Here is a 143550-nt window from a genome sequence, read left to right on the forward strand (position 1 = left end):
GATTCCTTTTTTCTTTTTAAAATATTTTTATTGATTTTATTTTTTGTAATTTATTGATTTTAGAGAGAGGGGAAAAGGGAGAGGGAGAAATCAGTTGTTGTTTCACTTATTTATGCATTCATTGATCGATTCTTATAGGTGCCCTGACCAGAGATCGAACCCACAACCTTGGCATATGGGGATGATGCTCTGACCAACTGAACTACCCTGCCAGGGCCAAGGAGTCCTTTTGATAGGTAAATTCTTTCTCTGGGCTCAATAAGGTAAAAGGTTCACTCCCCAAATGTATGTTGAAATAAATTTCTAGGCTCAAGATGGAGCTGCTCCTGCCAAGGTGTCCCCTCAGCAAACCAAAGTTTTCTCTCTTTGACCAGAAATCCAGTCCTCTAATCACCAAGGACCACACAACTCTGGACTCTTTATCGCTCCTTGATTTTTCTAAAGAAGATCAGATAATCATCCCCAAACATCATACCCTGTTTCTGCTTTGCCCTTTTAAATGCTCTACAAAAATTGCTCTGCCTGAAAACCTTAAAGAAGAGTGCCCCACTGCTTGTGAGGCACTGTACTCCTCCAATCTGTGTATTGTATTGCCTTGAATAAAGGACATCAAACGCATTACTAAATTGTTTTCATTTTGCCATTAGACAAGTGACTCTCTGTGGAATTTGTAACTAATTCAGAACTAATTCATCAAACTCCATTCACACATACATCCCTTAAAATGTATACAGATATGATTGCATTATCAAGTGTTCTGCACTTGCTTTCCCTAACATCACAGAGAAATCTCCCTTTCTTAGTAGAGCTGGTCCTATGCCATTGCCTGTACAACTGCTATAATGTAACCAGAGGGACTGGCAGGCGACAACTCGAGTCGGTGGGAGAGAGGCCATTTCAGGATGAGGGAAATCACGGGCCCAGACTGAGGTTGGGGAGGGGGAGATAGAGGGGTAGGCTAATATGGTTACCAAGTATAAGGTATTAGTAACAGTGTTGACGACGCCAGAGGATGAGTATTTCAAGCCAGCATTTTAGACTGCCTATACTTTTTGTAGTGGAGAGGAATAGGGAAGTGAGTTGGTTTGGGTGAGATATGGGTTGTCTGAAGATGGGCTGATAGGCGAAGCGAAGTTGTCCAGGATATGGTCTGGAACTGGAAGGGATCTAAGGTTAGAAAAACCGCAAGGCTGATTAGTTTTCTACACATGGCTGAGTCTTCACCGTTTCCTTCTCGCTCTAATAAAAGTCTTTATGCACACCTAACGATATAAGATTCACTGTGTGCTTCTCCTTACGCCTAGACCTCTACCAAAAACTCCCCACTCCCTTCCAGGACCCGCGCTGCGGGAGTTCCAAGATTGGGGAGGCCATTCTATTAAGCGCTTTAAGTAGCAAAGTGAGGCTACAGCCGCCGCCAATCAGACAGCCCGGATACCCGGATGTGATGCGGTATGCGATACAAAGGCGAGTTTCCACCCCACGCTTCCTCGGGTACAGTGGCCAATAAGCATTTCTCAGGAGATGAATGACAGAAAAAATAACCAGTTACAAACTAGTTTTTCTCACGCATGTGGAAATTCTTTTGCTTAGTCTAACCCACTGCAAGTTTTGATTGGACATACTTGTGAAGAGCGGTAAAATTGTCTAATTAGAAGCGGGACAGAGGAATATCGCAGCCAATAGGAGGAATCCTAGTAGTGGGGCGGGAATTAGGCCTTCTCCTCGGCGGCAGAGGAGACTCGGGGGCCATTTTGTGCAGAGACGCAGGCTGAGCGTTTGTGGCCGCGTTTCTGACCTCGATCAGCATTTGTTTTCTCCGCCTAGAACCCGGGAGTAGGAGATTCAGAATCGAATCTCTTCTCCCTTCTCTCTCCTGGTAAGTAGAGGAGACGGAAGCCAGCGGGGACGGGTTGGATTTCTCGGGTGGCGCGAGCGGGTGTTTGAGAAAAGACGAGGGAACCCTCCCCTCGATAATCAGGCCTTCATTTATTCTATTTCAGTGGCGGATTAGGTCTTACGCGGGAGAGAGTTTTATAGGCCTCAGCCCGTGTGTAGATTAACCTAGTGTCTTTTAGGCCACCAACAGCAGGAGAAATGCCTTTTTTTCGTTCTGTGTGTTAACGGCTGTTTTCCTTTCATTTTCTACGGCCATGAGGACTCGAGAGATCACGAAAGGGAAGATCGAGATGCTGGTTAATACAGTTGAAGTTCACATAGGGCTGATGCCAATTTAAAAATTGGGCGGGGTTTGGGGGAAGGATTACCAAGTAGACGTTATACCGCAAGCCTCTAAATTCTGGAGCGTACCGCAGGGCATAAGAATAATAAATGTTATAACAATAGATTTAGTATTTTTTGAATTCTTTTTATTTTCTCCTGAGACAGTGATGGATCTCGAAGTTATTTTCAATTCTGTTTTCCAAAAGTTTGTAATCTCACGTATATTAACAGTAATAATTAAAGCTACTTTTTATCTGCAGGTTACAAATCACTTGAAATTTATAAATTAGTGGAACTTTGCTTGAGGTAGGTATTACTACCTTTCTAAGCCAGAAACAGATACTAAGGTTGTTGGTTGCGAGGGTCTTACTAAATTAGGAGCGGAATTTGACCGCTAGGTTAGTCAAGTTGTTTCACCTAGCTGTTGGAGTACTAGGCACTATAAGTGCTGTATTTGAATCTTTACAAGAACCTAAATACAGCAACCACCAGCAGTAACTGGAACTTCCCAAACTGCATTTAGGAAAAATATGAGAATTGCATTTGTTATTAGTGTAACGCCCTAAGATGATAAAGTTTAATTTTCAGGGTATTTTGGCATTGATTTTCCAGACCACCTAAACTGGCAAGATTCAGAACCACATACTTTTTATTAAGCAACTACAGTGACTACTATTTGCTAGGTCCTGAAACTTATTAACATTTTTTGATGAGTTTATCAAAATTGCAGAGGTTTCTAAGTAGTATCACATTCCCTTATCCAAGAAATCACTTTTTTTTAATCATTGGGTAAGATTTAGTTGATTTTAATTTTCATAATATGTTAATCTCAAACTATTAAGTACATTTAAACCAATACTATAAGGTAAATTCAACCCTTAAACCTACTTGATAAGAAATAAAAGTACTCTTATTCTAGATACCCATACATTTGTTGATTCTTCATCTTATAATGGAATAGGGATCCAAAGCATTTTTTTAAGCCTCAAGATGTATATTATTTATTAAATGGGCTTAAAACTAAAGTTTATAATTCAGAATTTTTAGAAATGAGATAAGGGCGGTGATTGCTTAATTTAGGTAATCGTTTACCTAAGAAAAATATTGGCAAATAAAAGTAATGTCAGGAATTAATATTTAAGAACAGTTATTAATGAGTTGAAATTAATTAAAGGACACGATTTGTTTGAAGTCTTAGATCAACATGTGCCAGGGTCCACCTGGAATGATTTTGGCCACAGAATTAATAGCTGAAACAATTCTAGCTGTTTTCAAATAGGTAAGCAATAGCATCATTTACATGTTGGATGGAGAGGATGGCTTTAAGAAGGATGACTAAATGGCAGGGCTTTGACCTTTCTGAAGCCATGGGAATGCTTGGTGACGTTTATTTTTGTGTAGATAAGTTACACATAGCTTATGTTTATAATTAGGTCTCTAAAGGATTTCATATAGCATGCCACCTTGTTTTGGATGGAATTGCTGTTAAAAACAATTCAAGAAACAAACTCCAAAATAGGTAGTTATTCTAATCTTAAAGATTTTAACTGGTGAAATTGTGAGATGTTAACTGGGGAATGTAACAGTGGAAGGAATGTTGGGCTAGGAGTGAGGAGAACTGTATTTTATTCCTCCCCTACTGATTATTACCTGTGTCAGGCAAATGAGTTAAACTTTCAGATAGAGATATGACATATATATGACAAATGAGTTTTCCTTATACATAAGAAATTAAAATAGAAATCTAAGCAATTATTCTCTGAATTTCTAATTTCTATAAAACTCATTAGTTGCCAGAAGGCTGGAAAAGTTACAGAATAGTTTTGCTATTAAAAGCAGTTTTTGTATATCATTAATATTAACTGCCTTTTAATAGAAGTATTTCAGTCTTTTAGGTGTTTTTATTAGTAGTAGTCTTTGGAGACAACTTTGTGTTTGCTCATACTTAATATGTATACACATTCATTCTTATTGGGATCAGGGAAGATTATGGTTTTGTACATAAATTTACTAGAGTTGACTGGTGAGAACCAGAACTAATAGATGTAGCATAAGTGCATGTGTTCTTTTAGATACTGGAAATTTGAGGGTTATATAAAGGGAAAAAGGATTACTATTTTTGGTGTATTTACTATGATAGGTTATAATTTTCTTGGATTTACTTTGAATAGTATCAGGAACACATACAAAGCCTTGGTGCACATACCTGCTGTCAGTACACTGGAAGGATAAGGCACTTTGTTTATAAACAAGTGATCTTAACTAGGTTAATAGAAGTTCCTCATTAAACTCTTCACAGTTCTTAAACATGAGCTAACATCAGAATCAGCAAGAGGGCTAGTTAAAACATTCTGGGCTCTGTAGCCCCAGAGTTTCTAATTAAGTCAGTCTGGAGTGGGCCCTGAGAATTTACATTTCTAATAAGTGCCATGTGATACTAGTTGGCAGACCTCTTTGAGAATACCCCCTAAGAAGGGATCCAAACTTCCACAATCAACAGTATAACCTAGGTATACTGTTATTTACAAAGCATTGGAATTACATGCTAAAGTAGTTTTTTCTTTATTTTAATCCTCACCCAGGATATGTTTATTGATTTTAGAGAGACAGGAAATGGGAGAGAGAAACATGGATTGGTTGCCTCCCATATGCCCCCAACCAGGGATCAAACCAAAAACCTAGGTATGTGCCCTGATCTGGAATCATACCCGCCTGCAGCCTGTAGGTGTACGGGATGATGCTCTATAAACAGCCAAGCCACCTGGCCAGGGCAAGTAGTTTGGCGTGTTTTTTAAATGAGTGATAGCTCATCAATTTATCATAATGTCTTGGGAGACATCTTGACTTTGAAAGATGTCTTTTTTAAATATTAACTGCTTTTTAAGTTTATATCTTGTGAAAGATGTGCAAAGGATTTGTAAATGAGCCACAAAGTTACTTTACATATTCTGAAAATTTTAAGTACCCGGTTGACTGTACATTCCAAACACTGACTTGAAGAACATAATATTCAAAAGAATGCATTTTTCTACAACTTTTTCTATAGTTTGTAAATTTGTACAACTTAATGCATCAGTCCAAGTGGAAAAATAACTTTAACATGTTATGCCTAAACTGATCTGCTTTTAAAAAGTTTACAGTTAAGCCCTGGCTGGTGAGGGTCAGTGGGTTGAGCACCAACCTGCGAACCAAAGGGTCACTAGTTCAATTCCTGGTCAGGGTACATGCCTGGGTTATGGACCAGGTTCCCAGTTGCAGGTGTTCAAGAGGCAACAGATCAACAATGTATGTCTTCTCTGTTTCCTTCTCTTTCTCCCTCTTTCTCTAAAAATAAGTAAAATAAATTCGCAGTTAAAATTTTGGAGTTATAGTACCTATTCTGTTGCTGTAGTTATTTATATATAATTGATTAATGGAACACAACTCAGCTTAAATTTTTTTAAATTTTAATTTCTTTTTAGATACGGGCTGGGAGGGAGAATGAGGGAGGGAAACATCAGTGTGAGAGAGGAACATTGATGATCCATTGCCTCATGTACACAGACGAAATAGGGACTATCCCCTAACCAGGGACCAAAGCTGCAACCTAGGCATGTGCCATGATGGAAATCAAACTAGTGACCTTTCGCTTTGCGGGACGATGCCCGACCAACTGAACCACATCGGTTAGGGCTCAGCTTCAATTTTGTTTCTTTTACTGATATTTGGAGATGAGACTAAAGCCTTGTGGCTTAATATTGAAATGTGAGTGTAGGTAGTTCATTCTTACTTACTCAGAAGACCTACAGTCTAATTGTAAATCTTCACTGATGACACAGCCAGTCTGTCATGAATATTATTTTTTAGTGCATTATATATCATATTCTTAGAATTTGTTCTTGGAATTAGCTACATACACTAGTTTATAAATATAGTGGTAGCACGGAAAGAAGAAATTTCTTAAGGAGCATAATTTATTTTTCCAATGTTTTATGACATTATTCAGTAGCCATAATTTTTTTCCTTCATCTTTGGTTTTTCATTCTGTCAGTGAGTGGAATAATGTGCTCCTTATTTAAAGCATCTTTACTCCTTACTCTAGAACCTATCAGGTGTTGTGGTTTGGTGACAAGGTGTTATCTTACGCATCTTCGTGGTAGACCATTTTTCCTTCAGTATTATAGGAGAAAGTACATAGACTTAAAATTTAAAAACCCATGAATTTGCTTACCTTCATTAATCTTGATGAGATTTATTCACTACTTTATCTCTTAACCTGGTTTTTCTATATTTCCCTTGCCCAAACTCATTATCAAGATGAATGTTTGAACTCAGACCTTTCTCAGACCCTTAAAGGGAATACATGCGCATATTTTAATTTTAGTTATTTACTTACTGATTTTGTAGAATTGTGATCAGTCCCTGGTTGAAGTGAGTGATTCGATAGAGGCTCTCCCCATCCCAGTGAATGTCATGCTTTACCAAAATGTGTTAGTTGCAATGGACAGATGTTTCTGTCTCGGGGTTTAGGGCACAACATTTCTGAGGAACTCTGACTCAATCTGTCCCTTCTCCTTTCACAGGGCAGCAAGGCGAACCCCATCCCTACTCACTGGAGCTCAGCTTTGATTTTTAACCTCCCTTCCCCACCCCTCCAGAACACACACATTCCCATTCCAAATTGATTTTATTAAAAAACAAAAACATTTTAAACATAATGATGCAACTTGGTGTGCACTACGGCAAATTTACAGGTGTTTTTTTTTAATTGTTTCCAAAAACGGGACTTGGATTTAAGATGTAATTTTTAAAATTTCTATTTCTATTTTTCTGCAGCAGTTGGGTTAGAGGAGGAGCCTTTTAGCCTCTCATAAACTGACCTCTCTACTTCCTCGTGTATTTTTAAGATTGATTGATGATGTGGAAAGGGCTTTGCTTGTCTGCTACTGAGAACTTTACCCTGGCGGTTTTTGTGGAAACTGCTTTTGAAAAGAGAAAAGAAATGAACTTTATTTACTTGACATTTTTTCACCTCCCGTTTTTCTAATCTGGGCTATTTTTATTTTTGTTTTTTTACAGTGAGATTTTTTTGATCTTCAGCTACAGTAAGTTATTCCAATTTTTTTTTTACATTTTTCCTGACTTTCCGCTGATTTCCTTTTTATTGTTGTTACTAGTTACTATTATTTATTATTATTATACTTATGATGGTGATGATGATGATGATAATGACTGATGATTTTTAACCCGATTAAAATCGAGTTTTTCTGAATGTTCATAAGAATTTCTCCGGCCTCCTAATTTACTTTGGAGTTTTGCATCTTGGGAGAGAAAGCGAAGGCATTAGTATTTTTAAGTGGATTGATCACATAAACCTTTTCTCTCCCAACCCCACCCTTGCCCTCATCCCCTCCCCCACGCTCGAAAGAATTTTACTGGCTGTTAAGTCTGTGATCTTATTTTTCCTGATCTTTAACTTAACTGTTTTAGAGCATCTCTGGACGTCTGTATTTTTAATTTTTTTATTTTTGTTTTTTTTATTTTTAATCTTTCATTTGTTAAATTTTTAAACTGTGCTTCAATAAAATGTGTGTGGTACTACTTGACACCTATGACGGTGATGGCATTTTCCCAGAAAGCCATCTTCCTCCTGTTTTCCTTGAAATCCCATCCTGCTTTTCCTGTACACTACCCCTCACAAACCACAAGCTGCAGCAACATGGATGCCCAGCCTGGAAGAGCGGCAGCCAGGATGACCTGGAGCCAGGGGGGCCTTCGGAACAGATGCACACCCTTCCTGGGTGATGGTAAGAGGTGTGAGGTCCACTGGTTTCATTGTGAAGACTGGGAAATACACCAGTGTAAGTTTAGTTGATGAGGTGTAGGTTATAGCTTCTGGAAATGTTTGGGTTAATCCCTTTGTGTATCAAGAGATGTTTCCAAGGGAGGCCACTTAAGTGTTTTGTAAACTAATGGAATTAGGAGTATCTAGTTAACATGGGCTGATTGAGAAATTTTGATAATTGAAAAAAGCAGCTGCAGGTTTACATATATTTTAGAATGAAGTGGCTTGTTCTGATGATGAGCAACAGAGTGGCTCTTTTTCTTACTATTGCAAATTAATAAAAATTTTCTGTTATTTTAGTCTTCCTTAGGTTTGTGACAATAATTTTGGGTTGTATTTTATTGACACTTAAAAAAAATTTTAACATGAATCAAACCACAAACTTGCTGTAATGCTGTCTCACTGGAAGGTTTTTTAAAAAGAAAAGGATAGGAAGGCTTTTTAACATCACAAGGCAGGGAAATCTATTTAATCTTTGTATCCAAATCTGGGAAGATCTAGGGTTGACCTCTTTTTCGGTAATGACTTATGATGACCCAGCTACATATTGGGCAGTAAAGTGTATTTCTGAGGGTGATGAGAAGGAATGAATCTGGCCTATTCACAGGAGTAATGCGAAGATTAATAAGAATGTGGAAAGCCAAGGAGTTAAGGATTTTTGCAACCTGTATTATTCTCTTGACAACAGTGGAATATTTTGTTAACTCACTTCACTAGATTTTGAGCTGGGGCAAAATGATTTTTAAAGGCGTATTCAGTGCTGTGGTACTAGAAGCACATACTTCCCTTGTACTGAAATGGTAAAATCTACTTAAAGTGAACACTGTAGGCAATCTCAAAGGAAAACAGAATGGACATAAATGGTTAAAATTTCCTGAGGTTGTCTGAAGAAAATGGAAATTTCTCTTATAGGACCAAGTTTTGTTAATACTCTATTCTATGAATTTTTTCTGCTGTGCCGTTCTATGTTATCGTGTGGCTGCTGTTAACTATAGTTTTTATTCCTTACTAATTCTACAAATGCATTTTATGGGTCATGTTCTAATGGTTTTGGGGGAAACACAAAGTGTAGTAGTTCTTCAGGGACCTGGCCTAGGGAAGGAGACAGATGAATGAGATTTGTCATGTGATCAGAGGTAAGTATAGAACCTATAGAAGCATGCAGAAAATGAGTACCTAATTAAGAGGTCACGAAATGCTTCTAAGAGAAAGGGAGCCAAAATGAGTTTTAGAGAATGCCAGATTATAAACGTTTTAATGCCATGCCAAGGAGTTTATATTTTATTCAGAAACCAGTGGTGAACTTTTGAAAGATTCTAAACTGGGGAGTGACATTAGATATTTCTTCTTAGAAATGTCCTTCTGATAGTGCAGAAAAGGCTTAGAAGAGAATGAGATTTAAAATAATTAGTAAATAAGGAAGATATTAAACTAAGGAAGAAGAATGTTCCCAAAAGCAGTGGTATTGGGATTAGAAAGGATGGATAAATTTTAGGAGGATCTGGTGGTGGCTGTGATGAAGAGAGGGATTTGGTCTGATGGTAAGGATTCTAGCTTCTGGGATGAGGATAGTTGTTAGGTAAACAAAAGGGTTAGGGTTGAGAGTAGGAGAAAACCATTTATTAAACAATGCTATTTGAGATGCTCGTGAAACATTCAAGTAGAGATGTTTATTGATTAAACATTTGAGTGCTTAATCTAAAAATCATTAGGCATGTAGAGATGAACAAACCATACTGTCCCCTGCCCTCTTGGGTATTTACAGACAACCATTGAGGGGAGAAATAAAGTGAACAAATAGCACTTTCACAGTCTAGTTCCACGGAGTGAAAGAACAATGGGAGATGATAGGAAGGGGACCAAATTTACAATGTGGAGGTGTGAGCTTCCTGCCAGTGAAGAGACCTTAATGGAACCGAAGTAGAAATTGAGATCTGTAAATGGATTGTCATCTGAAAGCAGATGATGAGGGAAAAAATTAAGCCTCACAGCAAGAAATACTAGATAAAAATGCATAGGATAATACTAAGCATAATGTACAGGTCCTAATGGGACATATTTAAGATCTGGATTATCTGTTGAAGGACTTTGGAGAATGGAGAGATAGATTTCTTTGGAATTTCTTTTGGGTGTTTTCTGGGGAATGTTAGTAATAATGACAAAGTGCAAGTAGTGCAGTGAGTTACAAGACCTATTAGAGTAGTTAATCTCTTGAAGAAAATAGTGATCCTACACCTGAGATTACTTGCTCTGATTTTTCAATCGCCCTGAGTTTTCTTTGTGTCTATTAATGAACAAACGTAATTTGTTTGAAGAGAATAGGCTGGCGAGGCTGTAGGACATGTTATTTCTCTTAACAACTCCTCTTGGGTCAGGCATGATACATACAATTGTTTTCCAATAGAAAGGAAAAGTAACATAGAACTTAAATTCCTTCCTTTTGGTTGTAGTAATCTGGACATTTTACCATGTGTTAATTTAGTCTTCATCATAACCTTATGTAAATAATAAGATGTGAATGTGGAAGCACAGAATTTAAATAATTACATCATAAATGGTGAAGCATGGATTTGGCCTAGACAGTTAAACCTGCAGATTTCAACTCTTAATCATACTAGTCTGACTACTTCACTTGATATGTGAAGTATTTGGTATGCCTCCACCCCCAAAAAAGAAACTGCTTTGGACTTCTAAAAAATATTTTTAAAGGGTTTTAAACTAAACATTGTTATATATTTTAATTCACAACACTAAATGGCATGAAGAAGTGACAAAGGTGATAAATTGAGGTTAGGTAGGTGTGGCTTTGTAATATAATTTTATAGAATCTTTGGATTTGACAGCATTATTTTAGGGAAGTAAATGTATTTAAAAAGCTTTTTAGTTAAAAAGAAATAATTGTATTTATGGGTTTTAGCAACAACCCCAGAGAGATTTTGCAAAATCCAGCGGTCATTTTTCAGTCCTCATCACACTCAACCTATTGGTATGATTTAACCAGTAAAGCCTCTTTCCTCCTTGAAACACATTTTACCTTCAGGCTTTTCTTCTGCTCCTCCCACTTGGAGTGTTCTGTGGTTAAGTACTTTCACTTCTCTTTTTTGTTCACACTCCCTGGGTCATTTCATTCAGTCATATGATTTTAGTACCATTTATAAGCTGACTTATCCCCACACTTTTATGACCAATTTGAACTTCTCTTTTGAATGACACACCCATCCATCCAGTTACATATCCTGTCAGACTTCTTAGATTAAGTTTATTAACTTAAAAGTCCAAAAGTGGGACTCCTGATATTCTTCCCTCAGACCAATTTCTTCTGCAGTGTTGCCCAGTTCAGTTCTTGAAACTACAGTTTTCATGTCATTTAGGCCAGCCTTTGGTTAGCCTTGACCTTTTTTTGTCTTATACTTCATCTTTGGCCTTGTAGAAAATCTTGTCATCTTTTCCTTTAATATATAACAAGAATTCACCACCTAGACTGCCGTTGCTTGTTCCAATTTCAAGCCACCATCTTTTGTGCGTTGTTGCAATAGATTTGTTTTGCCTCTCCCCGCCAGTGTGGTAGCTAGATCAGTGCTGTTAAAATGCAATGCCTGAAGATTTGTAAATGTCTATAATCACTGTTGTACACCTGAAACTAATATAATATTGAATGTCAGTAGTGCTTGGGGAAAAAAAGTATTGAAAAATGTATTGCCTGAAGGAATTTCTACTTGAAACTCACCCAGTAGCTAGCTACCTATTTCAGCCTTTTAAAAATATTTATTTTTAGAGAGGGGGGAGAGGAGGGGGAAAGAGAGGGAGAGAAATACCAATGGGTGGTTTGCATTTTGCATGCCCCCAACTGGGGACCTGGCCCACATCCCAGGCATATACCCTGACTGGGAATTGAACCAGAGACCCTTTGGCTTGCAGGCTGGTACTCAATTCACTGAGCTACTTCAGCCAGGGCTATTTTAGCTTTAACATCAAAATTTTTCATTGTGATTTACGAGACACCCTGTGTGATCTGTTGTGCCCCTCCTCCCTTAGTAATAGTATATTTGGCTCCAGCCACACTGGTCTCTTTGCTGTGTCTTGAACACACTAGATGTTTCTATTTCAAAGCCTTTCCTTGGGATTTCCTTCCCCCAGACATTCATAAGGTTAGGTTCTTACTCAAAAGCCATTCAGTGATATTCTCCCCCCTGGAACCCCCCAAGTACACTAGCTCTTAAATGGAATTTTTCCCCTAGTTCTCTTATTAATATTCTGTACTCTACAAATAATGTAATCATTCATAGTGCACTATCATTCCTAAGATTAATCCTTTAAACAGTCATCTTCACATTTTTTATTTGGTATTAACTTTAAAACTTCATGGCTAAAAAAAATCTGGGTAGGAAAGTGTGCCTTTCAGAGAAAAAATTTCCCTTATTTTCCTTGAAAATTTGTTGGCTTTCTAAATTGGAATTATGCATTTAGTTGTTTAATTGAAATAAAAAAGGAAGACTAATCAAATTGCTTAATTTTGATGTGGATTTTTAAGAGAAAGTACCCCACCTTTATTTTACCTTCAATCTAAGTTAAGTAAGCATGCATGCATGCTCACAACATACAGAAAATGCAAGCCAGCCACATATAAGGATATACTTAAATCAGCCAAGAGTAAATGTTTGGAGGTTTTTGCATATATAGGCTTTTTAAAAAAGTTATGTCATAACTAGCATTTTTTTATACTTAACATTAACCTAAGAAGTCAGTAGATAAGATCTCCTAAAATTTTAATAGCTATCTGGTATTATTGTGTTGCCTACTTATACAATATATTACTTAACTAAGTCTTTTGTTGAGTCCTTAGGGTTTCCCACAATTTTTCCCTTTCATAAACAGTTTCATAAACAATTGAACATGCTTAAACTAAGACTTTGTAATGCCGTTATTTTTAAAAATAATTAATCCCCAGAAATATAATTGTTCAAGGGCATGCATGTTTTAAAAACTTTTCAATCTAGGTTGCTTTCCAGAAAGATGATAAGTTTATCTACTTACTGGCGGTGTGACTACTAATTTTTTTTTTTTTTTTTCAGTTGAGGGGAATGAACTTTTTTATTTTATTTTTTATCCTCATCCTAGGAGACATACTCATTGATTTCAGAGAGGGTAATGGAGAGGGAGAGGAAGAGAAACATTGATTGGTTGTTTCTCATACATGCCCTAACCAGGAATAGAACCTGTGACCCTTTGGTTAATGGGATGGTGCTCCAACCAACTGAGCCATACTGGCCAGGGCAGTGACTACTAATAATTAATTTCTACTTTTGTGAATTACCTGGATCTTTGCTTATATTTCAGGGTTGGACACTGAATTTCAGTTTCTGTGTTGTTTAATAAGTATAAATTAAAGTATAGGAATGTTTTATAGTTAACGGATTTGCTAAGTGAAAAATTGCTACCAGATCGAGTATATTTCTGTGTATAGTTTGAGATTTGCATGTAATTTTTATTCACAGATATGTGTGTGCATGTTTGGTGCTATCTTAATTTTATTGTGAAAAATTTCTAAACATAAAAGAGTTTCTCCATTCTTTGACAATCCGTGGGTAATCTTGTTTCATCTATACCTGCATCTGCCTTTCCCTCCTATTTTAAAGTAAATCCTTTATATATTTATTTCATCAGTATTTCAATATGTGTTTGTAAAAGATAAGGACTTAAAAAGATAACCACAATCATCATCATCACACAAACCATTTAATAATTATATTTTAAGCCTAAAGTACTATTCTGAGGACTAAGGCATTCCCAATTGTGTTTTATTTCTGTGGGAATGGTAACATGGATGTTGATGGTTTTTTGCTTACATGTTTTATACTTAGTCCTTTCTGGGATTTGGGGAGTTTTGTTTACAGAGATAAGTTCTTAAATAATTGAGAGAGAGTCACTGGCCAGGTAGTTCAGTTGGTTAGAGTATTGTTCTGACACCCCAAGGTTGAGGGTTTGATCTCCAGGCAGGGCACATTCAAGAAACAAACAATGAATGCATAAATACGTAGAACACCATATCAGTGTTTCCTCTTCTAAAATCAATTTTTAAAAAGTGAGGGAATTTCAGCATTGTCTTCATATTGGTTGATAAAAACCAAGTTCAGGATAACAAAAGATGGGATTCCACTATATGCATTTTACCATTAAATTCTCAAGTTCAGAATATAATCACATGTTTTAGCTGCTTAGGTCTGAGTGATAGAAAATACAGTAGTTTAAGTTAGATTTACTTTTATATATTTTTTATTTTTAGAGAGATGGGGAGAGAGAGGGAAAGGGAGAGAAACATCAATCAGCTGCCTCTCACAGGCCCCCCAGTCGGGGCCTGGCACTCAACCCAGTCATATGCCTTGGCTGGAGATTGAACCGGTGACCTTTTGGTTTGCTATATGATGCCCATCCCACTGAGCCACACCAATCAGAGCTAGAATTACTTATTTCATTTTCAAATATTTTTTAAAAAACTTATCTTTTCTATTATAGTTGTCGCACTTTCCCCTTCATAGATTTATTTATTTAAAATTATTTCCTAATAAAAAATTAAAGGTTTCATTAATTTTTTTATAGAGAGGAGAAGGGAAGGAGAAAAGACATTGAGAGACATCAGTTGGTTGTGTCTCATATGTGCCTTGACTGGGTTACTGAACATATGCTTGTGCCCTGACTGGGAATCAGACCAGCAACCTTTCACTCTGCAGGACGCCACCCAACCAACTGAGCCAAACTTGTCAGTGCTCCTTATAAAAATTTTTGCTGTGCTGGTCCAAAATCTCTTATTCACAATTAAGAAATTTAAAAATATATGGCAACAAAGTTTTAATTAGGTTGACACACTCGGTGACAAAACCTGGCCTCAGTTGACAAGAGATTGTTTATATAGTCCGTTATATTTAGTGACTATGCTTATGTATACTACTCAGATGTCCCTGGCTGGTTTGGCTCAGTGGATTGAGCGTCGGCCTGCGAGCTAAGTGTCGCTGGTTCGATCTTCCAGTCAGGGCACATCAGAGAAGGAAAACTCTGATTCCAAAAAACCTCCGCTGCCTTGCGGCATACCTCTTCAGGGGAAAGGCTAAGGGAGTAAACCCCGACAGAAAATCCGGAGCCGGAGTCCCTAAGGCGGTTTGACGTTGTAGTCAAAACCGGCAACTCCTGCGGCGCACCTGAAGCCAAGCTGTATCGACTCCGTCTTTCCCTTGGATCCTTCAGCTGCGAAGAGAGGGGGGGTCTGCTGCATGGGCAACAGCAGACCCTCCATATCACCCTGCCCAGGCTCTGTAGCTTCAGCTTCACTGGAGAGGACACTCCAGCGTCATCGCAAGATGTCGATTCAACACGGGAGGAGACAGATACCGTGTCACTCCCGAGTCGGACTGCACAACCATTCTCGGCGGTGCAGATAGACTCTTAAGAAGCTACACCATCGTCTCTCGGACGGCTGCCGATATGATACTACTCAGATGTTAATGTAAATACTTGATTTGATAGCCGGGTGCTTCCCCAATCCCATTTGGGTGTTATGTAGCCAAAAAAAGCATACTATCACCTTTGTAATATCTGAAAAATCCTCATTTTTCCAAACATATCTCCAAGGGACCATGTTAGACTTTGAAAAGAATATATTGTTTGAACTGAATGCTCAATTTAAAGGAGTTTACTGATATAATTGAAGCTTTCTACAAGTGATAAGGAAATGAAGTGTTGTAAATAAGTGTTGCTGACCTTTGCTATTCACAGTATGTGGTCCAGCAGCAGTAGCATCACCATCATCCGAAAGCTTCTAGAAATAAAGAATTTCATGCCCTATCCTGGAATTATGGGCACATTTGAAGAGAAGCACTGGTCTACACCATTTTACTCCTTTTTGTAGATAACTTAGGAATTGGACGTTTTGGTAGATTTTCTGGGAAGAATGTTTTTGACGTTCGGGTGAGAAGTTGATCACAGTGTAGCCACATTTTGTGTAAATTTGAAGTAATATTGTACAGTATAAAAAATGACCATTTTATTGTAAAATTTGAACTAAAGACTACCCACGTTACAGGTAGAATTAAGAATTAAGTAATTTCAAACAAGCAGACTGAATAAATGGTGATGACACTTCAACTAGTGATCCGGAATACATGCCATATTGAGATATTTGTACTTTGAATTTTCTGTGCTCTTTAGCAAATCATATACAGTGCCAGGTAAAATGTAACCAATTTATAATTTCTTGGTGATAAATGATAGCTGGAAAGATTCACATTTGAAAAATAATCTTGCAGTTCAAGATATAGCTGTGACAATAACAGTTATGACCATTTTTCTTTTTTCCCCAACCATTTAAAGAAAATATCTAAACATAGAAAACAGTAGAATGAATTCCTATGTACTTTCCACCTAAATTGCCATGTTTGCTGTTGCTTTTTAAAAATATTTATTTATAGAGAGAGGGGAAGGGAGGGAGAGGAGCATGTATTGGTTACCTCTTATAAGTGCCCTGTCCAGGGACTGAACTTGCAACCTAGGGATGTGCCCTGACCAGCAATCAAACCTACAACCTTGCAGTTTTCAGGATGATGGTCCAACCAACTGAGCCACACTGGGCTCAACTGAGGACAGTTTTTCATTGCTTTTAGAGAGAGACATCAATGTGAGAGAGAAGCATCGATTGGTTGTCGCTGGTGTAGGCCTGGACCTGGGATTCAACCTGCATTCTAAGCATGTGCCTACATTGGGAATCGTTATGTTCCAACCAACTGAACCACAGCTGTTAGGGCCAAGGACTTAAATTCTTAAGCATGAATCTCTAAAGATACTACTCTTCCCCTGAGCAGGGGCTTATCCACCTAATCATTTTGTTATTCTCATTTACATGTTTTCAGTTATATTAGAAATTACAAATCCTTTACATCTTTTTTGTTTAGTCGTAATTTTTGTGAAATAAATGTGTCCTTTTAATTTCCAGTCAAGATTTATTGATTTTAATGAAGTAATTTTGGAATGTCGATTATAGATAGGTTTTTTTTTTTGTTGTTAGCATTCTTTTACATGTTTCTGATATTTGTTTGGTACTTCAGATGTTTGTTGATGAGGAGTTCTATATAGAAGCTGCTCTAGTTAAGAATTTGATGGGTTCTGATATGCTGGGGTTTTTCCCCTTAAGTCTGATGGCAACACTCATAGAAACAGATGGCTAACATTTAATAACAGCACAATTGATGGTGAAGATTGAGAATATTTGTTGAAACTTCCAATAAATGAGATACTCCAAATTACTGAACACAATATTCAGTGAAATTTTTGGTGCCCTGGAAATGCTGATTTCCTTAATTTTATATAGTTCAGAATTGTTCTTGAGGAAGGGAGGTGCTTGACTTTTCCATCTTCTGTTTAGGAGTTTATATGAAAGCTTTGCTGACTATAGGCCAAGCTATTTATCATAATCATCATATTCCAGGGTAGCATTAAACTATCTTTGCGTAATGAAAAATTATAAAAGCAATATGTTATTAAGGAAAATTTTGGGAAAAAAATATGTAAACCTCACAATCCTGCCACATCTTGAGATATCTAACACTTTAGTGTATAATCTCCTAGATCGCCGGCAGCCGTCCGTCTCGAGAGACGATGGTGTAGCTTCTTAAGAGTCTATCTGCACCGCTGAGAATGGCTGTGCAGTCCGACTCGGGAGTGACACGGTATCTGTCTCCTCCCGTGTTGAATCGACATCTTGCGATGACGCTGGAGTGTCCTCTCCAGTGAAGCTGAAGCTACAGAGCCTGGGCAGGGTGATATGGAGGGTCTGCTGTTGCCCATGCAGCAGGACCCCCCTCTCTTCGCAGCTGAAGGGTCCAAGGGAAAGACGGAGTCAATACAGCTTGGCTTCAGGTGCGCCGCAGGAGTTGCCAGTGTTGACTACAACGTCATACCGCCTTAGGGACTCCGGCTCCGGATTTTCTGTCGGGGTTTACTCCCTTAGCCTTTCCCCTGAAGAGGTATGCCGCAAGGCAGCGGAGGTTTTTTGGAGTCAGAGTTTTCCTTCTCTGATGTGCCCTGACTGGAAGATCGAACCAGCGACACTTCTAGATATCTTCTAGATAAAACCTGTGTATTGCGTATGTTTTGTAACATTATGAACATCTCTCAGTGCTATATGTTATTTAAAAGTAGTTTTTACTATTTGTACACAGTTGAATTGATGTACTCGTACTGAAATGAAATTCATTTAGTCAGTCAATCCCATTGCCATGCATGTTTTCTAATTTTTTACTGTTAATATGGCCACATCCTTGTTTCTTTCAGATGAGCTCTCAAAAGTGAGATTATTGCGTTAAAAGAATATACACAGTCTTCAGGCTTTTGATTAAAAAACATTCAGGTAGCCTCTGAAAATATATCAGTCAATAATGTCAAATAAGGTATGAAAAGGACCATTTTAATTTAAAAGAATTTTATTTGGTAGGTGAAAATGGTATTTGGTTTAATTTATATTTCCTTTATAGTGATGTTGAGTTTTTTTAAATCTCCATAAACCTTTACTGTTATTTGTTAGTCACTTGTTTGGCTCTGGTCCAATTTTGTGGTATGTCCACTAATAGTACATGATGTAGTTGTAGCATCAGCTACAGCAGCAACACTGAGATGTACCAGGCACACTGTCAGTGTTTTCTATACCTTCATTTAAGCTTCATACCTATCCTGTGAGACAAATGATACTCATTTTACAGTTGAAGGATCTGGTGTTTGATGGATTGGCTTGCTAAAGGGAAGTGCACACTCAAGTGGTTGAATTTGAAATTGAAACAGGTCTGTTTTGACCCCAAAGCCTCTGAACCCTTACCCATTAGGATGTATTTATGTATTTAATTTTTATATACAGTATTAAGGGCTTGAATTGTGGACATATTGCAGACATTCAATTCTTAAAAAATTTATGGTGTATTTTAGTATAGGGATGTTTTTGTATTATGTTCTTTTTAGGAACTTAGCTAGGTTAGTCACTATTTTAAATGAAGTTTGGTCGGGTGGACATGGCTTGAATTTGTGGGATAGGTATTTTTGTATCTACCTTTTCAATTTTTTTTAAAAATAGGCTTTACCTAAACTTTTGGTTTATAATTTTTTAGGTATTAACCCATGTTCTCAAAACTAAACCAGTGTACAGAAAATATGCAGAAGGGCTTCTCAGTTGAGGTTGCCATTACTATTGTCCCAAAACTAATATGTAACATGAAAAAATCCTCTGCTGTTGAAAAAAAATTGTGTTAATCTAATTTAATAAAAGTGACTTGGGTGAGACTCCAGGTTATGTTGAACAAATCAGTAAAGGATATATACTTGCGAGAGAATGTTAATATTTCACAATAAAATCAAAGTCTGAAATTCTCTTTAGGCTAGAGCCAGGGAATATGAACTAGGTATAAAAGAATAAAATAGTATTTGAAATGTAAAATTCTGTCTTATGCTTGATGTAAAGAAATCCAACAAAATAGGTGTCCAAATACAGGAAGTTAACATATTAAAAGTAAGAATTAGAGGTTTTACTTTCCACTGAATTCTGCATGTGTTGACAGTGCCAAAATTGGCAGAAGTAATAGCATCTAGATAGTATCCAGAATGTGCTCCACTCCTGCAAGAGCAGCCAAATTTGGACTACTGTGTTCAAAAGGGACTTTAACAAATTAAATAAGGCACAATATCTTATTTTCATAGAAAATGGTCAGGAGAACAAACAGTTTGAATGAGATATTTTAATCAAAGGAAAAAATTATTCTGTCACGAATGATTAGAGATACGAGGTAAGGGAATAAATTGGTTAAGAGCCAATTAAGTTTTAGAACTGAGTATTTTCAGTTGTGAATTCCTTTACTTACACTGGCAGTTCAAGAGGCTTGATCTTTGGTGAGTGAGCAGTGATGTTGTAAGGGTATTTTAACATTCTTTGAAGAAATTAGAAGGCTCTGAACTGCATGATTCCATGTTTGCATCATTGAGATTCTGGGAATATTTTTGTAAAGATCATCAATTAAAATTTTTTTGTTGCATTACGTTACCCATTTTTACTTTGACAGGAAGGGGTTTCTTTTTAAATTATAGAAATGCTCATTGAAGGAAACTTAAACATGCAGATAAAATATTTACTTAAAACTTCAACACTCAGAGATAACCACTATTAATATTTTGAAGTTTTGGTCCATTCTTTGTCTCATGCTGAATGTTTACTTATCCTTAATATCTTCTATACTTTTATAATACGTGTTTTATACGTATTTTTACCACTATGGAATTCTTACCATATTTGTTTTAGAGCTTATATATTGTAAACATTTTCCACTAGTTAGTTCTACAATGTATTTCTAAGTGGCTTTCTAATATTTTTTGTCATAGGATTCACAAAACTTATAGTCACAGTTTCTCTTTTTCTGTGCCAAATATAGAATCGCCTAAATTTTATTTACCATCGTCAAATGCTTAATTAATACAAATACGTAGACCTTGTTTGGCACTTTTCCTCCTAAAAATTTTCAGGTGAACCTACAGAAATGTGTACTGGTTTTACTTAGTTATTATAGCAGTGGAAGTGCCAGTTCCCTTCTGCACCCCATTGGCTTACTTTATTAGCAAATTTGACAGAAAAAAATTAATTTTTCTATTTTCTAGGAACTTGCTAAATTGGCCTGATGGTGATGGACATCGTTTTTCCATTTGCTCTAATAGGAACTTAAAAAATCATTTGAATCATCCCTATTTCAGCAACTGTCTAGATTGCTGTTTGCTCTCTACAGACCTTTTTTTCCTTCTGAATGATTTTAAAGTTATAGGCATAATATTTCACTTAGGAACTTCAACATGGCTGTCTGTCTTAAGAAAGATTACATCGTCAAAATAATTATTAAAACAATGAGAATTAACATTAATTCAATATTATCTTGAATGCCGTCCATATTAAAGTTCTCTAGTTGTGGCAAAAAAATGTTTCTTTTTCCTAGTCCAGTATCGAGTCAGATTTTACATATTGCTTTCTTAACCTAGAAAAGGCCCCCTGCCTTTTTTTTTAACTTTAGGAGTTTCAACCAGTCGTGTTATGTAATGTCCCCACAAATTTGAAGTTGGCTATTTTTTTTTTTTTTTAAGATTTTATTTATTTTTAAGGAAAGAGAGGGAGTGAAACATTAGTTGGGGCGTCATTGCACTTCCCGTATACTCCCAAACCAGGGAACAAACCTGCAACTCAGGGCATGTGACCTGACAGGAATCAAAGTGGCAACTTTTAGCTTTTTGATCCGGATGATGCCCAAGAAGCTTGAGGCACAGGGATCAGGGCTGAAATTGTCTGTTTTCCTGTGTGTATATTCATGTCAAATATTTTCCAGGAATATTGCAGAAATGATAGATATTTCTTATTTTTGTCACTTTAAGAGGCATTTAAGTGATGGCCTCCATGTCCCCAGTCCTTTATAATCAGTAATTTGTTGGATAATACCGCCAGATCATGTAATATGTTTCCTTCAGTGGTTTTAGCATTGATATTGACTTTCGTCTGAATCAATTTTTGATGTCATCTTCACCAAGCACTTTTTTTTAAAGTGGTATTTTTAAATCTTTTAATTTCAATATTCTTCCTTCAAATAATTTTTTGTGTTTATGATTTGTTTTGGCTCCTCTGTCTTTTATCTGTTATTCATACATCTTTTGGAGACTGCTGAGATTTCTCTTTAGGTTTAGATAATTACATGTGTAATTTTTTTACATTTAAATTTAGATCCATCTGTAAATGATTTTGGTGTACAGAGTGAGATTTGAGGTTGGTCCCCCTCTTTTTTAAAGATGGCTACCTGGTACCATTTACTGAACTATTAATTTTCCCCTATTTATGCTATTTTGAGTATTGTCTTAGTTTAAAAAAATTTTTTTTGAAGATTTTATTTACTTTTAGAGAGGTGGGAGAGAGGGGAGAGAAACATCCCTGTGAGAAGGATCCATTGCCTCTCCTATGCCCCCAACTGGGGACCTAGCCCACAATCCAGGCACATGCCTTGACTGGAAGTCAAATGGCAACTTTTCGGTGTACAGGCCAGTGCTCAATCCACTGAGCCACACCAGCCTGCGCTTAGTTTTTATTCTTTAAGTGGGTAGTTAGCATAATTTATCTAAAAATGGCCAGCTTTGTTTTTTGTGGCCTGAAAATGTCCTAAAAATACTACCATGTACTGTTTTCTCATGCTAGTAGTCTTGACATGATAGTCTTGCCTTGAGATCGTGTGTGGATTTTTTTTTTCTTTTTTTAAATTGTTTCTGTTTTGAGGAATAATAAGCTTTGAGGTGGGAGCAAATTAAAGAACCTTGTTTTTTTGTAGACACATGGGCAGATAGATCATTGTTGGTCTCTGTGAAGAGACCAGAAGGAAATAGTTGATGAGTGCAATAAAGATACACATAGAGGAAAAATTGTGAGCTAAAGTTGTGTGGGAAAGGGTACTGTACTGAAAGGGACTTACAGGGACAAAATAGGAACTCTTAGAAGTGTGTCAAAGAAAAACAGCTGAGATCAGATGATGATGCTCTAAGTAGGCAGAGCAATTACAGTATTCAAAAGGTACTGGGAAACTGTTGACAAGAAATTGTGAAAGACAGTGAAATAGAAAATCTTTGGACTCAAAAATTGTCATTTTTTAAAAAAACTACCAACTCATTGCTGCCATCTAGTGACACTTTGTCTTCTAAATTCTTCAAAGAAAGATGGGAAATAGCATATTAGGCATATGGCAGTTGAATATAATTTGAATTAAATGTAGAGTCTAGGTTTTAAGGCATGGTAATAAAATTGTAGAGTTCTAAATTTCCTTATCTGTGGCATTTATTACTTTTTTTGCTCTCTAGTTAGTATGATTTGACATCTGATAAGCCATACTTGGTGCCATCTTTCTTTTTTTGAACAACATATAATGTAATACGAGTAAGTACAATGTGATTAGTATGTGATTTGGGTGAACAGGAAGAGAACTGGCTGAAATGCCCAGTAGAATCATCTTGTGGCTTGCTTCCTTGTTTTCTGCTCCCCCTCCCTTGCAGTAAATATGCTCAGATAAGATACCAAACACAATCTAAATGACACTGTTTTGTCAAGTATTTCTTTTCTGTTTCCTCAATCCCTTTCCACTAAAGATGGCATTCTAGTTAGTGACCAGTACATAAAGGCAAGGTAGCCAAAGGCTTGATTCTAGTTATAAATTGATTTGGCCCAACTCCCAGAAAGTTCCAGGACCTTTATAACTTCTGTTTCTGGACCATTTGAACCACGTGTTTCTCAAAATTGTCAGATAGCTCAGTCTGCCTTTCCTACCTTGCTAGGTACTTCTTCCCAGCAGAATTTTCTTGATATTTAATATGAACTGAAAGAGAAATGGACTGTTGTTATAAACATTTACCAAGTTTTTAGCTAGATTGACAATCCGAGATAGGTTTGCCTCTTAAGAGGGCAGTTAGAATAGCTCCAACTTTAAAATGAAAAGTTGAAAATAAAATTCACAATTTGTATTCCAATCAGATATAGATTTTATTTATTTTTTTGTTTTAGGATGACTGGGATGGTAGAGGTAGGAATCAGCACATTTCTATATCCACTAATTTTGTCCTTTATGCTGCCACTGAAATCTGTTTTTATTGCTTTGGCATAAAGTATATGATCAAACATACATAGCCTTTGGTGTAATAAGGCAGTAAAAGTAACTGAATACTCCTGGTTTTGACTTTTACTCTCCAGGTAAGACAAGCCTTAGTGATCCTTTGATGATAAAAGTAATGGGAATAAGAACCTGGGATGAAAAGATATAGAATAATACAAAGGCATGCATGTACATCCAGGTACTAGATTAGTGCTGTCACTCGGTAACCTTTAGGTAAATATTCGGTCTTTTTCTTTCTGTTTGTACCCTTGTGGAATTCTGTTTTTCTAGAACCATATCCTCTTGATCTCCATGAGTGAATTAAACAGTGTGTAAAGTAATCAGGGAACATGATTATTTCAGAAATACTTTACATACTGGCTTTACTCAAACCAGTTTTAAGAAAGAAACATTCTGTTTTTTAATTCTGTGTACTTTATTATTTAATATTGAGTTTAAGAAATCATGAATTTGTCTTAAAATGAATTTGAGTTTAAAATGACTGCTGAAAAAACTTAAAAGCTATAACTAGACTCCTTTCATCTTTGAGGGAAAGTTTGAATTTATATGCTAGATTTATGAACTGGACAGTATTCCCCATCAAGATACCAGACTTGATTGTTAAAGTTAAAACTAATTCATGTAGATTAACATCATTTCATTATTTAACAGCATTATTAGGCTATTAGTATATATATATGCACATTTGTCAAAGCATTTGAATGGTTTTATAAAACATTTTTAAGACCACGATTTTTAATAATTATAAATAACCAGAAGCAGAGTACCTGCAGAACATTATAAAATATTTCTGTCATGTCTTTCCTAAGCATGTAATTTATATATGCATCCTTTTATGTATTGTACAACTGTATACTGCTTTTTTACTTAAACATTTTATCATAATTTCCACATTTGAAGTGACTTGTAAATTTTCTAAAGACTGCAGTTCCTGGTAATTAGACTACTGAATTGTTAAAAATTTATTTTTAAAACATGCATGTAGAATATAACTGCTACATATCTATATAAGATAAAAAGCAGAAATTAACCCATTTCTTCTGCAACTTGCTTTTACCCTTGAAATCTGATGTGTTTAAGACTGTACCATTTAGGTTGGATTTTTAAGCTGGTCCAAGCAGTCTCTTCCATTTCTTCCTTTCCTAGTACTTTAAAAAGTGAGGAGAAACTGACCATTTTTATCAGGGTAGATTATTCCAAAATGTAAACCTTTAGGACCTATAAGGCAATCTCAGATATATTCATTTAGATCTGTACCATTTCTTTTAGTCCGTGGAAAACAGCTAATGTCCCTGGCTGGTTTGGCTCAGTGGCTTGGGCACTGCCCTGCAAACTGAAAGGTCATTGGTTCGATTCTCAGTTGGGGCATATACCTGGGTGGCTGCCAGCTCCACAGTTGGGGGTGTGTGGGAGTTATCTCACATATTGACATACTGATGTTTGTTTCACTCTAAAAGTAAGTAAATAAAATCTTTTAAAAATACAGCTAATGAGTTATTATAAAGCAAGAAACCATGTAACTACTACTTAAGTTGGGAAAAGTAGAACTTTGCCAGCAAGGTTTACACTTTGGGATGATCCTGTGACAGTCCAGAAACAAATGGCAGAACACGTAAGGAAAGAAAATGTGATCCATGGTTTTATACCCAGCAAAACTTATTTACAAATATAAGGAATATAGCCAAACTGGTAATAACATGTAAGAACTGAGAAACTATTCTTACGAGTTCTTTCTAAGTAATATGTTAGAGATAAACTTGGAACATCATGATACCATGAGGTAGAATTTATGATATCACAAAAAGATAATGCACAAAAGGGTAACACATGAGTTTAAACAAGCCTTTTGTCCCAGATTCCTATTTGAGGATATACAGATGACAGAAAAACTATGTGTAATTTCATTAAGAGTATGAAATTTCTGAAAATGTAGACTGGGAACTGCAGGTCAAATGCCCTGGATTCTTAAAAATGTGAATTTTAAGTTAAAGGGATGGAAGGAGAACATACCTAAAAAGAATTTTAAAAGACATCAGGTTTCTTTTAATGGGTAAGGGTACTGTGTAGGAATACACATTTAGGTGATAGAATTACTTAGGAAGGAAGGAAGTGATAGAGAGTATTAGTATCTTTAGAGGATGAAAAAAGATTTGAGAATGGAATGATGCACATAGGGCTTCTGTGTTAGTTTTGACATTTCGTAGAGACGTAAGCTGCTCTAGCACCTTCATTTTTACTACAGTACCTTGTGCTCACTATTGGAGCAGGTAAAACACTGCTTTTCTTAAAATTGGTTCTTTCCAGTAAATACTAGTCAGATGTTTTGGGATTCTTCAATTTCTAGGTCTTGGTTGCTGTAATGTTGGCTTGCATTTTGGGAGTTTTAATTAGAATACCTTGTTAGCAAGTTTTGTTGTAAATACTGTCCATGGGTTTGGGTTTTACTATCTGATTTGATTGCTTTTATGTAAGGATTCAGAAAGATTCCAAAACTGCTGTGCTGTTGGTGCTTTCTTCCAGGAATTCCTTCTTCTCCAGTAATTTATGTGCATTTAGGGTATTGACCATTTTTCTCATGTTAACAACAAGAGGTAGGGTGAAATGTGACCCAAGATCATGAAATGTGACCCAAGGTCATTTGGTTCACTGGATTGAGGGATGGCTTATGAACCGAAAGGTCACTGGTTTGATTCCCAGTCAGGGCACATGCCTGGTTTTGGGCTGGATCCCCAGTTGGGGTGTGTGATAGGCAACCTATCGGTGCGTCTCTCATTCATTGATCATCTCCCTCTCTTCCTCCCTCCCTTCCCCTCTCTGAAAATAAATAAAATCTTATAAACAGATGGCAGAACTGCTAGAGTCATCTGTTCCTGTTTGTCCCCTTAAGGAGCCCTGGTGCCTGGTACTTAGCAGATACTCAAGAAACGTTCAGTGAGAAAAGAATAATTTATAGTAACCTGTTTAATTCTTCAGAAAGATGTGTTCCTAGGAGTGGGATTAATGGATCTTTGAGGTTCACCTGTCTTTACAGTTGCTCATATCTTGATTAAATCCTTATAGTAAGAAAGTTAAACTGTTGACCTTAGCCCAGCTTTTGAAACTGGGATCATTGTATTATATTTTTATCAACAATTCATGAATTTTGTATTGAATTTGGAAACCACACATTATCAAAGAAAATGAGGGAAAAAATGCTATCCTTAAATTCTGAAATGACAACCATTGTTAGCACCTTTTTATTTTGTTTATTTATATTTGAGAGAGAGACTTTGATGTGTTGTTCCACCCATTTATGCACTCACTGGTTGATTCTTGTATGTGCCCACAGCCTTGGTGTATTGGGACGGTGCTCTAACTAACTGAGCTACTGTGCCAGGGTCTAGTACCTTTCTATTTCGTTTACCTGGATGTCTCTCCACCAGCCTTTTCAGATAGGGTTCCTTGAGAGAATTAAGCCCTAATACCTTAAGGTAACAATTTGCCAAAGCACACAGGTGTACCACAAACATTTTTAAACATGAAATACCTAACTGTTTAGTTGGGGGTACTGACCTTTTTTCCCTTAGATTGTCAGATTAAAAAATGACAACAGCTAACACAATAGCCGTCTGATGTGAATGAATCAACGTCATACCTTTTTTTGTTATTGTTCAAATTGACAAAAATGTTCTTTAGTGTGCTCCAGAATTTTACTAATTTGTGTGTGCCATGAGTTGAAAAAGGTTGAAAATTGTGCCCTTAGACATTTTTTGTATGTGATGAATTTTGTTCTGTATAACTTGATTGGTATCAAGTATGTGGCATATTTGTGAAAGTTGAGGAAATAGTCATTAAATCCATTTATGATTTGTGGTTCAAAGGAGGAGTGTATGTGAAAGGGAAATAAATTTAATGTATATTGTTTGGTGTTTTCCCTCATGTTCAGTATGGTGGTGGCATGTCAAACTACCCTGCTTGGAAGGTTTATGTTTTTAATTCTTGGTTTTCTAAGGATTTTTGGTAATCACACTTAGGTTGAAAGGCTGTGGGTGATTCTCAGTGCCTACTGTTGGGTAAATCTTTTTGTTTAGTCTAAAAGAATGATTAGGAACTACTCGCTATATAAAAAGATGTAATTTAGAAATAAAAATAGGATGGATTATGTCTTGAATTTCAGAAAGGATAGAAGGGAAAAGCAGTTTTTACATCTTTAAAATTACTACTGCTTGTGAAATGACTAGGTATTTTAAGGGTCAGAATGGTAGCGGTCATGTATAAATGATGTATACTACCTATTATATATATTTATATATGAGACATTTTAATATAGTCATGGGAACTAGTTAGTCATGATTTCTCTTGAGGATTGGAAGGAAAACATTAGACACTGGTATCTTTAATCTTAAGACTGTTGCTCTAAATCTTAAGGTAGGCCTATCATAATAACAGATTGAGTGGCAGGGGGAAGCAGACTGGTATAAAAGCTAAAAGAATGCCTAAACATTAAGATTGAACCTAGCATACATAAAGACAATTTTTGTTTCAAAATTGTCTGAGGGAATTTGTATTCTCTTCCTTCCTTTGGTCTTTTGATTTCATGCAGTGTTTATCATTACCATCCAGTATTGTGTCCCAGGTCTATTTTGTAGGTTGTCATATAAAAAGAAAAGGAAGAGCCATTGTAATCTATAAAAAGATGATAGTATACTTAAGGTATCTGGCATATTGTAAATCAGTTGAAGTACTTGGAAATAGATATTTCCAGAGTGAATGAATTGGTCTGTGCATTGCCTTTGTATAATAAGGTCAATTATATTTGAAGGGCAGAGTGACAGTTGTCCACATTAATCTAGCTAAATGGTTTGTGGGCAGAATTTGGAGTTTTTGTATATCTTTGGGAGATTGAGTGAGACTCAGTAACAGCGATGTGCAGGAAAATGGAATTACTGATAGATGGCAAGTGATGGTTAGATTAGCATGACTGGGAAGGTGAAAAACGAGTAGAAATTGGTAGTAGAGGACTTAGTGGGGGCTCTAATATGCTTGCGGTCTTTAAATCTGGAGTCATTTGGAATTAATGTTCAAGAACAGTGTTGCCAAGAGTTTGTAAAGATTCTTTTGTCCCCTTGAAATGATAGTCTAGCACTTTTGAGAAGGGAAAGTTGAATTTCTATAAGGAGATATATTCAGGTGCTCTAATCTCTGAATAGTAACAGATTGAGGTTGACTACTACTGCACTCTAGATAGTCACAGTGGTTCAAAATAAGAGTAGAAAAAGTTTTATCACGGAATATTTTGGTTTTAGCATCTTTTCACGTTTATGCCTTTTTTTTCCTTCCAGTTTCGGCTTTGTGAGGAACCTTATCATCAAAGACAATGGCCAGCAATGTTACCAACAAGACAGATCCTCGCTCCATGAACTCCCGTGTATTCATTGGAAATCTTAATACTCTTGTGGTCAAGAAATCTGATGTGGAGGCTATCTTCTCAAAATATGGCAAAATTGTGGGTTGCTCAGTTCATAAGGGTTTTGCCTTTGTTCAATATGTTAATGAGAGAAATGCCCGGGCTGCAGTGGCAGGAGAGGATGGCAGGATGATTGCTGGCCAGGTTCTAGGTAAGATTTAGGTTGAATTAAATTTTTCACTCATGTAATTCAGATATAAAAACTTTGCTATTTGTGTTGTTTTCTCCCCCCCTCTCCCTCATTTTAATAGCCTGAGATTTTCTGGATGTTGTGGCTTGCTTTAGCATAATACAAATGTTAGGTTTAAATATGTAATAGGCTAAATATGGATTTTATTTGTTATGCCATGTTGAGCAGGTGAGACTAGATAACCTCAGTTGGTAGTCTTGAGTAAGATAGAGGAGGTAGGAATGCCATTTCATAAGGTACAGTTGCTGCCTTAATACATGACTGTGCCTCCTGCTCACAGTGGACTGAGGAAAGACCGTGTAGCCTTGTCCCTCATGGGCTCCAGAGTCGGGTCAGGTTGCTTGGCTCTGTTTGGGACTTCACACTGTATATTTATTGGGTAGCTTATGTAGCTCGGCCCAGTCTTAAATTTTCTCATGTGTTAAAATGGAGTTAATAATATCTCAGAGTTTATACTTGGGATGGTCAAGAGAATTTAGGTAAATTGAAAGGATTTATTGAGATGATTCATGAAAAGCCTCTAGTAGAAGTCCAGCATGTTATATTAGATAAAAGGTGCTTATTGTTAACATGTTTTAGCAGCATAAACTTTGGTGTATAGTTTTAGATAGTAGTTCTCCCAGTAGGGGTCTTTTCTGTGGTGTAGCATGTTCAAATGTTGAGAAATGAGATCTGAGCTCTGCTCACATGATGGTTTATATTCTAAACTTTAGATCTCATTACCTATTAAGACTGTTAAAATCATAAGTATGTTCCTAATGATTATAGGATCCCATTTTCTTGAATGTTTTTTTGTTTATTGATTTGAGAGAGGCATTGATGTGACATAAAAACATCAATAGGTTGCCTCCCATATGCACCCCGTCCAGGGATCAAACCCACAACCTACGTATGGTGTGACACTCCAACCAACTGAGCCATGTTCCTGGGGCTCTTGAATAGATTTCTAATTGCTTATGAATTTCTGGGATTTGCTGTCAGTCATGTATTTTGATACAGCCTATATTTTCTGAGATGTGAATATTATGGAAGCTGAAGCATTTGTAAGAGAAGTCCGTTTCTAGGCTTTAGAATACTGTGGTGGCTTAGTTAAATTTTTGTTTTGTTTTCAACATTTTCCAGGAGTTTCTATTTAATGTTTTAAAATGCGTAATGTACAACAAATTTGAAGTCCAACTTCAGCTTTATTGACACTTAATGTGGCTTGTACTCTTCAGGTTGGAGTAAAAACTCAATATATAAAACTACGGCATTTATAAAATTGTGGTAGAAATTAAAACAAGTTTTATGAGAGATCTGAAAACAGTCAGGTTTTTTAAAGTAATTTTTAACTGTCATAGAAATTTTCTAACACCAGAGCAAGACAATTAATCTGTATGTTCTGTGCATCTCAGGTTAACAGATACCAACATGTAACTGATATTATTTTTATCAGTCTTTTTCTGTTTTTATAAAAAATTTGGTAGACCAGTATATATCTAGCAAATAAAGACTTAACAAAATGCAAACCTCACTTTTCTTATTACACAAGAAAATATTAATAGTAATTCCTTAATAACATCTAATATTCAGTCTATATTCAGATTCTTCCTTTTTTTCAAACTTTTATAACTTGGAATTCAAATCAGAATCCAATCCATGTCTACATATGCATTTGGTTAATCGCTTCTTAGATGTCTTTAAGTCTGTTAGTTTCTTCATCCCTTTCTCATTTAAAAAATTTATGACATTTAATTATTGGAGAAATCTCTAGTATTTTCCCACAATCTAAACTGATTGCTTCCTTGTCTTTTTTTTTAACCCTATTTTGTATAATGACCTGGAGCAGTGCTGTCCAGTAGAAACAATGTGAGCCGTGTATGTGATCTTTAAATTTGTGAATAGCTATATTAAGAGAAGTAAAATGAGCAGTACTCATTTCAGTAATATACTTTAACCCAGTACACCCAAGATATGTCATTTTGATATGTAATCACTGAAAAATATGATTGGGTATTTTATATTCTCTTTTCATACCAAGTCTTTGAAGTCCAGTGTGTATACTTCAGGTATATCTGAATTCAGACATAATGCATATCAAATGTTCAATAGCCACATGAAACGCGCTTACTGTCTTGGAGTCTGCAAATCTAAAGGCTTGATTTAATTTAGATTCTATTTAGTTTGCTGAAAATATTTAATGGATAGTGTTATGTACTTCATAATGTACGACATCAGATGGCTTAACGCGGTTTATCACCTTTCTGTGATAAAGTTCCACATGCTTAGGTAATTGATTAGGGGTTGCAAATAGTGGGTTTTCTAATCCCTTTTGCACTTCCTAACTAATTTTTGTAAACCGAACAGCTTCTTGTTGGTATTTGATTTTTCAGAAATACTCTTTAGCTCTGGCTGGTATGGCTCAATGGATTGAGCGTTTGCCTATTTTTTAATTGGTCATTTGATGAACTGAGTTTTGAAGAGCTAACATTTGGCTAATTGGTTTTTGACAAAATGGTCTTTTTTAAAAGAAGGGAGCCCACTGAACTCTTGTTTGGCAGGCAGTGGGTGGTAGGGTGGTAAGTAGTTAACCTCTGGAGTAAGTGCTTTTAAAAAATTAATGTTGTATTTGGAGACTAGGATTTTTCCCCCTCTTTACTCGGTGTGTTCTAGTACGTACAGATATAAAGGGGTTTTTTTGTTTTGTTTTTTTTAATCTTCACCATCGGATATATTTATTGATTTCAGAGAGAGAGAAACGTCCATCAGTTGCCTACCATATGTGCCCCAACTAGGTATCAAACGCACAGCCTTTTGGTGTATGGGACAATGCTCCAACCAGCTGAGCCACTGGCCAAGGCTGCATAATATTCCTTACAAGCATTTTTGAGCAACTTTGCAGCTGACCTGACTTGTAAGGAGAATAAAAGTTTGCCTTTGGGGAATTTGAAGGGTATCATACATGAACCATATTACATATTAATTCATGCCCTGCCATATAAAATATCTGATGTCATTCACTCATTTCTAATATATTTGTCTGTGCTAATTTAAAATCCACAGAATCATTCCTAGAAAAGCAACCATTAGTTATTGATAATTTTCTCCTGCAATAGTAACTGAGTGAACAGAATGGGGTACTCTGAATGGTGATACATATAGTTCCGTTGAAGGTAGGAGCTGAGAGTGGAATGTAACAGAGACAGACTTAATGTGTTATAAATAATGAACACTTTTTTGCTAGAGAACAGAGGGCAAAGGAATAGAATATTAAATCCTAACCTTGTAAAAGAAGAAAGATGAGGGAATAGTTAGACTTCTGTTGATTTATTTGACTCTGTATACCTTTAAAAGCCCAACAGAGTTGTCACTAAAATTTTTTGTTCTTGTTTTTGTTTTTTCAGATATTAATCTGGCTGCAGAGCCAAAAGTGAACCGGGGGAAAGCAGGTGTGAAACGATCTGCAGCGGAGATGTACGGGTCAGTACCAGAACACCCTTCTCCGTCCCCTCTACTCAGGTCCGGAACTTTATTATTTATAACTGCATTGTGTCCATCAGTGGGCATCTTCTCTATCTGTTTTTCTGGGAGTGGGGAGGGCTAACTGTCATATGTTTTACTGTGTAAAAGTAATGCTTTATTAACTTTTGTGAATGTACCTCCTTTTTGTCCATTTCCCAGAGATTTAAAATCTCTGTGATTTTTTGTTACTATTAAAGTAGTTTGGTATTTATGGCACAAATTAAAATTCTTCAAGAGAATTTAGCTTCTAAGAAGCTGGGGAGTAAAAAAAGGGAAAAGAAGATGGCCTTAGAATGTTTAGTTTACTGTTGTAATTTTCAATGTTCTTATTTTAGCTGTTATGCTGTGTGTTGAAATTTTAGCAAACTTGCCTACATTTGCTATTTGGCCACTGCATGTTCAGTAGCCTAAGATGCTTGAAATTTAGTGATGTTATTTAAATTATTGTGGGTTATTCTATGCTAATCTGTTGATCTGTTTGTTGTGGTTGGTTTGGCATGGGGGTTTTTTTTTCCCCATCTGCTGTTGTGAATTGACATTAACAGCTCCAAATTAATACTTTGTGGTATTTATTTTTTTCAGCTCCTCCTTTGACTTGGACTATGATTTTCAACGGGATTATTATGACAGGTATGTTCATGGTGTTTTGTTTTGTCTATCTTAGTAAAAAGCCACCTATTAAGAACCAGTTTATTTTCCTATTTTGTAGTAATGAATGTTCCCTTTTGTAGTAATGAAAACACAAACATTTTAAAGTCCCCTCTTTCTGCCAAAACAAACTGAAAAATATCTTCCTGCAAATTGTCAGAGGTAGACTAGGTAAGGTGGCATTTCTCTTAATTTCAGAGAATCAATATATCTTTTGGGCATATTGGAACATGTCCAATATTTCTGGAGCAATTTTTTCTCGAAACAGGGAGGTTGTCTTCTGTTTTAATTTGTATGCCAAATAAATGGACTAACTTTCCTAATGATGAAATGGGACTTAAATAGTAGTTCTGTGTTCTCTTTTATTATTTCCCTATTTCATACTTGCCACATGGTTTTGCATTGTATGTAATTACAGCAAAACTAAAAAATTATTCCTACCCTTAAATATTCTATAATGACTTCTAAGCAAACCAACTAATACAAAATACAGTACAATCAGCATATATAATGAATTAACAATACAAATTGCTTTAGGAGTTACAGGTATTAAGATTTGTATAATAAATGGGGTATTGTGGTAATATAGTTCTAAAAGGTAAGGAGTTTGGAATAATGATTATGATTTCTTCTTGTGCCTTCTGAATAGCATTAGTATTTGTTGGAGAGTCCTGAGAAATAAAATTAGAAGATATATGGGTAGGGATAGGTTATGTATGGCTTTTGAATGATAGGTTTAGATTCGACGTAGGAATTATTAGAGAATGGCATGATATACAGAAAGGATTGGTATGACATTGGCATTCCGATATATTAATCTTCATGAATGTTATGGAAACATTAAATAAATTTGGTTTGGTACTTTTTAAAATATGCATTATGTGGAAATATTTGAGTATCTTCACTGGAGTTGATAAATCAGAGTAAGTTTTTCCTTTGTGTTTGAGAGATATCACGTAGGCTATGGTAGCTAATTATTAAAAGGACAAAAGAAGAAAACTGGTAAAATTGCTTGGATCTACATTGTATGATTTGAGTCTCTTTCACGCATCATCAAGTGATTATTTCATTTGTCATTAGAGATTTCTTGAGGTTTTTATGTTTGAACACATTTTGAAAAATGGTCGTTGTATTTTGAAAATATTAAAATATAAAAATGGCAGAGCTTACACTTGCAAGAACAGGTATGGGAAAACTTGTTCACTGGTGGAGTGACTTGAAGGCCCTGAAACCTAGTGAGTCTGTCTGAAGCAACTGTTCTTTACCCCATCTCTCCTCTTGTACATAGATCTCTCGGCCACCTTTAAAAGGTACTCATGCTCAATTACACTTGTAGGGTTTTTTGTACAGTTGTTTCAGGTAGACTCTTTATTGGTGTATTTTTTTGTTTGCTTGTTTTTTTAATAATGCTTTATTGATTATGCTATTACAGTTTTCCCAATTTATTTTCCCTTTGTTCCCCTCCACCTAGTGACCTTTCTCCCTCCAGTTGTTCCTCCCCACTTAGTCCATGCCCATTGGTTGTGCATATAGTTCTTCTCAATATCTTCCTGTCAACTCCACTCCCTCCTACTATGCCTCTTAATTCCTGTACCATCTCCCTCCCTTTCCCCCCTTCCCTTTCCCAGCTGACTTCACCCCATAATGTTCCCCATACCTATAATTCTTTTCCCATTCCCATTGCCTACTTAGTTTGCCTTTGTTTCAATTTTCTAGCTTCTGTTGTTAGTTGTTGTGATAGTTTTCATTTTAATGTTCATAGTTTTGATCCTCCTTCTCCTAAACAAGTCCCTTTAACATTTCATATAACAGTGGTTTGGATCTGATGAACTCCTTCAGTTTTACTTTGTCCTGGAAGTACTTTCTCTGTCCTTCTACTATGAATGACAGCTTCACTGGATAGAGTAATCATGGTTGTAGGTTTTTGCTTTTCATTACTTTGAATATTTCTTGCCAGTCCCTTCTTGCCTGCAGAGCTTCTTTTGAGAAATCAGCTGATAGTCTTATTGGGACCCCTTTGTACGTAATTCTCTTCTTGTCTCTTGCTGCTTTTAAGATTCTCTCTTTATCCTTAATTTTTCACATTTTGATTATAATGTGTCTTGGTGTGGTTCTCCCTGGGTTCAGTTTTTTGGAACTCATTGTGATTCCTGGACCTGTAAGTCTTATTTCCTTCCCCGTGTTAGGGAAGTTCTGCTTCATTATTTTTTCACACAATATTTCAATTTCTAGTTGTTTTTCTTCACCTTCTGGCAACCGTATGATTCGGATGTTGGCTCGCTTATAGCTGTCCCATAGGTTTCTGAGCCTCTCCTCATTTTCCTTACTTTTTGTTTCCTCTTTCTGCACTGGTTGACTGTTCCTTCCCTATGTTGCGATTTATTGATTTGATCCCTGGTTTTCTTTCCCTCACCACTAGATTCATATGTGTTTTCATTCATTTCAGCAGGACTAGCCTTCATTCCTTTCCCGTCTTGTTTTAAATCTGCTGTTAGGTCTGTAAGCATTTGTATAACCAAAGCTCTGAGCTGTGCCTGAGAAAGATTTCCTATCTGCTGCTTCGTTAGATTAGATATTTGCTGTCTGGTCAGCTGCGTCACGGGGATCTCTATTGTGATCTGTGCCATCCTGACAATTGTGTTTACCTTTGCTTCCTGGGTGGGGCTGTCACACCTCCTATGCTATAGGGGGTGGAGATCCGAGCACTTGTCACAACCAGGTGACCCTTCTCACTACGCTGTGTTGTCTTCTGTGGGGGGTGGGGGTCCAAAATGGATTCTTACCCTTCACTCTCCGCTGAGAGACTGGGAGCCTCCTCCATCCCCACCCTCTCTGGGCCTCACAGTCCAAGGCAATGGGGGTCTGCTTTCCCTGCCGTTGGAATCGCAAGCTGACGGGTCTGGTCTACAGCCGGTGGTGCTCCCCAGGTGCTTTTCACCTCCCCTTAATAATGGGTGTCTGTGCTTACTGCGGTCCCGCCGCCATCGCCACTGCTGCTGCCGTCAGCACAGCTTGACCTCTCCGCCCCAGTTTCACCCCTCCTACTCATCCAGACGAGCACCACTTCTTTATAACTTAATATGTTGAACAACTTTTATTTTCTGGAACTTCTGGTTATTTCTGGTTTTGCAGTAGTTGTAGTCCTTCTTAGTTGTGGAGGGAGACAGAGCTTGTCAATCTTGGCTGGAAGTCTTATTGGTGTATATTTTAAAGCCCCCAGGGAATTCTAATGTCCAGGCAGGATTGAGAATCATAGATAGCAAAGAACAAGGAAGTAGTTTTATTTCTGCAACTTAAACCCGTGTTCTTTATCATGACTCCTTATAGAAAAATGTAATACATTCAGCTTTTTGGATATAATTTCTGGGGTATTATGTACTTTAGCATGAGAAACTCCTGTTCTAAATTGTGTGTATAGAAATTTTAGCAATGTAATTCTACCTCCATGAGATAGTCCTCTGAAGTTTTAAGTTTCTTAGTAAGGCAGCAAAACTTTGACCATCTCTACCATCTCACTATAAATATGTTTGGGAAAAGGTTGTTTTAAGTGAGGAATTTCATAAAACTTAATAAAAAGAGATACAGACAGCAAGGAATAGTGAAGAAATTTAGATGTTTGCAGAGAAACCCACATTTCTTACCACTGCTTTTTAGTCCTAAAAATTGATGGCAACACATTGTTGTCCTCCCTCATTGTTTGTAAAGATGCCAGAGAAAAAGATTTCTGAAGACTAAATGGATCAAGCAGGTAGTAACTGATAAAGAGCTGATTCAAGTATAATACTGTTACCTGCTGGGAAATGAATAGGTTTAGTGAAGAATGAAATAACTACTCTGGGAAATGGTGTTTGTTTCCTCTCAGAAGTTGGGCTTTTTTGAGGGGTAGGGGTGTGGGGGTTAGATTTTATGAGAAGGGAGGGTGAGAGATATCAGTCAGTCACCTGCCTTTTGGGCCCAGCCTACAACCCAGGCACATGTCCTGGCTGAAAATCATATCAGCCACCTTTCGGTTCTCAGGCTGGCACTGAATCCACTGAGCCACACCAGCCAAGGTGAGAAGTGGTTTTGAAGATACTTTTTTTCACAAGGTTAAGATTTTTGTTATTATTTTAGTGACCCTAAATCAACTATGTTGGAGTCTTTATTAAAAGAAAATCGGAAATTGTCTCTGAGATAATGCTAAAAGCTCTAAGCCTAGCTATGTAAATGGAGATTAAATTATTGTCTACGTAGTCACTTCAGTTCTTTTTTTTTTAAGTATATTTTATTGATTATGCTGTTACAGTTGTCCCAGTTTCTTTTCCCTTTGCTCCCCTCCACCCATACCCCCCATTCCCTCTAGCAATTCCAATCCCCCCCCCCTTAGTTCATGTCCATGGGTCGCGCATGTAAGTTCTTTGGCTTCACCATTTCCTGTGTTATTCTTAACTTACCCCTGTCTATTTTGTACCAAACAATTATGCTTCTTAAACTCTGCACCATTTCTCCATTTCTCCACCTCCCCATCCCTTCCCCTCCCAGCTGATAACACTCCGAATGATTCCCCGTATCTATGATTCTGTTCCTACTCTGGTTATTTGCTTAGTTTGTTTTTGTTTTTTGTGAATTTGTTGTTATTTTAATGTTTATAGTTTTGATCCTCTTTTTCTTAAATAAGTCCCTGTAACATTTCACATAATAATGGCTTGGTAATGATGAACTCCTGTAGCTTTATCTTGTCTGGGAAGCACTTTATCCGCCCTTCCATTCTAAATGATATCTTTGCTGGATAGAGTAATCTCCGTTTTATTTAATTGCCAAGAACACTTCTTGCCAGTCCCTTCTTGCCTGCAAAGTTTCTTTTGAGAAACCAGCTGAGAGTCTTAGAGGCACCCCTTTGTGGATAACTCTTCTTTTCTCTTGTTGCTCTCTATCTTTAACCTTTGGCATTTTAATGATGATACGTCTTGGTGTGTTCCTCTTTGGGTCCAACTTGTTTAGGACTCTGTGCTTCCAGGACTTGTATGTCTTTCCTTCACCGAATTTGGAACGTTTTCCTTCATTATTTTTTCATGTAAGTTTTCAATTTCTTGTTCTTCCCCTTCTTCTGGCATCCCTGTGATTCTGATGTTGGCATGTTTAAAGTTGTCCCAGAGTTTCCTAAGCCTGTCCTTGTTTTTTCAATTCTTGTTTCTTCATTCTGTACTGGTTGACTTTTTTCTTCCTTATGTTCCAAATCATTGATTTGAACCCCAGTTTCCTTCCCTTCACCATTCATTGCTTTTGTGTAGATTTTCCTTTGTTTCATGTAGCATAGTCTTCACTTCTTCCCTTCTGTATTTGATGTACTCAAGCATATCTGTCAAGCCTATGAGCATCTTTATCAGTAGTGTTTTGAATCCTGCGTCTATTAGGTTGGCGCTGTCCTTGTTGCTTAATTCTCCCACTAGAACCTTGATCTGTTCCCCCTTTTGGGCCATGCTTCTCTGTCTCCTGAATTTGACAGGCTCCTGTGTTTGTCTGTGTGTCTTAGGTAGAGCTGTTGCATCTGTTATGTTGTAAGGGGTGGAGCCTTTGGTATTCATCAGTTGGGTTGGCCCCTTTCACCATGTTGTGGTGTATGTTGAGGAGGGATCTGAGAGGGAACAGTGTCACTTACTCAGCACTCCCCCCTTTTCCAAGCACTTTGCCCACTTCCAGTATGTGACTGGTGCCCCTCTTAAGCTGGTGTCGTGGTCGTGGTTGTGTTTCCCAGAGTGAGTGAGTTTGTGGACATTCTAGGATCGTGGGGGCCCTTTAAACATTTGGACCCTGCTAAGAGACCTGCAGTGTCTTCTTTCACCCCAGCCCTCACTGGTTTTTACAGTCAGCAGTGAGTCTTTATTTTCCCTGGCGCTGGAACGGAGCTGCGCAGTTTGGTGTGGTTCTGGAAGTGCTCCCCAGGTGGCCTTCCCAACTTTTTATCTGTGTTAGTTGGACTTCCATGCAGCTCCATTTTCTGGAACTTCTTGTTGTCTCCAGTTTTGAGGTAGATGTATTCCTTCTTAGCTGTGGAGGGAGACACAGTGTACCTACCTATGCCTCAATCTTGGCCAGAAGTCCACTTTAGTTCTTTAGTCATGTCCTTAAGAATATGAAGTGCATGTACTAAATATATCAAGACAGATTTGGCTTTACTTTGATTTTTTTAATCAACTTTTTGGATCTTGAGGTCTAATATCTATTGCCATGGTTGTGAAGGCAGCTGATGTGGAGCAGAGAAAAGAACACATGAGGAATCTAGGGACTTTTATCACTTAGCAAAGAAGGTCATGACCAAAGTCACACATGTAAGTGTGTTCGTATCTAAAATGGAAACAGTAGTGCCTACTAATATAGTTGCTATGAATACTGAAGGAAATATAAAAAAATAAGAAATTGCATTATAAATGACCCTAAAATATGATTTACAATCAAGAATTCTTAATCTTTTTAGAGCATGAGGATTCCTGTTTATCGAACTCCACAGATTGCTAATGTTACTGAAAACTACACTTTTGAATTAGTATTTTATTAATCCTATTAATACATACATTATTACTACTGCTTATTTTGATAACATTAATTGCATATCAAAATGTGGGGAATCTTGGACATTCACTACCACCACCCCCTGCAAACCTAACACCTCTAGCATAATTAGGGTTCTTTCTTTATGTGTGACAAGTTTTTCAAAGTAATGCATAGTGAAATGAATGGTTGGTATTTGTTTTCCAAACATCCTTTTTAATAGTTATTTATTTTTTTACTCTTACTATGGAACATTTCAATTAAAAATATAGTATGTAAAAGACTATTTTTATGAACAACCATAATATCATTTACACTGAAATAATAAAATCCTTTAATCTGATTGTATTTTTGCAGACTTGGTTCTTTCTGTTGTATTTTGTAGTGTTCATCACATTCCCCTACCATCTGTATTTCCTATGAATTAGTAGACAGATTTGGGGGCTTGATCTGATTTGAGTTCTGTTTTCTTTTTTTGTTATTATTACTATTCTTTTCTCGTTTTTGGCATGGTGGAGTTGGGGAGTGTAGACCAGATATTAATGCCCTTTAAACATTATTAGCCCTGAGTTTGACAGAAACTTTAAGAATGTAGACATTGGGTGTTTTGTAAGGAGAAACATAGATTTTAAATACTAGGAAACAAGTTATTAATGATGTTTTGTTTGAATTGCAATGATTTGTATTTTTGTTTGGATATTAATGGGTGTTCGTGATCAAGTCCCAAGGATTTGTAAATACCTGTAAAACCGGAGGATAATCAAATGGTAAAACTTATCTGAGTCGCCTGTGTTTTAAATGCTATCTTCTGACAAGGGGACAACAGAGGATTGGATTCTGCTGCTGCTTGCATCTGCAGTAAGGTGACTGAGTTTCAGTGGTAGTGTTAACCTGAAATGATTAAAGATTACCTTTGTTTGGAAGAATTTAAAAAATATTTTATTTATTTATTTATTTATAGGTAGGTAGATAGATAGGAAGGGAGGGAGAAAGAGAGGGAGAGAGCCATTAATGTGTGGTTGCCTCTCATGCGCCCCCAAGTGGGGACCCAGCCTGCAACCCAGGCATGTTCCCTGGATGGGAATTGAACTGACAACCATCTGGTTCACAGGCTGCCACTCAGTCAACTGAGCCACACCAGCCAGGGCTGAAAGAATTTTTAATGCAAGTTTTTATTATTACCATTTTGTTCTTGTGGAATTTCGAATTCTTGTTGTTATGGCCATTCCTCATGTTACAGTTATGGAAGTTGTTATGATTTTAACAGACATTGTCAATATAAAACTACCATATTAAATAGATTTAATATCTGACACTCAGATGTACTATCAGCTGTTTCAGATATTTTATAAACTCTCATAACATGTAGTTTATAATTACCCAAAGATTCATTTACAGACATAATTGTTTTGTGGTAGGATTATAAGATTATAAACCCCAAAGTAGCCTTTGCTTTTAGGATGAATGTTCTTGGGGGTTTATATATTAAACTAGGAGAGTTGCCTAAGTCACCCTTGTGTGCAAAACATTATTTATTGATTTATTGATATTGAACCTGGAAGCTCCTGACAAAGATACAGTTCCATTTTTATGTCCAGTTGAGTCTATTGCTTCTAGAAAAATGGTTGATTGGAGCAGTTCTTGCGAGAGGACTTCTTCTGTGAGCAGTTCCTTTGAAATATTTTGCAGTAGTTTCTTTTTCAGATTTTAAAATTTCTGTGATTTATTTAAAATATTTTTTCACATTAATTTTCACTGATTCATTTTTGAAATTATTGATCATTAGGAGGCAGTGTATTATAGGTGGTGTAGTATATGTCAGCAAACCATGATTAGAAAGAGGAATGAAATACATCAGCTTACAGATCAAATATAATGTGCATGACAGACAGTATACAGTTTGGAAAGTGCTGTGAAATTAACAGGGGCTGCTATGTGTCATGCATTGTACAGGATTGTCTCAGCAAAAGATGAATTGTGTTGCACTTTGGGTAGCTATAAGCTTCCCTGTTAAGATTCAAGGAAGCCCCATTTAGTTTTACAAAGGGCTATATTTGAACCTGCCTTCAGTATAGTAGGTAGGGGGAGAGTTACCGCTTTAATAAAGATGCACAGTTGTGAATATCTCTGGTGTTATCTGGGGAAGCAGCCAGCTGTACTTGGAAAGGATTATGGTTGTAAAGGACTTTGTATGGCATATTAAGGAGCTATGTCACTAGAGATAACCCCATGGCTAGAAAAGAACCTGGAGGCGGGGAAAAGATTAAGTGAGAGGTAGACTGGTCTTGGTGTGATTTATTGGGTTCAAGTTATACAAGTAGCTGCTTTGGGGAGAGGAGTCGAATACAGCTGAGATCATATCTTTTACGACTAGGATTATGCGGTTAAAGATTACATCAAGGGAGGGAGGTTAGGAGGTTTGAGTTGCTAAGAGTTGTGGGAAACAATTTTGTTGTTGATTCTTATCCTACAAGTCTTTTCCAGGAAGGTATATTGATCGAAAGTAGAGAAAAATAAATAGTTTGTACAGAGTATTGGGGGAGTTTCCATTGAAATGCAAGATTGGTGAAAGAAGCTAACCACCATATTCCTTGAACTAATACTCGAGCCTTTTATTTTCTGCTAGGCACACAAAGTTTTAAGTTTTGGATTAAGCTGATCTTATTGGAGTTAAAGGAGCTGTCATCTTTCATCTCCTTCTTTTCCATTTTTCTGATATTCCTGAGCAGAGCTGGACCTGGTTGGAAAGCCATGTGATTCAGAGAGCAAGAGGGTTCTTGGGAACTTGGTACAGCTAAGAGATGCCTCTTTAGGTATCAAAGTGACATTTTTAATGTCATTTTAGGCATAAGGTAGAATTTTGCATTTGCTCAGAGTCCCTTTGTTTCTTTCTTGTGGGAACCTGATCATGTTATAATTAACAGGAGGATTTTACATGAGGGTGTAGGTTAATTTAACATAAACTTGATGATTTTTTTTTACTTCAGTTTTTGGCAATGATATGTTTTTTATTTCACTTAGCATGGCTGTTTTTTTTATTTCTATTGTTTCCTGGGTTCTTTTACTTGGGAGATACTTTTTTTGAAGGGTAGGACGCGTTTGAACCTGAACCAGAGAATCCGCTATATGGCTCCGGTGTTCTGTTTATATTACTATCTTAATTCACAGGTAGCCTCTGCTATTTTAGGAATCTATTGTACTTTAGGACATTCTTTCATCCAGATAGACTTTGTCAAGCTCTAAGATGTTATATCTCCTGCTTTATTTTATTTCATTTATTTAATTGGGGGGGTAGTGAGGGAAACGTCTGTGTGAGAGAGAAACATCCATTGATTGCCTCTTGTACCTGCCAGACCAAGGACCAAACCTTTAACATAGGCATGTACCCTGATCTCCCCCTTTTAAAAAACTTGGTTTTCTTAGGATATAATTAACAAACTATAAAATTTATTTTTAAGTATACAATTCAATTTAATATATTTAGAGTTGTACATTCATGATCATGATCTAATTTTATAAGTATACTTTATTGATTATGCTATTATAGTTGTCCCCCTTATTCCCCGCCCTGCCCCGCCTATAAATCCCCTTTCCCGCCAGCAATCTCCCACTTAGTTCATGTCCATGGGCCGTATATGCAAATTCTTTGGCTTCTCTCTTCCCTATACTATTGTTAACATCCTGCTGTCTATTTTGTTCCTACCAATTATTATTATTGATCCCTCTACCTTTTCCCCGATTCTTCCGCTTCTGCCTCCCAGCTGATAACCCTTCAAATGGTCTCTATACCTATAATTCTGTTTCTGTTCTGGTTGTTTGCTTGGTTTGTTCTTTGTTTTTTAGGTTCATTTAATAGTTGTGAGTTTGTTGTCATTTTAATGTTCATAGTTTTTATCTTTTTTTTAAAATAATTTCCTTTAACATTTCATGTAATAATGGCTTGGTGATGATGAATTTCTTTACTTCTGCTTTGTCTGGGAAGCACTTTATCTGCTCTTCAATTCTAAATGATAGCTTTGCTGCATAGAGTAATCTAGATTGTAAGTCTTTGGCTTTTCATCACTTTGAATACTTCTTGCCTGCAAAATCTCTTGAGAATTCAGCTGACAGTTATGGGAACCCCTTTGTAGGTAACTGCTTTTTCCCTTGCTGCTTTTAAGATCTCTTTATCTTTAACCTCTGGCGTTTTAATTATGATGTGTCTTGGTGTGTTCCTCTTTGGGTCTATCTTGTTTGGGAGTCTCTGTGCTTCCTGGAGTTGTATGTCTATTTCCTTCGCCAAATTAGGGGAGTTTTCTTTCATTATTTCTTCAAGTTAAGTTTTCAATTTCTTGCTGTTGCTCTTCTCCCCTATGTTTCGGGTGTTGGTATGTTTAAAGTTGTCCCAGAGGTTCCTAATCCTCTCCTCATTCTTTTGCATTCTTGTTCTTTCTGTTCTGGTTGACTATTTCTTCCTTTTGTTCCAGGTCATTGATTTGAGTCCCTGCTTCCTTCCCGTCACTGTTGCTTCAATGTATATTTTTCTTAATTCACTTTGTGTAACCTTCACTTCTTTTCTTTTTCCTTTTTTCTTCTTTCTTCTTGCCACACTCTTGAGTTCTCTGCACATTGGTTTCACCAGTGTTTTGAGCTCTACATCTGATAGGTTGACTCTCCATTTCATTTAGTTCTTTTTTTAAGTTTTTTAAAATTTCACTTACTTTATTTGAAATTTTACAGAAGGAAGTCAGATGGCAGCTACAGGTTCATGCTGGATTTTTTGGTCCCAGTTTTTTACTCTTCATCAAGTTTGCCAGATTAGTATGCTTTAAGATAGTCTCAGGAAAATTGCCCCTGTTCGGACAAGCACCACTTCTTTATAACTCCATACGTTGGACTTCCATTTATTTTCTGGAACTTCTGGTTATTTCTGGCCCTGCAGTAGTTGTATTCCTTCTTAGTTGTGGAGGGAAATGGAGTGTGTCATTCTGGGCCTCCATCTTGGCCGGAATTCATTTAGTTCTTTTTCTGGGGTTTTGTTCTGTTCTTTCATTTGGGCCATATTTCTTTGCCTACTCAATTTAGTGGCCTCCCTGTGTTTGTTTCTGTATGTTAGGTAGAGCTGCTTTTACTCCCTGTCTTAGTGGATTGAGCGTCGGCCTGCGAGCTAAGTGTCGCTGGTTCGATCTTCCAGTCAGGGCACATCAGAGAAGGAAAACTCTTGACTCCAAAAAACCTCCGCTGCCTTGCGGCATACCTCTTCAGGGGAAAGGCTAAGGGAGTAAACCCCGACAGAAAATCCGGAGCCGGAGTCCCTAAGGCGGTTTGACGTTGTAGTCAAAACCGGCAACTCCTGCGGCGCACCTGAAGCCAAGCTGTATTGACTCCGTCTTTCCCTTGGACCCTTCAGCTGCGAAGAGAGGGGGGGTCTGCTGCATGGGCAACAGCAGACCCTCCATATCACCCTGCCCAGGCTCTGTAGCTTCAGCTTCACTGGAGAGGACACTTCCAGCGTCATCGCAAGATGTCGATTCAACACGGGAGGAGACAGATACCGTGTCACTCCCGAGTTGGACTGCACAGCCATTCTCGGCGGTGCAGATAGACTCTTAAGAAGCTACACCATCGTCTCTCAAGACGGACGGCTGCCAGTACAATAAGTAGCATCACCTATGCAGCAAAGGCACCTGTAAATTGTGTGTGGCTCTGTTTGTGGTGGGGGACTTGGAGAGAGAACAGTGCTGCTGCTTGGCTTCTGGAGATTTGCCTGGCCCTTGCCCCATTTCCAATATCTTCACCCACTTCCTGTATGCGATTGGCCCCCTTCTCGTTGTTGTCCTGGGGTTTGCATACATTCTAAGACCATGGGGGCACTTTAGGCATCAAAAATGCCGCAGTTTCTTCTGCAATGCCGACCTCCACTGTTTTCTATAGCCACAGTAATGGGGTCCAAGTGCTGGAAGCCTGGGCTGTGCCGGCTGGCCTGGGGCTGGGATCACTTGCTCTCAGGGTATTTCTTCCAATTTTTGTGTACCGCTTTTGAATGTGGGGCCGACCATACTGCTGCTGCTTATCTGACACTCTGCCCTGTCTCTGCCCCAACTACTTGTCTGGATGAATGTGACTTCTTTAAATCCTTGGTTGTCCAGCTTCCATTCATCTTTATTTTCTGATAGTTCTGGTTGTTATGTTTTTGAGATCTGTTTGTAATTCTTTCTGTGGTTGCATGAGAATCCGAAGAGTGTCTACCTACACCTCAATCTTGATCAGAAGTCCATGACCTACTTTTACAACATGCCGTCACCCCAAGAATAAACATGTTGTTAGCAGTCATTCCCTAATCTTCTATCTCCAGGTCCAGCAACCACAAATCTACTTTTTAGCTATAGATTTTCCTATTTTGGTCATTTACCATCAATAGAATCACACAATATGTGTCTTTTGTGACTGTTTTCTCCCACTTAGTATAATATTTCATGGTTCAGCCATATTGTACCATCTATTTGTACTTCATTCCTTCCTGTTGCATAATTACATTCCATAATATGGATGGTACTACATTTTGTTTATTTATTCATTACTTCATTGACTAGAAATGTTTACAGATTTTGAATAATGTTGCTATGAACATCTGTATATACATTTTTGCATGGGAATATGTTTTCATTTCTCTTGAATATATACGGTAGTAGTAGAGTAGCTGGGTCTTAGGATAATTCTGTGTTTAACCCGAGGAACTGCCATACTGTCTCCCAGTGCAGCTGTACCATTTTTTGCTCCCATCATCCATGTTTGAGAGTTCTGATACCTTCACATGATTGTGAACACTTCTTTTATCTTTTTTAATTAAGCCATTCTAGTTTAAGGATTAGTATGCCATTATGGTTGTGATCTGTGTTTTCTTAAAGGCTTGATGCTGAGCATACATGTTCTCATTGGCTATTGTTTATCTTTGGAGAAATGTATTCAGATCCTTTACCTATTTTTATATTGGGTTTTTGTGTCATTGAGTTGTAAGGCTTCTTCATATATTTTGGATATAACTTTTTGGACACAATATCTGATATTGACAGATTTGACGTTTATTCCTGTTTTTTAGTGTTTTATAGTTTTGCCATTCTGCTTTGTGATCCTAGGAGATATGTAACTATCAGTTTATACTAAGGACATTTAGGTGATTTGTAAGGACTATGGGTTTGTTATAGACTGAGAAAAACAAGTCTTCTAAGGTCCCTTTGGAGATTAAATAGAGGCAGTAGATGTCTGTGCAACAATAAACTATAACAGTGCTGTTCAGTAGAACTTTCTGATGATGTAAATATTTTATATCTGCACTGTTGGTGTGGTAGACATTACCCACATCTGTCTTTTAAGCACTGGAAATGCGGCTAGTTGTGACTGAAGAACAGAATTTCCAATTTAATTTACCCACATGTTACTGCTGACTACTTAGTTTGACAGTGAAGGTCTAGAATGCTGCAAAGTTGAGTCTTACTGGGTTGAGTGAATTGTGAATAGTGTTCAGTATCAGTATTGTAATGACTAAAGATTGCCCTTGGGGCAAGAAGTTAGAGAACCCAAACTGCTGTTTTGGAACAAAGGTGGCGAGGACTCTTGAAATAGTATCCAGGAAACTAATGGGTTTGTTTGTTTGTTTGCTTTTTAGGATAAGGTTACACTTTCAATAAAGTGAATGTATGTGTCAAAAGAGTAGAAGGATGAATTGACAAATGTAGTTGATAGTTTAATAACCAAGCAACAAGAAACAAAATCTAGCAAGGAGGATTTGACTTCTTACAGCAATCTGTGTATTTTTACTGTGAGACTAATGGAGTTTTAACAAGGGGAACAGATCATTATAGTATAAAAATATAGCAAGAGAAGTTCATCAATTGAAATTTGTGTTTGTAATTTTCTTCACAAGTATGACATTTAGTCTCAAATCACATCCATTATAGGCACAAGATCTAATTTTATTTTATTATATTTTTGGTTTTTCAATTACAGTTTTGTTTTTTTTTAAGATCTAATTTTTATTTTGCAGTAAGTAGCTTGAAAACTGGCTCAATTTTGTGGTAGATTATTTATTCTGCTTCTTTTTTCTGTTTTTCTTAGGATGTCTTTATAGTAGAAAAAGGGCAGATCCAATCCTCCCAACCTTCCAGCTGTAAGGTTAGGTTGGATTTGTTATCTGTCGTTGATAATGTAACTTGTGAGTCATTCTTTTCTAGAAGCCAGTTTAGGAAAGTCACTTATTTTCTCAAATATCTGTTAAGCTGTGGCTGGTGTGGCTCAGTAGATTGAGCACCATCCTGCAGACCGTAAAGGTTGCCAGTTTGATTCTTGATCAGGGCACATGTCTGGATTGCAGGCCAGGTCCCTGCGATTTGAGAGGCAGCTGATTGATGTTTCTCCCTCTCTCTCACTCCTTTCCCCTCTCTTTAAAAATTAAAAAAACAAAAGCAAAAAACACATACAAATATTTGTTAAGAACTTATGGTTAGGCATTATTGTATATACTATAAGGTACTGTAGTGGAAAATAGATGGCCTAGGAGAAAATGGATGGATTGAACACATCATGTAGAGCATGTTAAGGTATTGAACATCTTCAGTTTTTAGCCCGAATGAGATGAGAAGCCATTGGAGACTTTAGAGCACAGGAGTGAGAATCTTGTTTATGTTTTAACAAAATTATTCTGAGATGAGTGGCTGATGAAATTATCTAGGCAAACAGTCATTTGAGGTAGGAACAGAAAGGTGACAGGAATGGCGAGAAGTGGTTGAGTTTTGAAGTTAATGTGGATAAGATTTGCTTACAGATCAGTACAAAAGCTAAGTGAAAATTAAAGATGTCATCAAAGTTTTGGCCTGGGAAACTAGAGCTTTGGAATGTACAGGTACTGATGAGGGAAGAACATTGAAAGAAGTAGGGTGAGAGGTAGATCAGTTGTGGATGTGTTAATTTAAGCTCCTTAGACATTTTTGAGAGATGTTAAGCAGTTAGTTGTTTCTACTTATAGGTCATGCAATCATGATACTAGATGAGTGCAGATGGAAATGAGAGCTCCCTGGAGTATGGCAACTTCACAGACCAGGGCGATGAGGAATGAACAAAGGTGGCAGAGAATTCCCCAAAGAAAAAAAGTTGGAGAAAAACCAGAAGCATGAGTGACCTGGAAGCTGTGTTGCATATGTGTCTAAAGAGTAGAGGGTTGGATTGACAAATGTGGTCAATAGTTGAATATGAAAATTTAGAAATGTCTGACTTAATAATGTGGAAAATATTGGTGACTTTGACAAGGGTAGGTTTTGGTAATGGTGGGGGCATAAACTTTATAAGAAAATTCAAGAGAAGAGAATGGAAATACAGAAATTGGAGACAAAACTTTTATATACAGTAAGATACATGCTTCTGATGTATAATTTTGACATGCATAGCCATGTATGTACTGGTCAAGTTAAGTTACAGATAGTTCAATATCTTCCAAAAATTCACCACAAAGCTCCTTTGTTGTAGACCACTTCTTCTATGCTACCCCCTGGCAACCACAAATCTGTTTTCTCAAAAGAAATTTTATTGTAAACGAAATGAAAGAAGTATACTCCCATGACCTGTCTTGATAAAATGAGACTATAGGAATGAATGGGCTAATATGTTCTTAACATACGGTCTGTAAACAATATTCTTCATAAATACTTTTATAATTGCAACTTTAAAAAAAATGGGCCACTCTGTTTAAGTCATTATCTTTGTACAGGATCCAAAATGTGACTTTTTTTTTTTTTTTTTTTAAGAAGGAAACGAAATTTATTTACAAAACTTCTTAGCCAGTGGAGAGAACCAAGAAAACATATACCAAGAAACAATCATAGTCTTTAAGCCAGTTCATACAAGAGAACAACCAGCGCAGCTCCTGATTACTAGGCTACAAAAAATGTCCTTCTGCATGCCCTTCAGTTGAACAAGGACATACATTTAACCACAGGGATCAGCAGGTAGCATCAGGTACTTGTAGACTCAGTTGAGTCAATTTTCAGAGTGCTCTTCCCTCTCTACCTTACATAGACGTTTCACCACTTTTGTTGATTATTTTGTTGGCTTCTTTCTCTTTTTCTCCTCTGTTGGCTCCTTTGTAGTCTTTGTCCTGAACACTGGTGTAAGCTGCATTGTTATGGCCTTCCCAATTCCAAGCAGTTTCAGTCGTTGAGAATTGTATCTTGGTGGCAAAGATGGTGTTTTCCTGTGTAGCCTCAAGAACAATCCAGTTGCAGCAAAGTACCATAAAGTCTTCTATAACCCCATTACACTTCAAACAGAATGGTCTCTACTTCTCTTTTACTGATACTGATTTGAGTTCTTTTGGGTCCAATATATCCTGAGTTTCTAAAATTTTTTTCTGAAATTCAGAATAGCTTTGGTCATCCACTTTGGTGAGTTTCAGGAACTCGGGTCAACTGATGAAATTAGTTTGTAATAGACTTAAGCATGCTGCATTGGTCATGGCCCATGCCATCTCAATATCAGGATCATTGCCATAAGACTCAGCTGGGAGAGAGACACAGACACCAGTTCCCCAGACACTGGCTCTTCGGTTCCACTGTTCGCCTCCATGTTGCAGTCCAGGTGTGACATTTTGGAAATGTGTTCACTGAGAGAACATCATGACAAATGAAAAATGTTACACATCATTGGAAATAGAGGAGTCTGGACGAGATTATTACCTGGATGGAAAGTTTGTAAACAAGCAAAGCCAGGGATTAAAAAAAAAATTATGTTTTTTAACATAGTCTTGAATCCAGTCATGTTTCTAAAAGGATTGATCCTAGGACTCAAAGCAACCTGAGTGTTCTCACCCAGATTATTTTTTGTTTGGAAAGTTTTCAGCTGAATTTTCAAATCGTTGTCTCATGAAACATCTAGTTTCATGTTAACGTAGCTTCCTAGTGAATCCATCAAGAAAATTGTATTTTCTTAAAGAGGCAGCTTTTCATTCTTTTAAAATTTGTAAAATTGCATGCAACTTAAAAATGAGTGCACACTTACATTTCTTTTCACTTTCGTGGAAAGCTGTTGTAAATAAATTAGTGGGGCAGTTTTTAATCAAATGTGTCTTTGAATTAGCAAAAATACCTCTCGGTACTAATATCAAGTTTTTTTCTGAAAGAAGTAATTGTCGATTGACACCATTGGTTCTACATCTTTTGGAGCTACTGAGTCCTACTCTTCAAGGATTGCATGTAGTGTTCCTAAACCTTTATCATTGTTCTTTGGGTAAAGTTCTTCCTCCTGAGGCAGTAGTAACCTCTGTTTCCATATTTATTCTTTAGTTACAATTTCTTTTTAATGATTTGGGTGCCCCTGTATATGGAATGATTCTGTACATCATACTGATTATTTAGTCCCTTTATCATTTAATTAGGAAGTACTTGTTGTTTTTAATTTAGCTGTCATGCACATAGATAATCTTAATCTTAATGCACCATTGGATAAAGGCAATACAAAGTTAAGGAACATAAAGTGCAACTGCAAATTTACCTTGGCAGTTGGCACTCCATCCATAAGTTACATTAGCAAGACATGTGTAACTTAACGGTTGTTTTCAGTTTGGCTTTGGTTGGGCTCAGCAAGGAAGTGTGTTTGAGGAGTCCCTGAAAATAACTTCAGAAATTGTCTTTTAATTTAGGAGTGGAAATCCACAAGTTATAAAAATTTTGGTAGTTCATTTATTTTTAAACACAAAGGCAAAAATTCCAACTACATTGTGGAAAGAGGAGGGAGTTTTTGTTGTCCTTTTTTGACATATAGTTTTATATTTGCATTTAATATAAACAAAATAAGCATGTTGCATAGTCCTTTTTAGTCCACTTTTTCCTTATATAATTAAGACAAAGTCAGGAGTCTGTTCACTTATAAAATAAAGCTTTGAGATTTAACGAAGTAAATAGTATTAAAATTACATTGGGGGAACTTTTAAAGATTTTTGTTTTTATTAAGTATTTGTGTATGTTAAAATGAATTTTTATAATGTTCAAAGATACCAATTATTGAAGGTATTGATACTTGAACAGTTTGATTTATCCTCACCTAAACCATGCTTACTGATTTTATAGAGAAGGGAGACAAAAATCTATATGAGAGAGAGGCATTGATAGGAGATGATGGGTTGCCTCTTGTAAGTGCCTGAACCTGGGACCAAACCCTGCAACCCAGGCATGTGCTCTGGCCAGGGACTGAACCTGTAACCTTTTGGTCTGGGACAACACTCCAACCAACTGAGCTACACCAGCCAGGGCAATACATGAACAGTTTTAGAAATTTTGCTATTCATGAGTACCGTCGTCTGCAGCCGTCCGTCTCGAGAGACGATGGTGTAGCTTCTTAAGTGTCTATCTGCACCGCCGAGAATGGCTGTGCAGTCCGACTCGGGAGTGACACGGCATCTGTCTCCTCCCGTGTTGAATCGACATCTTGCGATGACGCTGGAGTGTCCTCTCCAGTGGAGCTGAAGCTACAGAGCCTGGGCAGGGTGATATGGAGGGTCTGCTGTTGCCCATGCAGCAGACCCCCCCTCTCTTCGCAGCTGAAGGGTCCAAGGGAAAGACGGAGTCGATACAGCTTGGCTTCAGGTGCGCCGCAGGAGTTGCCGGTGTTGACTACAACGTCAAACCGCCTTAGGGACTCCGGCTCCGGATTTTCTGTCGGGGTTTACTCCCTTAGCCTTTCCCCTGAAGAGGTATGCCGCAAGGCAGCGGAGGTTTTTTGGAGTCAGAGTTTTCCTTCTCTGATGTGCCCTGACTGGAAGATCGAACCAGCGACACTTAGCTCGCAGGCCGACGCTCAATCCACTGAGCCAAACCAGCCAGGGTATTTACTCTGAATGATATTTTGGGAAATCTATCATTGTTGTAGATGGTCACGGGTTGTATGTAGTACATGGGCAGGAACCAAATTTACAAAACAGTTATAGTAGCAGGTCTTAGCTCAGTGCTTTAGTTTAATTTTAAACTCTTTAAGTGGATTTTCAGTGTGCTGGTTTCTTTCTATATGTGGTCCTGATGGCTACAGAGTTTGTGGCAGGCATCTGTCATCAGTTGGGAGTTTACGTTGGGAAAACCTGCTCTTCTGGTTCTTCATTAATTTTAGCAGTTGTATCACATTGTATTTCTTGGTTCTCTCTGTATATGTTCCAAAAATTACATTTTACTGACATTTTGTCCATTGGGATCATGTTTATCTTCACTTTCTTAAAATCATCTTTTGAATTTTAACATGTATTTGTACACATTTTTCTCTGTACCTCTCTAAATATAAAGCATGCTTCTCAGAAATAAGCACATTGTGTTTTGTCTAGATATGGCCCTGATTAGGTCAAATTGAATAAAATATTCCTTTTGTTTCTGGATTAGTTGTTTGTTTGTTTAACTGTGATATGAGTATACTCATCAGAGAAGGAAAACTCTGATTCCAAAAAACCTCCGCTGCCTTGCGGCATACCTCTTCAGGGGAAAGGCTAAGGGAGTAAACCCCGACAGAAAATCCGGAGCCGGAGTCCCTAAGGCGGTTTGACGTTGTAGTCAACACTGGCAACTCCTGCGGCGCACCTGAACCCAAGCTGTATTGACTCCGTCTTTCCCTTGGATCCTTCAGCTGCGAAGAGAGGGGGGGTCTGCTGCATGGGCAACAGCAGACCCTCCATATCACCCTGCCCAGGCTCTGTAGCTTCAGCTTCACTGGAGAGGATACTCCAGCGTCATCGCAAGATGTCGATTCAACATGGGAGGAGACAGATACCGTGTCACTCCCAAGTTGGACTGCACAGCCATTCTCGGCGGTGCAGATAGACTCTTAAGAAGCTACACCATCGTCTCTCGAGACGGACGGCTGCCGACGACGACGACGACGACGACGACGACGAGTATACTCATATCCTGTAACAAAAATCCCTTTTCTAGGAAAATCAAAGGAAATCAGTAATAAAATATATATTTAAACTGAATTTGATAAATCAGTACAGGGAGTAATCTTACCAGATGGTCTCACCTATATATTATTTCATGTTGTGTGTTTATTTTTGTGGACAATAATATCTGACAACTAGTTTCTTGAATTACCTACTTGATAATTAACATACCTAAAATTTTTTAATGTATCCAGAATTTTAAGACAGTAAACATCTATGGTATGTTAAATAAATGTACTCAGGAGAATACAGATTTTTACTAATTAATTCTAGTTGTTTATTGGTAGTGATTGAAATGTACTATTGTTAATTAGGGTTTTTGAGACCCAAAAGATCATTGTGTTGCATCTAATCACTTAAGAAACTTGCCTTTGAAAACCTGTGTTATTTATTTACTTATTTATTTATTTATTTAGATTCCAGAGAAGGGCCAGGGGGACATTCAGTTGGTTGCTTCTTGCACATACCCTGACCAGTAACAGAACCTGCGACCTTGCGTTTGGCAGGATGATGCCCAACCAACTTAGCCACCCTGGCCAAGGCGAAAACCTGTATATTTAATAAATGCCTTGTAATGTTTGTTTTAGCTTGGAGATTAGCATAGAGGTTCTTTGTCTTATCTGTTCAGATATTAGCTAGCTAATCTGTGTCCTGAAATAATTTCTTTAAAATGGTATTTTAATTACCTTCATACTGACTAGATTTTATACCAACACTTAGCGTCCAGATTTCTGATTTAGGATTTCTCTTGGACTTCGTGTTTGTTTTGGTAATAACAAAATTTTTATGAAACTTTTTAATGACTTGGGTTTTATCGGTAAGGGGTCAGCAGCTGCTGCCTTTTTTGTGACTTACTATAATGGCTTTCTCATGTGGAAAATGGTTGGTTACTTAATTTGCAGCTGGCTTCAAAGCTGTCATACTGAGCTTGCTATTACCTGTCCCTAAGAGGTTATCACAGTAGAATGGTTTTTCTCTTTGTGTTTTCTTGACCTTGTGTTTTCACAGCCGTGCACTTTGACATTTTTCAAGACAAGGTCAGCTTAAACTTCTGTGAAGGAATCTTTTTGAGTTTCTCGAGAGTCCATTTTTGCTTGAGCAGCAGTTAAATTTTGTGACAGTAAAAGTCCTTCAGCGTTACTGCTTGATCTTTTTAAATACATTTTTCTTGCAAGAACTAGAGTGTTGGATTCCTATTTGTGTTCATGGGGTCATTGCACAGATTCAAAGCTGCATTTTATGCCTCATTTTAAAAAAATTATATTTTATTGATTATGCTTTATAGTTGTCCTGATTCCCCCCCCCTTTCCCACCCTCCAACCAGCAACCCCCACTCTGTCAGACAGTCCCCACACCATTGTTATGTCCATGGGTCATGCCTATAAGTTCTTTTGCTACTTTCATTTCCTGTCCTGTACTTTTTACATCCCCACGGCTATTCTGTAACTACCTATTCGTACTTCTTAATTCCCTCACCTCTTCACCCATTCCCCCACATCCCCTTCCATTTCTCAATTATCAAAATGCTCTCTGTATCTATGATTCTGTCTGTTTTTTGTTTGCCTAGTTTGTTTTTTAGATTCAGTTGTTAATAGATATGTATTTGTTGCTGTTTAATTCATAGTTTTGATCTTTTTCTTAACTAAGTCCCTTTAACATTTCATATATAATAATGATTTGGTGATGATGAACTCCTTTAGTATTTTTCTTGTCTGGGAAGCTCTTTATCTACCGTTTGATTCTAAATTATAGTTCTGCTGGGTATAGCAAACTTGGCTCTAGGTCCCACTAACTTCTTTTCTCTTGCTCCTTTTAAGATTCCTCCTCTATCTTTCTTTTTCCCCAGTTACCTTGGAGTTCACTTAAACTAACAGGAAAGGGTCATAATGTTTTCATGCAATACATACTTGGTTCTTTAAATAACCATTGTGACAAATAACAGAATTAAGAAATGTTGCACTTGTGATTTATACAAAACACTTAACATTTTGGGTTGTACATAATTTAAAGAAATGTTCCAAACACTTTGACATATTGTTATAGCCAATACATACATAGAGGCATGCCTTAGGTGGGCATAGGAATGCAGCTTAGAAGAGAAAAAAAATAAAGATAATACTGTAACTACTCAATTTCTTCAAACTCACTGAGCAAGAAAAACAACATTGAACTGCCGTATTCATTTTATACAACTTCTGTACAGTACCTTGACTTAACTCCAAGAGCAAAAGTTAAGACTCTCCTCTATTTTTGGTGAACAGCTGCAGGGTAAAACTTATATGACTTTTCCCCCAGATTTTACCTGTGGGTGGCCTAAATTTTTTTTTATTTAAAAGAGGGCAGGTTTGACACATTTATACTAATGTTACCAGTCTTAATATTTCTTGGGATCTCAGGAAGATTCATATTCTTTACAGCTGATATAGCACAGGCTGGAGTTCTCACTAAGGCAGCTTCAGATTTTCCAGTTTTATTTTGTGCATCAGTTTGTGTAACAGTCTCATTCATGTTGTTCTCCAATACCATTCCACCCATCACCATTTCTGTCGGGAATATTGTGAACCTTGTTTGCACAGAGAATTAAATCCAGTTCACAGATATTTTTCAAAACACTTGTCTAATGTTTCCACAGATACTTGAATTCGATCTAAAAGCCAAGTTCACTTTGAGAGAATCCACACAGAAGACAAAATATAATGTTGTATAATGTCTATAAACCAGTTTGTCAGATCCTCCAGTTAATAATCCTCCTTTTAGGAAATTACAAACATTTTCATCTCTTACATACCAAATGGAATATCTCCCTGATGATTTGCTGTTCTGTATCTTTACTTTAAGGCTGGTAGAACTTGGAGAGCCATGGCTTCCCATGGTTGTTGAAGACAAGGATGCCTTAGTTGCTATTGGCAGATCAATAGGTGGGATTTCCCCAGGCCAGTCAGCTGCAAGGACTGGCTGTGACCACTGACCACCAACCTCTGCCGTCTGGAGGATCAGCTATGCAGGGGCAGGGTGGTAGTACTCTGGCGTGGTCTGTAGCTGTCCAGGGGATGCATTGGCCCTGGGGTTTCCTAGTGCAGGCCAAGGTCAGCCCCCAACCTGTGTTTTGCCCGGGGCCACCCTGCCCGAGTTATAAAGCAATCTAAGGTGGCTGCAGGTGGCTTGGAGATTACCAAGCTGTGAATCTAGGCTGGCTGCTGCTAGTGCTAGGCCTGGGTCTACTTAGCAGAAGGTTCAGGGAATGGGGAATTACTGAAGGCGGTTGTTGCTTGCTTGATAGGATTTAGGAAGCTGTGAAGCATGAGCCAAGACCAGCCATTTATATGGAAAAGCAGCTTGGGTGGGTCTGTAAGTTGGGGGCGTCTAAGTCCCTGGAGATCTCCAAGGCAGATCAAACAATGTTAGCCAAGTTGGTGGAGTCTCAGGTATGGCACCAGCGTGCTCGCTCTAGGGGGAGGGTTTAGAAAAGGGACAATGGCCTCTGCTCGCCTTGATGCCAGACACTTCAGTTCCCCCCTGTGTGCCACTGATGCCTTTCAACCTGCTACCCCAGTGCTGGAGCTCAGAAGAAGTGAGTCTGAGTAGGTGTATCCATGTGTGGGTTCTTGAAAAGGAACTGCTTGGGGTTCTAACAGTTTCTTCCACTGACTCTACCCACTGGTTTTTGCAGCCAGAAATTGTGTGGACTTATCTTCCTGGCACTGGAACCCTGGGTTGGGGGGGCTTGCAACTTCTCACTCCATAGATACCCCTCAATTTTTATCCACAACATGTGGGTGAGGGACCTTCCCATTCCGGGTCTTCACCCCTCCTACCAGTCTGGGTGAATGTGCTTTCTTTAATTCCGCAGTTGTCAGACTTCCATTCAGCTCAGTTTCTGATGGTTCTGACTGATGGCTGTTCTGTACTTGTGATTTCAATGTGGTTGTGCAAAGAGGTGAGCCATCTCCGTCTATGCCACCATCTTGACTGGAAGTCCTGTGCCTCATTTTTATATGGGCATTTACCTGAGTCAGATGAAACAGTATGGTTCAAAAGGGGATTCTGGTGCCATAAAGTATAAGGGAATCTGGAATGGTTAGCTCGCTGGTTTGGAGACTGGTAACAGTGAGAGTTGAGTGGGTTGGGGGAGGTAGATTAGATCTCTAAATCCAAATGGGGCTGAGGCAGCAATAGTTTCATGTCAAAAAATTTGGATAACTATTATTTCCTGGGACTCAAGTGTAAAGTGTTCCTTATTAGAGCTTAAAACAAGACATAATATGAAGGTTTCATTAATTTACCACATCATTGATTCTTCGGCAGGTGGCAAATCAGTTGCTACTGGCTTGCAGAGGGAAAGTGGTAGGTTGGTTAGTGCCTAAAAACTGCTTAAATGAAGATTAGTAAATCATTTTCTCGCTTCTCAATGTATATATGCTCTTTCTTAATTTAAGGAAATGTTCCTGTCATAACCACTCCGAGAAAAAGATAAAAGAATGACCTTGGTAGAACAGGATGGAAACATTTTATTTATTTATTTTTTAAAGTATTTTATTTATTTTTAGAGTGGGGGAGGGAGAAAGAGAGTGAGAGAAACATCAGTGTGTGGCTGCTACTCACACCTCCCCCAACTGGGGACCTGGCGCAGCCCAAGCATGTGCCCTGACAGGGAATTGAACCAGTGACCCTTTGGTTCGTAGTCCAGCACTCAATCCACTGAGCCACGCCAGCCAGGGTAAGGATGGAAACATCTTAGATTGGGTTGAGAAGAGAGAATTATCTATGATTCTCTGCCTGTAAGAATTGCAGAACAGTTGAATACATCACATCTGTTAATTTTAAGACTTTTGAAGTTACAGAGAGAAGCAGTTGGCAGATTGTTTTTTATAGACTATCTGGGCTTTGGAGTTAAATGAGTTGCTAGAAAGGTACAGAACTAGAGTAAGAGTTTTCCCCCCTTACTGGTGTGTTTTACCTTCTCATTCTGCCACAGGCTTTTGCAGAAATAACATGAAATGTAGAGAGTTTCTAGAACTGGTTTCCATGTAAGAAGTTTGTTTTATTTTGAAGTTTCTTTTTACCAAATATACCAAGCTGTAACCTGAGTGTATCTTTAGCAATTGCTGGGATTCTTATCAATGGAAGCAGCAGTTCAGTAACCAATGGTGGCTTTATATATATATCTATAATGAACAAGATAGACAATAGTGTTTGCCCTTTTGAAGCTCTGAGTAGAGCTTATCCTTAAATGTTGTTAGAATTAGTAGTGGTACTTTATACCTAGCTAACACATGAGATGGCTGTTTTTTTATAGATAAAAAACGGTTACTATTGACAAGTTTATATGGTTCAACCTAATAATCGACTAACAGTGATGATTTTATATACTTCTGTGATGAAAAGATCAGGAAGTTAGCTAATAACCTCTATTCACAGACTCAGCTCATTGCAATCCCTTTTTGTGACAAACTTTCTTTTGGCTTATATGAATTGTTTATTATAGCATGTATATGAAAAGAATAAGGTCAAGATAAAGGCCATTCACGATAAAAAAGTGCTTTATTAATACCACAGAGAAACCTTTTATGTCCACTGCATAAGGCCAACCAACAACGCCATTTGATGTATTTGTGTATATGTACTATTTTCTTAAAAGTAGCTGAGGTATTAAAAATATCAAAAGAAAATTTTACTGGCCTTTCAAATGAAGTTGGCAGAAAAGAAATAATTGAGAGACAATAGACATGAATTTATTATTTTATAATGTCACTGCGGTTTGGATCTTGCAGACTTAATTTAGTTGTGAAGGAATTCTGTTTTCTTCTTATCCAATAGGATGTACAGTTACCCAGCACGTGTTCCTCCTCCTCCTCCTATTGCTCGGGCTGTAGTGCCCTCGAAACGCCAGCGTGTATCAGGAAACACTTCACGAAGGGGCAAAAGCGGCTTCAATTCTAAGAGTGGACAGCGAGGATCTTCTTCCAAGTCTGGAAAGTGTACGTATTATTGTTGAAGCTTTGTGATATTTCTTCTGTGTTGAAATAGGGAAATTAATGCAGTTAATATTCAGTTTTTGTGCAAATGCTGTTGCATAATCAAAATAATAGAAGACATTGATTAAGGGACCAACTCTAGATTTTCCATCCTTAAAACCCTGGGTGATTTGAATGAAGTCAGTAGACTTTAGGGAGTTGAGGCACCTTTTAAATTTATGAAATATATGTCAGTAAAACTGTACAAAGAACATACTTTAAAAGGGAATCGAGGTGTTTAGCAGGCCTACAAAAGTCAGAATGCTACTAGTAATGGAGTAAGCACATTAGATTCCATTTTTCTTTACCACCTAAAAGATCAAAAGGTCCCCGTTACTGAGACAGTCTGGTACTGGTCCTGCTTCTCCCCAGGGATCTCCTGTTGGCCACTGGTGTATAGTCTGGTGGGAATGTGTTTGATTACTGATAGCTTCTGGTACATTTGATTCTCATCTAAGGTTTTGTTTATATTAAAAGTGAAAGGAGATGATCTTCAGGCCATTAAGAAGGAATTGACCCAGATAAAACAAAAAGTGGATTCTCTACTGGAAAGCCTGGAAAAAATTGAAAAGGAGCAGAGCAAACAAGGAGGTAAATGATACTGCTGCTTTAGGGGTGTAGAGTTGGGTTTGTTACCTAAGATAGTTGAAACTATATGTTGTAATAGTGGGATATAAAGCAATTGAATATGAAACTTGGGGAGTTTGAATTGGGAAGGGCATTTGTGTGGGAGGATTTAGACTTGAGCTGCAGTTCTATGGTCATTATTGGGGATTGTCTGCATCCTGTGGACCTTACTTGACCCTAGACAGACTTGTCTTTCTCATCCCCAGTAGAGATGAAGAATGATAAGTCAGAAGAGGAGCAGAGCAGCAGCTCCCTGAAGAAAGATGAGACTAATGTGAAGATGGAGTCTGAGGGGGGTGCAGATGACTCTGCTGAGGAGGGGGACCTACTGGATGATGATGATAATGAAGATCGGGGGGATGACCAGGTGAAAACCACGGGAAAGGAAAGAAAGAGGTGGTGGAGGGGGGATCAGGGACACATGGAGTGCCTCTAACTCCATCCTATTTGTGTCTGTTTCTCGCAGCTGGAGTTGATCAAGGATGATGAAAAAGAGGCTGAGGAAGGAGAGGATGACAGAGACAGCGCCAATGGCGAGGATGACTCTTAAGCACATAGTGGGGTTTAGAAATCTTGTCCCATTATTTCTTTACCTAGGCGCTTGTCTAAGATCAAAATTTTCACCAGATCCTCTCCCCTAGTATCTTCAGCACATGCTCACTGTTCTCCCCATCCTTGTTCCTCCCGTGTTCATTAATTCATATTGTCCTGCGCCTAGTCCCATTTTCACTTCCTTTGACGCTCCTAGTAGTTAAGTCTTACCCTGTAATTTTTGCTTTTAATTTTGATACCTCTTTACGACTTAACAATAAAAAGGATGTATGGTTTTTATCAACTGTCTCCAAAATAATCTCTTGTTATGCAGGGAGTACAGTTCTTTTCATTCATATATGAGTTGAGTAGTTGCTTCCCTAACTGCAAAGGCAATCTCATCAGTTAAGTAGCTCCTGAGAGCAGCTTTGAGTTAGAGGTGTATGTGTTAACCCCACGTAAGAGTGCTGCGTGGGGGCTGTTCAACACAAATGTAACAATGTATTTTTGTGAATGAGAATTGGCATGTCAAATGCATCCTCTAGGAAAATAATTAGTGTAATAGTCTTTAAGATTTGTTTTCTAAAGTTGATACTGTGGGTTATTTTTGTGAACAGCCTGTTTGGGACCTTTTTTTCCTCACAATAAACACGTCCTTATTAAACCAGGAATTTGGAAAGAGAAAAAAAAAACCTGGGCTTTTTTTATTTTTGTATTTTATAATTGTTTATTTCAAATTCTTTGTTTCACAGTGGCCTCCACAAAACCCCTAGAATGTATATTTTTCTTTGAGTCATTGTTATTATGCATACCAACACACACTACTCAAATTATATTTCATTGGGGTGGGTGTTGTAGTAAGGAGACAAGTAACTTTGATGTGGCGTGGAGAGTCTTGCAAAATTGCTTTTATATCCTAATGAAGAAAACTGGGAAATATATTAAACCTTTTCGTCAGTGCTTTGTGGCCTACTTGGTGCCCTTTCTTGAGATTTTTGTTGTGTGCTAAATCGTTTCATCCTTAAATAAGAAGTTTAAACATGTCAAGATTTTAGGGAAATTGAAGTAACTGGAGAATAAAACTTATTTTCTTTCATTTTTGTCCTTTTAATTGCAATGTATAAGCCCTATTTATTTTCTGGACTCTTGAGTGTTCTTGGTGTTACTGAAAATAGAAAAGTTCTTTCCCAGGTAACTATAGTGAGAGTTACACAATTATTTTACTTTGTTAGCTGAACCATATGAACTAATTTTTTATGCCTCTCCCAATCAATTGCAAAGCAGAATAGAAAGAGGCTGAACTATGGACTGACTGCCCTTAGAGCTGAGATACACGGTATAAAAATAGCTTGTGTGTTAATTTGTTCAAAAATACTTTTACCCACTTTAAGTGGAAGCTTAGAAAGGGTCATGGTTCTAAAGTGCTAATAAAACCTACTTAAGATTCCAGACCAATTAGTCTAGGCATGAAAGTGTCTAGTTTTAATTCCATCTGAAATAAAATATTGGAAGAAACCGAGGAAAGACTTTTAAGAGCTAGAGAAGTGGTCGTACACTCTTAGAAAACCTACATGCACACAAGATTATTGATAAAGTTCTAAGATGTGTCTAGGTTGTCTTGGTGGGGAAGAATCATTTCACACTCTAGATCTTAGGCTACTCTGAAATAAATGTCTTCATAATTGGAAAGAGGATTCTCAATATATTTTAGTTTAGATGTCACCCCAACACCTGAAGCCTGCAAAGATAATAAGATTAGTACCAGTCAGTGCAGGATATAAAGCCTCTCACAGAGGGAACTAGGTATAACAGAAAAGAAAACTATTGCAAATAGGAACAACAAGATTATGGTAAATTGCAAGGTAATAAACAAGGCAAATAAGGACTGAGAATGTAATGGAAGGAGCAGAAGAAAAATAGCTATCATTTGAGCCATGCAGTAACCATAACATGTCAAAGGTATCTATTGGACAATTTAGCAGCAAAGTCCAGGGTTATCACAGGGAAAGTAAAGCAAAAGATGATAAACTACAATTAACTAGTGTTAGGTAATGTAAATGAAATGATGGGGGTGCATTATAGAAATACTTGGGAAATAGGAAATTGCAGACTATGTGGCTGGCCTGTGATGCACTAATTTTCAGGAAAAAAACAAGGTGTCATGATTTAACTGACCTGGGGATATGAAGAACATCGCCACATAAACATTCATTCATAGTGACACCTCGCCTTTTTATTTAATACAAGGAAACTTAAACTATACGAGCAACTTCAACCTTTTCCATCTCATGGCACGTAAACTAATTACTAAAACGGCAGCACACCAAAAAATACTTTATATCCATCTAACAAAAAAATTGGTATAATTTTGATCATTCACACCAGAGGTTATTGCTGTGTTAGCTGTTACATTTTTTTAGTTGACAATATAATGGGGAAAAAGGTCAGGACCCCAACTATTTAAATAGTTAGGCATTGCATATTTTAAAAATGCTTGCAGCACACTGACTGAACTATACTAACCAGTGTCAAATGGGATTTGCATCTTTGGACTTCAGATAATTGATCTAGAAAATTGATTTCAGTTGAATTTTAAAGAAAAGGCTCCCTGATAACTCGAGGAAACCAGTTAACAGTAAAACAGCTTTGACAGAAATGAGAGTGATCAGTAAATGAATTACATGTAATGCAGAGTATGGACTATTAAATAACTTTAAAAGTACCTCAATTTATCAATGTATCTTACAAAGAATAGGCATCATTTATACTGTGGTGTTCATTTAATAAAAGGGGCACTGTGTTGGAGTGTTTAGAAAAGAATGGTATAAATTAAAAATGTATTCAGTTAAACTATAGAGAAAGGGCTGGATATAGATTTATCCTGACTGGGATGAGAGGATTCCAGATGTTTAGAGAGGTAACTAAATTAGGGGTGTTGGAAGATTCCAATTTTGGATATTTGTTAAATTAATCCTAATCAAATGAAGTAAACCAAGGAGAAAGCCTGAAAACGGTATGTGGTTGTATTGGTAGCTTTAGAGAGAACAAAAATTAACCCCAATTAGAAAACAGGATCTGTTTAAAGAGTGTTAAAGTTAATCCTCTTGTGAGACACTCCCCCCGCTACTTAAATTAGAAGTACAAAACATAATAGAAGAGATATTATTATGGTGTTAATGCCAAAGAAAAACACCCAAAAACCCTAGAACACCAAGGTAATTAATAGAAAGGAGTTGAAGCCCAGGACGAATGAGGTTTGATTTTCCATTGCAGTCCTGACCGTGCCAGTTTATTTTTCTTAACATCACACAGAAATAAAAGAGCTTGAGGGAAATAAGTTGTTCTGAAAGACTTGACAGAAATTCGCTTGTGCAAATATAACTTACAGGCCTTTCACAAACTTAAAAAAAAAGTTGTAATTAGCATGATTATTAGTAGTTGTTAATTGAGTGGTTCTCAAACTTGGTTGTTCATTTAGATTACCAAGGGAGCTTTAAACTCCTGATTCCCGTGTCTATACCAGACATGAAATCTTATTCATGGGACTCTGGCATCTTTTTTTAAAAAAATTATTTCATTACAGTTGTCCCCAATTTTCCCCTGTTGCTCTTGGCGTCATTATTTTTCAATTGCTGTAATTTCAATTTGCTACCAACATGGCGAACCACTGCACCGAGAGGCAAAAAGTGCCCTTTCTGTGCTAATAAGATAGAAGGGAAATTTAGTAAAGATAGGACTTTCAGAGAACTTGTCTCTGGGTGATTATTAATAAGAAAGTAAAAGAGTGCCCGTGTATTAAGTTCAGTGGGTTGAGACAAATGCTTGCAGTAAGAAGGAAAAACATGGTGATAGGATTTCAAAAAACAAAAACATCTGGTGAAGGGTGAGAGTACCTGCATTGAAGTCTGGCCGAAATATAGAAGCACCTAGGGAGTCATGTAGGAATGGGTAAAGGTGAGAAAAAAAAGCTAGGGTTGAGGGAGTAACAAAATCCTTATTCTCTGAGGTGGTAGGAAAGCAGGTTAAAGCCCACCTTGATTGGTCCACCACTCAAAACTACTGCACTTCCCAGTAGTTTTTCCAGTCGTTTTTTTTTCTGTGATGGTGGGAATGTTCTATAATGCATTGACCAGTGTAGTTAGCCTGTGGCAATTGGGACTGAGGAGTTGGATTTAAAATGGTATAAGCAAGCACAGAGACTGATAACTAATTCAATATTACATGAACAAATGTGACTTTCCAAGGCAATTTTATATGTTGAGTTCATTGAAAATAACATTTCTAGGACCTAGACCTTCACTGAAGATTTTACTAGTGTGAGAACATCTGTAGCTGCAGGCCTAGTCCATGTTGGTCACACCTTCATAACAATATATTTAAGTGGGAACCCATCTTTGAGGCGGGTCCCTGAAACCCAAGGCACATACTGCCATTTACAGAAGGTTTTATATATGCATCCAGCATGATGCTGGGTGAGCATTTAACCAACATTGTACATACAATCTTGAGTCTCATACGGTCCTATTACAGATGTATGGAAGTAGTAACTTGTATGTCTCAAAGAGTTTCAGAGAGATTAAGTACCTTGTTCAAAGCCCCATAGTTATTAAACGGTAGAGCCAGCATTTCAATTTACAATCTGATTTAGGACCTTGGACCTTAAGAAACAGTGTCTTTGATCCCACATCCCAAATCCTAGAAAATGATGGTAAGACTCTAGGATCCTAGCACCTTCTCTCTTAAATTTCAAAAGATTCTCACCGTTTTTCTTTCCATTATGTGCTAGAGTGGTTAGACCTAACAGCTGCAAAAGCACATTGAAAATTGCCTGGCTAAGAGCTGAAATGCTGTTTTTATGCAACATGGTTGGGCTTTAGAAATGTAGCAATTCAGAAAGTAGTCTCTTCCATCCATTTTCTTTAGCTCTTTCTGGGGCGCTCAGAACTCTGTATTTTAAACCATTTCTTGTACCTGAAACAACATAAACTTTCCAAATCTCTTGTAAAAATCCCTCTGTCAGAACAATACTCTGATTACACAACTTTGGCTCTGTACCTGGATGCCTGAATAGCCTGTTAGAAGCACCTGGCAGTGTTATTGGAAGAATGTCCTAAAAAAGATTAGTCTTTACACCAAAAGGATTAATGGGAAAGGGGATCAATGACACAAATTGAGCCACCTTGCCACCATAATGAATTTCTGGTGTGAATCTGGGACATGAGTGGGGATGAAAAGAAAAGATGTGAGCCTGAAAACCTACCTGTTCAATGACTCAGAAATTTCCACCCATTTCCTGCTAGCTTGGTCCTGGTTAACAGCTTTACTTGTTCTGAAAAGGATACTTGGTCCAGAGAGGTAAGAGATACTTCAAAGCCCCTCTTGGCCATGCAGGGGGAAATGACCCAACCAGAGGGCTTGTGATGGGTCCAGGTGATCTGCTAAATAGACAGCCAGAGCCAACTACCAGCATAATCTCACCCACCATATTTCTCTCCCTACTTGGAACCTGTTAGTACCTGTTGTTAGTTTCCTTATCCAGCCAAACCTGCCCCTTTCCCAGAGCTTTTATCTGATCTCTCCACGAAAGGTGTTCTGTAGCAGCAGCTAAGTCATTCAAGGTCCCAGAAGCCACTGGGATTTAGTTGCCAGAAAGTTGACTACATAACTCCTGGAAATGCTGTGGTGGTCTTCTCTGTCCTTGCTAGGTCCCCCCCATCCTGTATTGACCCTCAGCAGTTTTCCAGCTCTCTGCCTTGAGCAGAGGGAGAAGGAGCCTTTGGTAGAATATACACCCCAGGGGAAGTAGTCTTCACTTTTCCACTGTTATACGACTGCGTTGGTGTTTGCTGTTCCTGTTTCGTTTCCTCTTACCTGGGCATACAATACTGATCCATTCTCCTGGTAGGACCCAGCAACTACCTGGGTACATACCCTGGGCCCTACTGTTTCTTTCTCAGCCTGTGGATCAAGCACATGGTGGTACTCCTGAAGTTTATGCTGACTTGTCTTAAGCACTCACCTGAGTGTAAGAAAATACCTCTTTCCTTCAAAATATTAATGTCCTCCCCCCACAAGCAGAGTCCCTCACTTTGCCAAAGTCTGCAGTCTTCATGTAAATGGCTCAAAGGTTTATTTTCCCTAGATCTCTACAGACCTGGGAAAGCATTACCTTAGCTTTGGTGTGTCGGAGGAATCCTGTTTTAATTTTTTTCCACCAAGATGGCAGCCTCTTACTTGCCGTCTGTACACTGGTTTTCCATTTTGTCTTCCTTGCAGTGCCCTTTGGCTGTTAGCTCTTCACTGGTGATTCCATAGCCATGTCCTCCCCTCACCTTTTAGCAACTTTATGGCAATTTTCAATCCAGTTCTTCAAAAATGTCGTACGTTGCAGTTTAAGAATATCCCAAGCACAATTCAGTTGCAACGTGGCCACACCTTTTTTTCTAAGAAATTGCTAGTGAAACAAGGCTAACGACCAAGGTTAACAATGTGTATTATGTATTTAGCTGACATAAACACATGAATATATTTGCTCATATCAGAAATAAAGATGGCATTCTATTGTATAGCGACAGTTCATTCATATGCCTCCTAAATACCTGTTCAACTTTTATTTCTCTCCATCTTGACTGCCACCACCCACATCGAAGCTACCATCATCTTGCTCCTGGCTCACTGCAGTGACCTGTGTGCCCACATCCACTGTGATCCTTTTCCAGTCACCTCACTCAACAGCAGTGATCTTTTCAGAACACATATAATCATGGCACTTTGGGGCCTAAAACCCTTCTGGCTTTACTTGCCCTTAGGGTAATGACAAACTTTAACACAGCTTATATGGCCATGAATGGCTCCCGTTGCCCATTTGCTCCCTCAGTCTCCTTCCAACTATATTGGACTTTTCTTTGATCCTCTTACTCCCTGTTCTCTCCCCTCCTTTGCCCATTTGATTTCCTAGTTAATTTCTATTCATTCTTAGAGCTCAAGTGCTGCTTCCTCCATGTCAATAGGCTATCATAGACCCAGGAAGTCTTTGTAGCACTAATTACAGTCATATTCATCCATCTGTATATTTGATATGTTTTCCTTATTAGAGTAGAACTCAACAAGCAGGAACCACATCTGTTACTGTTCACTAATGTATCCCAAATGCTTAACATAGAGTCTGAAACATAAATATATGCTGAATGGGAAAGGAAAAGGAAGAAGAGGAAGGCTAACCCTGGGTGAAGCAGTCTTAGAAGTAGCAGGAATGCCAAACAAGGCTGAAGAAGCGGACTTAGGAAACACACCTGGAGGAGTAATGCCTTGTGCCTGTCTCAAGGGGGTGCATTCTTACAGGTGAATTTCAGTGGCCCTATTTTCATTGTAATTTCACAATCCTCTACCAATGTCAGCTTCCAACAAATCCCTCAATAATCTATGTCTGATGCCAAGGGTGAGAGACAGAGGGCATTATCCAAAAAAGGTGATGTGCCCATTGCAATTTATCTTTCAAAGTCCAATTTCCCTTAAAAGCCCACTTTCCCCCTAGTGAGCAGGTCCTATCTCAATTCCTGCATTGTTTAATTTTTCAAATTGAAGTATACATAGAAGATGCATCTACTTTAAGCATACAGCTTGATGAGTGAAGATTTACAAAGTGAACATGCCTGTTTAAAGACCATCCTGCTCAGGATAGAGAACAAACATTACCAGCACCCTAGAAGCAACCTTTATGGCCCTTCCACTCATTACCCCACTGGTAACCCCAACTCTGACTTCTATCACCGTAATAGGTTTTGCCTGTTTTTGAGTTATATGTAGATGGAATACTATTTTAGTGCAGTTTGGCCTTCCCCTGAAAGATGGGGTCAATCTGGGGGACAACTCTAGGAGGCCAGAGTGAGGTGAGGAGAGTGAGACAGTTGAGGAGGAAAAGTCAATATAAGGGTTTGTTATTGAGATTGGATACAGAATTGTCTAAAGGATGGAAGAACAGGATGCTGGAGTATTTATTTACTGGCTCCTGTTCTTTGTTGATAGGGTTGCCACAAGGAGGTTAACTTCCCTGTAATTCTGGGCTGTAACTGATCTTAGAAGACTCCAGCAGCATTGAAGGACATTTGGATTGTTTTCAGTTTGGGATACTATTGCTATGAATATTCTTGTACATGTCTTTTGAGAACACATATGTACACCTTTCTGTTAGTTATATAATCAGGTGGAATTGTTGGGTATGTGTATATTCAGCTTTAATAGGTATTTCCAAACACTTTTCCAAAGTGATTGTACTAATGTATATTGTCACTAGCTGTAAATGAAATTTTAAGTTGCTCTACATCCTTGCCAGCATTTGGTATTGTCAGTCCTTTTAATTTTAGGTTTTTTAATGGGCGTGTAGTGATATTTTTTATTTCCTTTTTGGTAAACTTTATTACAGTATAGTTTACATACATAAGTCATGTGTTCAGCTGTTACCTTTCACACATTGAACACACACACACACACACACACACACACACACACACACACACACACAGCAAGGAATCAGGAATTGGAAGATCACCAGCACTACCGAAGTCCCATGCTTGTATGCCCCCTTCCCACCACTATCCTAACACCATAGATTCTTTTGGCCTGTTTTTGAACTTCAAATAAATGGAATAATATGTAGTTTCTTTGTGTCTGGCTTTTTTGATTCAACATTATGTCTGTAATTCATATTTGTTGCATGTTGTAGTTTGTTCATACTATTGTGTAGTATCACATTGTAAAAATATACTGCAATTTACTCATTCTGTAAATAGGCATTGCTCTTTTAAATTTTGACTATTATGAATAAAGCTGCTATGAACATTCTAGAGCATGTCTTTTTCAAAAAAATTATTTCTGCTGGCTAGAAACCTAAGAGTGAAATTACTGGGATATGGAGTATTACTCCGAACTATCACTTACCTGCTATTTGCTCTCTTTAATTGTAGCCATTCTCATAGTGGTGTCACGTTAGAAAAATATTTTCTTTTTTAAAAATAAGTTTTGCCCTGGCTGGTGTGCCCTGACTGAAAGGTCACCAGTTTGATTCCCAGTCAGGGGACATGCCTGGGTTGCAGGCCAGGTCACCTGTGGGGTGGTGTGCAAGAGGCAACCAATCAATGTTTCTCTCGCACATCAATGTTTCTCTCCCGCTCTTTTCCCCTTTCCCTCTCTCTAAAAATTAATTTTAAAAAATAAAAATAAGTTTTAATGTTAGAATAATAGTAGACTTACAGTAAAGTTGAAAAGACAGTAGAGAGCTCCTAATGTTAATATTTTTACACTACCACGGTACACTTGTCAAAACTAAGAAATCAACAGATAATTACTCAGATTTCACCAGTTGTGTGTGTGTGTGTGTGTGTGTGTGTGTGTAGTTTGCACAATTTTATCACATGTATAAATTCATGTAACCACCAACACAATATACAGAACTGTTCCATTGCCACAAAAGGAGCCCCTGTACTATTTATTGTCACACTGTGTTCTTCATCCTCCCACTACTGTCCCTAACCCCTGGAAACCACTAATCTGTTCTTTATCACTTTAATTTTGCCATTTCAAGAAGTTATATAAATGACATCATTCAGTATGTAACCTTTTGAGAATGGCTCTCCCCCACCCCCACAGAATAATATAATGCTCTTGAATTCCATTATATTACATGAATTATATTAGGTTCCTTTTTATTGTTGTGGTTGTACCAGTTTGTTTACCCATCCATCTGTTGAAAGACATTTGCAGTGTTTCCACTTTGGGGCTATTACAAATAAAGCTGCTATGAATATTTCTATATCAGTTTTTGTGAGCATAAGTTTTCATTTCTCTGGGCATGGTGACTGGTAAGTAGTATATTAAGTATATGTTTAGTTTTATAAGAACTAAACTGTTTTCAAGCTGCTGAAATATTTTACATTTTCACCAATAGTGTATAAGAAATGAAAGTTTCTCCACATTCTTGGCAGGATTTAGGATTGTCAGTCATTTTTATTTTTACTTTTCTAATAGGTATGTAGTGGCTTTTTGTTGCGTTTTTAGTTTTTTCTTTCTTGTTTCACATTTCCCTTATGGCTAATGATGTTGGTTATCTTTTCATGATCTTATCTGCCATCCATATATCCTCTTTGGTGAAATGTCTGTTCATGCCTTTTGTCCATTTTATAATTGGATTCTTTTAAAATAGTTGAATTTTTAGAGCTCTTTATACATGTGTATTATAGACGCAGGTTCTTTGTCAGACAGCTTGCAAATATTTTCTCCCAGTCATTTTATGATTTTTTTCTTAAGGTTTTATTTATTTTTTCAGAGAGGGGGGAGGGGAGGAAGAATAAGAGGGAGAGAAACACCAATGTGTGAGAGAAAAATCAGTTGGTTGTCTCTCCCAGATTGCCTCTCCCAAGACCCAGCTAAGAACCTGGCCCACAACCCAGGCATGTGCCTGACAGGGAATTTACCTGGCAACCTTTCATTTCGCAGGCCAGTGCTCAATCAACTGAGCCACACCAGCCATGGCCCAGTCATTTTATTCTTAACAGAGCTTTTTGTAGAGCAAAAGTTTTAAATTTTGATAAGATCCAATTTATCATTTTTTAGGTTTTTAAAAAATCCTCACCCAAGGACTTGTCCACTGATGTTAGAGCAAGGGGAAGGGAGGGAGAGAGAGGAGAGAAACATTGATGTGAGATAGAAACATCACTTGACTGCCTCTTGAACTTATCCCAACCAGAGACAGAACCCACAACCCAGGCATCTGCACTGACTGGAACTGAACCCGTGACCCTTTGGTTTACAGGACAGCGCTCCATGAACTGAGCCACACCAGCCAGGGAGAGTTTATCATTTTTTAAAATTTTATGGGTTATGATTTTATTATTTAATTGTTTTATTGATAATGCTATTAGTGTTGTCCCAACTTTTCCCCTTTGCCCCCCTCCACCCAGCACCCCACAATCCCCATACCATTGTTTATGTCCATGGATCATGTGTAGGTATTTTGGCTACTCCATTTCCTATATGTATTTTACATCTCCATGGCTATTCTGTAACTAGCTATTTGTACTTTTTAATACCCTGACTTCTTCACCAATTGCCCCACATCCCCCTCCAATCTGGCAACTATCAAAACACTCTCCGTATCCATGATTCTGTCTCTGTTCTTCCTTGGTTGGTTTGTTTTTAGAGTCAATTGTTGATAGATATGTATTTGTTGCCAATAAATTATTCGTAGTTTTGATCAACTTTTTCTTAAATATGTCCTTTTAACATTTCATATAATAATGGTTTGGTGATGATGAACTCCTTTAGTTTTTTCTTGTCTGGGAAGCTTTTTATCTGCTTTTCGATTCTAAATGGTATCTTTGTTGGGTAGAGCAATCTTGGCTGTAGATCCCCGCTTTTCATGACTTTGAATATTTCTTGCCAATCCCTTCTAGCCTGGAAAGTTTCTTTTGAGAATTCAACTGACAGTCTCATGGGAACTCCCCTGTAGGTAACTAACTGCGTTTCTCCCACTGCTTTTAAGATTCTCTCTTTATCTTTAACCGTTGGCATTTTAATTATTGTCTTGAGAGTGGGCCTCTTTGCCTCCATCTTGTTAGAGATTCTCTCTGCTTCCTGTATTTCATGTCTATTTCCTTCACCAAATTAGGGAAGTTTGCTTTCATTATTTTTTCAAATATATTTCCAATTTCTTGCTCTTTCTATTCTCCTCTGGCACCCCTATGATGTGAATGTTGGATGACTTGAGGTTATTGCAGAGGCTGCTTATACTATCCTCATTATTTGGAATTCTTTTTTCTTGTTATTCTGGTTGGTTGTTTTTGCTTCCTTATGTTCCAAATCATTGATTTGTTTGTCAGCTTCATCCACTCTCCTGTTGTTTCCCTGTAAATTGTATTTTATTTCTTTTTTTAAAGTACATTTTATTGATTATGTTGCTAGTAGTCCCAAGTTGTTTTTGCCCTTTGCTCCCCTCTGCCATTAACTCCCCTTCAGCAATCCCACCCCCTTTAGTTCTGCTTAACCCTTTCCTATATTATTCTTAACTTCCCCCTGTTTATTTTGTACCAATCAATTATGCTTCTTAGTCCCTGCACCATTTCCCCATTTCTCCCCCTTCTCCCTCCCAGCTGATAACCTTCCAAATGATCCCTATACCTATGATTCTGTTCCTATTCTGGTTTGCTTAGTTGGATTTTGTTTTTATTTTTTAGATTCAGTTGTTGATAGTTGTGAGTTGTCATTTTAGTGTTCATAGTTTTGATCTTTTTTTCTTAAATAAGTTTCTTTAATATTTCATACAATAATGGCTTGGTGATAATGAACTCTTTTAGCTTTACCTTGTCTGGGAAGCACTTCATCTGCCCTCCTATTCTCTATGATAGCTTTGCTTGATAGAGTAATCTAGGTTGTAGGTCCTTGCTTTTCATCACATTGAATACTTCTTGCCAGTCTCTTCTTGCCTGCAAAGTTTCTTTTGAGAAATCAACTGTTAGTCTTATAGGCACCCCTTTGTAGGTAACTCTCCGCTTTTCTCTTGCTGTTTTTAAGATTCTTTATCTTGAAACCCTTTTGCATTTTAATGGTGTGGTCCTCTTTGGGTCTAGCTTGTTTGGAACTCTCTGTGCTTCCTGGACTTGTATGTCTCTTTCCTTCGCTAAGTTTGGGGAGTTTTCCTTCATTATTTTTTTACATAAGTTTTCAATTTCTTGCTCTTCCTCTTCTCCTTCTGGCACCCCTATGATTCGAATGTTGGCACGTTAAAGTTGTCCTCATTTTTTTCAGTTCTTATTTCCTCATTCTGTACTGGTTGAATGTTTTTTGTTTTTTTTTTTCTTCCTTATGTTCCAAATCATTGATTTGAACCTCAGTTTCCTTCCCTTCACCATTGGTTTTATGTGGATTTTCCTTCGTTTCACTTAGCATAGCATTCACTTCTTTTCTTATGCGTTTGCTGTACTTAAGATATCTGTCAAGCCTGTGAGCATCTTTATCACCAGTGTTTTGAATTCTGCGTCTGTTACATTGTCTATCTCCTCATCTGTTAGGTTGGCTATCTCCTCATCGCTTAGTTCTTCCACTGGAACCTTGATCCGTTCCTCCTTTTGGGCCATACTTCTCTGTCTCCTCATACTGACAGGCTCCTGTGTTTGTTTGCCTCCGCATTTCACGTAGAGCTGTCGCTCCTGTAACATTGTAAGAAGCGGAACCTTAAGGATTCGTCAGTACAGGGCGACCTGTTTCACCACGTTGTGGCGCTGTGTGTGGGGAGGGGTCTGAGAGGGAACAATGCCACCTGCCCAGCACTCGCCTCTTTTACAGGCACCTCTCCCACTTCTGCACCAGACTGGCGCCCCTCTAGCTGCTGCCCTGGCCGTCGTTCCCAGAGTGGGTGGGTCTGTGGATGTTCTAGGACCATGGTGGCCCTTTAAACAAGCGGACTCTGCTGAGAGACTGGCAGTTTCTGCCTCCATCCCAACCCCTACTGGTCTGCAGAGACAGAAGCAATGAGGCTTGATTTCCCCCGGTGCTGGGACTGTGAGCTGCTAAGTCCGGTGAGGAGTTGGGAATGCTCCCCAGGTGTCCCTCCTGACTTTAAAACGTGTGATTGTGCTTTCTGCCCACTTGCTGCTGCTGCCGCTGCCGCCGCCACTGCTGCCACCACACCGCATCCTCTCTGCCCCGGCTTTGCCTCTCCTACTGGTCTGGATGAGTATTTCTTCTTTATATTTTTATTTGCTGGACTTCCATGCAGTTTGATTTTCTGGAACTTCTGGTTGTTTCTAGTTTTGAGGTAGTTGTATTCCTTCTTAGTTGTGGAGGAAGACGCAGCATGTCTGTCTACGCCTCCATCTAGGCCGGAAGTCTGTTAACTCAGAAGTGTCTTTATTTAATATTCCTTTCTGAAGTATATTTTTCCTGTATATAGAATTCAGTGTTGACCAACGATTCAGCATTTGAAAAATGTGCCATTTCTTTCTGGCCTCCACTATATCTCATTAGAAGACTTCTGTCATTTGAATTGCTGTTCCCCTTTAACGTCTTTCAAGGTATTTTTTTCATCCTTAATTTCCAGAAATGTGATTATAATGTTCTGGGTATAGATTTCTTTGGATTCTCTTGTTAGGTATTTATTGGGCTTTTTTAATCTGTAGGGTTATGCTTATCACCAAATTTAGGGAAAATCCAGCTTTTTTAAAATTTTTTATCCTCACCTGAGGACATTTTAAAAATTACTTTTAGAGAGAGATGAAGGAAAAGAGAAAGAGAGAGACATAAAAAGTGATGCAAGAGAAGAAATACCAATTGGTTGCCTCCTGTATGCACCTGGACTGGAGAATGAACCCACAACCCAAGTATGTGCCCTGACTGAAAATTGAACCAGCAACCTTTCAGTTACAGGATGATACTCCAACCACTGAGACACACTGGCCAGGGCTCAACCATTATTTTAAAATACTTTTTTGGTTCCAATTTTATTGCTGTTATCTTTTGGGGACTCTAGTCATACAACTCTTTTGTTATTGTCCCATAATTACTATTATCAAAAATTTTCAGTCTCTTTTCTCCCTGTGTGTTGACCAAATAGGTAATTTCTGTTCTTCTATAGAATATTCTATTCACATATTCCTTTCTCCATCATCTCCATTATACTATTTAGTCCATCCAGTTAGTTTTAAATTTCAGTTATTGTATTTTTAACTTCTAAAATTTTTATTTGGTTCTGATTTATATCTTCTTTGTTTTTGCTGAGATTTTCTATATTTTCATTTGTTATAAGCACATTTATAATTGCTCATTGAAGCATTTTTATGAGGGCTGCCTTTAAGGTGTTTGTCAGATAATTCCAACATTTGTGTTGTCTTGGTGTTCACATCTGCTGCCTTATTGAAATCAAGGATTGCCTTGGTTCTTAGTATGACAAGTGATTTTTTATTGTACCCTAGACATACTGAGTATTATTTTCTGGATCTTTTTTAAATCGTGTATTTTAACAGACCTACACTGACACCTTATTGCTGGGGAAATAGAAGACACCTCTTTTGACCACTGGGTGGGGGTGCAATTCCATGCTCCCCACTCAGCCTCTGCTGTCATGGGACGAGATGCCTCATTACTGATGGATAGAGGTAGAAATTTAGATTCCTGATGTAGCCTCCAACACCACAGGTACACAGAGGGGGCACTTTTGTTGCTGTCGGGGATGGAAGTCTAGACTCTTCATTCAGCTTCTGCTGATGCTGCAGGGAGAATGGTGCATCATTACTGTGAGACAGGGTGGAAGTCTGGCTACTCATTCAGTTCTGCTGACTGCAGGTTTTTGCCTTGGTGTTTTTCTGGGGTACTGTGACTATTATCAAACATTTTTCTATCCTACTAGGCCACACTTTTGCCAGTCTTTTGGCTTAAGAGAGGATTTGGGGAGGGCTTTTAAAAAATATCTGCCATATAATTTTTAAGTTAGCTTGCAACTTCTGGGATTTTGAGTGAAACTGAATGGAATCTATAGCTCAAAATAGAATGAATTGTTATAATTTTGAGCCTCCCAATCTATAAAAATTATTTCCATTTATTGGGTCCTTTCTAATTGTTTTAATATTATTTAGTAATTTTCAGCATAAAAGTTATATACATCTTTCATTAGAATTTATTTTGGATACTGATATAAATGCTATAATTTGATATATTTCATATTCTAATTATTTTTCCAATGATTCATTTTTTAATGTTTTGACTTTGTATTCAGGTCCTTACTAAGTTTACCTAATAATTCAGTAGATTAATTTTGGATTTTCTATGTATATAATCATGTTATCTATGAAAAAAGGAAGTTTTATTTCTTGTTTTTCAATACCTCTATATTTCTTCTTCTTGTCTTATTACATACTATTGAATAGAAAATGTTCAGTTTAGTGTTGAATTAAAATAGTGATAGAGGGTAACACTGCCTCATTCCTGATCTCAGGGGGAAAACTTTTATTTATGAAAAGCCAATAAATATAATGTTTTCTGTAAGGTTTTTATAGTTATCTTTTGTTAGATTAAGGAAATTTTTATCACTAGTTTGCAAAATTTTTAAAAAATCATGAATGAGTATGGAGTATCAAATGTTTATTCTCCATCAATTTTGACAATCATATTTTTTATTCTTTATTTGAATGTTATATCAAATTTGCATTCCTGAAATAAACTTGATGAAATATTTGCCTTTTTTTATATATTGCTGGATTTGATTTGCTAATATTTTTAAAGATTTTATTTATTTATTTTTAAAGAGGGGAAAGGAGGGAGAAAAGAGGGAGAAAAATACCAATTGGTTGCTTCTCGCATACCCCTAACCAGAGACCTGGCCCACAACCCAGGCATGTGCCCTGACCAGGAATCAAACTGGTGACCTTTCAGTTTGTGGTATGATGCCCAACCCACTGAGCCATACCAGTCACGGCTGATTTGCTAATATTTGATTTAGAATTTTTGTATCTATGTTCATGATAAAAATTGTAGGGTTTATTTTTGTAGTGCTGTTTCCAGGCTTTGGTATAAAGGTTATGCTGACCTTTTATAATGAATTGGATAGTATTTCCTTTTATTCTATCACATGGAAGTTTCTGTGTAATATCAATGTTATTTATTTTTATTAACGTTTGGGAATTTTTACTGATGAAGCCAGCTGGGCGTAGAATATTATTTGTAGGCAATTTAAAAAAAATTAAATTATTGACTTCTGGTCAAGATGGAGGCATAAGTAACATGCTTTGCCTCCTCATGCAACCATAGAAAGAAGTAAAACCAGATCTCAAAAACAAATAACAACCAGAACCATCAGAAAATTGAGCTATTTGGAAGTCTAATAACCAAGGATTTAAAGAAGCCACATTCATCCAATGGGTAGGAGGGGTGCAGTTACAGAGATGGGGCAGAGAGATGGTGTGACTCAGACAAGCAGTGGGGGCTGTGACAGACTGGACAGTCCCATATTCGAGTGTAGTGGATATAAATTAGGAAGGATACCCTGGGAAGGAGCAATCACAGCCCCAAGCCAGACTGCACAGCCTGTTCCAGAACCAGGAAGATAAACCCCCATTACCTCTGGCTGTAAAAACCAGTGGGGATTGGGGCTGTGAAGAGAAACTGCCAAATATTCATGCCTGAAGGACCTGTATGGTCTTAGCATGTTCGCAAACCCCAGGGCAGCAACTTGAAGGACACCAATCACAAACAGAAGTGGGTTAAGTGACTGGAAATGGGGTGAGTGCTGGGCAAATCACCAGAAGCCAGGAAACAGCATTGTCCTCTCTCCGAGCCCTCCACCACAAACATAGCCACAAAGGAGAGATGTGGGTGGCCCCACCCTATCAAATACCTAAGGTTTTGCCCCACACAACTTACATGTGCCTTTGTTACATAGTCCACACTACAAATACAAGGAATAAAAGCAGCTCTACCTAATACACAGAAACAAACACAGGGAATCTGCCACATTGAGGAGGCAAAAAAACATGGCCCAAATGAAAGAATAGAGGAAAACTCCAGAAAAAGAACTAAATGAAATTGAGATAGCCAATATATCAGATGTAGAGTTCAAAACACTGGTGATTAGGATGCTCAGAGAAGTCATAGAGTACGGCAAAAAAAAAGTAGAGGAAGAAAAAACAATAAAATAAGAAAAATAAACAGGGAACCAACAATGAAGGGAAGGGAGCTGGGATTCAAATCAATGATTTGGAACAAAAGGAAGAAACATTCAATGAGAACAGAAAGAAGAAACAAGAATGCAAAAATACAAGGAGAGGCTTAGGAACCTCTGGGACAACTTTAAATATATCAACATCTAAACCATAGAGATACCAGAATGAGAAGATGAAGAGCAAAAAATTGAAAACTTAGATGAAAAAATAATGAAAGAAAACTCACCTAATTTGGCAAAGGAAATATACATACAAGTACAGGAAGCATAGAGAGTCCCAAACAAGTTGGACCCAAAGTAGACCACACTAAGATACATCACAATTAAAATGCCAGATGTTAAAAGAAGCAAGGGAAAAGAAGCGAGTTACCTACAAAGGAATTTATAATAAAACTGTCAGCTGATTTTTCAAAACAAACTGCAGGCAAGAAGGGGCTGGCAAGAAGTACTCAAAATGATGAAAAGCAAGGACCTACAACCAAGGTTATCAAGAAAATCTATCATTTAGAATGGAAGGGCAGATAAAGTACTTCCCAGACAAGGTAAAGCTAAGGCATTCATCACCACCAAGCCATTATTACATGAAATGTTAAAGGGACTTATTTAAGAAAAAGAAGATCAAAACTATAAACATTAAAATGACAACAAACTTAACAACTATCAACAACTGAATCTAAAAATCAAAAACAAAAACTAAGCAAACAACCAGAACAGGAACAGAATTGTAGGTATGGAGATCATTTAGAGGTTATTAGCTGGGAGAAGAAAGGATGAGAATAGGGGAAATGGTGCTTGGATTAAGAAACATAATTGATAGAAACAAAATAGACAGGGGGATGTTAAGAACTGAACAGGAAAGAGTGAAGCCAAAGAACTTAAACACATGACCCATGGACATAAACTAAGGAGGGGGATTGCTGGAGGGAAGGGGTGTACCAAGTGAAGGGGGGGAAAGGGGGAAAAATTGGGATAACTGTAACAGAATAATCAATAAAATATACTTTAAAAGGCATTTAAATTTTTATTAGCTATAAGACTATTCAGATTATTTTTTGTTTTGGTATCTTTAACTTTTTTCTATTTTAATTACATTACCTGTTTAGTGGCATAATGTTCTTTTATCTTTTGTATTATTGTGATTTCTTTTTTTACTCAGGTTATGTAGAAGTCTATTGCTTAATTTCTTAACTCTTTTGTTTAATTTTTTAGCAGAAATGTATGATTATCTTTAAAAAAAATCTTCATCCAAGGGTATATCCATTGATTCCAGAGAGAGAAGAAAGAGAGAGGGAGGGAGGGAGAGATGTGAATGTGAGAGAAACATCAATTGGTTGCCTCTTGTGCGCGCCCTGACTGAGTACTGAACTGGCAATCTAGGACCATGCCCTGAATGAGTTGAACCTACGATCTTTTGGTTTACAGGATGACACTCCAATCAACTGAGCCACACTGACCGTAGCTGTGGTTATCTTTTTCTTGATTTACAGCTCAATTTCACAGCAATTAGAGAACATACTATGTACAACTTTAATCATTTGAAATTTGTTGAGACTCACTTTATTGCCAGGTATAGGTTTTATTTTGGTAAATATGTTTGAAAAGAATGTGTATTAGGTGGCATTTGGATTCAGTGTTCTATATGTCAATTATGTTAATTTTATTGGTTGTTCATATCCTTTATATTCTTGTGTATTTTTTGTCATAATGTCCTATCATTTACTGAAAGAGATGTGTTAAAATCTCCAACTGTGATTCTAATTTTATCTATACTTCTGTCATGTTTTGTTTTTTTTTACATTTAAGGTTATGTTATTAAATTTGTACTATTTTAGCTGTATCTGGGTAGCTCAGTTGGTTAGACCATTGTGTCAATACACAAAGGTTGTAGGTTCAATCCCCTATCGGGGCACATAGAAGAATCAACCACGTCGGCCTGCAAACCAAGTGTCACTGGTTCGATTCCCAGTCTGAGCACATAACTAGATTGCACGTCAGGTCCCCAGTTAGGGGCACGAGTGAGAGGCAACTACGCAGTGATGTTTCTCTCCCTCTCTTTCTCCTTTCCCCTCTCTCTAAAAATAAAATAAATAAATAAAAAACAAATACATAAATTATTTTTTTTAAAAAGAATCAACCAATGAATGCATAAGTTGAACAACAAACTGATGTTTCTTTCACCCTTCCTCTCTCTTGCTAAAATCAATTTTAAAAATTAAAAAAATAATACATGTATATTATTTATGATTTTTACTTCCTCCTGTTGGATTGTATATTTAATGTTCTTATAAACTGCTAAACTTTAGGGCAATAAATAACTAATACAGATTTTGGTGCATGAAAGTGAGATGTTGCCCTAGCAAAAACCTAAAAAGTTGAAGTGACTTTGACAATAGGAGGAAGCTGTAAAAACTTTGAGGAAATAACCAGTGAAAGCATAAGAGGTCTTGAAGGGACTCTTAACAAAATTCTGATAGCCTTTGAGAAGGCTACCAGTGTAGATTTAAAGAAACATGAGAAAAGTGGTTATGAAAACTAGAGAAAAGAAGGCATTTTTAATGTAGTGGTGGAAAGTTTAGCAACAATGTTGCCTGCAGTCATGTAGAAGGTAGAAAATGTACCTAATGATATGGGTAAATATTTAAGGAAATTTTTAGGCAGGATGTTGAAAGTGCTGCCTAATTTCTTCTAGCTTCTTAAGAGTAAAATGTGAGAGGGGAGAGATAAGATATAGAAAGGATTGTTCAACAGGAAGAAGGAAGAGACCTGGCTGGATAGCTCCGTAGTTAGACTGTTATCCCAATACGCCAAGGTTGCAGATTTGATCCCTGGTTAGGGCACATACTAGAATTAACCAATAAATGCATAAATAAGTGGAACAACAGATCAATGTTCCTCTCTCTCTCTCTCTTCAATAAATAATTTTTATTTTTATTTTTAATATGCTTTATTGATTATGCTGTTACACTTGTCCCAATTTATTTTCCCTCTGTTCCCTCCACCAAGTAACGCCCCTCCCTCCAGTTGTCCCCCTCGCTTAGTCCATGCCCATTGGTTGTACACATAGTTCTTCTCAACATCTTCCTGTCTACTCCATTCCCTCCTACTATGCTTCTTAATTCCTGTACCATCTCCCTCTGTTTCCCCCCTTCCCTTTCCCAGCTGACTTCACCCCATAATGTTCCCCATACCTATAATTCTTTTCCCATTCCCATTGCCTACTTAGTTTGCCTTTGTTTCAATTTTCTAGCTTCTGTTGTTAGTTGTTGTGATACAGTTTTCATTTTAATGTTCATAGTTTTGATCCTCTTTCTCCTAAACAAGTCCCTTTAACATTTCATATAACAGTGGTTTGGATCTGATGAACTCCTTCAGTTTTACTTTGTCCTGGAAGCACTTTCTCTGTCCTTTTACTGTGAATGACAGCTTCACTGGATAGAGTAATCATGGTTGTAGGTTTTTGCTTTTCATTACTTTGAATATTTCTTGCCAGTCCCTTCTTGCCTGCAGAGCTTCTTTTGAGAAATCAGCTGATAGTCTTATTGGGACCCCTTTGTACGTAATTCTCTTCTTGTCTCTTGCTGCTTTTAAGATTCTCTCTTTATCCTTAATTTTTCACATTTTGATTATACTGTGTCTTGGTGTGGTTCTCCCTGGGTCCAGTTTTTCTGGAACTCTCTATGCTTCCAGGATCTGTAAGTCTGTTTCCTTCCCCAAGTTAGAGAAATTCTGCTTCATTATATTTTCACACAGTTTTTCAATTTCTAGTTGTTCTTCTTCACCTTCTGGTAATCCTATGATTCAGATGTTGGCTCGCTTATAGCTGTCCCATAGGTTTCTGAGCCTCTCCTCATTTTCCTTACTTTTTGTTTCCTCTTTCTGCACTGGTTGACTATTCCTTCCCTATGTTGCAATTTATTGATTTGATCCCTGGTTTTCTTTCCCTCACCACTAGATTCATATGTGTTTTCATTCATTTCAGCAGGACTAGCCTTCATTCCTTCCTGTCTTGTTTAAGATCTGCTGTTAGGTCTGTAGGCATTTGTATAACCAAAGCTCTGAACTGTGCCTCAGAAAGATTTCCTATCCGCTGCTTCATTAGATTAGATATTTGCTGTCTGGTCAGCTGCGTGATTGGGATTTCTGTCATGATCTGTGCCATTCTAACAGTTTTGTGTTTACCTTTGCTTCCTGGGCGGGGCTTTCACACCTCCTACGCTATAGGGACAGAGCGCATGCACTCGTCACTACCGAGCTACCCTTCTCACCACACTGTGGCGTTTTGTGTGGAGGCGGGGGTCCAAGATGGATTCCTGCTGTTCACTCTCTGCTGAGAGACCGGGAGCCTCCTCCTCATTCCCTATGCCCTCCAGCCCTCATAGTCCAAGGCAATAGGGGTCTGCCTTCCCCAGTGTTGGAATCACAAGCTGATGGGTTCGGTCTGCAGCCGAGGGTGCTCCCCAGGCGCTTCTTGCCTCCCCTTAAATATAGGTGCCTGTGCTTACTGCCATCATCACTGCAGCTGCTGCCACCAGCACAGCTTGACTTCTCTGCCCTGGCTTCACCCCTTCTACCCATCCAGACGAGCACCACTTGTTTATAACTTCATACATTGGACTTCCATGTAGCTTTATTTTCTGGAACTCCTGGTTATTTCTGGTTTTGCAGTAGTTGTATTCCTTCTTAGTTGTGGATGGAGACAGAGCGTGTCAGCCTAGGCCTCCATCTTGGCCGGAAGTGAGCCCACGACCTCAAGTAATTTTTTAAAAAAGAAGAAGAAGGAAGAATTATCAGGTCAGAATTTCCAACATTTTCAGATGGCAAATAAAACTAATACTAAAAAATGACAAGTGGGAAAATTATATTTAGGGCACTCTCAGGAAAACATTGTCTAAAGATGAAGCTGAGGGTGAGAATAAAAATTTTTTTTAAGACCTTAGAAAGATTCCAGATGGTGCTTCAAAGAATAGTTCAGTCAAATAATAGGATTCTAGAAAACTTAAGAGAGTTATCCCTCAGTAGTCCCAGTAGAGGCTCAAGGTACAGAATTGTCTAAAAGAGATGTCTTACATGGCTCACCTCTTCACACAACCACATCAAAAGTACAACTAACATATAGAAAAACCATCACTCAGAACCATCAGAAATCAAGTTGAATGGAAATCTGACAACTATAGAATTAAAGAAAGTACATTCATCCATACTGGAAGGAGGGGCACAGACACAGTATGGGCTAGTCCCTCACCCACAGGTGGTGGATAAAAACTCCGGAGGGATACCTCAGGAATGAGAAGTCTCAGCCCCACACCAGGCCCCCCAGTCCAGGGTTCCAGTATCAGGAATACAAGTCCCCACAACTTTTGGCTGCAAAAACAAGTAGGGATTGAGTTGGTGAAAAAGTTCTGGAGTCCCAAACAGTTCCTCTTAAAAAACCCACAAATGACTTGCATACTAAGACTCACTCCCTGTGAGTTCCAGCACTGGGGTAGTGGCTTGAAGAGCACCAGTAGTATGTGAGCAGAAACTGAAGTGTCTGGCATCAGGCCAGCAGAAGCCATTGCCCCTTTTCTAAACCCTTCTCCCATAAATCCTGCAAGTTGGTGCTGAATCTGAGACTTCATCAACCTGGCTAACACTGTTTGACCCGCCTTAGAAATCCCAAGAGACTCAGTTCCATCCAACTTATGGGCCCACCCAAGCTACTTTTCCATATAAATTGCTGGTTTTGGCTCAAGCTTCACAACTTCATAAATCCTCTCAAACAGGTAATAGCTGGCCTCAGCAAGCCCCAGGCCCAGCACTACCATCAGCCAGCCTAGATTCACAGCATGGCTTTGCCTGGAAATCTCCAAGACCAGCAAAATTAGCAGCCATGTCAGATTGCTTTATGGCTCAGGCAGGGTGGCCCTGGGTAAAACATAGGTGGGGACTGACCTTGGCCTGCACCACCCAGGTAACCCCGGTGCCATCACACCCATTGAACAGCTATAGAACACATCTGAGCACCACCACCCTGCCACTGCAGAGCTGATCTTCCACTGAGAGTAGAGGTTGATGGTAAGTGGTCATAGCCAATCCTTGCAGCTGACTCGCCTAGGGAAATCCCTCCCATTGATCTGCCCATAGCAACCAAGGCTCAACTAGAAGAGGAGTGTGTACTCAGCCCACACAAATGGCAAACCTCAAGTACCCAGCTTGGGTGATAGCAGAGGCTGTGCTACTGGACCCTACAAGACACACCTACTACATTAGGCCACACTACCAAGATTTGGTGTCAAAGCAGCACTACCTAATACATAGAAACAACCACAGGGAAGCTGACACAATGAGGAGACAAAGAAACATAGCCCATATGAAAGAACAGATCAAAACTCCGAAAAAGAACTAAACAAAATGGTGATAAGAAATCTGTTAGATACAGAGTTCAAAACACTGGTTATAAGGATGCTCAAGGAACTTAGTGAGGACCTCAACAGCATAAAAAAGATCCAGTTGGAAATGAAGATACACTAATTGAAATGAAAAACAATTTACAGGGAAACAACAGTAGAGTGGATGAAGCTGAGAACCAAGTCAATGATTTGGAACGTAAGAAGTAAAAAACAACCAATGAGAACAAGAAAAAAAGAATCCAAAAAAAAAAAAATGGTAGTGTAAGCAGCCTCTGGGACAACTTCAAACGTTCCAATATTTGCATCATAAAGATGCCAGAAGGAGAATAGAAAGAGCAAGAATTTGGAAATCTATTTGAAAAAATAATGAAAGAAAACTTGCCTGATTTGGTGAGGGAAATAGACATGTAAGTCCAGGAAGCACAGAGAGTCCCAAACAAGATGGATGAAAAGAGGCCCATTCCAAGATACACCATAATTGTTATGCAAAGGTTAAAGATAAAGAAAGAATCTTAAAAGCAATAAGAGAGAAGTTAGTGGACTCAGCAAGATTGCTTTACCCAGTAAGGCTATCATTTAGAATTGAAGAGCAGATAAAGAGCTTCCCATACAAGAAAAAAACTAAAGGAGTTCATCATTACCAAACTATTATTATATGAAATGTTAAAGAGACTTAAGAAAAAGTAGAAGATCAAAACAATGAACAATAAAATGGTAAAAAAAACAACAACATATCTTTCAACAGTTGAATCTAGAAAACAAACTAAGCAAACAGGAAGAACAGACACAGAATCATGTATACTGAGAGAGTTTTCATGGTTGCCTGATGGCGGGGGGTGGGGTGAGGGAATGAATAAAGAGGTGAGGGGATTAAGAAGTACAAAAAGTATCCATGGGGATGTAAAGTACACTATAGAAAATGGAGTCACTAAAGAACTTACATGTAGGGGTGCTGGGTGAAGCGGGGCAAAGGAGAAAAAATTAGGACAACTATAATAGCATAATCAATAAAATATAATTTAAAATAATAAAAGAGATGTCTTAAAGTGATTTTTGTCTAGTGGAAAATTTTTTATAAGATTCATAGAAGACCTTCAAAGTGGCAGAACCACCAGCAGCTTGAACAGTAAGACAGTAGAAATTGAAAAGGAACCTTTCAATCCCTATACTTCTTCATACAGGAAGCAAGCTGAGACTACTCAGCTACAAACAGGGACTTGCTTTCACATGAAATGAAGGATGATAGTTCAATGGGCAGAGCTAGGATCTCAGAGATGGAACCAAAGTCCAGAGAATTGTTCCCAGGACTTGAGTCCTAATCAAAGGATCACCAACAAATGCCCTATTGGATTTCAAAATTCCTATGATTCAGTGCCTCTTGTCTGCCTGCTTCCCCCCCCCCCCTATTTTTTCCCATGGTGTCCTGTCATTATATGTGTGCATGTAGAAGCCAGATGTATCTTGTAGGTTTAACTACCCCATTTTATGATTGAGAGAAATTGTACTGGAGAAACTGTGTAAGGAATCATACCTGATGAGCTTCACTCATATCTGTACTTTATTTAGGTTATGTAAGTATGGACCTTGAGCTGATACTGTAATGGGATGTAGCTTTTGGGAGTCTTTAGAGGGGGTGAGTAAATTTTGCACACTATGATAACTAGTCTTCAAGATGGCTCCTCCTGATAATAATGCCTGTGTATAGTTCACTCCCACAGTTAATAGAGCTGACCGGTGTAACCAGTAGGTTATTCTAGAAATTAGAGCATGTCACTTCTACAAATTATAAGATAATAAATGGTTATAGATTTTAAAATGCTAAAATTTAAGATAATTTGTTGTGTGGCAATAGATGATTAATCCAATTAATTTATTTAAATTTTATTATGAACTCATGAATTTAAGCATATCTGATAAACTTTAAAAAATCAAATCTGATTATTAAATATTTAAGAATAGCTACTAATAGAGAAGAATCAGAAGAAGGAAAAATATATGCAGTGAAAACCAAAGAAAACTTAATCTGAAAGGAACAGGGTCAGTGGGTGAGAGAAGAGAGCAAAATGAAAAAGATACAAAAAAAGGAAAAATCAAAGTGAGGTGTAAAAATAAATTTAATACATCATAAAGCCCCCAAAACTGTAAAAAGAAGAGGCAGAGAAAGATGAACAAGGAGTAGGAGGAAGAGAAGGAGAGTGAAAGAAGAGGAGAAAAAAGAGAAAAAAAGAAGAAGAAAAGGAAAGAAAAGGGAAGAAAAGAAAAAAGAAAAAGAGGTGATCTCTCTTCCAAAATATTTCATGTTCTAATACGCAGACCCTATGAATGTTACCTTATTAAGAAAAAGTCTTTGCAAATGTAATTAAATTAAAAATCTTGAAATGAGATCATCTGAATTACCCAGGTAGGCCCAAAATCTAATAATAAGAGACAAAAGAGAGGTAACACACACAGGGGCCATGTGAAGACAGAGAAAGAAAGAAATTATGTTGCCACAAGCCAAGAATACCTGGAGCCATGAGAAGCTGGAAAAGGCAAGAGAGGGTTCTTTCTCTCCTAGAGCCTTCAGAGGGACTATGACTCTAAAGACACCTTGAATTTGAACCTGTCACTTCCAGAAATAAAATTCCTTGAAGAAATAAATTTCTGTTGTTTTAAGCCACAAATAATAAAAATTTAAAAACATTAAAAAAAAAAAAAGCCAACCCTCTCCCTGCCCCAAAATCTTACCTACATAAAAACAGAGATACTCTGATTGGTTAAAAGAGAAAATTCCAGATATATGCTGAAACTTTGAGTGTTGGTTCCCAAAATGAGTTTACTGTGAAACAAGCTAACAGACACAAATAAAGAACACAAATTCCTTTATCATAATACACAAAAAATATGAAAAATTAACTGCATAAAGATAGTGCCTACACAGAGAAGAAGACACAGCAGCACTTTATCAATGTAACAAATACCCCTGGCTTTCAGATCTCCACAGTCATTCAGTTTCCTATTATACCATTTGACTGGGAAGAGGATTTCATTCCATCCTTTTCAAAGTTGCCATTCATGAGGTTTGTTTGATTTCTGCCTACCCTCACCAGCTCTTCTGATAAAGCCCCTGAATGCTCACTGTGTGACAAGAAACATCTGAAGTCAATATTTCAGGCATGTCATTATCCCAGAAGACCTAGATTTCAAGTCTGCTTGGGGAAATTTTGCAAACATAATGGCACAGAAAAGTTGAAAATAAAGGGTTAACAGTGAAGAGATGGATAAGATATACCATGCTAAAAATAATAAATAATATTAATATCAGAAAATATAGCTCAGAACAAAAAATATTAGCAGGTATAAAAAAGGTCATTTTATAATGATAAGAGGGTAAATTTATCAAAGAGGACTAACAAGAAAAAAATTCTGAAATGTCTAAAGTAAAATTACAGGCAGGAGAAAGAGACAGAACAGTTAGCCTGTTCATAGCTGTGGATCAGCTCTGTCAAAAGACGGCTCACATTCCTACATATCTGTTGAATTTAGTATTAATTTCCAGGTGGATATTTCTGTGATTATTAAAAAAAAAAAAAAGAATAGCTGGGTGCTGTCAAACCCCAGGAGCCTTCACCTCTTATTTATTTGCACATGAACTTTAGGAACTCTACTGAGCCCATTCCAGAACTAGCTCCTCTTCACCTTCTCCCATCCCCTTTGTCTATAGCTAATGCGAATTCTTTCAGAACAGCTTATATCTTTCTCCCCACTACTTGATATATAAAAACACGTACAAAACTCCTGGATGTTGAACACATCTTTCCTATTTAGCCATGTTGCTGGTGGTTTAGACTCCACACCCCAAGACTGGTCTTCTTCTTCTGCTAGGAATGGCTTAATACACCCTTTCTTTTCAAAAGACTTTCAGCCATGCAAATTAAAAAGTTTTGTTTAACAGGACATAACAATTTAAAATGTTGATGTACCTAATAAGAGAACTTCAAAATACATGAAGCAAAAACTGAAGAACTGCAAGGAGAAATAAACAAATTTGCAACTATAGTTAGAGATTTCTGTATACTCACCTTTCAATGCTTGATAGAACAAGTAGGCAGAACGTTAGAAAGGATATAGTAGACGACGTAAACACTATCAAGCAGCTTGACCCAACTGACAATTATAGATGACTCCACGTGACAACAGCAGACTATACATTCTTTTTAAGTGGACACGGAACATTCACCAAAATAGATAGTATTCTGGGCCATGAAACAAGTTCCAAAACTTCAAAAGCATCCAAATTATACAAAGTATGTTCTCTGACCACATGCTATTAAATTAGAGATCGGTAACAAAGCAGCCTCTAGAAAATCCCCAAATATTTGGAAATGAAATCACATACCTCTAATTTCACTATGATCTTGATGGGTGAGTGGGGGGGGGTGTCTCAGCTATAATCTAGGTCACGGTCTAAATTGGCTAACTACCATAGAAGAAAGAAAAACTGAAAACTTGGTTTTCCAGGGTAGAGGAAATACAGGTAATTACCTAAAAGTTAAGTTTGGAGTTAAGGAATAGCTGTCCTTTGGGGCTAATGATCAGCAGGGATTCAGTGTGGATCCATTCCCTTCACTCCCAATCTCCCAGTCACCTGATTCCCAGGAGCAGAGACTCTTGGAGACGCTAATAATTTTCCAAACACATTAATGGGTCTACATGGGGCTAATTATTCTGACTTCCTCACCTGCCTCCTAAACCCTCATCAGTGAATACATCATCCTCCCCAGCAGTGAGCTGTTGGGCTGCCCAGGGGAACAGATGATTCTGGCATGTCTTCTGCTAGAGTGGGATCAGTTGTGAGGACCTTTCCTGGAGAGGGGCTGCCTCACTCCCCTTACCACGTGAGAGTTTAAAGTCAGTAGCAGGCTCTGATCCCCTGACTTTATCTTTATCGTTTTTCTGCTGAAGGCATGTGTTCTAATCCCCAGAACAATAGCTCTGCCATCAAGTCATGTGCTGTTCTGGAATTAAGTTGTTTGCTTAAGAACATCTCAAGTAACTTTGAAGGAGGAAATTCTCTGGTGTTTGATGTGTTTGATTATCAACAGGTAATACTCAGATTTCTGGGAATTGTTAACTACTGATACATATTCTGGAAGGAAGAGAAAGTCCAGAGCAACCATGCTACCCACATGCTGTTTTTTCTAGGACATGAAGAATTCTAGCAAGTTTTTAAAAAGGACATTTACATGAGGCTTGGAAAGATATGATTTAGTGTTTTTCAAACTGTGGGTCAGAGACTACCTGCTTCAGAATCACTAGATTGTGGGGGCCCAGCCTAAATTTATTGGAATAAACAGGTCTAGCTTCTTCTCTGGTGAACATTGGACAAGGCACTTTAATGTTTAAGAACCATTGTTTGGGATCCTTGTTGCTCAGAGACATTGGCTTCCTCCTCTCTGTTTGTTCTCCCACTCTGCTCTCCCAAGGAAGAGGTAAAGAAACAGGTGTAAATAAAGCCTACTCCTCCTTCAGCTACAGGTCCCCTAAGTTTTATTTCTGATTTTAGAGAGAGGAAGGGAAAGAAAAAGAGAAGGAGAGAAACATTGCTGTGAGTGAGAAACATCAATTGGTTGCCTTCCTTACACCCCCAACTGGACATAAACTGCAACCCAGGCATGTGCCCTGACTGGGAATTGAACTGGTGACCTTACGGGTTGCGGGAAGATGCCCACATCAGCCAGAGCTATCACCTTTTGTTTTTTCCTAGTTTTCATTCACAATTACAAACTGTAGCCAACAGAAATAGCAGTTATTCCAGCATCCTTTGAAAAACTGCCAGAGATGTCAATTTCTCCATAGTTTCTTGCTTGGCTAACTCTATATTCTGAATAATTTTGAATTTAGTGCAGATTGGAGAAGAGAAATGAGAGAGAAAAGAGGAGGGGAAGGGAGAGATTGAATTTAAAGCAAGTAATAAACCTGGAGGATCTGATCAGCTATCTACCATATTTCCCACCACCCTATCCTGTCCCATCTCACCTTCCCACCGCATCCACCCTACCCTGAGCAGTGGCCGCATGCCTTGTTTTCTCTGCTTTTGTCCACTCTTTTTATTTAGAGAGATATTTCCAGACCCATTATCCACACTGAAACAGTCTATTGAGGAAAGAAGGTGTAAAACTGGGTCTCAATAACCATTTCTCAACTTCCTTGAAGTTCCTGTAATAAGTTATTGCATACTTGAATTTTGACAGTCATTTCTCTGAAGCCCTTATAATTTGCTTTGAAGCTGAGTTGGCTTTTGACACCAATGGGACCAATGACATTTGCAACCCAAATCTAGAGTTGCCACATCATTGCAATACAGTAATGGGGTTTATTATAAATGAGCAGCTGCTGGGTTAAGAATGACTGAACATTGCATCTCAGAGACATCAAATACATCCGAGTTATGCTCTGTGTGCTCTAAAAGAAGTTACCAATGGCCTGTGTTCAAATTTGTGCTTATGTCTTCAGTGTCTCTATTTTATTGGGGCATGCTACCTCTCTGGGCATTACAATGCTTTGTTTCTTGTCACCATTCACAGGGTTGTAGCAGGCCACAGTGTCTTTGTTATCTACTTGACAGCTAAATTTAGTTATATGTCCAGCTCTTGCCCTGCACTGGCCATTTGCTGATTCTGGAAAATCCACCAGTGGGACTAGCATCTTTTTCTCTTCAATACAGCTCTTTCTTCTCTGGAATCCTCCCAACACCTTTCACAGTTGTATTATTTACTCCTGTGAGGGCAGGAGGGGGCTCACTAGTGTCCTTTTCAATCCTAACCCAGTCACATCTGCTGACTTCAAAGTCTTCACAATTGAGGGTCCTCACCAAAGACAACAGGGTACTTACCCAATTCTAGAACCCAGGGTAATTCAGGAACGTGGGTGGCTGAGCAGCCAATGGAACAGAGGAGAGTGTGGTGTTTAGGTGTTACAGCCATGACCTTGTTCATTCTCTGAAGAGAAAAGGCATTTTTACAAAGCCCCAAGTCCTGGGGTGGGGCTGTTCCTTCTGTGGCCGAATGGCCCTTGAATTCAGTGTGATTCTAGACACTGGAGATGACTGGGCCTTTATGAAGAAAGGGGCTGATACTCTTGAGTGCAGAATCTCAGTTTGCTCTTTACAGCCCTACTTTGTCCTTATCTCTCCACATCCCTAGCCCTCATCACCTTTAGAACTTACAATAGTGGTTGGCTTATGCCAAGTTCATAGAGGCAATTTTATTGCTAAGCCAATGAACCACCTTCAATTCCTCTAGAACCTTCTAAAGGCCTATTTTATCACTCTTGCTTAGTTCCTGTGTCTCTGTTCATATTATTTGGTCATAAGTTGTTTGCCCAATTTTGTTGTTGTTTCATGTTTAGTTATGTCTCATTAGGTCTATCTCTCTGACGAGAATAATCAAAGCTAACAGTCTTTGAAATTTTTCCATGTGACGGGCTTTGTTGAAGTGCTTTACATGGATTTACTCATTGAATTTTTACAATAATATTTTGAGATTAAAGCATTATCCCTATTTTACAGGTGAGAAAACTGAAGCCAGAAAGGTCAAATAACATTCCCAAGGTAACAGATAGTTTGCAGCGTGTCCCCGACTTGGAACCTTGGCAGTCTGCCACCAGAGCCTGTGTGTTTAATGACGAATGTACCATCTCTAAAATATAAGCTTCCTGAAGTCAGACACTCTTGAGTTTCTGATGGGGGAGCACAGAGCTAAGCATATGGAAAGCTGTCAATATATATTTGGTAAGGAACTGTTTCATTATTTAGAAGTTTTTAAGATCCCTGAGAGACCAAATTGTATGTATTTTTAAAATATTTTCCATTGCGGCTCAGGTAATGCTTCCCAACTAATCTCTATGACAGAGCTCCGACTACAAAACCAAACTTGCTCAGTAAGACCAATCTTCAGATGGCTGTCTGCAAGGCAGAATTAAACCCGGGGGCCCTCCTTGAGTGTGTCACCTCATTTTTGCGGGTCTCCACTTTCCATTCCCAGAGCACCTGAGAAAGATGGAAGGAGCAAACCTGAGCCAAGGGACTGAGTTTGAGCTCTTGGGCCTCACCAGTGACCTCCAGCTGCAGATGCTGCTCTTCGTGGTGTTCCTGGGCATGTACATCATCGCTCTCTTGGGGAATCTGATCATGTTCCTTCTGATCCACATGAGTGCCACCCTGAATACTCCCATGTACTCCCTCCTAAAAAGCCTGTCCTTCTTGGATTTCTGCTACTCCCCCACCGTTGTCCCCCAGACACTGGTGAACTTCTTGGCAGAGAGAAAGGTGATCTCCTATTTTGGCTGCATGGCTCAGATGTTCTTCTATGCAGGTTTTGCCACCAGTGAGTGCTATCTCATTGCTGCCATGGCCTATGACCGCTACGCTGCTATTTGTAACCCCCTGCTCTACGCCGTCACCATGTCGTCTAAGGTCTGTGCTGCTCTGGTTGCAGGCTCCTATGGTGCAGGGTTCCTCAATTCCCTTATACATACAAGCTGCATCTTCAGTCTGAAATTCTGCGGTGCTCACGTGGTCACTCATTTCTTCTGTGATGGACCACCCATCCTGTCTCTGTCTTGTGTGGACACCTCGGTGTGTGAGACCTTGCTCTTTATTTTTGCTGGTTTCAACCTTTTGAGCTGCACTGTCGCGATCTTGGTTTCCTACCTTTTAATTCTCATCACCATCCTGAGAATGAACTCAACACAGGGCAGGTTCAAGGCCTTTTCCACCTGTGCTTCCCACCTCACTGTTGTGTGCCTCTTCTATGGCACAACACTTTTTATGTACCTGCGCCCCAGGTCCAGCTACTCCCAAGCCCAAGATCAAAGAGTTGCAGTGATCTACTCGGTGGTGATCCCAGTGCTGAACCCCCTTATCTACTCTTTGAGAAACAAGGATGTGAAGCAAGCTTTAAGAAAGGTTTGGGGCAGGAAAATAATGGAATGATCTCAACTCATTACCACACATCTTTAGGAAGCTGAGAGTACTTTGTCTTATGTGGTGCTAAGCTGAGCACATTCCAATGCTTGCCCAGTGAACAGTGGGCATGCTCTCTGGTCTGCAGGCATTTCTGCATCAGCCTGCCCACCTGCCATAGAAAGAGTTGGTGGTGTCATAGAGACTAGAAAGAAGCGAGAAGGGAGCGTGTGCTTGTTGCATAATTGACCCCCTTGACAAAATTTAGTCATGCCTTTGTTCAGATGATTCATTCATAGCTCCATGTTTATGAATATTTTGTTCTATTATTAAAAACTGACATTTATGTTCTTCATAAGAAATTTTCCCCTTAAGTTGAATATTTTGGCTGTTTGGGGGAATCCTTCCCATTCTTTACAATCTTCTCTTTGTAAAAATTGACTCCTTGGCATAACATTTTTTTTGATTGTCTAATTATTTGGATGATACGATAACAACAACTTCAAAAGTTCACATGATGTTTTATTGTCTTCGTTGACTTTGTCCCTGGCCAAATAGTCACTTGGTCACTTTCAAACTGGATAAACTTGGGCAAATGACTTAACTTTTCTGAGTCACAGATGTCTCATTTTTTAATTGGTATGAGTTGAAAATTAAGTACTCAGGTATTGCAGGTAAATCATTCAGTATATAATAGTCATTCATATGTTCCCTCACATTTTCCTTCATACCAGTGCCCCCAAGTTCTCACAAAGCGTGAAAGAGGATGTATTCTGCCCTTTTCAAAGTCTTGTTGTTCCTGCTAGTGTTCTGTTCTTGGTAATTTCTAAGTTGTGATTGAATTAAACTAAACATTTTTAAATAAAAAGAATCAGCTAGAGGGAACTCAATCCAGAATGATATTCCTGGGCTCTCTGTCCTCATTGATGACAAACCAGGCATGCTTGGCTAGTCCCCTCACAAGGGGAGACCTGCCCTGGCTCAGTGGATCCATGACTCAGTCAGCAATGTCTGCCTGACTCTGGAGTTTAGTTTCATAAAGACCATTGCCCCACAGATACAACTCATGTGCTTTATTTAGCCTTTAACAGTAACGTAATTGATATTTTGCTCACTATCTGATTATATTTTATCCTTGTTCTAAATTGTTCAGAATCAGGAGGGACAAAATGTTGCTGTATATTGATGCACCCACCCTGAAACTGAACTTGTTTCTGAATTTTAATGGCTATTTCTCTTGTTATTACAGAGTTTACTGTTAGCCTTTAATAAGGCTGATCATATTTAAGTATAGTGATTTTCTTTTATTAGAGGTAATGTGGTATAACTGGTAAGGATGAGCTACACTATCTTGGTTCAAATCCTGACTATCATTTCCATATATGTGACATTATTTATCCTCACTGAGTTTCAGTTTTCTTTTTTGTAATATAAGGATAAAAATAATTGTAGCAATACAGCTGTTGTTAGGAGAATTAAATAAGTTAATGCAAGCAAAGCCATTGGAACAAATGCCTGGCACATATAACTGTTCTTATTAGAGATAGCTGCTGACTTTTTACCAAATGCCTTTTTAATAACTCAATATAGTCATATAATCTTCTTTTATTATTTTCCTGTGGTAAATTGAAGACATACATTTCCTTTTGTTAAACCATTTTTGTTTCCTGGACTCCTACTTGATCATGAAATTAATTTTTTTTTAATAGACTGTTGGCTCTGATTTGCCAAGATTTTGTTTAGAGTCTTGGAATCTATATTCAAATATTAAGTTGGTCTATGGTTGTTTTGTATTATTTTTATTGTGTTTTAGTATTAAAGGTAAACTAGTTTTATAAAATTTAAGCTTTTTCTTCTTTTCCTATAATGTAGAATAATTTAAGATAGAAATGTCTGTTCTTTAAAAATGAAATATATTCAGCTATAAAATCATCTGGGACTGGTGCCTTTTTAAAAGGTAGTTCATTAATTACCTTTCCAATTTCTTATATGATTCTTGGTTATATTTTAGTTTTCTTCCTGTTTATTATTGGCAGCCGTCCGTCTTGAGAGACGATGGTGTATTAAATCAATTTAATAATCTGCATTTTGCTTAAAAAGTATTTCCTTCTTCTAGATTTCAAAATTTATTGCTATGAGTTGCACATAATATACTCATAATTAAAAAAAGATTTTATTAAATTACTTTTAGAGAGAGAGGAAGGGAGGGAGAGAAACATCAGTGTGTGAGAGATGCATCAATTGGTTGTCTCTCACGTGCCCTCAACCAGGGGCCTGGTCTGCAACCCAGGCATGTTCTCTGATCAGGAATCGAACCGTTGACCTTTTGGTGCAGGATGATGCTCAGTCCACTGAACCAACCAGTCAGGGTTATACTCTTATAATTTTTGTATTTGTTGTCTAGGTCAGCACCATCTACACTGACTATTCCATGTTCCTCCTGATAGTTCATTCCATTTTTAGAGCAATGTAAAAAATATACTCTTCCACAGAAACAGATTAAGTGGTCTGTAGGGGTCTTCTGGACGTCACCATTTTATGAGATGAGCATTTGAAGAGAGGCAATGTTGAGGAATGATTCAACACATATGCTGAAGCACTAGACTGCCTAGATTCCAGTCCCAGCTCTCACTCATTGCTGTGTAACCTTCTTTTAATTCTCTCTGCTAGTTTTTTCAGCCGTGAAATAGGGGTAGCAATGAAGTAAATGGCGTAATACTTGTGATAATTAAATGACGATATCTAAAACAGTGCCTGCCATATAGTAACTCTTTTGTAATAGCTACTTTGATTTATTTTGTTTGCTGTGGTTATATTGCCTTATACATATTTCATATATATTTTTTGATTTGAGAGAGAGAGAGAGAGAGAAACATCAATTTGTTGTTCCCCTTATTGATGCATTCACTGGTTGCTTCTTGTATGTGCCCTGACCAGAGATTGAACCCACGACTTTGGAGTATTGAGGTGATGCTCTAGCTAACAGAGCTATCCAGCTAGGGTCTCTTCATTTTTTTGTTTGTTTTCTTTTATTTTCCTTAATAATGTTTGGCAGATTTGTCACCCTTTTAAAACATTCTGTTTTATGGATTTTCTTACTTACATAATTTAACAGTTTCCCATTTCGTTGACTTCTGTTTTTTTTTTTTATTAATGCCTTTCTGCATTATTTTCATTTACTTTTTTAAAAGGTTTTATTTATTTATTTATTTTTAGAGATGGGGGAGGGAAGGATAAAGAGAGGGGGAGAAACATCGATGTGCAATGAGTGAGACAAACATCAATTGGTTGCCTCCCACATTCCCCCAACTGGGGATGAGGTCGGCAACCCAGGCATCTGCCCCAACGGGGAATCGAACCGGCAACCTTCAATTTGTGGGACAGTGCCCAACCCACTGAACCACACCAGTGAGGACCATTTTGTTTTTCTTTTGTCAAGATATTAAATACTGAAAATCTACAAAAAAAATCTTAACATATTTATATCTGTCTATCATATAATGATTAAAAATAAAATGCAACCACTCACAATTCAGCTAAAGAGACAGTATTACTAATCCACTAGGAGCTGCTCTTGTTTTGTCTTCTAGAGGTGCTTATTCATGTATTTTTGTTTTTAATTTGTAGAGTCTTTTGTATGTTGAAAACTGATATTTTGTTGGTTAAATGTGTAGTAAACACCTTCACATAGTTATATATTTTAAAAATGTAATATATATTTTTTATGGTGTGTTAATTAACATTAGGTCTTAACTTTAGTAGCAACTGATTTATCTATCTTTTCCTTTCTGGTGTGATTTTTAAAAAATGTGTGTCTTAAGAATACTTCCCAACTAAGATTATAAGGATAATCTCCTATGTTTTCCTCTAAATTTTTTTTTTTAAATTTTCACCCAAGGACATTTTTTCATTGTTTCAGAGAGAGAGGAAGGGAGAGAGAGAAACATACATCGGTTGCCTCCTATACGTGCCCGGACCAGGACTTGAACCCACAACATTTTGGTAACGAGATGACACTTCAACCAAATAAGCCACACCAGCCAGGGCCTTTTAATTTTTAAAAAAAATTTGCCTTCATACTGTTAGGTTGGGATTAAATTTCTCTTTCTTCAAAAATGGGTACCCAATTGTCCCAGACCATTTCTTGCATATGCACTTAATACCTTACTGATTGCAATGTCAGTTCTGTCATAAATCAAGTTTTTACACATGCATGAGCCCTTCTCTGGTTTCTCTATTCTCTTTCATTGGTCCATTTGTGCTTCTCTGCATCAATATCACACTATCTTGACCATATTTTTACAATAAAGCTGTACCTTATGGGCATATATGTGACCACTGCCACCACCACCACTATCACCAGCATTTGGCCTCTAGTTTAGATCTTTCTCTTCATGTGTATTTTGGCAATTATTGATATGATTTTGTTGCATTATTTTCCTTTTTTTTTAGTTTAAAATTTATTAGGCTGTTAAGTTTCATAAAAAATCTTGTGGAATTTTTGTATTGAATGCATAGATCAGTTTGGGAAATTATATTTTTATGTCTGGGGAAGCTGTTTCCATTTCTTCTTCTTTCTCAAGTCCTGATTCTCTCGTCCTCAAAGTCCTTGAACTCTGGCCAACTCTTTTAGTCTGTTTTTGCCTAAGTGGTCACTTTGGAGTTTGTGTTATTATCTGAGTTGACATAGTTTGTTGAAGAAAATGAGTGCTTAAAATAGTGTACTAAATCAGTAGTGACTTTTATCAACTCTCCCTTTTGGTTCCTATAAAATTCCCTCATGCTTGGAGGCCATATAGAAAAATATCATGTTCAGTGTGAGAATCCTAATGATAATGTCTTTGCAATGGCTCTTTAACAGAGCCAAAACGTGCAGTTGATTGGGACTCTGTGTCTCACCTGCAGGACCATTGTTACCTAATATTAGGAGGAAGACTGCCTCCAGGTTAGCTTTGACCTGGTATCTACTCAGCTCTCTGGGGTCACACAGTCTTTATCTGTGGTGATTACTTTCATTTCCCCGAGTTTTCTCTTTAGGGTCAATAACCACTACACCTGCGTTTTTCAATATATGGTTAGTGGATCTTTTGCTTCAGAATCAAGTTAACAGGCCCTGGCTAGTGTGGCTCAGTGGCTTGAACACCAGCCTATGAATCAAAAGGTCGCAGGTTCCATTCCCAGTCAGGGCACATGCTTGGAAGCACGTCTGGTCCCCCTTTGGGGCACATACCAGAGGCAACAGACAGATATTTCTCTCTCACATCGATGTTTCTCTCCCTCTCTTCTTCCCTCCCTCTCTCTCTAAAATATAAATAAATAAAATATTTTTAAAAAGAGAAAAAAAACAACAAACACAACTATCAACAACTGAATCTCAAAAATAAAAACAAAATCCAACTAAGAAACCAGAATAGAAACAGAATCATAGGTATGGGGATCATTTGGAGGGTTATCAGCTGCGATCAGGGAGGGGGAGAAATGGGGATACGGTGCAGAGATTAAGAAGCATAATTGATTGGTACAAAATAGACAGGGGGAAGTTAAGAATAATATAGGGAAGGGTGAAGCCAAAGAACTTATATGCATGACCCATGGACATGAACTAAGTGGAGGGAAGGGAGATACTGTGCAGAGGGGAGCAAAGGGGAAAAAAATTGGAACTACTGTAACAACATAATCAATAAAATATACTTTAAAAAAAGAGACTAAAACATGTAATATCTGACTATGTAGTCAGGGGCACTGACCTCTTCTCCCTTAGATTGCCAAATTAAAAAAATGACAACAGCCAATAGAATAATAGCTGTCTGATGTGAATGAATCAAAATATACCTATTTTTTGGGTCAGATCAGCAAAATATATAATACTTGTTTTTTGGTGTGCTGCGGAATTTTAGTAATTAGTTTATGTGAGCCATGAGATGAAAAATGTTAAAAATTATTGCATTAGGGCAATGGCATTCAAATGTTTTGATTTTAGGACCCCAAAGAGCTTCTTTTAGAAAATCCTAAGGGACACAAGACTATACAAACACATTTTCTAGTAGTCATTAAAGTGATGATGTTCGTATACTTCCCATAGCCTCTGGAAAACTCCTCTGTGTACTCATAAGAGAATGAGAATGAAAAGGGAGGAAAAATCTTCATATTATTATGAAAATAATTTTGACCTTCTGAACTTCCTCTGTGAATCACTGTTGAAGGGTCTGCTGTGGCCACAGAGGCAGTATGACACAATGGTTAAGTTCATGAACTCTAGAATAGGGTTTCTGGATATGAATTGGCTCTTTCACTTACTAGCTGTGTGACATTAATGTGTGACATTACTTAACCTTCTTGTGGTCATTTTTCTTATCTGTAAAACAGGGATAATAGTGCCTGCTTCTTAGGACTATTGTGAGGAATAAGTGAGTTAAAAAAAAACTGTAAGTGTTTAAGATAGTGTCAAGTACACAGTAAATATGACAAAGGTACATGTAAATATTATTAGAAATGAAGGCATTATTATTAAGTGCTACATGATTGCTCATAACTGCTATTTTCTCAGGCCCCCTGTTTACTAAATTTGTTGGTAACATTGGTTAATAACATATAAATTTCAGGTATAAAACTTTATAATATGACATCAGTATACTTCATCGTACCCTCACTACCAGAGTTTCCTTACATAACCGTGTATTTGACCGACTTTACCCTCTTCATCCTCCCCACCTCACATTTTCTCTGGTAACCACCATTCTATTGTCTGTGTCTGTGAGTCTGGTTTTTTGTTTGTTAGTTTATTCTCACTTACTTTTTGTTTTATATCCCACATATGAATTAAATCATATGATTCTTGTCCTTTTCTGCCTGACATAGTTCACTTAGCATAATGTTCCAGAGATTTATCCATGTTGTCACAAACTGAAATATTTCATATTTTTTTATGACTGAATAGTATTCTGCTGTATATATGTACCAGAGATTCTTTATCCAATCATCCATCAAAGGACACTTAGGTTGTTTTCATGTCTTTCCATGTGAGTAATGCTGCAATGAACATAGGGGTACATATATGTTTATGAGTAAGTGGTTTCAAACTTTTCAGGTGGATAACCCAGAAAAGTAAATGCTGGGTCATCTGCTAACTCTTCTTAATTTTTTGAGGAACCTTCCTGCTGTTTTCATAGTGGCTGTACCAATTTACATTCCTATCAGCAGCATATGAAGGTTCCTTTTTCTCCACATCCTCTCCAGCATTTATTTCTTGTCTTATTGATAATAACCATTTAACTGGTATGATGTGGTATCTCTTTGTGTTATTTTTTTAATTTTTATTTTTCAGTTACAGTTTACCTTCAATATTATTTTATTTTAGTTTCAGGTGATACAGTATAGTGGTTAGATAATCATATACTATACAAAGTGGTCCCCCTGATATTTCCAGTACCCACCTGGCACCATACATAGATAATACTCTATTATTGACTGTATTCCCTATGCTGTTCTTTACATCTTGTAACTATTTAGTAACTACCAATTTGTACTCTTTCACTGTGGTTTTGACTTGTACTTCCCTTATAGCTATATCTGTTATTTCCCTTATAGCTATATACCATAAATCTGTTGTTCAGGTCCCTTTTTATGAACACAAATCAATCTATCCTGCAACCCAGTGTCCAGCTGTAGTCAGAGGTCACACGTTTGAACAAGTTTTCTAATCCCTTCCCTGAATTCTTTTAAAATTTCCTGACACTGTTTATTACAATTTATTACAAAACAACTTCTAATCTATACCTCTTAATATGACTTTATTGCATGATCATCCTCTTTGCTTGTCTTTCCTTGTTTGAAGGGTATTTCTCCTCTACCATACTTCTTTGTCTCTGTTAGTCATGCGAGAAATTTTTCTTTCTAAGTACATGCTTACTTGTCTCTCTGAAATTCTCTTCCTCCTTCACTTTAATAGTTTCCAGATTCTTTGGTGTTATTTACATTTAAAACTCTAACTTACCATTTTTCCTCTAACTAAAGGTTCCATTTAAGAAGTAAGAAGAGTTTTTGGCTCAATATAAGGACAACCTTTAAAATATATTTAGAACCCAAAATTCCTCACTGAAGAAATTTTGAAAATGTATTTTTTTAAAAGTAAATAAAATTCACCTATAATCACCTCACTGAAATATAACCATTAATATGTTGCCATATATACTTCCAGGAGGCTTTGTTTTCTATGCAATAGGTGTTTTTACAATTAAATTGGGATCATTTAAATATACTGTTTTGATTTAATAATATATGACTAGATGATAACTGCTTTATTTTATTACCTATTATTCTATAGCATGTTTAAAAAGGACTCAAGTAATCCAGGATTATTGTAGAATAATTAGAACATTAGTCCTAAATGACCACGCAATGGACAACCAGAGTAATTTGATATTTATTCCCCTACACTTTTTTCTATGTATATACTTCTAGAAAAACAAAACCAGCTACACCAACTATTTGTAATGTGCTTTTAAATATTGTGGTAAAATTCACATAACATAAAATTCACCATTTTAATTATTTCAAAGTGCAAAAATCAGTTGAATTTAGTACATTCAACTAATGTACAACTATTGTATCTAGTTCCATAACATTTTCAGCTCTGTGAAAAGAAACCCTGTAGCCAGTAAGCAGTCACTCCCCATTCTCTTCTTCCCACAGCCCCTGGCAACCACTAATATGCTTTCTGTTTCTATGAATTTGTCTAGTTTAGCTACTTCAGATAAATGGAGTCATACAATATGTGGCCTTTTGTGTCTGGCTTCTTTGACTTAGCATAATATTTTCTGGGTTCATTCATGTTGTAGCATAGTAGACTAAGAAATATTCCATCATATGAATGTATACCACATTTTGTTTTTCCATTCATCCGTGAATCAATATTTGAGTTGTTTCCATTTTTTGACATTTATGCACATTTTCCTTGTCTGAACATCTGTTTTGTATATACCTATGAGTGGAATTGCTGGATCATATGGTAATTCTATGTTTAACCTATTGAGGAACCACCAAACTAAATATTTTCCACAACAGCATTTTACATTCCTACCAACAATACAAGAGAGTTCCAATTTCTCCACATTCTTGAAAACCCTTGTTATTTTCTATTGTCGTTTTTATAACTATTCTAGCAGAGGTGAAGTGGTAAAGGTGTGGTTTTGAATTGCACTTCTCTAATGACTAATGATGTTCAATATCATTTTCATGTGCTTACCACTCATTTGTATATCTTAGGAGAAATGTCTATTCAAGTGTTTTGTCCATTTTTTAACTGGATGCAGTGTGTGTGTGTGTGTGTGTGTGTATTTTACTTAGAAATATACCATGAATATGTTTTACTCCTTGTCATTATTATTATTTTTTACAAAACTTTATTCTTAAATGTACAACAGTCTCCAAGACAAAGCTTCATTCTAGCTATAGGTGGCAAGAGATGTTATGACAGGGAATCCAGATGTTAAAACTGGAACGGAATTAAGGATTTCTCCAGGCACAAGGAACAGCTCATTTTTGCCAGATTTACTAATCCACCTGTGGCCTTTGCTTTTAACTCCTCAAGTTTCTTTTTCTCCTTTTTAAAGATTTTATTTATTTACTTTTAGAGAGAGGGGAAGGAAGGGAAAAATCGAGGGAGAGAAACAGCAATGTGCAAGAGATACATCAATTCGTTGCCTCTTGCAGGCCCCCAACTGGGGACCTGGCCCACAACACGGGCATGTGCCCTGACTGGGAATCGTACCAGCAACTCTTTGGCTCACAGGCGGGTTCTGAGTCCACTGAGCCACCCCAGCCAGGGCTCAAATTTCTTCTGTTTTTCTTTTTGCCTCTGCTTGAATGCCTCATCCTCTTTGTCCATCTACTTGGCTTGCTTCTTGGGCTGCTTCAGAGGCTTCTTACCACCTTCACACAGCCAGACATGGTGCTGCCACTTGTTATCATTTTTATGCCAGTATAATATTTCATTCTCTAGGTTTATTATACTTTAAATATCAATTCCTTGCTGTTATTTAGACTGCTTGTACTTTTAAATTTTTAAAATCAATGGTGTAATAAATGTTTTACTAGGTAATGCCTTATGCATATCTAAAAGTACTCCTGGGAAAAATTACGAGAAGCAGAATTGTTGGGCCAAGGGTAGGCAGTTGTTTTAAAAAAATTTTGTTTTAATGTATTGATTTGAGAGACACACAAGAGAGAGACATTGATTTGCTGTTCCACTTATTTATGCATTTATTGGTTGCTTCTTGTATGTGCCCTGATCAGAAAGTGAAGTTGCTGCTTTGGTATATTAGGACAATGTTCTAACCAACTGAGCCACTCAGCCAGGGCAAGGTTGGCAATCTTAAACCTGTAGTTGTAAGACATTAAATGGCTTCCTGTTATGATGTACAAATTTACAGTCCTATCAGAAGTATAAGAAAGTACCTTTTTTTTTTTTTCCCACACTCATCAACAGTTAATTTTATGCATTTAAAAATGTTAATAATGTGGCCCTGGCCAGGTGGCTTGGTTGGTTGGAGTGTCATCCCCTACTCCAAAAGGTTACAGGTTCAACCCCTGGTCAGGGCGTGTATGGGGGCAACCAATTGATGTTTCTCTCGCTCTCTTCCTCTCTCTCTAGAATCAATAAATATTTTTTAAATGTTAATAATGTGATTGGCACAAAACGACATCTTACTGTTTTAAACTGCATTAAAATACTCTTTCGCCCTGGCTGGTTTAGCTCAGTGGATTGAGCGTCGGCCTGCGAGCTAAGTGTCGCTGGTTCGATCTTCCCAGTCAGGGTACATCAGAGAAGGAAAACTCTGACTCCAAAAAACCTCCGCTGCCTTGCGGCATACCTCTTCAGGGGAAAGGCTAAGGGAGTAAACCCCGACAGAAAATCCGGAGCCGGAGTCCCTAAGGCGGTTTGACGTTGTAGTCAACACCGGCAACTCCTGCGGCGCACCTGAAGCCAAGCTGTATCGACTCCGTCTTTCCCTTGGACCCTTCAGCTGCGAAGAGAGGGGGGGTCTGCTGCATGGGCAACAGCAGACCCTCCATATCACCCTGCCCAGGCTCTGTAGCTTCAGCTCCACTGGAGAGGACACTCCAGCGTCATCGCAAGATGTCGATTCAACACGGGAGGAGACAGATGCTGTGTCACTCCCGAGTCGGACTGCACAGCCATTCTCAGCGGTGCAGATAGACACTTAAGCTACACCATGGTCTCTCGAGACGGACGGCTGCCGACGACGACGAAAATACTCTTTCATAGATTTATCGATCATTTAATTTTTAAAATTTCTTTTTTAGTAAATTGGCTTTTTAAAAAAGATTTTATTTATTTATGTTTAGAGAGAGGGGGAGGGAGGGAGAAAGGGAGGAAGAGAAACATCAATGAATGTGTGGTTGCCTCTTGCAGGCCCCCAACTGGGGACCTGGCCCGTAACCCCAGCATGTGCCCTGACTGGGAATCAAACAGGCGACTCTGGTTTGCAGGTTGACACTCAATCCACTGAGCCACGCCGGCCAGGGCGTAAATTGGCTTTTTTAATATCAATTTTTCTATTCTTTTCAATGTTAATACTAACAATATTTTAGCTATATGTTGCTCTCTGTTATCCTTCCTTAATTTTTCACTTGAGCTTCATTTCTTGCAATTGTTTTGGATATAAAGTTAAAAAATTCAATGTAAAACCAACCTTTTTTTAAGTCTCTGGCAGTAGTGTTATACTCAGAAAGATCTCATCTGCCCCAGATTATGTAAATATTTACTTATATTTCTTCTCATATTTTTATGATTTTGAATTTTTCTATTTATGTCTTTAATTGTCTAGAATTTATTTTGGTGTTTGGTGAATGACAGAAGTATAACTTAATTTAATTGAAAATAGTTATGCAGTTGTTCCAACATCATTTATTTGAAAAAAGATTCATATATACAATGGAACAGTACTTGGTCATAAAAAAGAATGGCATCTTGCCATTTGCAACAACATGAATAGACCTAGAGGTTATTATGCTGAGTGAAATTAGTCAGACAAGGAAAGACAAATACCATATGATTTCACTTATATGTGGAATCTCAAAACCTAAACGAACAAACAAAACAGAAATAAGCTCATAGATACAGAGAACAAATTAAATTGATGGTTGACAGAGGGGAGGTGGGTTGGGGAGATGGGTGAAAAAGTAAAGGGATTAAGAAGGACAAATTGGCAGCTACAAAATTATTATCATAGAGATGTAAAGCATAGCATACAGAACATAGTCAATGATATTGTAATAACCATATATATGGTGTCATATGGATACTAGACTTACTGGGGTATTCACTTGGTAAGTTATATAACTGTTGAATAACTATGTTGTTCACCTGAAGCCAATATAATATTGTATGTCAACTGTAATTAAAAATTTAAAAAGCAGACTTCTGGCTGAGATGGAGGCCTAGATAGACATGCTGCATCTCCCTCCATGACTAAGAAGGAATACAACTACCTCAACAACCAGAGACAACCAGAAGTTCCAGAAAATAAAGCTGCATGGAAGTCCAACAAACAGACACAAAGAAGAAATACTCATCCAGACAGGTAGGAGGGGCGGAGCCGGTGTAGAGAGGACGCAGTGTGGTGGCAGCAGTGGTGGCAGTGGCAGGCCGATGGAAAGGACAGTCATAGAGGTGGATTTAATTGCAGGCACACCAGGCATGCTCCCTGGGCCCCGACTTCTGAAGGGCCCCACAAAACCATGTATTTTTATTTTCCCTCTTTCTTTTTTATTTTAAGGGCCCCAATATTTTTTTCTGTGCCTGGGACCTCAACCGACCTCAATCCACCTCAGGACAGTCACAAATTTTAAAAACTAGGGAGGACAACCTAGGGAGTGTTCCAGCCCCAGACCAAACTGCACAGCTCACAGTCCCAGCACCAGGGAAAATAAAGCCTCATTGCTTCTGACTATGCAAACCAGTGGGGTTTGTGGTGGAGGCAGAAACTGCTGGTCTCTCAGCAGAGTCCACTTGTTTAAAGGGCTCCCATGGTCCTAGAACATCCAGACCCACCCACTCTGGGAACAACGGCCAGGGCAATAGCTAGAGAGGTGCCAGTCCCATATGAAAGTGGGAGAAATGCCTGGAAAAAGGACAAGTGCTGAGCAAGCAGCATTGTTCCCTCTCAGACCCCTCCCCCACATACAGCACCACAACGTGGTGAAGCAGGTCGCCCGTACTGATGAATACCTAAGGCTCTGCCCCTTAAAATGTAACAGGAGCAACAGCTCTACCTAAGACACAGAGGCAAACAAACAGAGGACCCTGTCAAGATGAGGAGACAGAGAAGTATGGCCCAAAAGAGGGAACAGGTTAAGGTTCCAATGGGAGAACTAAGCGACGAGGAGATAGCCAACCTAACAGATGCAGAATTCAAAACACTGATGATAAAGATGCTCACAGGCTTGACAGATATGCATAAGTACAGCAAATGCATAAGGGAAGAAGTGAAGGCTATGCTAAATGAAACAAAGAAAAAGCTACACAAAACCAATGGTGAAGGGAAGGAAACCAGGATTCAAATCAGTGATTTGGAACTTAAGGAAGAAAAAAACAGTCAACCAGTACAGAATGAGGAAACAAGAATTGAAAACAATGAGGAGAGGCTTAGGAACCTCTGGGACAACTTTAATGTGCCAACATCTAAATCATAGGGGTGCCAGAAGGAGAAGAGAAAGAGCAAGAAATTGAAAGCTTATGTGAAAAAAATAATGAAGGAAAACTCTCCAAATTTGGTGAAGGAAATAGATATACAAGTCCAGTAAGCACAGAGAGACCCAAACAAGGTAGACCCAAAGAAAACCACACCAAGACACATCATAATTAAAATGCCAAAGGTTCAAGATAAAGAGGGAATCTTAAAAGCAGTAAGAGAAAAGCAGAGTTACCTACAAAGGGGTGCCTATAAGACTATCAGCTGATTTCTCAAAGAAAACTTTGCAGGCAAGAAGGGACTGGCAAGAAGTATTCAAAGTGATGGAAAGCAAGGACCTACAACCAGGATTACTCTACCCAGCAAAGCTATCATTGAGAATGGAAGGGCAGATAAAGTGCTTCGCAGAAAAGGTAAAGCTAAAAGAGTTCATTATCACCAAGCCGTCATATATGAAATGTTAAAGGAACTTATTTAAGAAAAAGAAGACCAAAACTATGAACACTAAAATGACAACAAACTCATAACTATCAACAACTGAATCTAAAAAATGAAAACAAAATCCAACAAAGCAAACCAGAATAGGAAAAGAATCGTAGGTATGGGGATCATTTGAAGGGTTATCAGCTGGGAGGAGGAAGGGGATGAAATCAGGAAATGATGCAGGGATTAAAATGCATAATTGGTTAGTACAAATAGACAGGGGTAAGTTAAGAATAATATAGGAATGGGTGAAGCCAAAGAACTTATATGCATAATCCATGGACATGAACTAAGGGGCATGGGATTGCTGGAGGGAAGGGGGGGTACTGGGCAGAGTGCAGGAAAGGGGGAAAAAAATGGGACTACTGTAGCAACATAATCAATAAAATATACTTTTAAAAAATTTAAAAAACACTTAAAAGAAAAAATTAGCCCTGAATCGTGTGGCTCAGTGGATTGAGTGCTAGCTTGTGAAGCAAAAGTTGCAGGTTGGATTCCCAGCCAGGGCACATGCTTGGGTTGTGGGCTAGGTTGAGGGTGTTGAGAGGCAACTGATTGATGTACCTCTCTTGCTTATTGATATTTTTCTCCCTTTCTCCTTCCCTTCCCCTTGATGTAAAAAAGAAACAAACAAATAATCTTTAAATAAAGAAAAAAAAAACAGTTTACATTAATTGACTAATAAAAATAGTGCCATAAAAATATATTAAATCTTTGAATACGCTTGAGTTTTTTCCACTTTCTATTCTATTCCATTCATTTGTCTTCCTACTCTGGTGCCTATACCACATTATTTTAATTTTTCCTTTGATATATATATTTACAGCTCACAGAAGTCTCACCTTATTATTCTTCTGGTTAGATACCCTTTTCTTTTCTTCTTTTCTTTTTTTCCCCTCTCTCTCTCTCTCTCTCTCTCTCTCTCTCTCTGTTATCATTTAGTTATTCTTCCAAATGCACGTTATAATAACAATTGACAACAAGGTAAAAATCTTGAAGTAGCAGCTATGGAAATGAAAAGCTGCCATGAGTAGTATTATGATGTAGCCTTTAGGATCGAGTTGCAGTTTGAGGTCATGAATTTGTTGTGGCACCAGCTGCCATGTTTGAGTGATTTTCTCCAATGGCACCATTATTGTTAATGTTTTGGCAGAGACTGAATGTTAAAATATGGAACAGGAGTTCCTATGTTAAGTAGAATGCCTTCTAGGGTTCCTTCTGACTTAGTCTATTCATTTATTCATTCATTCAGTAAATACTTACTGAATATCTCCTATATATCATTCACTTGGCTAGGTTTTGGCATTATAAAGATGTTTAAGACATAGTGCTTGCTTCAAAGGTGGACACATACATGATAATTTCAATTATAGGAGAGGAAAAACTTGTCTCTATCCTCTTAAGTTCAGTAGCTGGAGCTACTAAAATTGACAAAACCCAAATTAACAGGAGAAAATGCATACAAATTTTATTTGATGTTAATGTTTTAATTTTTATATGCATAGAAGGTGCACAGAAAAGAAATACTGTAAAGACCCAAAGAGGTGATTAGACACAGGGGATTATATAATATTTTAATACAGGGTAAAAAATTCTGAAGAAGTTACAAGACAAAGGAAATAGGGTTTGGACTTCTAGGGGTGGTAAATTGTGGAAAAATAAATATATGGGGGGAAATTGATGGAAGATAAGCGTTCTTTTAGTAAGGTCTGTTTGTGCTGACCCTTCCCAGTGCTGACTCTCTGTCTGATGTGATATTGATTGTTTTTCTTCCTCCTGCTATGGGAAAGGAGAGGGGAAGACCTCAGGAAAGTTTCCACAAGTAAGTGAGGACTGAGCTGAGTCTGAAAGGATCTCTAGCAGATATATCTGTGACACAAAGGGCTGGTATGGGGCTAGCACTAGATCCCACAGCTTGATTTAGGCATGGAAATAAGAAACATACATGCCAAAGTGAGAGAGATGTTTTGATTTAACTGTTTGGACATTATATGTCTTTGACTTCCCGTTAGTGTTTTGTTTTAACATCTCACTACTCTGTGCAACAAACAGCCCTGACCCCCATCCAACCCATCACTGAGTCAGTGCTGTGATCATAATCATCTTTGGGCTAATCAAAAAGAAAGAAAAAACGTGGAGAGAGCATGAGGCTCAAAGATGGTGAGAAGTGTTAATTATTTAAAAGCAATTTTAAGGCTGCATGCCACCTTCCTCCGACTGCTGTCACTGAAGTTAAGTGCAAGGAAGAAGATGTGGGAGACGACACTGGAAAGACAGGGAGGGGCCAGATCATAGGGATCGTTACACCATTTAAAAAGGCTTGGACTTGATCTTATAGGTGATGGGGACCATTGAGGGACTTTAAGCAGGGAAGCTAATGGTCACATTTATGTTGCTAATCATGTATCTGAGAAGGACAAGCCTGGAAGCATAGAAACTATTTAGGAAGCTTCTTCTGTGGTCTAGGTGACAGTAGGTGATGAGAAAAGGACTGATTCATGAGCAGGAGGAAAATCTATAAAATATGGTGAGTAATTGGCTATAGGAAATGAGGGAGATAAGTTAATTTATTTATAAGTGGTTAGACAGTTATAAAACTTAGGAAGCAATCCCCCTGCTAAGTCTAATACCCATCTGGCATCATACATAGTTATTACAATATTATTATTTGAGGGAGAGGACTTTAGCATCAGCTTGTGTGACCAAGTGATAACACCAGTTAAGACAGAAAATTCAGCCCTGACTTATATGGCTCAGTTGATTGGGCATCGTCTAGAAAGGTGAAAGGTTGCCGGTTCAATTCCCAATTAGCACACATGCCTGGGTGGCAAGTTCAGTCCCCGAGAAGCAACCGATCAATGTTTCTCTCTCACATTGATGTTTCTCTCCCTCTCTTTCTCCCTCCCTTCCCCTCTCTCTAAAAATAAGTAAATAAAATCTTTTAAAAATAAAGACAGAACATTCAGAACTGGGAGTAGGGGGTAGACCCAAGGGGAGGATTTCAGGTTTTGGATGTGTAATATGGACAGTTCTTGTAGGTCTCTCTTTAAATATAAGAATATTAGAGAAGTTAGACATTAGGTTCTTATTTTTCTTATTATATATCTCTAAGGCACTGGTTTTCAAGGCGGGAGGCTATTTAGCTCTAAAGGGGACTTTTAGAAATGCCTGGAGAATTTTGATTGTCACAACTGGGGAGAAGTTATGCTACTTACTTGTAACTAGTGGTTTGAGGGCAGGGATGTTGCTAAACATTCTACAATGTATGGGACTGCCTTCCACAACAAAGAATTATTTGGCCCAAATGTCAGTAGTGCCACAGTTGATAAACTCTGCTCTGGGGACTAGTGAACTACTTTACACATTACTTTAGAATTTTGCTGCGGGCCAGTCATTCATATTAGAGAGTATGGATGGGTGAATTAAAAAACATCACTGCAGCTGCCCTGGCTGGTGTGGCTCAGTGGATTGAGTGTCAGCCTGCGAACCAAAGGGTCATGGGTTTGATTCCCAGTCAAGGCACATGCCTGGGTTGTGGGCCAGATCCCCATTTGGGGGCAACCACACATGGATGTTTCTGTCCCTCTTTCTCCCTTTCCCTCTCTCCAACAAATTAAATAAATAAAATATTTTAATTAAAAACCATCACCACTGCTGAGAAACCAAATTCTAGTGTTGGAGAAGAAATTAAAGATCATCCATTTCAATTATTCAGCTGATATTTGAATACTTGCTTCAATAACTCATCAGAGCAGAAATACATATACAAAATACCTCTAACATATCCAGAGGTTTAGAGCCCAATTTAAAAACAGCTTATCTTTGGGAAACTGTTCAGTTTCTTCTCTTTTTTGGCCTCTCTATAACAAATAACCATCGGACCCAGCTTCACTTCTTAGGTTCACAAAGAACAGATTTTCTTAATCATCATTATTTTTGAGATTTATAAAGATATCAGTCCTATTTCTTCTATGCCATGACTTTGAGTCCTCTTGCTTTCCCTGAAGCATAAGAGTAGGTCTATACATTTTCTTTATTGTAAAGGGAACATATAATTATAAAAAAGCAAAACAAATTAAATTGTACCTTGGTATCTGGGACTTGGGGAAAATATTTTAAACAAGAAAACTTTACAAAGGCAAGGTAAAATAGACAAGAATCAACAAAGACAACTCATTAACTCTAGAAAGAACACAGGTAGTTTCTGATTTAAAAAAATTATAATAAACCAAAAATTAAGATGATAAGTAGAATCAAGAAAAACATGCAACATAAAATATAAATGAAATAAAGCAGAAAAATGTATGCAAAGAAGGAAAAACAAAAGAAACAGAAGACAACTTCCATTAATTAAATAGCATCTGAATTATAAAGAGAGGTAACACATGGCAGCTTAGTAGTAGGTTATCTCTGGCCTGAGGCCCTAGGAAATTATATAAGGAGGTCCTACCCTCTGAATTTTATACAGGGGAGAGCAGGTTAAAACACTAAAGGCAGTGGTTTCCTCTTCTCCTCTGCCCATCTGCCTTCCTCCTCCTCCTCCTCTTCTGGGGTTTGGGGTAATGGGGCAGTGGTAGAGTCAGGGCTCTCCATAAAAACAAAACAAAACAAAACAAACAAACAAACAAAAACACACACACACACACAAATAAATTTAGTGTACAGGAGAAGCTAACAGGAGGGCGTTATGATTTAAAAAAAAAAAAAAATGCACCAAGTAAAAATGTTTTCCAGCCTTCTCTCCTGTGCTGAGTCACTCACTGCTCAGTCACCAGTGGTTCAGCTCAGGGCAGTCTCCCAGATGCCCTGTGCTCTGGAGAGGGACCTCTGATAACTTCAGTGCACAGACCCTGCATATTTATAGGAAACACTGTCTCACAGTGATCACACTGCCACAATTCTGCTCAACTCATCAATCAAACATCGAACTTGAGGCAGCACCAGCTGGGCAAGCCAAGATGAAGGGCGTGGACACAGAGTAACACACAAATGGCCCTTAGACAAGAAAATGAAATCCAGAAACCCAACGGAGTAATCTTTTCTCACTGAGATTAAGAACATTCCAGTCCCAGGTGGAGAGTGGTGAGTGGCTACCCAGCATTCATCAGGCCCAGCAGGCGAGGTCAGCTCCTATTACTCCTGGGTAGTTGAGTTGACTGAGTTCTGTGGCGTGGCTCATCTCCAGGATTGCATAACAGACACAGAGGCCCAAGGGGCTGAGGATGAGTCTGAAGGACCCTGGGCTTCCCACCTGCTCACAAAATCCAGGTTCTGCACCAATCTTGAGTGTGCTGCTGTCCTGGTTGACTCATTGCAGGGGAGGGATTTGGCAAGCGCAACGCAGCATGCAGAGATTCTTTTCCCAGCTAAGCAACTGCCACACGCCATTACCTTGCAGAAGGCTCTTTGTGAGACCTTAACTCGGACAGCCGAGAGGCCACGAGATGGCAGCAGAGGATACAGCCCAGGTCACAGAATCTGAACCATTTGCAAAAGCATTTTATTTGGAAAATATCTTTAGTTGCCTATAATTATGTGTTTGAGGCCAGAATAAATGTCTGAAGTTTCTAAAAATAAGGATAAAATTAATCAACTTGGAGAATTTCCCACCCATCACAGAATTCAGCTGCATATGAAGCCATATGAATCAGAAGTTTCTTCAATGCTTAAAGCTAGGTATATGGGTCAAGGCCTTTAAAAATTGACATCAGCAGGAACTTTATCAGTCACTTCTTCCTGTTAAGTTCCAATGGGCAGCAATTTAAGTAAAATATAAGTGACTTGCACAGACCCTGCCAAACTGATGAAGGGGTAAATGGTGGGAAGCACTGTAGCAAAGAATGCTTTCAGGGAGCAGCCAGGGACTCTGGCACTAGGCTGTGTGTATGTGCGTGAATGCGTGTGTGCATGTGCGTGTGCATGCGCGTGTGTGTTGAATATTGAGAATCACAAGATAAGCCTCAGGCAGTCTTCACTTGCAAATGGCAGAGGATAATGCACAGGAAGGGGACATTAGTAGTATTGGGACTAAATCTCAGACCTGACTTATCTAATGCCCTTTCTGTTACATATCTTCCCCTTCCCCAGTTGTTACAACCAAAAATGTCTCTAGAAATTGTCAAATGACCACTGGGGTGAGGATAGGGGAATGGGGGAGTGGGGATATGGTTTGACAACAAATGCCACCGAGGGATTTGATTTTTAAAAATTTTAGGAACAGGAACTCTGAGCAGCCAAGATAGAGGTGTAGGTAGACACGCTGCATCTCCCTCCACAACTAAGAAGGAATATGACTACCTCAAAACTAGAGACAAGCAAAAGTTTTGGAAAACCAAGCTGCATGGAAGTCCAACAAAGATATAAAAAAGAAATATTCATCCAGACAGGTAGAAGGGGTAGAGCTGGGGTAGAGAGGGTATAGTGTGGAGGTGGCAGCGATAGCGACTGTGGCCGGCTGGCAGGAAGAGCAGTCACATATTTTAAAAAGTAGGGAGGGACACCTAGGGAGTGCTCCTAGCACCAGACCAGACCATGCAGCTCATAATTCCAATGCTGGGGAAAATAAAGCCTCATTGCTTCTGACTGTAAAAACCAGTTAGGTATGGAGCAGACGAAGAAACTGCAGGTCTCTCAGCAGAGTCCGCTTGTTTAAAGGGCCCCCACGACCCAAGAACATCTGCTCCCAGACCCAGCCACTCTGGGAACCACAACCACAACAACAGCTAAAGAGGTGCCAGTCCCATATGGGAAGTGGGAGAGGTGCCTGGAAAAGGGGCAAGTGCTGAGCAAATAGCATTGTTCCCTCTCAGACCCATCCCCCACATACAGTGCCACAACATGGTAAAACAGGTTGCACTGTACTGGTGAATACCTAAGGCCCCGCGCCTCACAATGTAACAGGTGCAACAGTTCTACCTAAGACACAGAGGCAAACACAGGAGTCTGCCAAGTTGAGGAGATAGAAGTATGGCTCAAAGAGGGAACAGATCAAGGTTCCAGTGGGAGAACTAAATGACAAGGAGATACCCAACCTAACAGATGCAGAGTTCAAAACACTGATGATAAAGATTTCCACAGACTTGACAGATATGGTTGAGCACAGCAAACGCAGAAGGGAAGAAGTGAAGGCTATGCTAAGTGAAATGAGGGAAAATCCATACAAAACCAATGGTGAAGGGAAGGAAACCAGGGCTCAATCAATAATTTGGAACATAAGGAAGAAATAAACAAGCAACTAATACAGAATGAAAAAACAAGAATTGAAAAAAATGAGGGGAGGCTTAGGAACCTCTGGGACAACTTTAACGTGCCAACATCAGAATCATAGGGGTGCCTGAAGGAGAAGAAGAGCAAGAAATTGAAAACTTATGTGAAAAAATAATGAAAAACTTTCCTAACTTGGTGAAGGAAATAGACATACAAGTCCAGGAAGCACAGAGAGTTCCAAACAAGTTGGATCCAAAGAGGACCACACCAAGACATGTCAAAATTAAAATGCCAAAGGTTCAAGATAAAGAAAGAAAGCCCTGGCAGCTGTGGCTCAGTGGATTGAGCGTCAGCCTAAGAGCCAAGTGTCGCTGGTTTGATTCCCAGTCAGGGCACATGACTAGGTTGCAAGTCTGGTCCCCAGTTGGGGGCTCAAGTGAGAGGCAACCACACAGTGACGTTTCTCTCCCCTCTCTTTCTCCTTTCCCTTCTCTCTAAAAATAAATAAATAAACAAATTAATTAATAAAAAATTATAAAGAGAGAATCTTAAAAGCAGCAAGAGAAAAGCAGAGTTACCTACAAAGGGGTGCCTATAAGACTATCAGCTGATTTCTCAAAAGTAAATTTGCAGGCAAGAAGGGACTGGCAAGAAGTATTCAAAGTGATGGAAAGCAAGAACCTACAACCAAGACTACTCTATCCAGCAAAGCTATCATTTAGAATGGAAGGGCAGATAAAGTGCTTCTGAGATAAGGTGAAGCTAAAGGAGTTCATCATTACCAAGCACTTATTACATGAAATGTTAAAGGGACTTATTTAAGAAAAAAAGGATAAAAACTATGAACATTAAAATGACAACAAATTCATAACTACCAACAGCGAAACGTAAAAAATAAAATAAAATAAAAACAAAAACAAATTAAGCAAACAACCAGAACAGGAACAGAATCATAGGTATGGGGATCATTTGGAGGTTTATCAGCTGGGAGGGTGAAGTGGGAGGAATGGGGAAATGGTGCAGGGATTAAGAAGCATAATTGGTAGGTACAAAGTAGACAGGGGGAAGTTAAGAGTAATATCGGAAAGGGTGAAGCCAAAGAACTTATATGCATGATCCATGGACATGAACTAAGGGGGATGGGATTGCTGGAGGGAATGTGGTTACTGGGGGAAGGGGAGCAAAGGGAAGAGAAATTGGGACAACTGTAATAACACAATCAATAAAATATACTTTAAAAAAGTTTTGAGAACTTAATGTTAAACATCTCCAAGACTTGAACTTCAGAAGAGGCCTCAAAGGCCTACCAAAACCATGTTGCACATCTAAAACCTCAATTCTTTTTTTTTTTAAATCCTCACCTGAGGATATTTTTAAAATTGCTTTTAGATAGAGAGGAAGGGAAAGAGAGAAATGTCAGTGTGAAGTATCGATCGGTTACCTTCCATATGTATCTATACTGGGGATTGGGGATTGAGAATTGAGCACGCAGCCACCTAGGTATGTGCCCTGACTGGGAATTGAACCCACAACCCTTTGGTTATGGGAGTATGTTCCAACAAACTGAGCCACACTGGCCAGGGAGAACTGCAATTCTATAATGTAAGAAATGTCCAAACTTGTAAGGATTTTTTGTGAGTTTATTTGAGCAAAACCGATGACAAATGATGGGAAGCAAAATCTCAACAGATTAAGAATATGCTCTGAAAATGGCAGTTTTACCACTTATTTTATACACCAGAATTAAAGGGGAAGATGTAGGGGGTTACATGAAATTCATCAGGAATATGGGAGACAGAAAAGGTGGGGGACGTATTTCTGGGATTGCATAAAAAGTAAAACAAATAGACACATACTTCCTTTACATAGGTGGATATTGGATAGTTAATATTAACAATTAACCTGATAATAACAAGGAGGGAATTCATGGTCTCTGCTATGGTGTGGTGGTTGTGCTTTGAGGGGTCTGGGAAAAGGAAATTACTTTGATATTCTAAAGGTATGTTATCAGGTATGTTGTAAATGAAAAACAAAAACAAAAAAAAACCAAAACAACTAGGAACAAAAACAAAAACAAAACAAAAAACCACCAATAGACAGGCTCAGGTTAGGTAAAGATTGACCTGTTTCTAGGGAAAAATACTGGCCTAAGATGTGACTACCCACCATGAACTGCTTTTAGTTAGAAAGTTTTAATTTCAGACCATCCTATGTGGTTACTTTAGGTCTCTGAGTTTTTAAGGCCACCAGGTAGGCCTCCCCTGAGCTTATCAGATTTAATATGTGGCCCCTTTTCTTATCCACAATTCCTACCATATGTCTGTATAAATGGAGAGACTGTAATTTAAGGACTATAGACTGAATCTGGTCAATTTTTAAATAATTCGTTATTAACATTTTAAAATCAGAAGATTTTGCCCTGATCAGTGTGGCCCAGTTGGTTGGACATTGTCCTGCAAAGTGAAAGGTTGCCAATTTAATCCCCAGTCAGGGCACATGTCTGTATTGTGTGTTTAATCCCCAGTTGGGGCACATAGGAGAAGCAAACGATTGATGTTTCTCTCTTGCATTGATGTTTCCTTTCCTACCTCCCCCTCTCTCTAAAAATAAGTAAATATCAATAAAATCAGAAGATTTTACATTTAAAAGTCAGAATTCCTCACTTTTATAGGAAAATTGGAACTATGGCAATACCAGGCCCACAGTCCGAAATGCATGTTTGGATAGAGTTGAGTGGGGGTAAGGTCGTTAAACAGAATGTGTGCTTTCTAGTTTGCCACAGTTCCCACCACTCCCTATTACCCAGTACCCTATCTGCTTCACTCATTTATACTTCTCATCTCTATAGGCAATTTATTTTCAACCTCTGAAGTGCTCTATAGTTTTAAATTATTTTCTGTGTATGATTTTATTTTAGCCTTGATACTCCAGTAAGGCAGAGAAGTTAAATGCTATGATTATTATTTCAATGTAAGCAAAATGTAGTTGAGAGAGGTTTGACTTGCCCAAATTTACACAACAAAACCAGAACCTAAATTTCCTGACTTTCAGTCCTGTCAATTTTGGGGAGAAGGACTAATAAGAACTTCATTTAGTGGTTCATGGAACAAAACCAAAGAAGTAGATATGGGCATAACTGCTAGAATAGGTGAGTTCCAACTGCTAAGCTGTTCAAGAATCACTGCAAATAATTAACTTTCTTTTAATGCGTGTTTCTGCTTCCCTTCTCTTTACAGGAATATGAAAAGACTACCCTTCTACCTGTCTTGAGGTTGGGTGTGACTATATGACTTACTTTGGCCAATAAAGTGAGTGGAAACAATATTTGTCCCTTTGAGGCAGAAGCATTTAAGAGTTTATGAACAATTCTTCATGCTTGCAGGGGGGGAGGGGGGGACTCTAAGCTTCATGGTGACATGACATGTTCTCAAAATGGTTGAGTTCCATCTGCTTGTAACTTATAATGAGCAGAAGCCCCTGCCAGACTACTCTAGACATGTAGTGTGAGAGAGAAACCTTTGTGATTTTAAGCCACTGTGATTTTGGCATTGTTATCACAGCATAACCTAGCCCAACCTGACTAACACAATGATTCATTTGCATTATCACTGAATTTCTCCAAGAACTAGAATGCAATTCCTAGACTTCTGATCAATTTACCAAAAGCTGTAGTTCTTATCTGGAAAACAGTGAGAGTGAACTGCTTTTACCCCCCCGCTTCCTCATTTACCATGACCTTCTGACTTGGGAAAAAATTATTTTGTGAATCCTTCACCCATGAGTTCTCCATTATTCTGGCAGTTACATTGGGAGGAGGAGAAGAGGGAGGCCCAGATTTTGTTTTCTCCATTCCAAGGCCTCATCCCAGAACTATCCCCACCCACTAGTACTCACATAACCTTGTCATAGGGCGACTACTACCACTCCCAAGGTGTCACAATCAGAAAGGAGTTGCCGCTGGCACCAGTGCAATGTTAGGGCAAGGCAGCCAGGCTGCGCTCTTTCCTCACCGGTGTCTGGGCTTGGCTAAGTCCGGAGAAGCAGCATTTTCTAAGGAAAAGAAGCCTTCTCAAGTGGGAACAAAAATGAGTGTGATGCGCACACCCATCCTGGGCACTATGTGAATTTGGGGTGAGTTCTTTCAGTACTCCAGCTCTGGTCAATTTCTAGTTTCTTTAGCGGCTAATAAGCTGCCCTGTTTAGCACTACTGGGCCTCTCCGTTTTCCTGGGCCTTTCTCACGCCCACATATGCTCGTCATCTTTGCACACTTGCAAAGGTCATAAACGGTGGGGGTTGAGCGCTACCAGAGCTTCAGCAACCGGACCGCTGCCGGGATCAAAGGTCGGCGGGGCAGCTAAGAGGCTAAGCCTGCGCAATCCTGCTCCCGCCTTGCCGAAAAGGGGTGGTGGCAGCGCGGGCTCGTTACACCGCGTGCTCGCAGAGGCGGGAAAGTCTTAGGTTGGGTTGCCGCGGCCCTCCCTCTTCCTGCCCCGTCCACCCGTGTGCCCAGCGAGCCTGTCCTCATCAGGCGCCCAGGCCTCTGGGGGGAGGAGGGCGTGAAGGGCCCGGGCTTCTGACTCATCATCTCCAACCACTTTCTCGCGGGCTCTCCAAGTCTCAGGACTTTGGACCTGCGCACTGTGGGTGGGGGCGCGGCGACAGCCATCTGAGGAACCCCAGCTTTGCCGAGTGCCATCCCCCAACCCCTGCCGGTTTCCGAAGCTGCCAGGGAGAGGAATATGGATCCAATCAACTCGCAGTTGCTGAGGTTGGGGTAGTGGCGCCCCCTTTAAGAATACCCCGCCCGGCTCCTCCCTGAATGCCGGGCCAGTGGTCGCGTCCGAGGAAACTCGGCTAGGCCGGGACTTTCAGAGCCTCGTGTCACTCAGCAGATGCACAGCGCCCTCACCGCGGAGAAAAGGCTCTTTATTTCCCAGCAGGCCACGGGATAGCGGGGCATCCTGGGACTTGTAGTCTCCGCTGGAGTAAGAAAGGAGTCGGTTCGGAGGGAGAGAACTAAAGCACCCATGAATTGATTTCAGAGAGTCGGCGTATCCGGGAACTCAGGCTTGGAGTGTGTGGGATTATGAAAGGTGGAAAGAAGAGAAGTAGTGAGATGAGGACGATAATGAAGCGGTGAGGGGAAGAGGTTGGTAAGGATGGAAGGGAGGAAGCTGAAAGTTGCCTTAAGGATGTCCTGCAGGGAGGCAGCTTCTCAGGGCGGTGAGGTGAGGGAAGAATCTGGTTTAGGTATAGCTTCCCCGAGAAGAGAAAGGGCTCTAGTCTAAATGGAAATTGAAGGCATTCCACCAGACTTCACGTAGGTTTCTAGAGACTCCATTTAGCTTCTGAGTGGAGTGGGGTGGGGTGGGGTGCAGGAAGGTCTGGAGAACGCTCCCACAGGGTAGGAGTGCAGCACCTGTCTGCTTCCCTTGCCAGCTCATTCAGTTGTTTGGTTTGCTGTGCTAGCCACCGTGGGACCGTTCTCCAAATCAGTAACTTCCTCCAACTCAGAGGGACCCTGAAAACCAGGCAGAGGTGTGAGGGGTGAGAAAGTAGGAATCTCAGACAGAAGCAACTTCCTCCTCCTACTCTGATTTTTTCTTGTGTTCCCATAGCCCTTCCGATATCGAGGGAGCTTCCTAATGGTCTCCCACATTTCTAGCCCCAGCCGTTTAGATACCCAATTCCCTCTTACCCACCACTAGGAGAAGGATGTCCAAAATCAGAACACCAGTCAGCTTGAATCTAGGACCCTTTCCTTTCCACCCTTAAGTGTTATTGGCCAGAATAACCATTGGGGAAAAAAAAAGAGCGCCTAGGTAGCTGCTCCATAATTTCCCCCCTGCCCTCAGTACCTCTTGCAGTTCCTGGTAGTGCAGACTCTGTCTCCTGCAGCATCCTGGGTTCCTCTGGGTAAGCAGGAATAGGGAATATGCTGAGACCAGCACTCCTCCTAGGGTGAAGCCCTCAGCACTGAGCTCTAGCATCAGCAAGCCTTCCAGCTGCAGGTAGACAGCGCTGAGGATGCTACAGGGGCTCCAGCTTCTGTTTGTTCCCGTCCTTATCCCACTCCATCTCCTCTTGCCTCCTCATCTGCCCACCTTCTCCTTTACTCACCTGTACCTTGGAGGAGGCAGTTGTGGCAGGCCCCAAGGCTGTCTTCAACACCTCAACCACCACCACGATGAGGCCAAAGATCAGACTGAAGGTGTTTAATATCATCATGGCCCGCACCTGCCAGTGAGCCAGTTCAGCCCTGCCTAGTTAGTGGACTCACTGCAACCCCAATCCCAACCTGCCCCTACCCCCAAACAAAACTCAACTCTTATTCTTCCACTTCCTAACAGCGCCATCAACCTTCCAAGTTTTTTGCTTTCTGTCCTCAGTCTTTTAGGACAGTCAGAGGCAGACAGCTGACTGGATTAGCTTAGAGAGCCACTTTTTGGGCTGAGGCGTGTTTGTGTGTGTGTGTGTGTGTGTGTGTGTGTGTGTGTTTGCTTTGGGGGTGGGAGAATAGTATTACATTCTCTTTCTCACCTTCCAAAGTCGAGGTGCTCTGCGCAGCTCAAGGGTAATGATCCCAGTGAGGAAACCCTGAATGACGAGAAAGGCAAGTGTTGAACTCTGGCTCCATTAGTGAAGGGCCCCGGAATCTTTCTTCCACCCTCCACTGTGGTGGGTCTTACCAATGCTCCAGGTCCAAGCGGCAGTGCTGTGGCCATGTGACAAGCAGAGTTCAGGCAGGCAACCGAGATAGCAATAGGCACCACAGCCACTGCTAGCCATAGCTGGCTCATCTGGAGGCCAGATGCAGGGTGGTTGAAGGGGAACTGTCAGGGATTCCCTTCCCTCCTCCCAACCTCCACCTCTTCCAGAGATCAGAACTTGGCAGGAATGTCTGGTGGCAGAAAGTAGTCAACCAAGGGCAGTGAAGGAAGGGGATATCATTTAATTTGTTCTGCCTCATGTCATAGTTTAGTTACTTACCTATGTATTTTTCCCACATGATGGAAGCTACTTGTAGATTAAGGGTTTTGCCTTATTTATCCTGTACTTCCTCCACCCTCCTCCCTCTCAGAGTCTAGCAGTTTCATACACATGGTAGGTATTCACAAAACATGGATGGAATTGAATTGGAGTACAAGTGCTGAAGCTTGGGATGGGACATCCTGGCCTCACCGCCAGCACCAAGAGGTGCCCACTCTGTCTGTGCCTTGCCCAGTGCTGTAGCTTTTCCAGACGAGGACTGGGTCTCTCTTGCTCTTGCTGACCAGCTCTGTCCTCCATGGCTCCCTTGATTACTGATGCTTTCCTGGGAAAAATGCATTTTGGCATCTATCAGGAGACAGATCAAGCAGGAACCTCTATTTCAGCTGCCCCTTTGCATGCTTCTAATATCCGGGGAGTTGAGGCTCGGGGCCTCTCACCTACCTACTCTGAAGCAGCTACTCCAAAGGGATGGGACCCAGTTGGGCCTGGAGCTCCCGGTGGGGCCTGGTAGCTCAGAGCAGACAACAGACTTGTCCTGGCACAGACAGGCTGTCAGGACTGGGGTGTGGAGGGGCAAAGGTCCCTATCAGGGCTTAAGGATCCAAGGAGTGGCCATAGGTAGTATATACCAGTCTCCATTTACTTCACAAGATACCCAGCTCTGCCTGCTCTGTTCCTATTTCCTGCTTCCCCCATCTCTGCCCATCCTGGATTCCTCTTCTTATCACTCACCCATGGACACTTCTACCCTGGGCCCCAATCCTCCCCACCCCGCTGCCATTTTCATCTAATCTTCCTCCTTTTTTTTTGGCTTCCTCCTCAAATTACTTGCTGTTCCCTAGGGAAATCCCACATTACTGTTTGGATTGTTCCCATGTCATTACCACTTGCAGCTTTGTCCCAAGACAAGGCAACGTTTAATTCCCCTGGTTTCCTGTCTGTCACTTTCTAAATGGTTTCTTCTCTCTCCTTCCTTTCTTGAAGGATTTACTGTGGATGGGACACTGACAAAGTGGTTGGCTGGGTGCCCCACTTATAGAAGGGATTGTCTTTGACTCCATGATAACCTGCAGCAAGACATGTGCAGAAGACAGTCCCCAAATGATCAGTCTTGGGAAGGATGCTATTGCAACAATTAATATTTTTGAGAGATATGAGTTGCCTTGCAGCCAGGCTGACCTGGACTATAAAATCTCAGCTCTGCCACTTTCCTAGCTGTGTGACCTTGAATACATTATTCAACCTATTTGAACCTGTTTGTTCAAACAGAATGATAAAACAAGGGCTAATAATATGACTGTGAAGGGTTGTTGACTCATGGTGAGTGCTTAGTAACCATTACTGGTATTGATGAGGTCACACTGTTGTGCCTGATGCCCATATACTAAAGGGCTTATTCAAAAGCTAAGCTGGGGATATTTATTTCTACAGTAAGAAGCAGAACCAACTGGGCCCAAATATATACTCTAGAGATCAAAAATAGGGAAGGTCCATTTTGATATAGAGCCCGAGGTCTGGGGGCAACCAGACCTATGTTTGAATCCCAGATCTACCTGGGTGACCTTGTGCAAGTTGCTTAATCTCTCTGTTTCCTTACCTATTAAGAGAAGTTAATAATACCACAAGGTTGCCTTGAGTATTAAAGGAGAAAATGCACATGAACCAGCTCAGCCCAACACCTGGCACATAAGTGCTCAATAAATGTTAGTGGCTATTATCATTATTATTATTACTGATGATGAAAGAAGATTGAGCAAAAGACCCCTGGGAGTTAGTATCAGGCCATATACTGGGAGGAAAGTGGTCTTTGTAAGCCACTTCTGCCCTGCTTAGTGCTGGGCCAACACTCATTGGAGCATTGTGTCTACTCTTCTTTCCTGGGGAGTGGGAATCACTTAAAGGGGGGAGAACTGTTGAGCATCTTCCATCTCCTCCACCCTCACATGTATTAACTTTATTTGGTGGCAATGGCCTGACTGAATGTGAGATGTTGGGCTTGCACTGAGGATCCCTGAGCTGGCAGGCCAGAGGAAGGACTCTTTATCCTCACTTTTCTTTCTTGTAAGTGAAGACTAAATGCATTTCAGAGTGCTACTGTAAGGACTAAATATGTGAACTGGCACTCAATATTGTTTAAATCTGTAGCCCCTGTCTAGATTATAATCTCCTCGAAGGAGGGTACTACACCCCCCACCCCCACACACTCTTGTTCATCCCCCCCACAGCGCTGAGCATAGTGCCTGGTACTTAGTAAGCACTCAGTAAATATTTGCTGCATTGAAGAGCCATTAAAATGACTTAAGGAATGGAAAATAGAATTCGAGAGGAGGGCGCAGGAATTGTTTATCAAGAACAGAAAGGACCGAGGAGTAACTTTAATAATGTTTCTTATACGGCAGACATTATCTCTATAATCGCCCCTCCTCCTCCCCAAAAAGAGAGACAGAAATTGTAGGGAGAGGCTTTGAGATAAAACCCCAGGAAGAACTTCCCGAGTCTGTGCATGTTGGGGCAGAAAAAGCGGCAGAGCCAACTCCTTCCCTGGTATGTCCGGGTTTAGGGTGGGAGGGGCAGCGCTGCTTGGAGGCTGGGGGAAGGACGAGATGACCTTTCAAAATCTCTTCCAGTCTTCTGTAGGAATCGTCTGTGCGCCCCATCCCCCTCCCTCCGACAGCGCCCCCCGTCTCTCCAAACTGCCCGCACCCCGCCCCTGGCGGCCGCGTTTCGCGGCTCCCGGGGTCCCCAGCTCCCAGTCCCCGGAGCCAGAGTCCCGCTCCCGCGCGGCTCCCAGCCCCGCCGCGCCGCCCCCCGCATGCTAATGGCCGGGCCGCCTCCCGCCGCACACAATGCGGGCCAGGGCCGGGGGCGGGGGACCGGGGAGGGGGCGGGGGCCGGGCCGGGGGCGGGGGGGCCGGGGCCCGGCGCATCTCCCCCGGCCCCACGTAACGCTGACGCCCGCGCCGCCGGCCCGCCGCCCGCCGCCGCCGCCGCCGCCGCCGCCGCCGCCGCCGCCCGCTCTGCCGCCGCCCGCCCGGGGCTCGTGAGTAGCCGCTGCCCCCACTCCCGGCCCCCCCTCCGCCACCCGGCCCCCGCCCCCGGCCCCCTCCCACCCTCCCGGAGGGGGGGCCCACTCCGCGCGCCGGGCTCGGAGCAGGTGCAGGGGGCGGGGGCGGGGGAGGGGCGCCGGCTCGGCCCCAAGCAAACTTCGCCCAGAGCTCCTGGGGGGACGGGGTGGGGGCTGCGGCCTCAGAAGCCTGGGGAGCTAGGGGGGCCTCGAGGGAGGGGGCCAGGTGGGGGAGCCAGGAAAGGGGACACTAAAGGGGAAAGGCCAGCGCGGGGGGAGGGCGGGGGACGAGGACGGGCGTCTTTGTAGGGGCCCGAAGGCAGGGCGCGAGGGGCCTGGGGTGCAGGGTGGCGGAGCCGGGTGCCAGAGTGGATGACCGCCCCCCGCCCCCGGGCCCAGGTAGGGCTGATGGAAGAGGGGGAAGGGACCCAAACTCTCTAGGAGCCCGGGTGGGGGAGGGGAAAGGATGGGGGGTGCTTCCCTCTCTTCGTCCCAAACAAAGTGTCACAAAGAGCTCGGCCGGCGGCAGCAGCAGAGGCGGCTGCAACTCAGCTTTTGTTCTCCCGGCCTGGGTAGCTGAGCCCTGGCCATCCAGTCTTCCAACCCTGTCCCCCATCATCCTTCAGGCTTATCTTCCTGGGGAGGGGTCTGGGTGCTGCTGGAAGAACCTCTAGTGCACGATCACAGGCCCTGATCTACTTGCCAACCTACTTGTGGGAGGTGGATTTTCCCAGAGGCTCTACTGCCCCCCCCCCCGCACCCCCCCTCCCCTAATCCCAGGACTGAGGCCCATATGGGTGATAAGACTCTGATCTTTCTAGGGTCAGTTTCAGTTAAGGGGACTTAGGGCTGGCTATATGCCACCTCCCCCAAATCCAGAACTTTCAGAAGAGGGGTCAAGTTGGGACATGCCTCTAGAATAAGACTCACCATGGTAGGGTGGCAGTAGGTGAGCAGGTGTATTTTCCTCTTGCCCATGACTGAGATTCCATGCTCCCAACTCAGGGCAGTGAGAATGGAGGGATAGAGGCCTTACAAGACTCAATGTAAAAGGTGGGCAAGCTGTGAAGCTGTGGTCTGTGGTCAGTTTGGAGGAGCTAGCTACCTGAGCAGTGAGGTTCAGAGGGCCATGGAGAGGAGACCATAAAAACGAACTACTGGGATGTCTGTGTGATAAAAGGTGGTTTTGACTCTAGACCACCTATGAAGCTCCTTTTCCTTTTAACCCCATCTAGTACGGTGTTAATCATAATTGTTAGAGGACTTGTGGAGGTTGTGGAGGTGTAGGATCCTCAACAGAGGGAAAAGCATCAAGCATTAGAAATGATCAGTGACAGATCCTAGTGACAGCACCCCTCAGAAATCCTGAACCCTTGCCTCTTACACTTTGATCCTAAAAACTGCTGAGTCTTCTCAGCAAGCCTTCCATTCTTTCCAATTCAGTAAGGTTTGGTGGTCCACACCCCCTTCCCCACCAACTCTCCTAGCACATACAAGTACTTGGCCTGTTGCTTTGGAAAGACTTCTGATCCCTGTTGTTGGCTGGCCTTGCATCCCTATAGAACCCAAATAAGGGCAAGATAACCCCGGATTCCCAGTGGGTAAGGAAAGTAGGTCAGTGCTACTGTCTGGCCAAGTCCTGTGGATGGTGTTTAGGGCCTGACTGTAGAGAAAACTGTTGATAATTGCCCACAGGCAATACATTCATGACCTGGGTTCTAAGCCAGTTAATAGAATCTTGGGCCCTTGTCAGTGCTTTCTCCTTTTGAGAATAATTCATGGGATCAGATGCCTGAGACCTAGTTTGGTGTGGAGGTGATTCAGATGATCTTGATTGCACCTAGAGGGTCTCTCAGTTGGTTTTATTGATTTGAGGCCACCCTTTGGGGTAAGTTTCCCTGGTCAGGAATATAGCTTCAATTTGGGTCTTCTTGTATATTACTGTATTTCTATCCTAGAAACTGCTATGTGCAAAGCAGATTTGGGGGGTAGGGGAGGAAGCTTTGCCTGATTCCTACTCTACTTGCCTCAGATATGAGGTCAACTCCCCCTGAAGTATTTTGCTTACTATCTGACAGGCAGTTTCAGGGGCCCTAGAATCTTCTTACAATCAGAGTATATGCTGTGGGTTAGTCAGCTATGACCATGCAGTATTCCCAGCCTTCCCCCCTCCTCCCCCACCATCTGCTTCCTCTGAATATACCAGATTGGCTGTACACCAGGATGTTCCGGGAATCCCCAGGAGAGCAACAGAATGTGATGGACCCAAATATGATGCCTCACTCGCTCATTCCAGGATGTACAAACTGTAACTGTCAGGATACTCCTTATAGCTAATTAAAATTCTTCCAGTTAAATCTATTTTCTGTTATATCTATCTATTTTCAGTGTCATCCAAAAGGCAAAAATAAGCCCTCTGGTACCATTGTCCCCTGCCCCCACCACCCCCATGGCTCCCAGAAAGGAATTAAAAAAAAACATCCTCTAGCTTTTCTCAGTACCTTAACTGGTGCTAAAATGTCAAATGTGGCCCCTCTAGCACTTCATAGCTCTATCTATGGTACTGAGGTGGCCACAGTGGCTTCTCTGGTAGCCCACTGCACTCTCCATGGTACTGAAGGGATGACCATTTGTTTTAACTTCTCTCAGGGGTCCAGAAGAGTCCTGTGACTTGGAACTACAAAACTTTCGAGCTGGAAGGGACCATCTGTATAAATTAGTACAACCGCCTTATTTTACAGACGAGTAAACTGGGACATTAAGTGATTTACTGGAGGTTTCAGGGCTATTAATGGTCAAATTGGGCCCACAATAGTCTTGTACCCCTCAATCTTATTCTATACCTTTCTTGATACTACTTAGTGAGCCTGGCTAGGCTCTTGGTCTCAGAAAAGGAATTTGGAGAATCCAGAAGATGAGGATGGATGCCCTAATTAGGAGCTACAGAAATACAAATATTAAAAGTGTGGTGGAGGTTGTTTAGTGACCCTTGGACAAGAATACTTTCTTAATTAACCTCCTGTTAATAAAATTCCCATAACCCATATTCCACATATGACAGGTACATGCCCATTCCTGGAGTTTTATCACATCCGCTATATATCAAAAATTAAAGAAGCCTCGGACCTCCAGAGCCTCTTTCCTTTGCTGATAAGCAGGGCTGACTTCTGGTGCCCATTTCTCATCCATTAAAAAGATCTTTAAGTAAAGTAATGCTTGAGTTCTTTTCTTTTTCAGTATCCCATTTCATTCCCATTGTAAGGAAGTTCTTTGTATCTCAAATATTCTTTCTCAGGCAAAAAATATATATGTATATACATATTAAGTCCACATTCATCTAGCCTTGACCAGGTAAAATTCTTTATGTAAGCAGGAAGGTATACTGACTGCCTTCTAGTCATCCTCCCAGGCCTGTTTCCATGAATCTTAATTCTGGAATTGCTTCGAAGTCCTAATGCTAACCACCTCTGCAGTTTAGAATCAGGAGTGCAACCCGCTCCCCCACCACCCCCACCCCGCCCCAATCCTCTTCCTCTCAGTGCTTTTCTCCTTCCTCAGAACTGGAGCTCGGCACATCCCAGGCCCAGGGAATTTTAGCCTGGTGAATTTTAACCCTTTCCTGCTCAGAGTATATACCGAGCTCCTATCTGTGCAGATGGCCCAGCCCCGCCCCCCGTCCCTCACTCCAGCCTCTTGAGCTCAGAGCCAGTGTAATCCTCCTCTTGTGTGAGGGAGCCTCTCCCCTGCAGAGAGGAGGAAAGCCTGCTTCGGAACAGCCCTGGACAAAGGGGCTGAGATGCCCCATCAAACTGCAGGCTCCAAGGTTTGAAACACGGGGATGAATCCTATCCGGTATTTGCAGTTTTTAACCCCTTCCCCAGGCCAGCAGTGCCCCTTAACTTCCACTCCTCCCCCAACTCTCTTGGTTCCCTCTCCCTCTGGCTCTCTCCCCCTTTGTGCCCCTCCCCCTCTGTCTGTCTCCAGACTGCTGCTGCTGGGAGGTGTTTCTCTCCCATGCATGAATGAGTCTCTGTAATGAATGGAAATGAATGGATCAGGAATCCAGGCAGAGGGAGGGAGAAAGAGGGGGGACGACAGAAAGGGTAAGAGCAAAGGAAGGGCTGTGGAGCAAAGGAAGGATGTTTGGCTGGCTGGTCAGATGTCTGAGAGCAACGGTCCCTCCCCATTTGCTCATCAAACTGCACAGCCCAATCTAAATGAGAGAGGGCCGTACTGTGATGGTCTTCCCCCAACATCAGGGAGTGGTGGTAGTGGTAGTTCTGGACCAGGCATTTAACACGTATCTGGGGGAAGAAATCTGTGTTCTCAGGGAGCCTTGGGGGTTGGCAAATAAAGGAGTATAAGTTTTGATGACAGCAACCCCCTCCTGCCTCAGGATGCAAGAAGGAAGAAGGGATAGGTTTCAGGAATACAGGGTGTTAAGAATCTTGAGTTGGGGGTGACTCTTTCCACTGCTGAAAATCAGGACTTATCTTTTCCTTCAAATCTATCTCCCTTGCTTTAGCTCTTCAGCACCTGTTGCCTTCACTAGCAGCTTTTCCTCCTCTTTCCTGCACTCCCCAGAACCAAAGAATGTGAAGGGGGTCCATGGAGGTGAGTGAAACTTGGCCTGAACCTGCAAATACCTTTAACTATATTCCATCCCCTCCCTACCTCTCTCCTTCTGATCCGCCATTATTATAAGTTACCTCCTTGGCCCTGACAGCTCAATTCCCATTCATCCTCCAACTTCCCCAAGGTGAGTGGGGAGGGTATCCAGTGTACCTTGTTTAGGCCCCAGCACACCCTCCCCTGGGTGGTTCTTGCTCTCCATGCTGTTCTTACCCCATACAGCTCTCCTTTTTCCACCCTTTGCTCTATATACATCTTTCTCCACAGGGCTCACGTCCCCGCGTCCTGGGCGGCCATTTAACGCCTTCACCTCCGGCTTTCGAGGGCGAACTGGATCTGCAACGCTACTCCAACGGGCCAGGCGTTAGCGCAGGGTCTCCAGGAATGGGAGCGGTGGGCTGGTCTGAGAGTCGCGCTGGAGAACGGCGCTTTCCCTGCCCTGTATGTGGGAAGCGCTTCCGTTTCAACTCCATCCTGGCTTTGCACCTGCGGGCACACCCAGGCGCCCAGGCCTTCCAGTGCCCACACTGCGGCCACCGTGCCGCGCAGCGGGCCCTGTTGCGCTTGCACCTGCGCACGCATCAGCCCGAGCGCCCGCGTAGCCCAGCCGCCCGCCTTTTACTGGAATTGGAGGAGCGTGCGCTGCTGCGCGAGGCCCGGTTAGGGAGAGCCCGAGGCTCAGGGGGCCTGCAGGCCACACCTGCCCCTGAGGGCCTGGCGCGGCCTCAGGCTCCCACGTCATCTGCCTTCCGTTGCCCCTTCTGCAAAGGCAAGTTTCGCACCGCGGCGGAGCGCGAACGCCACTTGCACATCCTGCACAGGCCTTGGAAGTGCGGTCTATGCAGTTTCGGCTCCAGCCAGGAGGAGGAGCTGCTGCACCACAGCTTGACGGCCCACGGAGCTCCTGATCGCCCTCTGGCGGCCACCTCGGCTGTCCCCCAGCCTCAGTCTCAGCCTCAGCCTCAGCCTCAGCCTCCACCCCAACCTGAACCCCAGTCAGTCCCCCAGCCGGAGCCGGAACCGGAACCAGAGCCTGAGCCTGAGCCCGAACGTGAGGAAACCCCCGCCCCTGCTCCTGCCACTCCTGAGGAGCCCCCTGCGCCTCCTGAGTTCCGTTGTCAAGTGTGTGGCCAGAGCTTCACACAATCCTGGTTTCTCAAAGGCCACATGCGCAAGCACAAGGCCTCCTTTGATCATGCGTGTCCCGTGTGTGGCCGTTGCTTCAAGGAGCCCTGGTTCCTTAAGAACCACATGAAGGTGCATGCCAGCAAGTTGGGCCCACTGCGTGCCTCGGGGCCTGGCCCTGGGTCTACCCGGGCCCCCCAGTCTCCTGACCTGGGCCTGCTGACCTATGAGCCGCTGGGCCCCACGCTCCTCTTGGCCCCGGCGCCCACCCCGGCTGAGCGCCGTGAGCCTGCAAGCCTCCTGGGCTACCTGAGCCTGCGAGCTGGTGAACCCCGGCCCAACGGTGAGGGTGCTGAATCTGGGGCTGGCCGCAGCTTCGGAGGCTTCCGCCCGTTGCCCTCTGCTCTCCCAGCCCGGGCTCGCCGGCACCGCGCTGAGGAGCCTGAGGAAGAAGAGGAGATTGTGGAGGCTGAGGAGGACACCTGGGCCCGAAACAGGGCACTGGGCCCTCTGGCTTCACTGCACCCGCGCCCAGGGGAGGCATCCGGGCACTCTGCACCTGCTTCAGGGGCCCAGACAAGGCCCACTGCCACACAGGGTACGTAAGAGGTCTCTTGTTTCTGAGATTTTTCGCATCTGGGCTCACTGATGTCACAACTCCCCTCCTATCTCCTCTTTTTAAAAAGGACCTCCGAGGGTACGAGTTCAACTCACAGCAAATCCAATTCCTCCTTTCTCCAAGCATGCTGTTTCCTCCTATACCCAGAGGGGAAGTAGGGTGGGTGTGGGGCACATGGCTCTGACAGGGTTAGGGCTGTGGGTCCCTCTGACTTCCTTTAACGTGTGTATTGCAGAAGAGAATGGGCTGTTGGTTGGAGGAACCCGGTCTGAAGGGAGCCGGGGGGCCACTGGCAAGGATTGTCCCTTCTGCGGAAAATCTTTCCGCTCAGCGCATCACCTCAAAGTGCACCTGCGAGTACACACAGGTGAGGGGACAGCCTCCAGGGTAGGGAGGGTACTGGAAGGCAGAAGGAGAGGTGAAAGGGCTATAGATGACTTCTGGCCAAGAGGAGAGGGTTGGTAAACCCTCCTTTAATAAATCGAGGGGGTGGGAGAGGCAGGGTTTTTTTCGGGTCTGAAGTAGGTCTGTATGCTGAGGGAAATGTGCGTGAGGGCGAGCGCGAGCGCAGGCAGTGACCCTGACTCAGACCTAATTGCACTCCCCTCTCCCCAGGCGAACGCCCCTACAAGTGTCCGCACTGCGACTACGCCGGCACCCAGTCTGGCTCGCTCAAGTATCACCTGCAGCGCCACCACCGGGAGCAGAGGAGCGGGGCTGGCCCTGGGCCACCACCGGAGCCGCCGCCCCCTTCCCAGCGAGGCTTGGCCCAGACATCTGGAGCCAAGGCAGCTCAGCAGCCTGCAAGTTGGGTGGAGGGCACCTCGAGCTCTCGGCCTTCCAGCGGCACCGCGTCGGGGTCCCGTAGGAAGCCCGCCAGTCCCGGGAGGACCCTGCGCAACGGGCGAGGCGGTGAGGCCGAACCCCTGGACCTGTCCCTGCGGGCGGGGCCGGGAGGCGAGGCCGGGCCGGGGGGTGCCCTCCACCGTTGTCTCTTTTGTCCCTTCGCCACTGGAGCTCCCGAGCTCATGGCCTTGCATCTGCAAGTGCACCACAGTCGCCGGGCTCGGGGCCGCCGGCCGCCCCAGGTTGACGCGTCCGTGCCCTACCTCCGAGCACCGTCAGGAGAGAACCCTCCAAGTCCTCCTCTGCAGGAAGGGGAGGAGGGCCCCGGGCTGTCGAGATCCGGAGAGGTGGGGCTGGGAGGGCAGGAAAGGTAGGGAACCCTCTTAGGGGCCATTAGTTTAGTGAGCTTACTCCGCAGGAGCGGGGGAGCGCTAGAGGTAGTTGGGTAGAGCAGCCAGCAGGGGGCAGCGTGGGACCCATAGCCCAGCCCCAGGTGGACCAGAGAGAGGTAAAGGGTGTGGAGGGCATAGGGGGGTGGGGCGGGCGGTACCCACCCAGCCCAGGGGAGTCACAGTGCCTTAGAAGTGGCAGGGGTGAGGATCAAAGAATGGGGTCCCAGGGCTGGCAGAGAGAGTTGTGCCCCTTTTGAGGAGATGCTCTGCCAGTCCTTGCTGGTCCATAGGCATGAGAGTTTATTTTTGTACAATGGGTGGGGGTGGGGGGCACTGTACCCTTCTAAGCCCCTTCAGGGGCCCTGTAGACGTCGCTATTTTTGGTACGATTCCTGTCATCCCTGTCGCAGAGTTGTGTCCCCAATAAACAGGTGTCTTGAGGCACAGGACACTGTGTCTGTCTGCCTATGTCCTGTCCGCCTCCTTAGGCCATTCTGTCCAGGGAAGGGGCATCTCTTTAGGCACTTAGTTATCACCCAGAGAACTTGATAAAAAATGCAGAATCTTGGATTTTACCCCCAGGCTTTGGCTTCAGTAGCTCTGGGGCAGGGCCCAGGAATTGGCATTTAGCTAGTGGCCTAGGGGATTCTGACATTGTGGTCTGAAGACCTCTCATTTTTAAATCTGCTGGACTGTGCTGGATCCCACCTTGATTGTGACTAGCTCTGCCTCAAGAAGTGGGTACAATGTGAGAGGAGGAGCTTCAAAGGGTACATAGAGCCTCTGGGAGCCACTGTAGAGGAGGCACATTCTTCTAGGCCTGGCCCATACCCAGCTTTGGGAAAGGAAGGGAGATAAGATATCTTGTAGCCTTGTTGTATTTTCTGTGTTCTAGTTAATGATTGAGGAGAAGTATTCAAGTTAGTAGTATCACCTCAACCCAGAGGACTGCTCTAGCTATTTGGACACAAAAATGCGAGTAAATACATTTAATATAACAATAGTATTATAATAACAGTAATTACATATATAAAGTTTGCAGTTCCCCACCCCACCCTCATATAATGGTTTGCATAGCTTTGTTTCCTATGACACTCCAGAACGGAGTCCCCAGGAATTATGGTTAACTTGGCAGAGATGAGTCTTCTTAGGGAGCATCAGGGGTGGGAAGAAGGGGAACGCACCAGTTATCCGGGGAGACCTGACATTGGGCCGCATCCTGGGAGTATGCAGTGGCCCAGGATGGGGAAGGACTAGGCCAACGATAAATCCCCACCTCCAGGGTATGAAGGCAAGCAAGTATGGTTATTCTGGTTCCTGAAGGAAGAAGGCACCCAGTTGGAGAGAGCTACAGAGATAGCGGTAGCAGGGAAATGCGCTGGTTTTTTGACTTCTCTTTCCAGGAAGCAGAGGGAAGGAAGTCAAAGCTCTTCCAGTCCTTCACTATGTCCCTCTGCCATCCCAGCCCAAAATATGCTGAGAGGAGGGGCTGTAGCCAAGTTCTGGATTTTCTCTAGAAGCTAGGAGAGAAGAAGAAGATGGGTTGAGAGAGGGAAGAGGCCAACTCCTAAGCAGCTGGGGCTGGGGGCCGGGGGGAGTAAGGACAGTACATGCACAAGGGAAGGAGTGTTGGGTGTAGTAGAAAAGGAGGTGCCGACTCACCCAGGTCACAGAGGCGTAGTGGGGTCACCCAAGGCTCGGGCATGACTCTTAGGGGAGAGAAACTGTGGTGAATTAAAAGGATAAGAAATGATCTCTTCCCTGTATCCCATCCCCTTTTCTCTCAAACCTATCAGTTCACCTTTTTCCTCTTTAGATTCTAAATTTTCTGACTTAATCTAAGTCCAAACCAGGTTGTGAGCATTCTCCCTTTTCCATCTACTCTTGTACTATGCTCTTTATTATAAAGATTCCTTTTCACTTTTGACCTTAATGCCTCTCAGCCAGGGGTGGGGGAGAGGAGAAAGTCAGACTGGACAATACATCCAGCCTGTAGCTTTGCTGGCAGCACAGGCTGACTGGTTCCCTCTGCCCTCCCATAGTTTGAGAGATCAGAAGAGCCTACCCAGAAAGTGGCTGAAGAGGTCACCCCTTCCCAGCCTTACTGCAAGGACTTACCTGCCGGGATAGCCCTAAGATCCCTCCAGTGGCCAAAGTGGGGTTGCTGCTCCCAGGGTGGGGGGGTTGCAGGCTGGGGCTGTTTCTTGGTCCTGGGGACACATCTCCAGAAGAGTCAAGTGTTTCTGGGGCTGGAGGGGAAGTAGAGTGAGAGCAGGGTATAGAACTCCTCTAAATTACCTTAAGCAACCAAGCTGCTCCATCAGGGAAGATAAAGCTCTATTGCAACAGGAAGCTGTGAGTCACCATAGCAATCCACTTGCAAGAGAACCCCCCTACCAAGAGGCAGGAACTTGTCAGCGGCATCATTAGAGCAACCAGCGAAGAAGCGATAGGAAACTATAAGGATTGCCGTGGTGAACCAGGAAGGTATGACAGGAAGCTGAGGCAGTTTCCATAGAAACCCAAGGAGAGCTAGAGAGAGGTACAGAAGAAGTGCTTCTTAGCAACAGGCTGCTGTAGCATTACCCTAGCAACCTGATGGAAGGCTCTTTTAGCAATGGGGAAGCTGTAAATAGTTGTCATGGCAACTGGGCTTCCTGGCTAGAAAAAGGAATTGCTCAGCAACAAGCAGCCTGAACATCACAATGATGACCCAGCTGTTGGGGGGAGCCACCCCTTGAGAGGTGCCTCACCCAGGGATATTTGCTTGACGTCCAGATCCCAGGCCTCCTCCTCGACGCGGGCAGGCAGGGAGCAGGCTCCCGGTGAGAGGCCCGGAAGGGAGGGGCCGGCATGCTCAAAGGATGACACGGCCACGGAGGCCCGAGTGCGGGCGGCTGCAGAGAGTCGGGGTGGGGATGGGTGCTGGTGTGGGAAAGCCCTCCTAGCTCCCTGAAAAGACCCTAAGTTTCATAGAGGGCTTCCCGGTCAGTCCCATAATTTCTGGGAAGACGTCCACTCACTGCCCTTCCTCACTTTCTACCATGCCTCCCCACTGTGTCCTCACTGTGAAGGCCTTGACTTCCGGACCAGTCCCCAGTTCTGTGTCCCTCACCTCTTCCAGTGAGCAGGGCACTTAGCGTCCGCTCCCCAAGGGCCTTGATGTCCAGGAAAGGTTTATTCCCAATGCCCATGGAGACCATCTGCTGCACTCGGAGCTCTAGGGAACAGAGACCCTGTTACCAACCTCCTTTTGCCCTTTCTCTGCTCCAGCCCTAGCATTGTTTTGGCTGACTTGCTTTTGCTTCTCTCAACTCTTATTTCTCCCTCTCATGCCTCTGGCATCTATTGTTACTCTTCCCAGTGACATGGATGGAGAATAGTGGTCCTCAACCTCCTCCTCAAGCATCTGTCTGTTTTCTCCTGTATGCTGCATCCTGCCCATTTACCACTCCAGCTGCCCAACTCTTCTTCTAATACTCCTCCCTTTATCTTAGGTGTTAAGAGCAAAGCACAATAATAATTTTAAAAGAAGCAAAAACCCCAAAACCCAAACAAAAAATGAGTTCAGGTCACATAGCAAGTATGTTCTAAAACCCAGATCCAGCGAATACTTTCTCACTCTCTTTTGCTAAGCCATTTGCTTTTCCTTCCCTGAAATTTGCTAGATTCCTCTTTCCTTTTGATATATCTCAAGCTAATTTGTATCTCAGCAGTCTCTCTCAAATCATACCTTGAATCTTCTCATAAGTCACTTCTCTTTCTCCATCCTACATCCTGTTTCCCCAAGTGTTCTCCACACTTTCCAGCTAACCTACTGTAACCTTGACCCAAAGCACACCCTCCCCCAGCTCTGCCTGTTACCCTTGTTATGGGCCGCCTGTCTCCAAAGCAGTTGGGCAATAGAACTTGTCCACTTGAGTTTGATCTCTGGTGAAGCTGCCTGTAGAGTGTATGCCTCCCGGGCCCGCCGCCGCCGAAACCACAACTCAAAGCAGAGCCCGCTGTCCCCGATGTTTTCTGTTAGCCCCATGTCAGCAGTCTGAGAAAGAGCAAAGAAGAGTGGGTAAGGATGGAGTTCTGGCGAGATGGTACCACATGGAAAAGCATTACACTTAAGCTGGCATCTGATAGATGTTCAGTAAATGTTTGCGCAACACCTACCATCAGCCAAGTGCTCTACATTTAGTTTCCATAGCAACCATAATTTATAGAAAGGGAATGCTCAGAGTCATGAAGCAACTTGCCCAAGGGTTTATCATAGCTTATTAGAGAAGGAAGGTTCAAACCACATCTATATTATTCCAAACCTATGCTTTTTTCTCTATATTGTACCCCCACCACTGCCCTGGAAGAGCTGGAAATTAGCATATGGGGATAAAGTCTGGAAACCCTTACAATCATGCCACATAACCATAGGTTGCTATTGATGTTTATCTGGATACCAAAGCTATTTCCCTAAAGCAAGGCCTCCCTCCTCTTGGCTTCTTGTATTCTCTCATGTTAAACTATATATATAGTGTCCTTTCTCCTCATCCCCCAGGGACCATGTGTGTTAAGGGAAGAGTCCTCCTCCTTTCTGGCTTGGAATGCCACATGAGTCTTCTGCATGAAAGATAAGGAAAACCTCAAGGAGGAGACTGACGATGGACTTCTATCACCCTGACACCCTGATGGTTGGTTAAAGGCCAAAATCTGTTCTAGATGATGCAGATTCTGAACCTGGATTGGGGTTGAATTTACAGAACATCTTGAGTTCTCAAGAAGAACATGACTTCCTGTCATCCCATTCCCTGCCACCCCTCCTTCCAGCAGGCATAGTACCTTGAAGGCCTGCTTGTAAACAAAGGTCTCTGAGCCCCCCTCAGAGCCCTTGAGCTTGCTGAGTAGGAGGAGATGCTCAAAGAGAAAGACATGGCGAAGGCACTTCTTTCGGCCACAGATGACAGTGAAGGGGTCCCGGTGCAGGAGCTGTCCCTGTTCCTTCAGATCTATCTGTAGAAAGGAAAGGGAAAGATTATTGGCCCTGGAGCCCTTTGTGTATATCTCATGGGGAGTAAAAATGGGATTTATGGGGCAAGGGCTTAATGACTAATTCTCAGACAGAGTCAGGAAGTCAGGGAAGCCCTTAGCCTAGAATCCACCTACTGGTCATTGTATCCTGGCCTAGCAGCACAGCCTGCTTCTGAAGATGGAAGGTACATTGCATAGTAGGGTTTATAGCTTCCCATGGAGAAGCCTTTGAATGTCGGGGACCAAAGCACCATTTTTCCCCAGGAAGAGAATCAGCAAAGAATTGATGGGGAGGTAGGTTTTCAACCTGTTCTGGAACCTCAGGGCTGGAAAGAGAGGTAGAGGAGAATAAGGTATGTGTGAGTGTTGAGATACAGGAAGTACAGAGCAGATAGGTAAGATAAGAATTAGGAAAGGGATAGGTAAGCACAGACAGATGTAGGATCTTGAGGTGTTGGGCAGAATATAGCTTCTTTATTTATAGATAAGGAAATAGAAGCCCAGGGAAGTTCAATGACTTGACTATGGTCATTCAGCTGTTTAAAAATTAGAGCTTGGGGCCCTCTGATCTTGAGTTTAGTTCTCTTATTACCAGCCCACACTGTTTCTGAGGCCACAGGGCTAGGCAGTTTGAGCTGGAGTGACTGGAGCGCTGGCTTTACCTCACAGCCACGCACTGCTTCCACGGCCAGCAGGTCTCTGCCCCGGGTCTCTTGTTCCCGAAGCAGCTGCACTGCAGCCCCAAGGGCCTGGCGCTCAGAACTCAGTTCAGGCCCAGCTTCCCTTAGGAGATCCTCCAAGAGCCGTCCATACCGAGCCAGATGCTCCAGGGGCTGCTGCAGGGCCCTGGGCAGGTGAGGTCCACACTCTGTGGAGCCCTAGGTTGGGAAGGTGACAGACAGGGATCAGGGAAGGGGCTGGAGCTGGTGGGGAATGAGCTCTGCGGTGCGTGGGGGCTTTTCCAGGCTTCTGGGGATAGATGAGCTCAGATTCACCCAAAGGTAAGGCGAGAACCTCTCCCCAGAAAAATAGCAGGTAGGTGGCTGCAAGAGATTCAGTCATCCTCTGTATCTTGACGGGGAATAGAGAAATACAAATAATCTCTTCTGTTCTCTGGCTTTTAACTTTTGAAGTCACCTTCACATATTTTGTTGTGAGGTCTTTTGATCCTCTGAGTACTCTGTGAGTTAGATTAGTGAATACTGCTCCCATTTACCAGTGTAGAAACAGAGGCTCAGAGGAACCAAGTCTTGCCCGGTAGTCCCTCAGGAGGACTAGATAAGAACCTAGGTTCTAGGAGATTATTGGTAGGTGATGTTCCTGGGTACATCCAGGAAAACTCCCCCCTCCCCGCCCCCGAGAGATTTTGAACTGGGGTTTTAGGTTCTTTGTGGCCCCACCCCTTCTTATGAGGGTTGGAGAAAAGGTTACCTTGGCGGGGGAGCCGAATGCAGCCAGAGCATTTTCCAATTTGTGTCGGTGCTTCACGTACTGAGCGTAAAGGCTGAACTGGTCCCCCTGTGCCAGTAGAGAAGAGGTAAGCCATCCCTGCAGACAAGCCCCTTCTTCCCCTTCTCCACACCCTCACTGAAGCCCAAAGGAGGGTCACCAGGGAACACTCAGTCTGCTAAGGGAATGATGGGCTCCCGTGGAAACGGTGAAGGCCAGGCAGCACTTGTGGACAGGGACACAGAGGGGCTCAGGGAATAGCACTAGGCCCCAAAGTCTTGGACCACACATTTTGGCAGGGATGGGGTTAGGGGACAGGTATTAAGAAGGAGAATCAAGAGGGTGGAGCTGAAACACGACCTGGAAGAAGTTTCATAGGATCACTCACATGGCGAAGGAAGCAGGCCCCGATTCGCAGGGGGTGGGTGGCGCAACCCTGAAGCTCCCGTAGAAAGTGTGTCCGATGGAAGCTGCGAAGCCTCTCCCGGACACTCAGGGCGGCGGCCCAGGTGCCCCGAAGTTCAGGGGTTAGCTCACACCCAGGAGGTGGCACTGTCTCACTCAACGTGGCCACATACTCCTGTTCACAGGCAATCAGCTCAGACACCAGACGCTGCTGGGCACTGCAGGTATAACAAAGAGTGGCAGGGGAGACTGGGGCATGGGAGGGAGTCCCCACCCCCAACAATGTCATATCCTGTTCCTGCTGGGCAATTGGGTGAGCATTTGGGCACCGATTGGGCTGGGCCCTCACCTGATGCTTCGCTTGCGCTCCATCCGGGGGGTACCTACTCCCCAGGGCCCATCTGGCCCCCCGGCCCGGCCCAGCAGCACGTGTTCCCGCGGTGAGCACGTCCTATCCACCACCTCGGTACTGGTGACCTCCAGGCCTCGGATCAGCACAGTCCTCAGTGGTCTGCCCTTTGCTTCTGGAGCCAGTTCAGGGCCCTCCTCCTCATAGTCCTCCCCACAGGGAGCCAGGGAGCAATGGGATGGGGCTGCCAGTGGCCCAGGGCTGCTAGGGAGCAGCAGGGAGCTGAGGCTGGGTGAGGGGCTGCGGGGGCCCCGCTGGGCCCCTCCACTGCTGGCACTGTCTGCCCGTCGTCGGCGGTGGCCTCGTGGACTGGCCTCCTCTCCCAGCTGTTGCTGAATCCTCCTCTCCAGCTCTTGGCAGCGGGCCCGGCAGCGGCCCCATTCTCGCAGGGCTGCTGGGTTACCCAGGTCCAGGGCCAGCGCCCGCATCTCCTGGAAGGTGCCGGCACTGGGCTCTGGTGCCCGTCGCAGGGCCAGGGCTGCCAGCACTGCCTCCCGTCCTGGCCCTGCTCCTGCCAGCTTGGCAGAGCCTTCATCCACCCATTCATGTGCCTGCAAGACCAAAGGGGTTGGGAATGGGGAGAGGAAGGAGTGAAGTCCTGTGCTGCTCCCACATGCTGCCTGATGACAGCTCTTGGCTTCTTTCACGAAGGCTTCCCAATGTTTGTCGCCCTCCCAGTCCTCTCAGAACATACCCCCTCCCTATTTTGGCATCACTGCCTGACCATGCCACTCTAGGCTGGTATGGAGACAGCAGCCTAGATGAAAGAATAGCCAACACTTACATAGAATTTACCACCGGCAGGCTCTGCACTAAGTGTTTTTATGTATGGCATATATAATCCTCACAGCAGCCCTGTGAGGTAGGTCCCTATGGAGGCAGACTCTGACTTGCTATCTCCTCTCAGGCCATTCAGCAAGTAGGTGGCAGAGCCAGTAGGTAAAGCCAAAGGGGATGGCCAGCTGAATCTCTGCTTTTAACAACTACCTGATCAGCCTCTCCAGGCAGAAGACAATGGGAATAGAAGGAGGAGGCTGTGTACACACCTGCTGGAAGAAGCGCTGTAGCCGCAGGGCCCGGTGGAGGCCACTCTCAACCTGCTCTAGCCGTTGTTCAAAGATATCCAGGACCTTCTGGGAGGCAGCATCCTCCTCCAAGGCCAGAGCCTCCTGTGCCTGAGCCAGGCGCTCCTAGAGAAGGGAGGCTGCGCTCAGACCTGGCCCGCATTCCCACTCAGCCTCCCCCTTTCTCCCTGAATGTCTCCGCTCACCTGCCCCTCTCCCACTTCTCACCTGAGCCTCAGCACTGAAAGCCCGGAATCGGAGCTCTGTCTCCTGCAGGGCAGACAGGCAGTCCCCAGGTGCAGCGAAGCTTGCCAGCTGTTCCTCCCCTGGACCTGAGAGCCACTGCAGCACCTGGGGCAGATGGGGTGGAAGAGTGGGGCTGTGAGGCAGGCAGAGGCTTTGCAGAGGGAAGGAAAAGGAAAACTGAGACCCAGTTCCAACCCTATCACCCCAATCAGCAGCACCTTGGGTGAACTGTTTCTTCTCAGCTATAAAGTGGGAATGCTAACAGTGGATGGTAGTAGTTTCCACAAGGCCCAGTGAGAAAATGAGTAAGAGATCTTTGTAAAGCACCAGATAAAAGGGAAGCTGGACAAGTGGGTTATGGTTCCAGGGTTCTGCCTTGATGAAATCAATAAAACCGGGGTGATCCTGAGGTGGGATGAGGGGATGAGGACTGAAATAAGGGCCAGGAGAAATTTCACATTTACCGAGCCCAGCGATGGGTGTGCAGGGATCAGACTTGGAGAGATGATGGCTCAGGAGGCGGGATTTGTGTGTGCGTGCACACGCGCGTGTGTGTCCTTGCATACACAGGCACGTGCATACAGCTCTAGTTGCCTTTTATGGGCTCTAAGGACTCAATGGTTATGGGATATTTGACTAAAAAAGGATGGTAATGTTTTCCTTGGAAGAAAAGCTGGAAGCTAGGTGAGACAGCCTGAGCATTAAGTCAGAATGTTCCCAATAACTAGGGCCAACACTGAATACTTCCACAACCCTTTACTTGATTCATTTTTTGTCCTAACACCCCTGTATAGCCAATTATCATCCCCATTCTACAGATGAGGACTTGGGAACTCAGAGACACTTTCAGACTGGTCTAATATCTCATGCCTACCAGAGCTAACAGTTTTTAAACAGTGGGAGAAAAGAGCTAATGAGCAAGCAAGCAAACATACATATACATATACAACCCCTTGGATACTGGGATGGAGGGGGCCAATATGCAGAAATCCCAGGAAACAGAGAGCCCTGCCACTACCCCCTACCCCTGCCCCTTGCCATTGGTCCTCAATGGACCCTTCCCCTGATGCCCACATGAAGGTATGTGAGGTGAATTCACTCACCACACTTGGGGCTATGGAGGAGCAATCAGATTTCAAAGCCCCCTCTAACCCACATAGCAGGTTGGGGAGCATATCTCTATGGGGTTCTTTAACCACAGGAGAGAAGAATCAAGATTCAGAGAAGCCAGGCTTATCACTGAATCTTCCCTACAAAGAGGCCTTGGTTCCCAAGGCATTTAGAGCTTCCATTGCCCTCTCCCTCCAAGGGGCCTTTCCAGCCTCAGGTTTGGAGGGTGACATTGTATAAGGAGTTGAAGGAGCCATGGCTGGTGTGGCTCAGTGGGTCGAGCACCAGCCTGCGACAGGCAGCCGATTGATGTTTCTCTTGCACATCCATATTTCTCTCCCTCTCTTTCCCTCTCTCTGAAGATGAACAAATTAAATCTTTAAAAAAGAGAGATAGAGAGTTGAGGGAACATGGATGGCAACATAAAACTGGTATCAATAGACATTTATTATTTTTAAGCTAAGGAGGCAGGCACTCTAGGATCAATCAGCTTTTCCCAGAACCCACTAGGATACCAACCATCTCACAATCTTTAAGGATCCTTGGTCAAACACAAACAGTGCAGAGG

General features: G+C 40.6%; 5 protein-coding genes and 2 pseudogenes across 27 annotated transcripts in view; 3 read left to right on the plus strand and 4 right to left on the minus strand.

Moving 5' to 3' along the window:
• The first annotated feature begins 1739 nt into the window (after window positions 1-1739).
• HNRNPC (heterogeneous nuclear ribonucleoprotein C) lies at window positions 1740-62271 on the plus strand. 16 transcript variants are annotated; one of them, XM_090270329.1, is made up of 12 exons: window positions 1740-1879; window positions 2484-2529; window positions 6786-6956; window positions 7282-7307; window positions 7838-8016; window positions 29070-29345; window positions 32768-32882; window positions 33468-33515; window positions 59794-59981; window positions 60495-60608; window positions 60830-61011; window positions 61111-62271. In XM_090270329.1, the coding sequence occupies exons 6-12, from the start codon at window positions 29105-29107 to the stop codon at window positions 61192-61194; spliced, it is 972 nt and encodes a 323-aa protein (XP_090126455.1). In that variant the 5' UTR covers window positions 1740-1879; window positions 2484-2529; window positions 6786-6956; window positions 7282-7307; window positions 7838-8016; window positions 29070-29104; the 3' UTR covers window positions 61195-62271. The 16 variants fall into 16 exon arrangements, with proteins under 16 accessions (XP_090126455.1, XP_090126451.1, XP_090126459.1 ...); XM_090270325.1 differs by having other exon boundaries at window positions 7838-8009; XM_090270333.1 differs by having other exon boundaries at window positions 7838-8009; window positions 60851-61011.
• LOC150016129 (protein PBDC1 pseudogene) lies at window positions 50101-50654 on the minus strand (annotated as a pseudogene).
• On the minus strand, window positions 56329-57796 carry LOC150016130 (AP-3 complex subunit sigma-1 pseudogene; annotated as a pseudogene).
• A 30878-nt stretch (window positions 62272-93149) lies between the features above and the next one.
• Window positions 93150-94239, plus strand: OR5AU1 (olfactory receptor family 5 subfamily AU member 1). Its single transcript, XM_090271898.1, has one exon. The coding sequence runs from the start codon at window positions 93304-93306 to the stop codon at window positions 94237-94239; it is 936 nt and encodes a 311-aa protein (XP_090128024.1). The 5' UTR covers window positions 93150-93303.
• Window positions 94240-119587: 25348 nt separating this feature from the next.
• ZNF219 (zinc finger protein 219) lies at window positions 119588-133735 on the plus strand. 5 transcript variants are annotated; one of them, XM_090270321.1, is made up of 5 exons: window positions 119588-119744; window positions 130198-130286; window positions 130572-132027; window positions 132284-132415; window positions 132664-133735. In XM_090270321.1, exons 2-5 carry the CDS (start codon window positions 130281-130283, stop codon window positions 133266-133268), a joined length of 2199 nt encoding a protein of 732 aa, XP_090126447.1. In that variant the 5' UTR covers window positions 119588-119744; window positions 130198-130280; the 3' UTR covers window positions 133269-133735. The 5 variants fall into 5 exon arrangements, with proteins under 5 accessions (XP_090126447.1, XP_090126450.1, XP_090126449.1 ...); XM_090270323.1 differs by lacking the exon at window positions 119588-119744 and adding an exon at window positions 124998-125152; XM_090270322.1 differs by lacking the exon at window positions 119588-119744 and adding an exon at window positions 125592-125648.
• TMEM253 (transmembrane protein 253) lies at window positions 120521-123181 on the minus strand. The gene is made up of 7 exons (XM_090270341.1): window positions 123050-123181; window positions 122798-122930; window positions 122305-122415; window positions 122156-122212; window positions 121736-121852; window positions 121474-121620; window positions 120521-121136 (listed from the first exon to the last, which is right to left on the minus strand). The coding sequence occupies exons 2-7, from the start codon at window positions 122903-122905 to the stop codon at window positions 121056-121058; spliced, it is 621 nt and encodes a 206-aa protein (XP_090126467.1). The 5' UTR covers window positions 122906-122930; window positions 123050-123181; the 3' UTR covers window positions 120521-121055.
• A 1213-nt stretch (window positions 133736-134948) lies between the features above and the next one.
• The window catches only part of ARHGEF40 (Rho guanine nucleotide exchange factor 40), a 16910-nt gene continuing 8308 nt past the window's right edge, over window positions 134949-143550 (minus strand). The window contains exons 12-23 of one of the 4 annotated variants that reach the window (XM_090270315.1): window positions 141855-141977; window positions 141609-141752; window positions 140503-141113; window positions 140137-140371; window positions 139731-139817; window positions 138962-139177; window positions 138111-138281; window positions 137151-137328; window positions 136402-136506; window positions 136040-136183; window positions 135405-135535; window positions 134949-135010 (exon numbers count right to left, since the gene is read on the minus strand). In XM_090270315.1, coding sequence (XP_090126441.1) covers window positions 134954-135010; window positions 135405-135535; window positions 136040-136183; window positions 136402-136506; window positions 137151-137328; window positions 138111-138281; window positions 138962-139177; window positions 139731-139817; window positions 140137-140371; window positions 140503-141113; window positions 141609-141752; window positions 141855-141977 — 2202 coding nt within the window. In that variant the 3' untranslated portion in view covers window positions 134949-134953. The remainder of the gene's footprint in view (window positions 135011-135404; window positions 135536-136039; window positions 136184-136401; window positions 136507-137150; window positions 137329-138110; window positions 138282-138961; window positions 139178-139730; window positions 139818-140136; window positions 140372-140502; window positions 141114-141608; window positions 141753-141854; window positions 141978-143550) is intronic. The other 3 variants (XM_090270316.1, XM_090270317.1, XM_090270319.1) reach the window with 3 other exon arrangements.

The sequence above is a fragment of the Furipterus horrens genome, unplaced genomic scaffold (assembly GCF_987537825.1).
Source record: "Furipterus horrens unplaced genomic scaffold, mFurHor1.1.pri manual_scaffold_3, whole genome shotgun sequence".
NCBI lineage: Eukaryota > Metazoa > Chordata > Mammalia > Chiroptera > Furipteridae > Furipterus > Furipterus horrens.

Excerpts from the sequence above, each read along its gene's own strand:
- HNRNPC (XM_090270329.1), top strand. The coding sequence starts at position 29,105 with ATGGCCAGCAATGTTACCAACAAGACAGATCCTCGCTCCATGAACTCC. Across the intron at positions 33,516-59,793 it reads CAACGGGATTATTATGACAG|GAATTCTGTTTTCTTCTTAT; the intron begins GTATGTTCATGG and ends TTAGTTGTGAAG. Across the intron at positions 59,982-60,494 it reads TTCTTCCAAGTCTGGAAAGT|TGAAAGGAGATGATCTTCAG; the intron begins GTACGTATTATT and ends TTATATTAAAAG.
- OR5AU1 (XM_090271898.1), top strand. The coding sequence starts at position 93,304 with ATGGAAGGAGCAAACCTGAGCCAAGGGACTGAGTTTGAGCTCTTGGGC.
- TMEM253 (XM_090270341.1), bottom strand. The coding sequence starts at position 122,905 with ATGGAGGACAGAGCTGGTCAGCAAGAGCAAGAGAGACCCAGTCCTCGT. Across the intron at positions 121,621-121,735 it reads CTGCCTCCTCCAAGGTACAG|CTGGAAGGCTTGCTGATGCT; the intron begins GTGAGTAAAGGA and ends GTCTACCTGCAG. Across the intron at positions 121,137-121,473 it reads ACTACCAGGAACTGCAAGAG|GGTCCCTCTGAGTTGGAGGA; the intron begins GTACTGAGGGCA and ends CCTGGTTTTCAG.
- ZNF219 (XM_090270321.1), top strand. Across the intron at positions 132,028-132,283 it reads AAGGCCCACTGCCACACAGG|AAGAGAATGGGCTGTTGGTT; the intron begins GTACGTAAGAGG and ends TGTGTATTGCAG. Across the intron at positions 132,416-132,663 it reads GCACCTGCGAGTACACACAG|GCGAACGCCCCTACAAGTGT; the intron begins GTGAGGGGACAG and ends CCCTCTCCCCAG.